The 143,506-nt window shown below is 42.8% G+C and overlaps 2 protein-coding genes, 2 long non-coding RNA genes, 1 other non-coding gene and 1 pseudogene across 6 annotated transcripts; 5 read left to right on the top strand and 1 right to left on the bottom strand.

Annotated features, from left to right (window-relative positions):
• Positions 1–4,998: 4,998 nt before the first annotated feature.
• Positions 4,999–7,815, bottom strand: LOC147576561 (uncharacterized). Its single transcript, XR_015240924.1, has 2 exons — positions 7,212–7,815; positions 4,999–5,495 (listed from the first exon to the last, which is right to left on the bottom strand). It is a non-coding gene; the product is annotated as an uncharacterized LOC147576561 (long non-coding RNA).
• LOC112865552 (uncharacterized) lies at positions 5,504–14,875 on the top strand. 2 transcript variants are annotated; one of them, XR_015240920.1, is made up of 3 exons: positions 5,504–5,639; positions 13,977–14,291; positions 14,633–14,875. It is a non-coding gene; the product is annotated as an uncharacterized LOC112865552 (long non-coding RNA). The 2 variants fall into 2 exon arrangements; XR_015240921.1 differs by having other exon boundaries at positions 5,510–5,639; positions 14,020–14,291.
• Positions 14,876–15,997: 1,122 nt separating this feature from the next.
• LOC112865599 (small ribosomal subunit protein eS17 pseudogene) lies at positions 15,998–43,571 on the top strand (annotated as a pseudogene).
• A 21,372-nt stretch (positions 43,572–64,943) lies between these two features.
• On the top strand, positions 64,944–104,074 carry CAPRIN1 (cell cycle associated protein 1). The gene is made up of 19 exons (XM_086677707.1): positions 64,944–65,127; positions 65,706–65,921; positions 80,492–80,554; positions 80,668–80,754; positions 84,658–84,896; positions 84,984–85,066; positions 88,704–88,841; positions 90,028–90,080; positions 90,158–90,244; positions 92,269–92,424; positions 92,507–92,615; positions 93,721–93,782; positions 94,276–94,386; positions 94,845–94,994; positions 95,883–96,033; positions 98,510–98,704; positions 99,190–99,290; positions 100,342–100,405; positions 101,938–104,074. Exons 2-19 carry the CDS (start codon positions 65,706–65,708, stop codon positions 102,000–102,002), a joined length of 2,130 nt encoding a protein of 709 aa, XP_086533833.1. The 5' UTR covers positions 64,944–65,127; the 3' UTR covers positions 102,003–104,074.
• A 789-nt stretch (positions 104,075–104,863) lies between these two features.
• On the top strand, positions 104,864–142,990 carry NAT10 (N-acetyltransferase 10). Its single transcript, XM_025928431.2, has 29 exons — positions 104,864–108,059; positions 110,001–110,123; positions 110,436–110,527; positions 111,116–111,287; positions 112,777–112,899; positions 114,746–114,807; positions 116,214–116,328; positions 116,426–116,533; positions 119,643–119,776; positions 121,006–121,099; positions 121,241–121,339; positions 124,152–124,288; positions 127,277–127,401; positions 127,870–128,020; positions 128,294–128,390; positions 129,470–129,586; positions 130,418–130,519; positions 130,615–130,689; positions 131,486–131,602; positions 132,402–132,535; positions 132,754–132,802; positions 135,862–135,958; positions 136,037–136,147; positions 137,040–137,212; positions 137,714–137,833; positions 138,199–138,297; positions 138,667–138,740; positions 139,897–139,980; positions 142,176–142,990. The coding sequence occupies exons 2-29, from the start codon at positions 110,016–110,018 to the stop codon at positions 142,285–142,287; spliced, it is 3,081 nt and encodes a 1,026-aa protein (XP_025784216.2). The 5' UTR covers positions 104,864–108,059; positions 110,001–110,015; the 3' UTR covers positions 142,288–142,990.
• Positions 111,960–112,066, top strand: LOC112866190 (U6 spliceosomal RNA). Its single transcript, XR_003224054.1, has one exon. It is a non-coding gene; the product is annotated as a U6 spliceosomal RNA (small nuclear RNA).
• Positions 142,991–143,506: the final 516 nt, after the last annotated feature.

Below are 143,506 nucleotides of genomic sequence, written 5' to 3'. Positions count from 1 at the left end.
GTCAATAAAACATGCCTTGTTGAGGGGAAATACTTCCCCTCTTGATGATTCTTCACGAGAAGAGACGTCTTTGGGAATAATACCTGGCCTCTCCCACTCTTCACTCATTCCCTACCCCCCACTCCCTCCCTCCCACCCCCCACCCCGGAGGGAAAAAGTAAGTTACCTGATGGGTTTAGAGGAAGATGCTGGGGGTCCATAACCCAGCACCTTCCTCTCCCGTTCTTTTGGGAGCTACTAACCCACTGCATTCCTCCCTGATGAAGGGCAGCCTGCCTGGGTCTAGCATGGCTGAGTCTTCAACTCCGGGCCTCCTACTGCTATAAACCGTCTTCTCCAACATCCACTTTCTCAGTAAGGTGGTACATGACCTCCACCAGCCTCTCTTCGGTCTTAACTTCTCAGTTGGTTCCCCAGCTTAGGCAGAGAAGAGAAACCCTATTTATTGGGTCAACTCTAAGAGTCAGCTCTGGTCCCAGGTTATAGGTTTGCTCTCTTTAACTACCAACCAAATTTCTGGATGCAGGATTAGGGCCTGCCATACCCCACGGCGGCCAGGGCAGGATCGATGGCTTAGAAAGTTGAGAGTCTTCTGGTGATCCTCCAGGATGGCACTGGGAGAAATGGGGCAGAGAAGATGGATGGAACAGATTGTGTGAAGTAACAGAAAAGGGAGGGGAGATCCAGAAAGAGGGCCGCCCAGATACGCGACAGGGGAGAACAGTATGTAGACTATAAGGTGACTCGGCAGGAAAACACAAGAATGTTTTACACCATCTTCCAATCATCGTTTGTGTTCAGGATCACTTAATAGTAAGGTTATTTGCTTCCAGGTAACGGTCTGTGCTTATGCACCCTTCCAAGGGGGTAACATGGAAATAATATCTCCCATTCCTCTTTCATAAGCTTGAAAGGATCAAATGGGTCATCTTTGGAGAATCTGAACATAAGACTCTGTTATCTGTATCATAAACAATATAATTCAAGATGCCAAGAAGAGTCAAACTTATCTATTCTGAAACTCACTTTCCAAAACCCCAGAGAACCAACATCAGATACTCTTTTCTTGAGTGTGATTTAACAGCCATTGTGACCAAGAGAAACTAATACCTAGAAAAAAATGTTAAATAGCCAAGTAAACCATTTTGGGGTTCATTCATTGAAAACTTAATAAGCATTTACTATATGCCTGTCACTAGTCTGAGAACTCGGTGTGCAAAATTGAATATGTACTCGGGGAGCCTGTGGGTGGCTCAGTTAAGCGTCCAACTTCAGCTCAAGTCATGATCTCATGGTCTGTGAGTTCGAGCCCTGCGTCGGGCTCTGTGCTGACAGCTCAGAGCCTGGAGCCTGCTTCAGATTCTGTGTCTCCCTCTCTCTCTCTGCCCCTCCCCCACTCACACTCTATCTCTCTCTGTCTCTCAAAAATAAATAAATGTTAAAGTTTTTTTTTTTTAATTGAATATGTACTCTGACAAAGAGAGTTTATAGTGGTGGCAATTTCCGGCAATTCAATGTGCTGTGTTTTTGTTTTGTCTTATTTTAACTGAAAGTACATTTTAAAAGAATGTTTGGGAATTACAGCTCCACAATAAAATATGTTTTGTTTCACTTCCTTTAGCTGTTACTTTATGACAGCACTGACCTTCTGACCAGAAGCAAAATTCTGGCCTTTCTAAATATCCCATATTGGCTGGGCTTAATGGGTTTTCAAAATAAATGGATTGGATTTCTCAACCTGTCAAAATACAGAGCACGAGGGCTCTTTTGAACTTGAGAGGCCTGCTCTGAGCAGAGATTCAGAGTCCACTGTCTGAGCGGAGGGCTGAGAGCTAGTTTATCAGCAACCTGTTATTTTTGATGGAAGCAGAGGTGACCAGGACAAAGAAATGAGCTCAGGGAGGTGAGACTAACTTAAACATGATGTCACCTGGGGCAATCAAGGCATCTGCTGCTGTCTAACCCTCTCTCAGAAGGGAACTTGAGAGGATTTTAATCCAGGCCTAAACCTAAGCCCCTCCTGACAGATCCTGCAGGACCATGCCTGGGAGGGGTCCGGGGTGAAGCAGGCAGCACCAGGCAGATGCTCCCAGGCATACATGGCGGATGAAAAAGTGCGGGGTTAGCGATGAAATCATGGGCTGCGTTACCATTGATAATAGCTCGGATGTTAGACCAGCTTGGATTTGTACCCCAGATCTAATAGTTTCTGGCTGTGGACTTGAACAAGGCCTCAGCTTCCCCATCTGTGAAATGGGGCTGATGACAGTACCAACTTCACAGAACTGTCGAGACAGTCAAATAAAACAATCGGAAGAATAATTCCTCCAGTAAGTGAAAGCCCAAACTAGCGGCTGCTGACAATCAGTCTGCTTCCTTCGTGGTTGTATCCAGGATCTCTCTGAGGTCAAGAGAGGCTCCTTGTATATTAAGAAATGCCAGAACTGGGGCAAATGGAAATTGTGATGTTTTAATGGTTGACTTCTGCCAGTACATTTTTGTGACTTTATGCCAAATCTCATTTAGAGGTGATGTATAAAGTGGAATTTGAGGCCTTTTGTGACTGCAAGGCCACTGCAAAATGACCCCCTCCCACTGCAAAATGACCCTACACCCAAGGCCCTGTTCTCTCTCTGTATATGAAAGGGTTGTGGTAGTGTTTAAAGCTTGGATGTTCATATCGTCCCCCTATTGCCTTACGCTGTGTAACTTTTAAGTACCTGATCCCAAAGGGAAAAGAGGAAGAGAAGATCCCTGAGGCCAATTTACAATGTGAAGGGACAGCCACGCCCTCCCCCAAAGTTTCCGCTGCAGGAAGTATTTTTATTTCATAATTAACAAAGGCAAGGAGAAACCTTTCCAGAGTATGTTTTTCCCTCAAAGCCACAGGACTGAAACCTCCCCGCCACCCAGGCATTGCTCCGAATGAATGATAGGAGCCATTTATTCTGTGAGCACACACTGCCCTTGCTGGAACAGACTCCATAGAGCTCTTTGGTGCCTTTCTCCGAGGGTGGCAGGGGGTGGGGTGGGGGGTTCTTGTCAAGGTTGGCCAAGAGCACCTTATATGACTCAGCACAGACCCAGAGTCTTCATAAAGGTGGGTCAGGGTGGTGGGCAAGAACAAGAAAGAACGGGGGAGAGAGAGAGGAGGCAGAATTACTAATTCCACCTGGCCACAACCAACAGCTCACCCAAGACCCTTGCAGAGTGGGATCGTGGGGCATGTATCAGAAGAGGGCATGGGGAGAATCCAGCAAGCGCTATGCCGTGTAGGAGTACAGGAACCCACCGGGATAATCCCACATTTCCATTTTGCTGGCTCCAGATCCTAAGCAGATCATTAAATGGACATCAAGAGCTATCCCTGGTGTTGGGAATTACAAGATAGAAGAGTTTCTCAGCCAGGATGTGAAATTGTGGAACAAATGCCCACAGACAAAGGGAAACGCATATCAGCACCAGGCCAGGAAACAATCTGGGAGCTACAATGGCATAAACCAGAGGAGGTTGATGTCGCCAGTTTATCTGCTTCTGTCTAACAGTTCCTACGAATTGTGAGCCAGGGAGCAATGTTGGTAGACTACTGAACCAGAAAGGGATAGTCCTTGGCATGTCTAAGTTTTTCTTCTTTTTCTTCTTTATTATCACCGTCACCTTGACCTTCACCACCAACATTGTTAACACTATAACTGATCATTTTTATCATCATTCCTCGCCCATGCACAGTCTCTCACAATGTACAGAGAATTTCTGCATCCTCTATGATATCGTGATCGTACAGTAACTCTCTGAAGCAGACAAGGCAATTATCAGCATCCCTGTTTTCCCAATGTGTAAACCAAGGCTTGGAGAAGGTAAATCGCTGGCCCTAAGGCATACTCAAGTTCAGGTCTCTTGTAACTACTATTCATTTACAACACTATAACTTCACTCTGAGAATGGTACTAAAATAGTTAACAATTGATAATGCTTGAGTACTGACTAGTCAGGACAGAGACTCGTCATACACAATGGATGGATCTTGGAGACATTCCAGCCACTGCTCTAAATACCACACCATTGTATCTTTTCGTCCAGCCTTCTCTGCCATTTCACCTTAAGTTCTGTCCCCAAATAAGATGGAAAGATGAGGCATTTAGAGATGAGATGGTGGGGTTATTAAAATAAAGAGAAGGCAAACAAATAAAAAATAAAGAGAAAGCTTTCCATCTTCTCTTCCTTGACCATCTTGAGCCAAGGGAGTGGGGGGAGTAGGTGGGGGAAGGGCGTGGCTAATAAATGGGTTTGTGGGCTTCAGAACTGGAGGTTTGAGTTCAGGCCAAGTCTTTAGGGTGTCCTGTGGGAATCACATGGCTTTAGATAGAAGAAAAAGGCAGGAATCAGGAGTCAGGTAGGAATAGGACTGGAGTGGGAGCCAGTTGGGAATCAAGTGAGAAGCCTATTTTCCCACTGGGAAATAGAAGGGTCTGCTGTTTGCTTCTCCTGGCCTGCTTGATCCAGGGATGTGGGGAGACAAAAGGTAGCCAGTGTTTTCATCAAAGCTAAAGGAAAAGTGCACAATCTGAACTCGAAAATTAATAGACGATAAATCAGATTTTCACTTCTCAGAAGCCATGTTTCTGAGCCATTTTCCATTCAAAAATGTTATTCGCTCTATTTTTATACTTAGTTTTACCAATTCTTCTTACATACTATTCTTTGAAAGGGATCTTTTTATTTCAGAAATAATCTACAATGGCCGTTAGAAAAAAAAGTAATATAGATAAAGGCAAATAGAGGAAAAGAAAATGAAAATCACCTCTGATTTCTCTATCCAGAAGTAACATGGCTGAAAGCACTGATTCACACACTTACAGACGGTGTCCCGTGGAAAAAACTATCATTGTCATGATGATGATTTACACATATTTATTTACTTATTCCTAATGTTTTCTCTACCTATTGTTCTTGAAGTTTAGGGACGCTATCTTTGTTTGACAACATAGACAATACCAGGAATCTGAAAATATTTTATTGCATGGGTATCTTGTTGATATCATAAAATCAGAGGCAGAATATATTTATTAGAAATATCCAAGCACAGGACTCAGAAACAAATCGCTTGTGCCTGAACAGCATCCTGTGTTTTCAAAGTGGCCATGTAAAACACAAAGCCCAGTGGAGTCATATATCACTACTACATAAACAATAATAACAATTCTTGATGTATATCTTCGTATTTTCTGCCTTGTTCTTGCAGAAAAGTTGGTAAAGGCTGATTAGACTGTTACACCTACTTTTTTTTAGAAGATGAGAGATAGGAGAAAATATGACCGCGATGAAAGGTGGGAGGGGGGAAGCCCAAAGGAAAATCTGTTTTTTTAAAAACCTGGGACTTGGCAACATGATACACACCTCTGAAGATTAGAGCAAAGCAAAACAAATGTGTGAGTTATTTCCCGGATCAAAAGTTTCAATCATCTCTTGGGCTCACTTCTTAGGTGTTTGGATATCTGTAAATGATAAACAAGATGGCAAACAAAAATCCAGAATGTGAGGCTTTCAGGTGAAATGGTCTTTAACCATGTTTCTGGCTACAGCCTTCATCAAAAGAATTTCTATCAGCAGGGGGAGCAGAGCTTAACATTAAGACGAAGGTATGTTCCTTTTTTATGATTATAATCCTGCTGAATTGATATGAAGCAGAAATGTGTGCAGAGATATGTCACCAAACAAAGGATCTCAGTTCCTCTATTTAAACGGGGAGTCATCTATAAGAAATTAGTCTGCAGGATTTTTGACAACATATATGATGTTATTACTTCTCATAGAATTTCTACACAAAAGGTGCTTGGTTAATTAAATTATGTGGTAGGATTGTAACAGTTTCAGAATCCACTGATTTGGACATTTTTAAAAAATTCAGGTTTTTGTTTGAATTCCAGTTAACATGCATGGCAAAGTTGGTTTCAGGTGTAGAATTTAGTGATTCACCACTTTCATCAACACCCAGGGCTCTGCCCAAGTGCCCTCCTTAACGCCCATCAGCCATGGAGCCCATCCCCCACCCACCTCCCTCCATCAACCCTCAGTTTGTTCTCTATAGTTAAGTCTCTTATGGTTTGCTTTCCTCTCTCTCTTTTCCCCTTCTTCTATGTTCATCTGGCTTTTTTTTTTTTTAATTCCACATAGGAGTGAAATCATATGCTATTGGTCTTTCTCCGATTGATTTATTTCGCCTTGCAGAATACGCTCTAGCTCCATCCATGATTTGGAGTTTTTTTATATTTTAGTTTTTTTAATGTTTTTTATTTATTTTTGAGACAGAGACAGAGCATGAGCAGGGGAGGAGCAGAGAGAGAGGGAGACACAGAATCCGAAGCAGGCTCCACGCTCTGAGCTGTTAGCACAGAGCCCGATGCAGGGCTCAAACTCACAAACCATGAGATCATGACCTGAGCCGAAGTCGGACGCTTAACCGATTGAGCCACCCAGGCGCCCCTGGAGTTTTTTGATATTTTAATCACAGCATACATGAGTGTTATTGGGTTTTAAAAGTGCCACTGATCCTCTCCTTAGTGTTCACTGAGATTTACTTGCCCAGATTCAACAAACCACTCTCTGAGCTAGAAAAGAAATCCTATTCTTACAGATCCCACATCTTCACTGAGGGGGAAAGCCTGATTCATATGAAAACATAAGGCCAGGAGAGCTCAATATTGAGTTGCTGTTGAGACAGTTTCAGAAAAGAAAAACAACAAGTTGTGAGCTAGAAAGCTGTATCTCAGCACTGGTTCTTATATGCTAAAAACAGTAAGAAGAGGAAGAGCAGTAAGAGAAGAAAAAAAAGCAAAAAAACAGATGCTCTGTTCCATAAAGTCATCTTCCATGAAAACAGGAAATAGAAGAAAATCCAGGCAAAAGCTGATACAAGAGGGAGGTAATAGAATTGGCGAAAGTGGAAGGGAAGCTGGGAATGGAAGACACATTTCTAACGCCTACTTTTTCTTTATGTCTTAAAGCAAACATTTACGGAGCACCTGTTATGTGTCAGGCACTGTACTGGGTGCTGGGGACAGAGGTGAATAAGACTGACGTGGTCCTGGCCCCCCTGGGATTTCAGTGATGGGGAGGGGCAATGGCAAGTAAGCAACTAAAGCGAATATAGCCCTTGTTAATTACTGCGAATGAAACAAAAATAGGAATAAGGAGTTGGGGGAAGAACATACCTCATGTAGAGTGGTCAGCCAAGGTCTTAACTGAAGAAGGCACTTTTACACTGAGATCGAAAGAAGGGCAGTAGCCACTAGAAATTCTGTTTCCGGCGTAGGGAACAGCGTTGCAAAAACACCAGTCAGAATGAGTTTACGGATTAGGAACTGTGAGAAGGCAGCCATGGCTCCAGCAAGCTAGGCCTGGGGGGGTTGGGAGGGGGTGCGTGGGCACTGAGATGAGGCTGAAAACCTTGGGGCGAGGAACTAGGATTGTGTTCTAAGAGCAGCCGGAAGCCAGTAGAAAATTTTAAGAAGCGGAGTCACTGAGTCTGGTTTGTTTTTGAAACATCACCCTGGCTCTGCCTCACACCATATACAATAATCAACTCAAAATGGGTCATGGACCTAAATGTAAGAGCTAAAATTATAAAACATTTAGAAGAAAACCTGAGAGTAAATCTTTCTGACGTTGGATTAAGCAATGGTTTCTTAGCTATGACACCCAAGCATAAGGAAGCAAAGTAAACAGATAAATTGGAGTTCTCAGATATAAAAACTTCGATTTCAGAGCACACCATCATGAAAGTGAAAATGCAGCTCACAGAATGGAAGATAATGTTTGCAGATCGTGTAAGTTAAAAAAAAAAACCTCTTACAACTCAATATTGAAAGGACCAAAAATCCAATAAAAAAAAAAAACGGCAAAAGAAATTTCTCTGAAGAAGATATACAGGTGGCCAATAAGCACATGAAAAGATGCTCTACATCACTAAGCACGAGGGAAATGCAAATCAAAATCACAGTGACATATCACCTCACACCCAGGAGGATGGCTATTTTAAAAACAAAACTAAAAACAAGAACAAGAACGGCAATAACAAAAGAGAAAGGAGAATAGTTGTTGCCAGGGACTGAAAGGAGAAAGTAACGGGGTAGAGTTTCAGTTCGGGAAAATGAAAAAGTTCTAGGGATGGGTCACAATGATGGTTGCACAACAGCGTGAATTGTACTTAATTCTGCCAGAACTGTAAGAGTTAAAATAGTAACTCTGATGTATGTTATGCATATTTTACCACAGTAAAGAAAAGTTGAAAGGGGAAGGGCAAAGGATTTGAATACACATTTTTCCAAAGAAGATATACACATGGCCCATAGATACGTGAAAAGATGCTCAACATCACGGGTCCGTAGGGAAATGCAAATCAAAACCACAGTGAGATACCAGTTTTACACCCACCAGGGCTGGCGACGTTCAAAAAAGCAGACAGTGACAAATGTTGACAAAAATGTGGAGAAATTGGCACCCTCGAATGTCGCTGGTCGGATTATAAAATGCTGCAACCGCTTTGGAAAACAGTTTGGCAGCCTCTCAAAAAATGTTAAACAGAGTTACCACGTGACTGAGTGATTCCAGCCCTAGGTACACACCCAAGAAAATTAGAAACACAAGTAAACACAAAAATGTACACAAATGTTCCCAGGAGCATTTTGCATGATAGCCAAAGAGTAGAAACAACTCAAATATCCATCCGCTGATGAATGGATAAGCAAAATGTGATAGATCCATTCAGTATAATGGTATTCTGCCGTGAGAAGGAATAAAACGGATACATGCTACAACACGGATGAACCTTGAAAATATGCTAAGAGGCCAGAAACAAAAGACTGTATATTGTTGGATCCCATTTATACCAAATGTCTGGAATAGGCAAATCCATAGAGACAAAAAGTAGATTAGTGGTTGTCAGGGAATAGAGAGAGACTGCTGATGGAGACAGAGTTTCTTTTCAGGATGATTAAAATGCTCTCAACCTGGATGGCGGTGATGGTTGCACAAAGTTTTGAATATACTGAAACCCACTGAATTGTACACTTTAGATGGGTGAATTTTATGGTATGTGACTTATATCTCAATAAAGTTGCTATAACAAACAAACAACATCGACCAAAAAGATCAACCTGGCTGGCTGCTTGATGGAGAAAACAGGAAGGATCCTTCAAGAAGTGATGTGGAACCAGGTGACCAGTTAAAAAGCTAGTAGAGACGTCAAGGCAAGAGGTGACAGTGAATCACCTGGGTGGGGAGTAAAGGAAAGGAGGAAGCACGGGTTTTGGTTTGGGTGAATGGGTCGTAGGGTGGGGCCATTTACCACCCATCCGAGAGAGATTTGGGTTTGGGTCCGAAAAGGAAAACCTGCACTAAATCATAATCCCAGTCCTATGAAGTAGGTACAGTTATCCCCATTTATAATTGGATAAATGAGGCTCAATGAAGTTCAAATAAATACCTTAATAATCATTAGCGCTGTGACTCACATCAGCCTGACTCTGACACCCATGCTCTTTTTTTGTTTGTTTTTTGTTTTTCCATGGCAGTACTTATTTATTATTGTCAAGTTAGCTAACATACAGTGTAGTCTTGGCTTCAGGAGTAGCTCCCCATGATTCATCACTTACGTACAACACCCAGTGCTCACCCCAACATGCGCCCTCCTCAATGCCCATCACCCATTTTTCCCACCCCCCCAACCCCCACCCCCATCAACCCTCTGTTTGTTCTGAGACTCAGTTTGAGTCTCTTATGGTTTGCCTCCCTCTCTGTTTGTGTCTCATTTTTCCTTCCCTTCCCATATGCTCATATGTTAGGTTTCTCTAGTTCACTTAGCATAATACCCTCCAGTTCCATCCACGTTGTTGCACATGGCAAGATTTCACTCTTTTTCATCACTGAGTAGTGATCTTTATCCATTCATCAGTTGTTGGACATTTGGGCTCTTTCCATAATTTGGCCATTATTGATAGCACTGCTATAAACATTGGGGTGCATGTACCCCTTTGAATCAGCTCTCCTGTATCCTTGGGATAAATTCCTAGTAGTACAATTGCTGGGTTGTAGGGTAATTCTATTTTTAATTTTTTGAGGAACCTCCACGCTGTTTTCCAGAGTGGCTGCAGCAGTTTGCATTTCCACCAACAGTGCAAGAGGGTTCCCCTTTCTCTCCATCCTCACCAACATCTGTTGTTTCCTGAGTTGTTAATTTTAGCCACTCTGACTGATGTGAGGTCATATCTCAATGTGGTTTTGATTTGTATTTCCCTGATGATGAGCGATGTTGAGCATCTTTTCATGTGTCGGTTGGCCATCTGGATGTCTTTTTGGAAAAATGTCTTTTCATGTCTTCTGCCCATTTCTTCACTGGTTTATTTGTTTTTCAGACACCCATGATCTTTATTGCACATTATATGAGGAGAGATTTTTAAAAGATAAAAAAAAAAAGGGAGAGAAAGAAATTGGGGGGGCACTGCTAGAAGGAGAAGACAGATGGGTCAGGCACCCCGTATGGAGCATTTTGCCACCTGGTTTTGACAAAAATATTTCTATTTATACTAATATTTATAGAAAATATTAGTATATGCTGTCACTAATAACCAGAGAACCTCAAAATGTCACCCTCAGCTCCCAGTCAGTAGTCGGAGGCTGTTAATTCTTCTCAAATTTGCTGACAGCCGTCTCCACGGACAGTGCTGCGGCTTCCTTGGGCCAGTGCCCCCTCACCTCTTGCAGGAGGTATTGCAACACCCTCCCAACCTTTGTCCTGTGGTCCCCCTGCCCCAGAAATGGGTGCTGGAGTGTGTGCAGACACACGCACACACCCCTCCCTCCTCATCCCTTCTCCATTGCTGGGGTGCTCTTTCTAAAATGCAAACCTGTCCATTTCATCACATGCCTTAAAACCTTCAGGGAATCCTGGTGGCGCTCAGGATCAAGTTCAAGCACCTCAACCCGACTTACAAGGCCCTTCACTATCTTGACTCCATGTACCTCTTCAGCCTTTCCTCACTCTCCCCCCTTACCCACACCTGGCATCACACACCCTTACCCCATGGGCCAGCCACACTGAACTATTTTCAGTCCCCTAATGTACCATGCTCTTGCTGACCTCAAGCCTTAGCATGTGTCGTTCTGGCTGGAATAGCCATCTGTGACAGTTGCATAGCTAACTCCTACACATCCTTTGGTCTTCCGTTGCCCTCCACGTCAGGGCTAGGTGCCCTTTGGACATTTCTCGTGGCCCTCTGCACAGCCCCCGTGGGCACAGTGGAATTAAGGGGTGGCCAGCTGAGCCACCAGATGGAGGAGCAGTCTGCAAGAGAGAATAAAGATCATAGGAAATGTAACGAAACCAGAAAAATCCTCTCTCCCAGAACCCTCTCAGAAGGACTTATCAGAATATTCTTTCCAACCACACAGTGCTATTAGGCCCACCCTGTACAAATGAAATGAAAGACAGGTCGATAAATAGATAGGTAGCTGGATAGAAGGATAGATAGACAAACATTTCACATTTATTCATCTTTGGTCAACATCTTGTTGTTTTGGTCTAGCGGAGCCCTCAGATACAGGACCCGGGTTGGACTTCCAGGACTTCTATGGCCAGCTGAAGGACCTACCCCATAGGTGTGTTGGGAGGACGATCAGAAGAAATCAAAAGAGGGAAATTATCTGGCATATTACCCCTCCCAGTTGGTGCTCAGTAAACACTAGTGATATTTATTGGCTCACTGGTTCATCAGTATTCTTTAAAACCTGAGTCCTATTCCCAGAGTATGAGGCTGTGCCTCAGCGTCATGCCAGCCGCACGCGTGACAGTGTATCTTCTGGTTTTCCATAATCACTCCCTCCCAGCTTCCTTCCTCATCCACACCTGCACCCCCCTCAATTTTAAGCTTTGCTTGGCCCAGGCGTCAGGCTCTCAGGATGACAAACCCACATCGCCACCTGGAGGACAGCATGAGAATCTGGGGAAGAATACCATTTCATGGCGCCAGATAAACTAACTCCGCTGTTCCGTGCTGGTGCTAACGAAGCCAAGTTCACAGGTTCATCCCCAAAGGGGCCAATTAGCTTTACACGGAGAGACACTTCAGAGCACAGCCCCAGTCTCTAACCCTGGCCCCTGGTTCACACGCGTGTTGGTTAGAAAGTGGATTCATCAGGCCAATCCCATTTTCCATAATTTCTTAAAAAAAAAAAAAAATCCATCTGTAAGGCCGTGTGGAGACAAGACAAACAAGATCTGCTCTCTACTTTTAAGGAATCTTCACCTGCAGGAGTGTTCCCCCAAATGATTCCCGAGATATCAGCGGGAGTTATGAGAATAGAGCCTCCACTGTGCTAAATCAGTTTTGGAAACACTGATCTAATCCAAGTCAGGCAGGTTCTCTCATGGAAGGGTTTCCTAGAGCCTTTAACATGCTAATAGGCACTGTTAATTTTCCAATAAGGAAATGTGTGTGCAGTGTTTCCCAGATTTGGATGGCCATAAGACTTACCCCCAGCCCCCCAGTCTGTAAAAAAGAAAAGAAAAGAAAAGAAAAAGAATAGTAATGAGTCTGCTGGCCCTGGGTATGGCTGCTTCCACTGGAACATCTATTTTAAGAAGCAACTCATCCACGGGGAAAAGTTCACAGTCTATTGCTAGGTTTAAAAAAAAAGCAGACTAAAGAACAGTATCCCATTTTGAAAAGACAGAACAAAGATGTCCATACACTTGAGAGGAAAAAAACTGAAAAGACATAAACCAAAATGTTAACCCCGGTGATCTTTATGCTGGAGTGCCCATTGTTTTTCTGTGTTCTTTACATGTTTTTCAAGTTTTTTTTTGTATTGAATATGCATGTGTATTTTATTTTTTTAAGTTTATTTTTGAGAGAGAGAGAGAGAGAGAGCATGTGAGGGAAGGGCAGAGAGAGGGAGAGGAAGAGAGAGAATCCCAAGCAGGCTCTGTTGCTGACAGTGGGGCTTGAATCCACAAACCATGAGATCATAACCTGAGCAGAAATCAAGAGTCGGATGCTTAACTGACTGAGCCACCCAGGCACCCCACTTATAAATTTTAAAAGAAAAACAACAAAGCACATGTTCTAGGATAGTACACCATCTTTGTAAGACTATTATTATAGAATCCTAGCAAGAGCTAACATTTTCTGAAGGCTAAGTGCCTGGCATATGAATTATCTAGATTATCTTGTTTAAACTTCACATGAATCGTATGAGATGAGGTGCTATTTTTTGTCCCAATTTAAAAATGGAAAATTAAAGAAAGAAACAAACCCTGTGGAACCAGAATTTGAACCCATTACTTTCCTCTTTGCTGTCTATCCTGCTCCCCCAAGACACACACACACACACACACACACACACACACACACACACGCCATGAAAAAGAGAGATGGTGCTTTTCCTCCGGGGAGAGGGACTCTTTGAAGGCAATGATGCTGTGTGCTGTCACTGTGCCACACGGCTACTAGCTGCCATTTATTAAATGCTCACTGGTGCCAAGAATTATTCTGAGTCCTTTGATATATATAAACATGTAAACTGAATAGCAGCTGGGCTCTCCAGACTTTTAAGATCTGCCTTCTGCAGCATTGCTTGGGCCACCTCTCTCTTCTTTCTCTTTCACTGGCCACTAGAAGCCCTGACAACTACTGGGTGAGGCCATTCAGCCCTCTCCAGCCACTAGAGCCGTGTTCGGCTCCAATCCTACCGCAGTTAACATGCTCCTTTAAACAAGCTTTCTACCCAGCTGCATGCTAGTACTCTTTCTCTCTCTCTGTCTCTGTCTCTCTTCTCTCTCTCTTTTCCCTCTCTGGGAAGAGGCCCAAAGGAAAATTCTATTTCCTCACTGGTATGAAGTATGCCTACCTTCCTTAAAAGGCAGAAGTGTCTATCATCAATTGGGGGTTAAAATACTCTCTTTTTTTTGTCCATCACAGGTGCATTTGCAAAGTCGTTTCTTTCATTAATTCCATTTTACAGATGAGGAAATTGAGGGCAGGTAATTTGCCCAAGGTACCAAGCAAGTACACGCTGGACCACTATTTTGAACCAGGGCCGTCCAGGTCCCCGTGTCACCAAGATTCAGAGGAAAACTGGCCCACTTTGAGCCGCCAGACACAGAAACTTCCCTGAAGATATGGCTCTTGCTCTATGGAAAATATGTCAGGCTGACTCAGTTTCTCTAGCACAAGTGAAAACGAGCTGGTAAGAACAGACCGGTTTGAAGCAAGTGCACAATTCTTCGCCTTCAGGTAAGAAATCTGGTCCTGCAAACCAGTTTTATGTGATTTAACTGCTTACCTCAAGGACAACAGTAGCCCTCTGATAGAAAACCCCTCCTTTTTCTCTGTTCCCCATTCCCACTCCTGTTGCCTTCTTCTCAATCAGGCCACCATCCACATTGGAAAATCACTCTGGTTTTTTTTTTTTTTTTTAATTATGGGAGATCTTTTCCTCTGTGAGACTTGGCTCTGGACAGAGATGATTACTAGATCCTTTCCCTCACTGGGTGGCATCTTTTAGCCCAGCCTGAGGTCCCAGGCTCCTGCAAAGTTGAATAAACCAGTTCTTTTGTCTTTGGGTTGACTTCCAGGTGAGCTAGCAGCTGAATTTCCCCGCCAGCTGGGCCTTAAAGGGCAAACAAGGCTCAGGGCAGAAGGCATCATGAAGCGATCTTGGACAACGTGCGTTCTTCATTACATCTGCAAAATGCCACTAGCACCTTTGACCAAACATTAATACCGCACGGCTTTGACATCTTGTGATATAGCTGGAGTTTGAGGAATGGGGCTAAGGGTTGATTGGGGTCCCCCAAAATAAATCTTTTCTACTGCCATGAAGCAGTTACAGTTGCACAACTGAAATACCAGCCCTTTGGAAAAGCTATCAAACCCACTCATGCAGTTGGGTAATATCATCACCCAGAGTACTTCCTAGATGCCTGGTGTTCGAAGCACTGTGCACAGCAAGTTGAGCAGACACAATCTATTATGCGAGACATTTCCAAGGCAGGATATATGTTTCTGATGCTGGAAGTGAAACTGGTTCAGACAGATGTCAAAGTACCCCTCATAGGATAGTGCATATATGTATATATGTATATATGCACTAACATTTATTGGGTCCCCTTCCATTTGCCAGGTCTGTGCTATACATCTCACATCATTTTCAGAGCAACCTTTGAAGGAGGGGCTATTGTTACCCCGTTTTACAGATGAGGAAACACAGGCTCTTAGATATTAAGTAACCAGCCAAGAAGATACAGCTAGTAAATGATGGAGCAGAATTGAAATCCAAGTCCCCTTGACACCATGGTTCACACCCATAATCACTGCACCCTACTTGTACAACTCATGTGGAGTGGCTCCAGCATGAATTTTGGAGTTTGGGAGCTGGATAGCCCCAGAGTCACATTCTCGCTTTATTACTCAGTTGGACCGCGTAACCAACCTTTCTAAACGTTGGTCTCTTCATCTGCAAAAGGTAGGAACCTTAATGCTTAGCTTTCAGGGTTGTGAGTAAAGAAGTACTTTTGTAACCGTATTGCATCCAAAGACCTGGTTCAGTCTCAGAACCGGAATCCCTTTGCACAGCAGGAACACAAAGCTCTTACAACAATAACTGCTGTTGTGTTTTGTTTCACTTACAAAGCCTCTAGCCAATGGTACACGTGCAATAAGTATGTAGCTATTCGAATTCATGTTTTTAAATATACTTTCAAGTTACATCTTTAAATAACTAACTCAATTTATCTGATTGAAATGTTACTTAAATCAAGCTCCTTCTCTACCCCATCCTCCACGTTTTAAAAGACTCTCAGTCGTTTCTCCTCATTTGTACTGAAACAGAGTGAGATGTATAGCAGAAGCACGATCTCAGCCTCAAGCTACGTCCCTCAGAATTTTAGATTGACTTGTACATATTTAGAAATCTGAATAAATAAACCCCCAGGACCAAGATGCTCCTGGAAAAGAAGTCAAGAGGTGAGGCCCACCTACTGGCCTGGTTTGAGTACAAGGACAACCTCAGGGTTGGAGAGGAAATGGATCTGTGCCACACAGATTTTCCACTGACCCAGCTCATGGGAATTTCTGTCCGATTTGACACAGCAGTCCCTACTTCTTCCTTCTTCCAAGACTTTTCCTGTATAAGACTCTTGTCTTGCTATAATTTAACCTTCACACAGCAGCCGGAAGGGTCTCTCTAAAATGTAAATCAGATCCTGCCAACTGCCCTGCCCTATTTAAAACTTCCAACAGCTACCCACTGCATGGTTAAAATCCAAACCCTTTATCATGGCTTACAAGATCCTTACAAAAGTTGCCCCTGACTACCTCTTTAAACTCATTTCTTTCCACCTGTCACTTCATTCATGACACTCCAGCTACAATGGCCTCCTTCTATCATTCCTGCCTCAGGGCATTTGCCCTTGGTGTTCCTTCTTCCTAGAACCCCACCTTAGCTAAAACAGCCTTCCCAGAAACTCTTATTACACTATCCTAGGCCATCTGTCTTCATAGTACTTACCAGCACGGGAAATTAGCTTATTGGAATATAAGCTCTAGTATCGGGAATGGTAGCTGGTAAATAGTAGGTTCTCACTGTTCTCTGCACCCATCCTCCTCTCTCCCCCGCCAGTTTCCAATCCCTGCTCTATACCCTGGATTTCAGCACAGCTCTGCCCATCTTGGCTTGGTAACCCATTTGGAGTTCATTGTCTGTTTTTCTGACCTCAGCCCAGTTGACTCTTTTGACTCCATTTGACTCCCGGTCCTTCAGATTCCTTGGATTTCAGAATCATTCAGAATGTTGCTTGAGAAACACTTCTGCCATCCTAGCCTGGCCCCAAGCCCATTTCTCAGTGAAAGAGCTCCGTCTGCTAGCTCATGTGGGAGCAGCCATCTACACTGGCTCTCAGGACTATAGAAGTCTTCACCCGAAGAGGCCCACTTTGACCACTGGACCTTGAAGCAGTTAAAGTAAAAACAGAAACGCACGCTATTCCAAAGGAGGCAAGATCCCTTCTCAGTGACTTTCTTCGTATCAGGCAGCCCAAACCACTGGGATATCCAGAAAATAGGACTGTCAGGATGTGACTGAAGCTTGTCTGACCAGACCAATTGTCTGGCCCTGGAACAATGCTTCCATCTCATTCTGGGGGTGGCCATCATGAAACAGTCTATCACGTGGTATCACACAATGATTCCCTGCTTCACACAGAAAGCCACAACTGAACTCCATGATCTAAACTCCATGATCCATACTAGGTGTCAGATATTTTATGGTCATGCTTCCACTTAATTTTCACAATAAAATTAAGGTAGATGATTATCCCCATTTAACAGATAAGAAAATCAAGGCTCGGAGACAGGTAAAGTCATTTGCTCAAGGTCATGTAACAAATGAGTGGGAGAACCTGAATTTCTGATTCCAAAGTTCATGCGCACAATCCCAACCCTCTACGTATTCAATCATGGATCTCTTCTCACACACACGCACACACATGCACGCGCACACACACACACACACACACACAATTATATACCCCTCAAGAGCTGGAATTTATTTCCTGTTCATCATTCACATAACACAGGGACTGACCCTTAGTGAATGGTCAGCATATTTTGCAAATGCGATCCTGATACTATTGCATTAATGTTATAATTTATATATACTATAATTAATAGATTAATATAAACATGCATGGCCATAACACTCCACTGTTGGCTTTCCTATTCCCTGCTACTGGTCATTTGGACTACTTCTAATTTTCAGTTTTACTGTCCAATACAGTAACTTGCTCTTACTAGAACATGGCGTGGGAGGGAGTGAGGAGTAGAAGATGAACGTAATAAAGGAAAAATAACCCTGCATCTTTCATGGGACCATTCAGAGGGAATCCAATTAAGTAACAGACTAATTACACAAAATAGAGAAATAATTCTGGGATTATGATAATAAAATTGCCAGGCTTTTCTAGTAATCTTCAATACCACAAGTTTCATTAGAAAAGCAGATGTGTTTATTATATTGTAAAATACCCAATACTATCCTCGTTAGGCAAGATTCAAAATGTTTTCAAAACTGAATACTGGTGTACAAACCAGAAGTGTCAAAATTCTATAAAGGAAAAAATATGTGGCTATCTTTTAGCACACTGAATTTGGTTAGTCATGTGCCAGAAGTATTAAAATATATATACAGCACTTTTGGTCTGTGGTTTCTGGTTCACATTTTTAATCTGGTTTCCTGAGTGCTTTTGTTGAACAACCCTCAGGTACCCTCTAGTGGATGAGACGAAGAATGGCTTGGGGCCAAAGGCACCATTTGTTACCCGTTTGTGTGTTATATGCCTAAAAGTAATCATAACTTGCACTTCTAGACCTATGTGAAGGATATAGGAATAGTGATTATTTTAAAAGAAATACTTCATATATTTAAGCCATTCCTAATGGCAGACTTTACTTTTAGATTTATTAGCATTAATAGTTTTTGGTCTGCTGGTTTATTTTATCTTAAATAACTGTTACTTTTCCCAGTCTCCTTTGAAACATGAGCAAAAAATTAATAGGATGGTTTTAATCATCTTAAATAGGTCATTAAATATCTTTTCAAAGAACCCATAGGTAGGTTAAAGAAAGTTGTTAATTTTTACCCCAATGCAGGAAATTCTAAAAGGAACAATATAGCCCAGGAATAATTTCTGCCTTAAGGAGACTTCAAAATGACATAAGCAGAGATCACCATTTTCCAAATGTGGTCTGTGAGATACTAGCTCCCCGATGCATTGATGGCGAGGGGACGTGTCTTTTAGCTGAAAGACATTTCAGAAGATTAACTCACTTCCCTTGTTTTCTTTCTATGCTCAGCTCATAAATTTCTGATAATTTGCCTTTCTGTGCTACTTGCTCGTGGGAAAGGAACGCAGTGGGCCATGAAACACAAGCTTTTCAGGCAGCTTTACAGGTTATCATTGTGAACTTAATTGTCGGCATTCCTATTTACGTAGACATAACTACACATGTGTTCCTGTATATGTATAGTTATTTGCTAGCTAGTTAGTGGATACAGTCATAGCAAACATATGAAACTCAACGCTTTGGGGGGCCGGGTTGGGGGTACGAATGCATTTCACTTTCAAAGCCATATCTTCCCTCATATTAAAAAATTTTACAACATGCATGTTTAACTTCTGTAAGCGGAAATATGGATACACACACACTAATCATTCTATTCAATTGTAGAAGCTGAGAGAGAAAAACATTTCTCTAGCAATGGCCCCAAATGCACCTCTGGAGCTCCACGTGCCCAGCCTCACTCATCTCTCCTAAGCACAGCCCACCCACCTACCTTCCGTGTTCTCTCCAAAAATCTCCTGTGTTTGTTTATACCCAAAAGGCAAGACCTGGCTAGATGGCCCTTGCCTCCTTCTTGGAGCTGAAGTTTAGAGCGCCCCCTTGAGGCTTAAAGACTACACAGTGCAACCCAGTGCGACCCAGCTGTGGTTGTTTCAGAAGACGCCACCCAACAAAGGGAGTTGGTGTCACAGCTGAGACCAAGACAGTCCCTTGAGACTGTCTTGTCACTGCTGACGTTGTTCTTCCCAGCAACCTTCAAGCCCTCTGTAGTAAGAGTTTCTCTCGCTGAAAAATGTAAAGGTCATCCTCACCAGACTCAAAATTTCTACTTGCGCTCTCTCTCTCAATCCCTCTCCCTCTCTCTCTTCTCCTCCCCCACCCCCTTTCCCTGTTTTTCTCTGAGCTCATGCACACGCACCCACACACACACACCACCGGCGTCCGGTATTGTAAGTTCACCCCCCAATTACAGCTGCACTCTCTGGGTGCTGACAAAGTTAGGTTTCTGCATCAGTAAAATGAAGACCAGGTCCCAGGTCAAGATGAACTCATTAGAATAAGTGCCATCCCACGGAGCTCTGTCTAGAGGCTGAGCCAGTTCCCCTTGTGACACCCTGTCTGCCTCGTTTTCTGCTTTCTTCAAAGTGAAACAAGAACCTAATCTCCACGATGTAATGACACGTCAACATTTATTGAACGTTTAACATAAGCCAGGAAACGTTCTCTGTGTCTTATTTTTATTTATTATCTCGTTGAATCCTCACAACAACCCCTGAAGTAGTACTAGTCTTCTCCCCATGTTATAGACGAGAAGACTGATGGGCCCAGAGCTTAAATAACTGGTCCAGAGCAATACTAATGAATGCTCAGCGTCTGGCAAGAAAGGCACATGAAATTTATATGGTGTGACTCTGTTGGAAATATTTAATCGAGGGCTCTTCCGTCTGCACCTAGGACAGGCTCACCTCAGGATTTTTGCACCGGGATGTTTGTGCTTGCTTCCTAGATGGCCAGAGTGCCAGAAGTTGTTGATGCTATTTTCTTTCCAGGTTTCTTTGGGGGGAAATGTTATTTTATGGTAAGACCAACGGGTATATTAAGGAGTATAATGCAAAATTTTGGAGTTTTTTAAAGATAAAATGCAAAAAAAAGATCAAATACAACTAAAAGCATCCCTCTAGTGAAAGGCTGCAACACTGAATCTTCTAGGTTTATGCTTCTCACGCTTTACGGTCCCCGTGTCTCACCCGTGGGCAGGGTTGGCTCCATGGGTGTGAGACCTGGGTAGTCCCACCCACATTCGGTTTAATGCTCTCCTGCCACCATCTTGAAATGCTTACTGATTTTTAAACTGAGGGCTTCGCATTTTCATTTTGCATTGGGCCCTACCAATTATCTAGCTGGTACTGTCTGAGGATCTTGCTAAAACGCAGATCTTGATTTGGCATGTCTGGGGTAGGGCTGAGGTTCTGCAGTTCTCACAGACTCCCAGGTAATGCCTGCTGCTGGTCCGAGGACCACACTTTGAGTGGCAAGACCCAGCCTTTCACTATATCCCACAGTTTGTGATACGTAACTGGGAAAGTCCGAGAAGCCGTGGAGAAGGGGGACAGTGAAATCCTAGAAGTCAAATTCATAGTCATTAAAAGCATGGGTCTTTCCTGCCACCTACTCTGTATGATTCCACAAATTACTTTATCCTCCTTACGGTTTAGTTTTCCCATCAGCAAGAGGAGCAATCACCTCAGAGGATAGTTGTGGAGATTAAGTGTATGAGACATCTCACATTCAGAGTTCAATAGAGATAACTGCCCGAATGCTGTAAATAGTAACTACGCATAAGACCACGATGGAAAAGAAAACTTGCAGGATGTCTCTTTCTCCATATTAATGACGCCTCCCACTTTCCAGTCTCTCCTCCTTGCATCCAGGCAAATACTCTTGGGGGAAGCAATTTTGTTAAGGAAATATTATATAAACACTGCTTATTCTTTATGGGAACCTACCTTGCTATCGGTCTTGGGAAATGCTATCGGTCACAAGACTGTAAATACTCTATCAGTTTGCTAGAACTGCCATAATAAAGTACCACGGACTGGGTGGCTTAAATAATAGACATTTAGGGGCGCCTGGGTGGCGTAGTCGGTTAAGCGTCCGACTTCAGCCAGGTCACGATCTTGCGGTCCGTGAGTTCGAGCCCCGCATCAGGCTCTGGGCTGATGGCTCAGAGCCTGGAGCCTGCTTCCGATTCTGTGTCTCCTTCTCTCTCTGCCCCTCCCCCCTTCATGTTCTGTGTCTCTCTGTGTCAAAAATAAATAAACGTTAAAAAAAAAAAAGAAATTAAAAAAAAAAATAATAGACATTTATTTTCTCACAGTTCTGGCAGCCAAAGGTCCAAGATCAAGGTGTGCACAGGGTTGGTTTCTTCTGGGCCTCTTCCCTTGGCTTATAGATGGTCTCCATCTTCCTTTGTCTTCACATGGTCTTTCCTTCTGTGAATGTCCGTGTCCCAACTTCCTTTCTGTATAAGGACATCAGCCATATTGAATTAGGACTCACCCATAGGGCCTCATTTTACCTTAATCACCTCTTTCATGTCTCTACCCTCGACTATGGTCACATTCTGAGGTCCTGGAGGTTAGGGTTGGTTTACAGACTTTGGGCCACAACAGATACAGAGGACAAAACCAAGCAGAAGTAACATGTGTCAGTGGGTCCATATGCAACCCATTCCTGATTTGAGCATTCACTGCAAAGTATCCTTCATTCTTCAGCGAATATTATGCACTGAGGATGAGGACCCCCTCCCTGGCCAGGAGGCGGGGGCAGCATGCATGGGGGGCTTTCAAGTCCAACAGAGCTGGCTCTGAATCTCTGCTGTGTTACTGACCACCGAAAACCTGGGCAAGTTACTTCATGTGGCTGGGTCTTAGCGTTCTTTCCTATAAAATGAGGATCCCAATAATGCCTGCCTTATAGGGGTATTGTAAAGATGAAAAGCAGATCTTTTCTTTCTTATTTAGCAAAAGAAATTGCCGGCAGTTTGGCACTGGTTACCTTAAAAGAAGTCTTTAGAGCCTTCCCTACCTAAGGAAACTCTGAGTGGGCCTCCTGTGTAACTGAGTGAAGGCCCCCTCCTTGTATGCAAAATTCTGGGGAGTGTTAGGGACCAGTTTGCAGAGTGAACCCAGGGATCTTCTGGGAGAGAACAGACTGATTCCTTTCCATATCCCCAAACCTTCCCTCTGAGAGCTCAAGCTGGAGGTGGTATATGAAGGTGAATGCAGGCAACTCAGAAAAGGATCCAGAAAGGCAATGGGTCCAACTGAGTCAAGAGATGTGGGACTTATGACCTGCCTTGGCAATAAACCTCAAAAGGAGAGTATCAGATGGGGATTCTGGGTCTGTTAAGTGTCTGTGCTATGATGGGTTCTGCCTGTCCCTCAAGGCTAGTATATTTTAAGAACGATAACCCTGGAGGTACAGCTGTATTGGGAAAAACAAGGGTGTCTCAACTGAACGTAACCCAGACGCTTCCCATTCCCTTGAAAAACTGCCAGGGGGGACCAGGGTTGGTGAGCTGAGGCCCCGCCTCTGCAGCATCTCAAGCAAGGATTGGACAGTGTGTCGGTTCTGCTGCTACCATCTCACGAGGTTCTTGAGAAGCTGAGTCCCATCCTCACTATCCCTGAGTAGCCTGGCTTCTTGTGGATGCAGCTCCATGGGGGAACACAATGAGAATCGAGGATGATCTGGCTCTGAGTCTCCTTAGGGAGTGTTGTCCTGGGGCTGCGCCGCCCATCCTCAAAGAATCCCTTCTCTCTTCCTGTGGGAGATTCCACTCCAGTGACTGGGGCTCAAGAGCAGAGAACAGCCATGCTGAACTCCCATGCTTTGGCCACCATGACCAGCTTCCGATGCACTCAGTACCCTTCATGCAGTCAATCCATTGAAATAGGACCAAACCCGTCTGAACTTCTTGCCACGGGACATATGTCAGGGCTCCTGGACACCTAAAAGAAAGGCAGATGGAGCCCTGGGACAAGTCCATAGGACTTCTGAACTTCCGGATCCTACCAGCAGGTGGGGCCGCAAGCAGTGCAATCTGGGAACTGAGCCCTTCGTATCCAGTAAGAGGAAACCCTCAGACAGGGAGTAAAGTCTCTAATATACAGTAAGTACCTTTAAAAAAAATGGTAGGTAGTATTATGGGAAAGGTGATTACTCACATAATACCACCACCACCACCATCACCATTATGTTTTCACAGAATGGAAAGAAGAGAAGGAATTTCCCCCCCACTAGCAGAAGAATGAAACTCCAGTCAGGAATATCATTTTTCCTCCACCTTAAAGGATTGAGTGGATGGTATGAAAAGTCTTTAAGTACCCTCCCTTTCCTTGTCACCTCTCCTTCTACGCTTACTCCTTAACATTCAGTCGCCTACTATAGCTATAACCATAGCAATCCAGCTGGTGGGAAATGATGGGAACTCCCACTCATTCTTATAGAGTCAGGTAAGTCTTCACCTTATCCGTGAAGCCTCCTTCAATCCTCACTTCAGCCTCAGAGGAGACCATCTCACAGCTACCGCGGCATGGCTGGCCATTGCACACCTGTATGGGAACATCTATTGCATGCATTCAAAACTCTGCTTGCTTGCTTGTCTCTGTCACAACACCATGACCTTTTTGGGCATATTTGCACGCCCACTGCTTGGATTAGTGCCTGGCGCATAGAAGCTGCTCAGTGCGTTTCATGAATGTCGGAAATGTAAGGGAGGTGGGTAGGAGAGTGCACTGAATTGCCTTCGGAGGAGGTGGGAGGCAGGTTGTCGCAGGAATGGAGTCAAGCCAGAGTGGCCTAAGGGGCACTAACAGCTACCAACTAGGGGCACTAAGGGAGGAGATGGGAAGCATCTCCTGAGGAAGCATGTCCTCAGCCAGCACTCAGGCTGCCAAGGGGAGCAATGGTAGCTAAGAAACTAGATAAAAGCAATGGGGATAGGAACAGAATAGAGGTGGCGGGATCGCTTGGGGAGGGAGAATTGAAGTCCAGATCAGCGTGCAGCCCTTGCAACAGGTTAGGACAAGGGATTCAAGACTGAGATTTGGTGGGAGGGGGCTTGAGTCCTGTTTTTATTTATTTATTTTGAATTTATTTATTTAAACTCAAAGTTAGTTAACATATAGTATAGTATTGGTTTCAGGAGTATCAAGTCCTATTTTTAAGTGGTGATGACTGCTTAGTGGGGGGGGGGGGGAGCGGGGAGTTTAAACAGAGGAAAATCTCTGCAGATTTCCTCTCCGTTGGCTCAGGGCGGTGAGAAAAGAATCAATCCAGAGTGTACACCTTTGTGGTCACACTTTTAACCTTTAAACTGCTAAATTACAGACATCATCTCATTTAAAAGCAAATACGAAGTGATAGTCAAGCAGACCTGGGTTCAAATCCCTGAGTGTTCCACTTATTAGCTATGTGAAAGAGAACATTCAAAATAATGTATGTAAAGTGCTTAGGATGGGGCCTGACACAGGTAGACATCTAAGACCAACTTCATCCTTGGTCCCACTTTCCAGCACCAGCCAGGGCTGTGTTTCTCAAATGCTTCTTTCTAAATCCATTTACACTGCACCGAATCTTATGGTGATTTATTTTTCAAATGAGGCTTGAGTTCTCAATCTGATCGCACAATCCCAAATTATGAGCACAGGCGTCTTCTTTCAGGGTCTGCAGAAGATCACGTGCGTACTCGCAAGCTTTGGAACTCTATTCTTCTTCTTTCCCTCATCTGTTACCTGGTGGATGCAATCTGTGCCATTTTATTTTCCTGTTCTTTCACCTTTGAGTGATGAGGCAATAATCGTTCCTGCAGGAGCATTTACTCAGCCAAGCTATTTCGCCAGCCTTTCGCCCTCAAATATACTCTTTGTTCCCCAACTGAAAATTGGGCTGTCTTTCATGAACAGAGATGACACTGTGACACTCTTCACCTTTAATGGGCTTTGTTAGTTTTCTTACAATAGCAATAGGTTGTAAGCTATCCACAAACCGTTTCACTTGGGATCTCAGCCTTATTAGTAAGAAACATGATTGGAGGACCGAAGCAGTAGGCTGGAAATTTGTGCAATTACAATTCCAACCTTAGCCATAAAACTGTCACATATCAAAGGATGGATGGCAGGACATATAGACGGAAATTTCAAATAAGAAATCTCAAGGATGGCTCTCTTTGTATGATAACCATCTTACATGAGGAAGGAGGGAGTGGCCTCCTCTATATTATATCATTAATCTACTCTCAGCACATCCCCTGGCATTTGTCAGTCCTGTATAGTAACAACGAGATTCTGTAAATACACTGAAAAACACAAGGTGCTTAAAGAGCTGAATTTCAATTTGGGGCCAAAATGAAGGGCAAAACACCCATGTCATCCATTTCACTATTGAGAGATATTTGGACATACCCAATAACACTCTTTGTGTCTTAAAGCTGGTCACAGAAAAATGAGCCATACCAGGATATCCCAACAAATTCGAGTCTACAGATGTTTCATTCCCAAATGAAGGCGGGTTCTGGACGGATGTTGCCACTTTTTAAATGTCTTAGCCTAGACAAGTCACGGAACCTCCATTGTCTTGTCTATGAACTGAGAGAAATAACAATAAAGGAGAGGTGATAGTTTACCAGAAAAGATAGAATGATAATACTAAAAATATATACTTAGAAAATAGATAGGTGGCTCCAGTTAAAACATCTTAAGGTCCTGGGGCACCTGGGTTGCTCAGTCAGTGAAGCATCTGACTCTGAATTTCAGTTCAGGTCATGATCTCACGGTTCGTGAGTTCAAGCCCCATGTTGTGCTCTCTGCTGTCAGCCTAGAGCCCACTTTGGATCCTCTGTCCCCCTCTCTTTCTGCCCTTACCCTGCTTGTGTGCTCTCTCTCTCTCAAGATAAATAAACTTAAAAATATATTTAAAAATAAAAATAAAATAAAGACATCACTCAATTAAAAAATATGGTTTTATTAAATTTTATTAAATATTTTATTAAACATTTAAGACAAAATCACACCCAAAGAAATATATATCAAACCGCTAAAGCAGATTTTGAAGGTGAATATATAAGCTTAAATGCATATACTAGAAAAAAAGAAAGAAAGATTGGAAATTAATTTATCATGCAACTAAAGCAGTTACTGAAAGAACCACAGAGAGCATGCTCAAAAAAGAGAGAAAAAAGACTAAAAATTGGCACAGAAATTAATGAAATAGAAAATAAGGAGACAAGAAAGAATAACACCGTAACACCACCAAAACCTTTTGTGGGGGGGGAGGAATATTTATCTAATAAACAACCCTCTAGTGAGATCTATTAAAATAAAAGAGAGAGAAGACATAAATGAACAATATCAGGAATGAAAAGAGTATATATTACAGAATATTTGAAAAACAATAATAAAATACCATATCAACTTTATGCCAAGGTATTTGAAATGTAGATGAGCAGTTTCATTGAAAAGTTTAAATTACAAAAACTGAGTCAAGAAGAAATAGAAAACCTCAGTGAACTTTATAAGAAGGAAAATGAACCCTTAATTTAGAAAATCTGGGCCTCCTGGATGGCTCAGTTGGTTGAGTGCCCGACTTCAGCTCAGGTCACGATCTCACAGCTCGTGAATTCGAGCCCCGCGTCCGGCTCTGTGCCGACAGCTCAGAGCCTGGAGCCTGCTTCCGATTCTGTGTCTCCCTCTCTCTCTGCCCGTAACCCACTCGCATTCTGTCTCTGTCTCTCTCAAAAATAAATAACATTTAAAAATTAAAAAAAGAAGAAAATCTGCCAGTGATAAAACAATGAGAAATTATTTTTTTAGCGGTCAGATTGATGAAAACCTGATACATGTGATAATGCCAAGAGTCGTCAAAGATGAAGGGAAATGGGAATTCTCAAACTCAGATAATGGGTGTGTAAATTGGAACACTTGGGAGAGCAACTGGCAGTGTCATCTAAAATTGTAGGTTTTACCCTATGACCCAGCAATTCCACTTTCAGGAATTTGCTCTAGAAAAAGTCTGGCCCGTGGCTAACAAGAACAGATGCACACCGGCCATTGCCGTATCTTTTGAAATGGTGCAAACCAAAGTTACTACGTTTCTAACAGCAGGAGACTAGATGAGTAATGCATGTGTCCACATACGCAAGTAGAGAGAGACGCTATCTAGTAAGTAAAGTGAATAAACTTAGATACATTTCAATGGAGAGAAATCTTAAAAATGTAACTTTGCAAAAGTTGCAAATGGATACATATAGTATGATATTATATGAAAGTTTTAAAAATGAAACAACAATATCCATTGTGGATTCAGATAGATAAATAGATCATTAGATATAGCTTTAGGGCCTGTGTGGGATGGTTCAAACATAGAATGGGTTTTAAAATGCAATGTTTAAATACAGTAGGTTCTCTGAGGAAGGACAGAAGGAAATGGGATGAAAGTATTCAATGGTATCTGTAACATTGTATTTCTTTAAGGAAAAATACATGTAAATGTGTCAAATCTGGGCACTGGTTCAAGAATCTCTCTATATCATTCTGTGTATGCTTGAAATGTTTGTACATTAAAAATAAATAGAGAAAGTAGTACCTACTCTGTCTTCTTCTATAAACATTGGAGGACATTTTTCAAGTGTACTGTAAATAAAGGTTTACGCAAATGTAAATGGTGTCCTCCTCAGAGGTCTCCAGTATGGCAGAGGTTGAGGGGGCGGTGGGAGCCAAGTCTGGGGCTCCCTCACCTGCATTTTCTACAAGGTCGATGTGAAGATCATTTCCAAGAGAAAATTCTGGTTGGGGCTCAAGCGGCTTGTCAAAATGCATATAGCCAGAAGTGTAGACAGCTAGAGTCAGGAGCTAAGAAAGGCAACCAAAAGGAGCGAAAGCGTGCTAGGAAGTCGAAAAGGAGAGCCTGAGGATCTAACCAGGCAAAGGCAGAAATGGCGTAAACGAATCCTGGAGATGAAGGCTGAGATCCACAGCAGGTTTTTACACGAGTTGGTAGGTCAGCTCTGTGTGAAGAATGGGGCTGGTGAGGGGTAGAGTTGTTTTTGCTTCTGTAAGATGTGCTACCTTGCAGTTTTGTAGGATTGGTTTCGCTTGCTCGGGCAGCTTTTCTTTGATGATGCTTCCTGCTCTTGAGACTCAGGCTGCGTGTCCCGGGTATGTTTGGTTTGCCTTGTGGAGCATAAATGGTTGTATTCACTATTAGTTAAAAGCATGGGCTCTAGGGTCAGAGATGAGAATCTGAATCCTGGTTCTACAGCTTACTAGATGTCTGCTCTTGGAAATGTTGAACTTTTCTTCTTTTCTTTTCTCTTTTTTTTTTTTTTTTTTTTTTGAGAGAGCGAGAATGCGCACAAGCAGGGGAGGGGTGAAGGAGGAGAGAGAGAGAGAAAGAGAGAGAGAGAGAGAGAGAGAGAGAGAATCTCAAGCAGGCTCCATGCCTAGCTCAGAGCCCAACTTTGGGCTCGATCTCACGACCAGGGATCATGACCTGAACAGAAATCAAGAGTTGGATGCTTAAACAATGGAGCCACCCAGGCGCCCCTGAACTTTCTGAACCTTCATTTTTTCATTTGTAAGATGGAGCTAATGAAGGGCCTTCTCCACAGGGATGTTAAGAAACCAATTAGCAGCAAGGTATCTGGCACATGAAACACTTAATGAGCATGGGCCCTTTCCTGTAAAAACAAACAAAAGTAATAATTCAATCATGCTTCTACAAAGAGTGCCAGTCATTTAAAAGCAAATGTAGGGGAGCCTGGGTGGCTCAGTCGGTTAAGCGGCCGACTTCGGCTCAGGTCATGATTTCGTAGTCCGTGAGTTCGAGCCCTGCGTCAGGCTCTGTGCTGACAGCTCAGAGCCTGGAGCCTGTTTCAGACTCTGTGTCTCCCTCTCTCTGACCTTCCCCTGTTCATGCTCTGTCTCTCTCTGTCTCAAAAATCAATAAACGTTAAAAATAAAATAAAATAAAAGCAAATGTACACCTTTATCTTATTCCAGAGTGGTGTCAGGAGAGGTGATACTAACTACCCAATTAACGAAAGATAGTTGATCCTGTTGTGTGTGTGTGTGTGTGTGTGTGTGAGTGAGTGTGTTGGGGTGAGGGGTGTTCCCTTGCACACAACACATGCCCACATGCTCCTATGTGGGGTTTGCAGGCAGCAGGGGCCATGCCCTCTCCTCACAGTCACAACAGATTCCTCAGCCTCGTCAAACCAGTCTGATCAGGACACATGGCTTCAAACAATCTCCTTCAGTTCTGGCTCCGGCCAGGTCTACAAACTGAGATGACCGAGGGAGTTAGTTCAAGAAAAAAAGAATTATTCTTGGGGCTGGGTGTGAGGGCTGCACAACATTATGAATGTACTAAATGTCACTAAATGGTAAATTTATGTTATATTTGTGTGTGTTTTTTTAATTTTAATTGTGTGTCACTAAATGGTAAATTTATGTTATATTTGTGTGTGTTTTTTAATTTGTGTGTGTTATTTATTTTTGCGAGAGAGAGAGAGAGAGAGAGAGGATGGGGTAGGGGGGCAGAGAGAGGGGGAGACAGAATCCGAAGCAGGCTCCAGGCTCTGAGCTGTCAGCACAAAGCCTGATGCGGGGCTCGAACCCACAAACCATGAGATCACAACCTGAGCCGAAGTCAGACGCTTAACTGACTGAGCCCCACAGGCCCCCTATTTATGTGTGTTTTAGTACAATACAGAGAGAGAAAAGAATGCATGCATAACCACCGAAATTCACAGACCAGTTCACCAGACACAAAATTAGCCTACGCCTCCAGCAAAGAACAGAGGACATGAGCAATCACTTCATGAATGGACCAAGATATATACATGAGGCGAGCACTTCCTGCATAACAGACAAAAGTATTCCATGTCAGACAAGTGATCTTTAGCTTTTCAAGGTGAACTGAAACCCAGATCCGCCTGACCTCTGAGAAACAACTGTGTATGATTTGAATTCAACTTTATGGGAATAAACAAAATGTGACAGGTTCTGATGGTGCCACTTTCTTGGTGTGGTCATAGCCGTGTGGTTCTTCACCTATCAAAGTTGTCTGGCTTAGGACTCGCTTACGAAGGGCATAAAACTTACCAATGGTTCTTGCCCCAAATTAAAGGCTGGCATTCATTGTTTTTGGCTTCAACGGTTTAAATATGAAATAAGAGGGGTGTGTGTCTGGCTTAGTTGGTTAGGCATCCAACTCTTGATTTGGGCCCAGGTCACGATCTCACAGTTTGTGAGTTCGAGTCCCACTTCAGGCTCTGTGCTGACAGCACGGAGCCTGCTTGGGATTCTCTGTCTCCTTGTCTCTCTGCCTGCTCCCCTGCATCCCCCCCCCTGCCCCCCGCTCACTCTTTCTCTCAAAAATAAACATTTTTTCAAAAATAAGAGGAAATAAGAATGTTTTAATTAGAAGGCTTCTGCCATCGAAGATCTTTTGCTGTATGTTACAGGGTTTCCAGTGCAGTCTCACTTGGATGGGGACCTCACTTGGGACCTTCAAGGACAAAGCCAGGAGAGTCTGTTGAGGGAGAGGTTCTAAGTGCATTTCAGTTTTCTATAGCAGTCATGTGCTGAGGGCTTAAACTGAGCCCAGCACTTTACTAAGCTCATCACAAATGTTATCACAGTTAATTCCCACAACACTCCTATGAAGGCAGGTACTATTATTATCTACATTTTACAGCTGATGGATCCAAGGCTTGGAGACACTGACTTCCTCAAAGTTACACGGCTAATAAGTGGCAGAGCTGGGATTAGAACTCAGGGTGGTATGACTTGGAATCTTGAGCTCTTAACCACCAGCTCTACGGCCTGTCTGTTCCACCTGAGTGGAAAACTGGGTTTCATCATTCTTTTTTTTATTTTCCGCCTCTTGCTCTGCTCTCCTCCGGGCTGACTTTGTTCTCAAGCAGGCTTTTTCCACATGGCAGGAGGGATGGCCCCTTCAGCTCGGGATTTGTGAGATTCCTAGTATGTGGGCTTCTCAGAAGGAGACTAGGTGTAATAATGGCCCTGGGGAGGGCTCTGCGGTAAGTTCCCCGCAAAGTGGTCACCTCACCGACAATTCTCTTTCCTGTGCAAGCATGCTGCTCCTCCATCAAGAGATGGAGTCTATTTCTTTTCCTCCTGAATCTGAGATGGTGTTCTCTAACACTGTGACAGAAGTGACATTCTGGGACTTCTAAGCCCAGGCCTTTAAAACACCAGCAGCCTCACTGTCATTGTCATGCCCTAAGAAGTCCAGGCTATACCACTGGAGAAGGTCACATGGGAAGGCCCTGTGAGATGAGATGCCACACAGAAGGAGGCCCACAGAGGAAAATTGAGGCCCCTTAGCTGAAGGTCACCAAGCACCATGGTCCCAGACCTCTCAGCTCAGCCTGGCTGCCTGCTGAATGGGGCTGTGTGAATAAGCCCAGCTAACACCACACGGGGCAGAGAAATGCCCAGTCAACCCACAGAATCGTGAGAAATAATAAATCAGTGTTTAAAATTGCCAGCTTTGGGGCGCCTGGGTGGCTCAGTCGGTTAAGCCTCCGACTTCGGCTCAGGTCATGATCTTGTGGTTTACGGGTTTGAGCCCCGCGTCGGGCTCTGTGCTGGCAGCTCAGAGCCTGGAGTCTGCTTCCGATTCTGTGTCTCCCTCTGTCTCTCCACCCCTCCCCTGCTTGCTCTCTCTTTCCCAAATAATAAAAATTTAAAAAATTTAAAAAATAAATAAAATTGCCAAGTTTGGGATGGACGGTTACATGACAGTTGTCTTGGTGCAGGTAGCATCACACGCCCAGGGGCGCACAGGGCTCTGACTGGAAAGGTGTGCTTCACCTGTGTCCTGTGTCCTCTCTTGAACCCTCAGTGGCTGCCCGTAGAAATACGAGGCAAATGGGCAAAGCCTATGTCCACTTGCTTTGTGTGGGTTTCCATTAACGTAGAAGAAAGAGCAAAGACTTTGGGGTCCAAATACTCGGATTGGAATGCTTGGTTCTGGCCTCTTGCCAACGAACCACCATCAGTAAGATATCTTGCCTCTCCGGGTCTTTCTAAAACCTAGAAATAATCTCAATTTTTCATCCAAGCCTCTTCCGTTAAGATGAGGTGAGACTTACTCCACATTTACTGAGCCCTTCCGATACACCTGGCGCTACCCGTTGCATTGTCAGCTCTCGGAGAACAAGCTCTTTGTACTGTCGCTTTTTCTAAAGTTCCAAAACCATTTATTGAACGGATGCGTCAGGACAGATCCTGGTGACACGAAGATGGGTGCAGAATTGACTTCTGAAAAGCTCAAGGGTCCGTGGTAAAGAATGTATACAGGACTACAAAGTGGCAAACAACATTTCACTATTATTTAACCTTTTATTTTTTATTTATTTATTTAAAAAAAAATTTTTTTTTCAACATTTATTTATTTTTGGGACAGAGAGAGACAGAGCATGAACGGGGGAGGGGCAGAGAGAGAGGGAGACACAGAATCGGAAACAGGCTCCAGGCTCCGAGCCATCAGCCCAGAGCCCGACGCGGGGCTCGAACTCCCGGACCGCGAGATCGTGACCTGGCTGAAGTCGGACGCTTATGAACCACTGTATTTAAAAGGTTAAATAGGGGCGCCTGGGTGGCGCAGTCGTTAAGCGTCCGACTTCAGCCAGGTCACGATCTCGCGGTCCGGGAGTTCGAGCCCCGCGTCGGGCTCTGGGCTGATGGCTCGGAGCCTGGAGCCTGTTTCCGATTCTGTGTCTCCCTCTCTCTCTGCCCCTCCCCCGTTCATGCTCTGTCTCTCTCTGTCCCAAAAATAAATAAACGTTGAAAAAAAAATTAAAAAAAAAAAACAAAAAAGGATAAAAGGTAGGTGAGAAAATTAGGGCAACAGGAAAATAAAGGTCGAAACAATGATTTATTCATCTATAACTAATTGCAGCGTTGATTGTTTTTAAGCTGGTAGCTTCACTTAAGATAATTAATCTCTAACTAGTGCCAAGATTTCTAGAAGCAATAAAATCTGTTAAATTAGCCACGTGTAGTTTTGCCTTAAACAGATCCACTCAGATTATACTGTACATTTCAAATCATTTTAATTGGTAGTAAAGGTCTTGGAAAAACTGCCCCTCCTCTAGTTGGGTTAAGTCGGTGAGTTCAGTCTAGGAATGTAACCATTGTGACATGGTGATCAGGTGGGAAGCAGTGGAGACCAGCAAGTAAAAACTAGAAAGCAGTTAGTAACTGAAAACCAAGCTTCAGGCTCCTGGGTCTATCACTTGCTAAATATGCGACGCTGAGCAGGTGACCTTTCCAAACCTCAGTTTCCCCATCAGTAAAATAAATGAATGACCGTACTTGCAGCATAAGGTTGTTATAAGAATTAAATGAGATAGTCTGTGGGTATTGAGGAGGGCACCTTTTGGGATGAGCACTGGGTGTTGTATGGAAACCAATTGGACAATAAATTTCATATATTAAAAAAAAAATAAAAAAAATAAATGAGATAGTCTGTGTACCATTCAGTAAATTTTCATGAATGTTTGCTATGTTCGTTATCAGCACTGTAGCAGAGAGAGGATGTATTGTGGAAAGGAGAGGGTCTCTGGTTCGTGGGCAGCTGTAATTTTATTGTAAGTCTGAGTAGGTGGGTATTAGGACACTTTGGTAGCAAGTGGAATGGAGCTAATACTGGCAGTTTGAAAATCGTCAATGTGCTTTTATATTTAGCTCGTCAGAACACGTGATCTTCCCCCCAGTCTCCCTGAAGCATCCTTCTGGCTAGGGAGATTAAAATTGTTACAGGGGCTTCTGAGTGGCTCAGTCAGTACTGTATGACTTGGGCTCAGGTCGTGATCTTGTGGTTTGTGAGTCCGAGCCCTGCTTTGGGCTGTCTGATGTCAGCACAGAGCCCACTTCGGATCCTGTCTCCCTCTCTCTCTGCTCCTCTCTCTCTCTCCCAAAAATAAACATTAAAAAATAATTAAAAAAAAAAAAACCTGTTACATAGGAGAGGTGCCTGGGTGGCTCAGTTGGTTAAGCATTTGACTCTTGATTTTGGCTCCGATCACGAGATCAAGCCCCGTGACAGGTTCCGTGCTAAGAGTGGAGCCTACTTGGGATTCTCTCTCTCTGCCCCTCCACTGCTCACATGCTTGCTCTCTCTCTCTCTGTCTCTCTCAAAATAAATAAACATTAAAAAAAAAAAAAACTTACAGAGGAATGCAAAGCGGGTGTCTGGCTCTGGCACTGGAATATAGGATTTTTCTGCACCACTCCAGCTTTGCAAGTCAGACTATTAAGGGAGCATTGCATGGCTTCCTTTATTTCCATCTTTATTCATCACGGCCCAGGCTTGTAGAGTTCCATATAGGAGGGAAGCCTGCCCTTTCTTGGCCCCAGAAGTATCATAGGAGGAAGGATAAAAAAGAGGAGGCAAATCAAGCCTAGTTTTCTCTCTCTAGGCTTCAGCCAGAGTCTTTTGCCCTGTTGCCTGGGGCTCTGGGAGGGAAACACCTTGGTGGCTGCTCTAAAGCAACAAGGAGATCACACACACCCATTAAATTTGGCAGCTCAGCTTGATCAGGCAGAGGTAGTCTTGAAGTTTAGGTTTCCTGAGCTGCTCTCTAGCACTGAGGGACTGCAATCAGTCTGCCATCCTGGAACAAGGCCACTCACTCCATCCCAGAGGTTAGTGGAGTTTGGGGGGGGGCAGGGGGGACCACTGGCTGGAGGCCAGACAGAGGATGAGGCAGAGGGTCAGCAGCCTGCAGCCGGGAATGATGAAAGGAAGCCGACAGCACAGGGAAGAACGGACCGCACCCTCCGCCTCAAGCCTCCACCAGCCGCCGTCACGCTGCTGAAAGAAGCCTGCTCTGTGTGACCTCGGACAGACCACATATCACTCTGGGCATCCAGTTCCTCGTCCGTAAAATGAAGAGGTAGGTGACATAATCTCCAAAGCTCACCCTTGTCACGGAATTTGATGATTCTACAATTCAAATCAATGTCAAACTTTCTCCTAATGCGTGCAATTTACAATAACAACACAACTTAATTAAAGTCACAGGTAAACCTGGTATCCCGGGCGTTGTAACAGAGTTAGAAGGCCTCGTATTTAGTGCATTTCAGACAGGCATTTAATGCATTCAGACATAGGCAACGAAAGACTTAGCAGAATTAACAAACTTCTATTTTATGAATTGCAAGATCAGAGGAGAAAACTCTCTATTCCTCACTACTCAGCAATGAAACGCAGCAAACTACTTTATGGGTGAATCTCAAAATAATTATGCTGAGCGAAGGGAACCAGATACGAAAGCGTACATTTTGTAGGATCCCACTTGATTAAACTTTGTGATGACAGAAGGCAGATCAGTGGTTGCTTCGGATGGGGGTGCACAAAGGGGATTACAAAAGGGGCCTGAGGAAACTTTGGGGAGTAATGGATACATTCACTATCTTGATTAATGGTGCTGGTCTCATGAGTATACACATATGCCAAAACGTAGAAAATTCGGATGCTCTAAATATGTGCAGTTTATCGTGTGCCACTTATACTTCAATAAATGTGTTTTTGTTTTTATTTTTATTAAAAATTTGTTAATGTTTATTTATTTTTGAGAGAGAGAGAGATAGAACACAAGCAGGGAAGGGGCAGAGAGAGAGAGAGGGAGACACAGAATCTGAAGCAGGCTTCAGGCTCCCAGCTGTCAGCACAGAGCCCAACGTGGGGCTCGAACCCACAGACTGCGAGATCATGACCTGAGCCAGAGTCAGACGCTCAACCGATTGAGCCATCCAGACGCCCCAATAAATGTGGTTTTAAAAAGATTAAATTTTACAGAATAAAAGAAGCTTTATACATTCCTTCATTTGTCAACTTCAGTAGGAAATATATGCCAAAATGAAAATTTTAACTCTTAGCTATTATAGACTTGGAGAAAAAATGACAAAAGAGTATGTATGTATATATAATATGTATGATATATAATGTGTAATATGTAATACGTATAAAATACATAAAGTGTATGATTAGATAAGGTCTCTCCGTTTGATGGTCACAACACTGAAATCACACTGACTGGATTGGACTACAGAGTTGTCATCCCGCGAAGTAACAAAATGTTAAATCATAAGATGCTGTATTTTTCTAAAGTATTCATGGTTCAAGATACCGAAACTTCAGGAGTAAGTAATATCATCATTTGTTTAGGTTTTGCTCAATCAGCATTTGAGATTCTGTTTACTTCCTTTTGGATGCTTTGCCTGCAATTGAAGCATGCTGTCACCAGTGAGCAGTTATGTCTCAGTTATAGCCATCACATGTCAACAACAGGGCTTCCGCCACGGGTGCGGCTAATTGAGAGAACGCAGCAGAAATGAGCACTCACCTTTAAGAGACCAAATGAGGGGCCCCTGGGTGACTCAGTCGGTTAAGTGTCCGACTTCAGCTCAGGTCACCATCTCATGGTTGGTGAGTTTGAGCCCTGCGTCAGGCTCTGTGCTGAAAGCTCGGAGCCTGGAGCCTGCTTTGGATTCTGTGTCTCCCTCTCTATCTGCCCCTCTTCCACTCACACTCTGTTTCTCTCTCTCTCTCTCTCTCTCTCTCTCTCTCTCTCTCTCAAAAATAAATAAACATTAAAAAAAAAAGACCAAATGAAAATTCTTAAAACTGATGCTCATCAGTATTGCTTATGTTCATTTGTTTTCATTGTAAAAGCAGTTTTAGAAATTAATATGGAAGTATAATTTTATTTCTTTGCAAATTCCTAATTGTTATACCTTTCCACTTCTTTGGAGGGGAAAGTTTTTGTGTTTGTTTTTGTTTTTGAGAGAGAGAGAAAGAGAGAGAGGGAGCAAGTGAGCGAGGGACAGAGAGAGAGAGAGAGAGAGAAGTGGGGCTCACCCAGGGCTCATGTTTTTTACCCGAAGTGGGGTAGAAGCTCACTCGAAGTGGGTCTCAAACTCACAAACTGTGAGATCATGACCTGAGTTATATTCAGATGCTTAAAGACTAAACCACCCAGGCGCTTGAAGAGGAAAGTTTTTTTTTTTTTTTTTAATGTTTATTTATTTTTGAAAAAGAGAGACAGAGCATGAATGGGGGAGGAGCAGAGAGAGAGGGAGACACAGAATCTGAAGCAGGCTCTAGTCTCTGAGCTGTCAGCACAGAGCCCGACGCGGGGCTCAAACTCAAGAACTGTGTGATCATGACCTGAGCTGAAGTTGGACACTTAACCAACTGAGCCACCCAAGTGCCCCAGGAAAGTTTTTAAGAAACAAACACTGGAACTCAAAGAGAGAGCATGAGAAAAGTGTATCAGGGTAGCCAAAAACAAAAGTCCCTTGTTCCAGAGAAATCTGTGGCTTTGAAAAGATTAGCAGAAGACCAGCTCAATTCACATAATGGCATACACATTCTTAGTAAAACTTCAAACTGCTTTTTGTTTTCAGGTGTTAGGCTAGTGTGAAACAGGATTAAGGCCACATCCTTTAGACTTCGCTTGTGTAAAGTCTGAAGTTGATTTTAGATTCTAAAGTTGACTTTGCTATTACAGTGAGACTGTCAAAGCTGAGTTTCAGGGCTCAACAACTCCAGCTATATTTCAAATTCACTGAAGGACCCCGTCATTCCAGAGTCATTGAAAACTTAAACTCATAGGGTCAGTGACTCTCCATGTTTCATTGTCCTGTCATTATAAGAAAAGCAGTGGAGAATGAGGCCGGAATACCAGCAAGGAAGAAGAGCCTGCTGGAATATGGATGAGCTAGAAATATCTATGAAACCATTTTATTGGTGATGGTGGGTGGGAAATTCTGGTAGGAGGTGAAGGGCGGGACAAAGTGTTTGCAGTGGACATTTCCTCTCCTGGTAATAGCCAGCTCCCCACCCCCATCACCAGCCATGTGGTTTGGGTGGGATTGACCCCGGCTCCATTTTAGATGGGCTGTGACTTGCTTAAGCCACCCGAGGCCTCTTAGTCACCATGGTCTTTCCAATGGGCACCTAGTGCATTGAAGGCAACTAGAATGCAAGGAAGTATTGGGACATCTGGGGGGAACTGTTTGCTTTCCCTTCAGTGGGAGTATCACAAGAGACCCTCTTCCTCCAAAGAGTAGTAATAAGGACGGCACACCTGACCCACTTGGATTCTGAGTATCCCTAGGATCCCTGGGCAGGTCACCCAGTTGTTCAAAATCCACCTTTGCCATAGTCCTCTAAGAGGGCCTTTTTTTTTTTTTTTTTTTCCTGGCAGGCATGTATAGACATCCCATCTTGATAGAAACAGCTTTTATTCTTTTCTTATTTCCAGATCATGTGGGACTTGGTGAAAAATGACAGCAAACTCTCAGCTAGGTGCTTGTTCCATACAGGTATTGTGCTGAGTAATTTATATGTACCATCTAATTTTCTTTCAGTAGCTACTATTTTTACTCTCGTACCTATTTTCTAGATGGAGAAAACGAGGGTTAGAAGAGTTAAGACACCTGCCCATGCCCACACAGGTGGCAACATCAAGGCCAGGGCTTGAACTCTTTCAGGGCCACATTGAAGGGTAAAGGCTACAGCTAATAATGTTAGTTACTGGTGGGAAAAGCCAAAGAGGCTGGTTCAAGGTCTCTTGGGCATAGATAAGCTGTAGCCAACATTTCCTCCTCGCCAGGAGACGAGAGCAGAAAAACAAACATTGCTTCGCAGCACACGTACTTCCGCATTAATTATATGGTCATTACCAGGATCATTTCTTTCTGATTAGGAATGTGCCAACAAGCTCTGCTTTGGGGGGAAAGGACTGAAATCCCCCCTGCTTCTGTCCCTTTGGCACTGTCTGTGTGTGTGCTGAGTTGTGGTCCAGAAAGAAGATGGGGGCAGGGCGGGATGGGACAGGAGCTGGGAAGGGAGACTGAAAAGAAGCTTGAAGGGTCCTGAAAAACTTGCTAAAGGAGTGAGGTTTGAGCAAGATAGTGACTTAAACAATTGTCTTAAAGACAAAGGTGAATCTGAGATGTAGCATGAGTCGAGCTCCAAGGGGGTAGACTGGGAATACCCCCAATTCTAAAATGGGCAGATTCTACAGCAGAGAATTGGCAGAGACTGGTGCCCAGATCTCCATGTCATGATAATGGTTTTGAAGTTGTGTTATCTCTTGCGTCTTTTGTAAACAAACTGATTCATTTCACAAACATGTTCTGATGTCTTGCTATGTGCTAGGCACTGTCCCAGGAGCTAGAAGAATAAAGATAAACAGGAGGGAATCCCTGTCTTCAAGGAGTTTATAGTCTAATGAGGAAAATAAATATTGGAGAAAATAAAATGCTATGTGTTAAGTGCTAAAATGGAGATATGAGAATTACTCTGACAAAGAAGCTTCAAAACGACAATATTGGGGCTGAGTCTTGAAGGATAAGTAGGAATTCTTCAAGGACTGTACAGGAGGGAGAGATTTTATACAGAAGAACTTAGGTTTGCAAGGGTATAAAAGAATGCAGTCTGTCTATAGATCAGCATCATAATTTGTGAGACTAGAGTATAGGGTCTCAAGAAGGATTTGGTGGGAGGGGGACTGATATGGGAGAAGTAAAGCCTCAGAATAATTCAAATGCCAAAAAGGGCGTTAACACGGAGTGGATTTGTTTCTCTGTTTTGAGTTGGCTGAGAGGTAAGATAGCAAGATATAAGTTATGATAGGTACCAAGGTATATCAGTCAGGGTATAATCAGGAGACAGAAATCATACAGTCATTACAACAACGAAAGTTCAGTATAAAGAATTATCAGCTATAACATGACTTTGTAGTGATGAATGATTAGTAAGAAGTAAAGAGAACTCTAAAGAATACAGAAATAGCAGATCTCTAATAGCAGTTCTATTACCTATATTATATCCAATCGCGATTATCCCTAAGGTTGAGTTAGGGTACAGAAGAAGAGCCCCCATGGCCGCTAAGGTTGAGCTCATACTGGAGAGGGCATGGCCATGGCTTACTGGATGGCAAAGGAGTCTCTGTGGTGCTGCACCTGTGAAACCAAAAATCTGCTCCTTGGAGTTCACACCGTTATATAACTGCCTGAGGAGGGACCAGGGGAGCCTGGCTGCTGGGCCCTGGTGCACTTCAGGGGCAGGACACCAGAGAAGACTGCCATGCAACTGGCCACTGGGGAAATGACATGTGCCGCCAGAGCCCAGTGTTGAAGGAAGACACAGGAACTCAAGTTTGCTGCAGGAACCAAGAAAGAAAACCCTTTCCTCCTGTAATATCTCTCCAGCACCCTCTACTGACAAAGCTCCAGGGTCAGCTGGCGAAGCACAATGTTAAAGGCCCAGACCCATTTTCACAGAACAGGCCAAAAGGTTGAATTGGAGCTGAGAGGAAGTAAATCTACAGCTGGCACCCAGGGACAGGGAAAAAGTCTTCTGAGATACCCCGAGAAAGTTATTTTCAAACTAAACTCACGATGTCAAAGTGTTATATCTGATAAAATCCTTTCTAGTGGCTAAAAATCTGTCCTGGGAGATTTGTGCCAGCACACCCCGTTTACTAATATGACTTTTCTGTTATTAGTATCAGGGAAAGTTGTTTCCATTTGTGATTGAAAGTGGTGTTGTGTGCCTTATTTTTAAATGGTAGTTAAGAACAGGAGCTTTGGAGTTGAAAAATCTGAGTGTGGCCAGTTACTTGACGGCCTGGTACACATATAAATATTATCAGACTGCTAACAGCAGCTGAAAAGAATGACAGCATACTAACGCTTAAAATAATTCACTACATGCTAGACCTAACAGTGGCTTTAAAATATTATTTATTCATCCAATATTATATATCAACATTAATCACATCTTGGAATTTGGGAAAGAGACTGGTTTCAGATGTCATGAAGCTATATCAATATGGCAATTAGAATGTATTGCTCTTTTCTCTGTATTTCTGAAATAAATGCCTTATTTGTGTGCCTATTCTAGTGCTTAAATCATTTTGTCTGTTATTATGGTGTTATGGAAGATGGTTTTCAGTAGACAGTGATTTCCTCAGGATGAATACTGTTTACCCATTTTTCTTTTCCCTCCAGACTTTAAAAAATTATGTATTTTGCATACAATAGGCACTCAGATAATTGCCAAAATGGAATTTTTTATTTTGCCATCAGTCTTTCCTTATTCTTGCATATCTTGAAATTCTAACAAACTCCCTGTAAAGATTTAAAGGGAACAAGAAGGTTTAATAATTTTGTTTTACAGAAGAAGATTCTGAGACCAGAGTGTTCTGCCTAAGGTCACACAGCTAGCTTAAGGACAGGCCTAGGACCAGAACCTAAGTTTCGTTTATGGATTGGTCATTTTTCAGATATTGAGCTAGGTACAATGCTGGGCTCTACAGTTCTACGAATTAAGCACAAAGTCTTTGCTTTCAAAGATCTGACAATATATTGGGATGGGGGGGGGACAGGGGACAAGTAAAAGCAATCCTATGGATACCAAGCAATGTGACAAGTGTACTACAGGGAAACATGGGCTGATATTGAGCTGATGGTCCAAATACTGAAATATTTTTATGTCACTGATCAATAGCCACCTCCCCCAATACCTTCTCTCAGACATTCCCATGATCTAGAAACTAAAAGATTAATTCAGGAGTATCCAGAACTCTGTTCTAGTTGTTGCAACCAGGCTGCTGTTCTGATTAGTCACTCTCAAAGCAAAGTCAGTTTTTATATATCTTTTCATATTTTGAATATCACCCTGGGGATATGCATAGGGAGTTAGAATTCCATGGAGTGTAGCTCAGGAGAGGGAACGAATTCAGAACAAAAGATTAAAAAGCATCTTCAAGAACTTTAAAAAAGATTATTTTTATATGATTATAACATATACTAAAGAATTTATGAAATACATATATTGTTATGTAAGATACTGTCAAGGGGTAAACTGAGTGAAAGGTACAAAAGACCCCTCTACTATTTTTCCAACTTCCTGTAAATCTTCAATTATTTAAAAAAAAAGTCTTTTTTTTTTTTTTTTTTAACATGAAGGAAACCTATCTACCTGGGTTGCTATTGTTAATTACAAAGATATTCAATATGCCATTGCAAATGGAATTCTGCTTGGGCTTAATTAAAATGCACAAATTTTAATGACAGAAAATATTAAGTCTAAAATAGATCTGAAATATTTCACTTCACTAGTTTGCAGTATAATGCAGACACATCTTACAAAGGTCAAATATTAAGGCCTTGGCCCTTTTACCCTACCCGCCAACACAGGCCACGTTCTCACCAGAACCGTGAAGAAGGCGACTCGGGTCATCACTGAGACGTACCACACACCTGGACGACTTCCGTACCGACACGGCCCTGTGAGAGGAGACCGCCATTATTCCCAGCCAGAAGCTCCACAACAAGGCAGCAGGGCTATGTCACATGTCCGATGAAGCAGATGCAGAGAGGCCCGGGGAGAGGTATCTCCATCAAGTTGTAGGAGGAGGAGAGAAAAAGGAGGGCTAATTATATACCTGAGGTCTCAGCCCTGGATCAGCAGATCTTGAGGTAGATCCTGACACCAAGGAAATGTTGAAACCCTTGGTTTTGGTACTCCATCCAACCTGGAAGTCACTCAGCCTACGATCAGGATGAATTTCAAAACACCATGTGGAGAAGTTTGAACCTTCCTGCCAGGCTGTAACATCTTCAATAAACCTTGGACAACATCATCAACATCATCATCATCATCATCATCATCATCACCATCAACAACAACAACAACAAAAGGACTTGGTCTTAAGGAAATCCCTCCTTCTCCTGAAGTTCTCCCTCACAGATGCCCATTCTCCATGATTCCTGTGGCCCATGCTGCATGTCAAACCCTGGAAACTCAGACTGCCAGGGCCCTTCTGGGAAGCACTGATTCACCCTCACCATTTCCTCAGCAATTACTTGGGAGAGCTCGGTCAGGAAGGTTCTAGAGTCTACCACTTGCTTAACCTGGAAGCATTTACTCCAAGCAAGGACATAGTCATTATCCTTAAATTCTTCTGAAGTAAAGGCAGACCCCACCACACAGATGAGGCAAATATTATAGTCTATTTTTTTAAGTTCATTTATTTATTTTTGAGAGAGAGGGAGAGAGAGAACATGAGTAGGGGAGGGGCAGAGAGAGAGAGGGAGAGAGAGAATCTCAAGCAGGCTCTGCACTGACAGTGCAGAGCCCAGTACGGGGCTTGAACTCACAAACCATGAGATCATGACCTGAGGGGAAACCAAGAGCCAGATGCTTAACCGACTGAGCCACCCAGGTGCCCCTGAAATTACTAAAATTTTAGAAAGCCATTTCTCCTTCTTCTTCAAAGTCACAGGCTGGCTAAAGACAAGCTCAATTTGCATTACCAGACAGAACACGAAGTCTCAGTCTGTGGCATCAGTGTGCAGATTTAAAGTGAACTGTATAGCTTTCTTGGAGACCACTGAGTAAATGTTTGCCTCATATAATAATAAATAAGGAGCACATTGTGCTGAGTTTCCCAAAACCGAGGAGTCAGCTCCAAAGAGAACTCCAGAAGCCAAAACAAATGACAGCTTCCTTGGATGGAATGACTTTACGCACAACATGCACACACGCACACACACACACACACACACACACACACACACACATACACACCTATAAACACCACTGTGCACATACGCTTATATATTTTAGTATAAGATTTTTCTTAGTTCCTATATATATTTTTTGAGTTCTTCTTCTGGTACCCCACAAGATAATAAAATAGATCAACATAAACACAAAATGACAAATAAATGAAGTTAAATTTTAAGAGTATCTTTTCGACTCACCTCTCAGTACGAGTAAATATACATGAATGAACACGTATATTTCACTCTAATGCAACCACTAAGTGAGATATGTGAAAATCATTAAATAATGAATGTGAGATTCCCCATCTGCCAACATACGGAAGCGCTGATGAGTGGAGAGGCTGGGATGGAAATAAGTCACAGCATGTTAGTTCTAGAAGGCATGGTAACTGGTCTCCCAAGGTGGCTCCGATGAACCACTTTTTCTAGTAGCCACGCCCTCTGTAGTCCCCTCTCACGGTGAATCTGGGCTGACCCTTCTGCTTGCTTTAACCAATAAAATGCAGTGGAAGTGATGCTCAACAACAAAAGCATTTTTTAATTCTTTTTTTAAAAGTTTATTTATTTTGAGGAGGGGTGTGAGTGGGGTAGGGGCAGAGAGAGCAGGGGAAAGAGGGAGAGAGAGACTCCCAAGCAGGCCCCGTGCTGTCAGCCCAGACCTCACATGAGGCTCAAACCCATGAACCATGAGATCATGACCTGAAGTCAAATCAAGAGTCAGAGGCTGAACTGACCAGGTGTCCCAACAAAAGCATTTGTAACAATCAATTGCTATATAGAATTTAAGATAAAAAAATATATTTTATTGTATGTTGTGTCTATTCATCTTTTATAGTGATAAATTATAAAATACACACAAACACATACATGTCACACACATACACACATGCATGCACACACACACTTTTTTCCCAGAAAGCCAGTTGTTGAATATTCACCAGCACTGTTGGGCTTGCCTCATCTCAACATACCTTCCTGGAGTTGTAATCTTCTGGAAAAAAAAAACAAGTCCTCAATCCTTTTACTCTGAACTGGAAATTACTAAAATCTGCCAGAGTGGTCTTGGGTGACCCTTTGATCCCTGTGATAGGAAATACAAAAAAAATCATTGTGATACAACTGCCCATGAGGATAGAAAGAGCATGAAGCAGTGGGCTCACTTCTGCATCATGCAAAAGAAAATGAAGGTCCTGAGTCTATGAGAAGGCCCTGGCTCAACTTCCTTAAAGGCAAGCTCCAAGAGAATGATGGAGTTGGTGATGCGGATTTGCTGTGGCACAGGGGATTCAAGGTGATCTTGATGTAGAATACCTTGGCATAAAGACCATCAGGCTCTATCCTGGCCTGCCAGGGTCTCAGCAGGCAGTGAGACCCAGTCTCCGGGTGACAACATTGAGCAGAAACTTCTCTGCACACAGCATGGGTTTCAGCCAAGCAAGCAGGCGGCATCCAGGAGCACATGCAGAAGACTTCAGGCTCAAGCAGGTCAGTCTGACTTTCAGCTTCAGAAGCCAAGCTGTGCTAATACCCCAAGTCCCAGAAGGCTTTTGGCTCTAAGTAAAGTTTTAGTGTCAGATGAGATTTATTTTCTAGAAAAAGAGCAGAAGCTTAATTTTAAAAAGGAAGAGGGGAGGGGAAAAGAGGAAAGGAGAAGGAAAAAAACATTTTGCCTGGTCATTAAAGACAAGCATTAAGTTGGGTTCAAATTTAGCACCATGGCAAAGGGCATGACATTCATCCTTAAAACGGAAGTGGAACGGGAATGAAGGTTCTCACATAGACACATCTTGGTAGGTTGCCAAAGGGCAATGTCCCAGCAAACAGGGGAGCTTGCCACCAAAGCCAGAGGTAGGGAACTAAGGGCAGAGAATGTTTCCTAAACGAGGAAGGTACTTTAAAATGTATGGTCTTTTTAAAGAACTGTTTTTTTACCCTCTAAATTTTAGGCCCAACCACAGACTAAGCCTCAGTTACTAAATTGTAGCTCTAGATATTAGCTAAGTCACTTAAATTCTCTGAGTCTCCATTCTCTTGTATTGGTAAAATAACACCTGCCTCACTGTATTAATCGTGCAGGTCAAATAAGGATACAGATGAAGTGCTTGGCATATAGTGAAAGGTAGCCAGAATTGTTTCTATTGAGGCCTTTCAATCAGAATTAGATTAGTAACGCTTCATACTAGATTTTTAAGCCTAAGAAAGCATTCAGTTTTACTTAGGGTTTATTTCTTTAAATTTTTCTCTAAAATTAGGAATTGTGGGGCACCTGGGTGGCTCAGTCAGTTGGGCATCCTACTTTTGGTTTCAGCTCAGATCATGATCTCGTGGTCTGTGGGTTTGAGCTCTCCATCGGGCTCTGTGCTGACAGTGCAGAGCCTGCTTGGGGCGCTCTCTCTCTCTCTCTCTCTCTCTCTCTCTCCCTCTCTCTGCCCCTCCCCCGCTCACTTGTGCACGCTCTTGCTCTCTCTCTCTCTCCCAAAATAAATAAACTTAAAAGTAAAATAAACAAAATTAGGGATTGCTTCATTAACGGTTTCTGCAGAAAAGTTATTGAAGATGTTTGATGAGAGCAGGTACCTGGGACTTAGGAAAAACAATCCAGTTTGATATGTAGTCCTACACGGGTACTATCATTCATCTTTTTTTATGTTACCTACATTTCAGGCATAGTGTGTAGAAAGAAAGAAATAGCCTCTGAAGGACTGTGCAAAGCAAATTTATATGAACGTGTATATTTGGTGGGGGGGAGTGCCCCTGGTGACTCTGATGTGCGGTCATAAATATTTATTCGAATGAATGGATTTCCAATCCCTAAACCCCACAGTGGAGAACCTCTGGGAGCATGTTCAAATTTTGTTGCCAAGCTGTGCTTACTTGCCCTAATTTCCAATTAACTTTAGCATGCCCAGAGGGTACATGGCACAACACTTTTAGACCTTCTAAGGACTTACCAGACAGATATTTCATGTTCTGATAGGTCCGTGGCTCTGTAAGGGCTTGCCCTGCCCTCACCTGAGCCAGACTGCACACAGGTATTTATGGGTGGCTCTACTTTGCTCCTACGGCCAATTGAAGGGAAGGACCCAATATAAATCCAGTCTCATCTTGAGAAGTAACAGAAGTCGGATTAATTTTGCTCTTTTCGTGGGGACTAATATGTTAGGTTAGGGCAACTTTGGGTCATTAGCCCCTTCTGAAGACCCTATAGAATTCTTTATAACCCCTCTAGGACATGGTGCCGGAATGAGAATTCCACCTGCAATCCCCAGAGAATTGATTGGGCTCTGACTCAAAGTGCCACTCCTTTCTCTACTGTACTTCCTTCATTCTGTTCAGACGGAACTTCCAGCTTTATCCTGACTCATATGCTAGTGTTTCTGCCTGAGAGGACACATGTGACTTCTCCCTCTATTAACAGGCTAGAAGCAAATGATGGCCAGGAGTGATTCACGGGCATGTGTGATTTTCCCTGGGAACTTGATAAATGTTAGGAGGGAGAGGAGTCTGAGAGATACCATAACATCTTCAAATCAACTACGTTAGGGCTTGGAGCTTTGAGATTCTGGAGTTAAGATTCAAAAATATTCCCAGAATTCAAGTGAAGTATCAATAAGTTTACTCCAAATTTCAGTTCTCTAACTTCCCCAAATATTTTCAGGAAAACCTTGGAAACAATTTGAATCCCTGCTAGTCAATCAGGTAAGGTCTTGGAGCATCAAAATCAGGGGGATTGCGGGGCGCCTGAGTGGCTTGGTCAGTTGAGCATCCGACTTTGGCTCAGGTCATGATCTTGCCATTTGTGAGTTTGAGCCCCGAGTCAGGCTCTGTGTTGAGACAGCTCAGAGCCTGGAGCCTGCTTCAGGTTCTGTGTCTCCCTCTTTCTCTGCCCTCCCCCTGCTCACCCTGTCTCTCTCTCTCTCTCTCAAAAATAAGTAAAACATTAAAAAAAATTTTTTTTAAAAGATTAGGAATATTGGTACATTAGGGGTATTGGTATTGGGATATTGTGACTTCATTTATGTAAACCAGCTTGTGAAGCCTGAGATCTAACAGCTGTTGGCAGCTCTATGTCACTGTTGTTCTGATCCAGTTGTCTATGCCTGGAAGTCCTTGGACGTTTCAAGCACTATCACCACTCCTTAGTGGAGCCAGACAGCTGATTATATCTCGGCCAAGACTTCACAATCTAAGCCCCAACAATTCCACAGGGCTGCAGTTTTAGGCCAGCCTCCAATTTTCCTCAACTTAGTATAAAAATCCTTCAGTTCACAAGGTAGCACTGCTTTGTGCTAGGCTCCTGAAAGGGATACTCCATAATAAAGATTTCTGGACTCCGTGGTATATTCTCTGGGACTAAGCTGACATTACTTGAATTAAGACAAGACCCTCAACCCCCCCCCCCACCACCCACCCAAGCTGAATATACTGAGGCCACTGGTGTCAAGCTGATGCCACCTAGAGTGAAGGGAGCCAACCCCTCTGTCCATTAACCCAGAATCGGACATCCTCCAGGGGATGGTGGATGGTGGACTAATCCACTCGGCACTCCCATCCCGGTTGTCCTTGCCACATTAGTCACTGGTTTCCCATCACATCTGTGGTCTCTGAAAGTGTGGACCTTGGATCAGAGCATCCACATCACTTGTAACACAACTTGTAATACAAATTCTCAGGCCCCACCCAGATCCACTCAATCATACACTCTGGGAGTGGGTCCTAGCAGTCTGTGTTACAACAAGCCCTCCCCCGTGATTCTCATGCACATTAAAGTCTGAGCATGACTGCATTAGAACATCATCCCCATTATGCTCCGTATTTCCTTGTTCCTGAATCAGTACCCCTTCCCCCCCACTGCCCTCCAATGTACCTTCTGGAGCAACTGCTCTGTGATCAGCAAATTGCCCTTCATTCTCCACATATTCCAGGCATTTTCTCCATACCTCCTCGCATTAATTGAAGCCCAGTGTCTTCTAGACAGGCCCTCTGTGGTGGTGGATAGGTGGTCATATCTATTTACAGCAGGGCAGGTCCTTGTCCCCCTTCCTCTTCATCAGTATTTCTACACAATTACTTCTTTCCCACCCTTTTATAAAAACACCTACTCCATTGAAGCTCATGCCCTGTAGTTATATCACCCTTCCCTCTTCTCATCATTCAAGTCTTCTGTACCAGGCTCATCCTGGGTCACTTTGAAGTCCATTGTGCTGGTGAACACCTGAGCCTCTCCATTTCTTGACTACTTTATCTCCAATGACTTTCTCCTTTGTCCTCTAACACTGACTTCCAGAGTACACACAGAATCTGTTCCCCTTGAAACTACCTTCCCTCTAAAAATCACAAATACAGGCATCCCATTCCTGGCCACAAATTCTTGCAATATAGTTTGTTTGACTGCTATTCCCGTTAGGATCATTTTCGAACCTCTTTGGGATATCTAATTCCAACCCTTCCCCTTTTAACTCCCCTCATATGGTCACCTCCTTTGTTCCTTTCCCAGCTTTGATTGGGTGGCCTATCATTTCAGTCTTTTGTATATATCTTCATTTACTTTGTCTTTCTGACCTCTGTCTCTACTCTGGCAAAATCCAATCATGGTTGACATCAACCATCAATAAATCAGATATTGAATAAGCATCAACTTCATGTCCAGTACTTTTTATAGGCACTAACAATGCAAAGTGAACAGGTCAGATCATGGCCTTGCCCTAGTGGAGTTTATTCCCTATTGGAGGATAGATGGGGATGAAAAAAATCAGACACACAGATATTCATTTCTTTATTTTCCTTTTTTTTCTTCCAAGATTTTATTAAAATTCAAGTTAGCTAACATATAGTGTGGTATTGGTTTCAGGAGTAGAACTTAGTGACTCATCACTTACATATAACCCAGTGCTCATCACAAGTGCCCTCCTTAATGTTCATCATATATCTAGCCCATCCCCGCCCCTACTCCCTCTCTTGCAACCCTCGGTTTGTTTTCTACAGTTAAGAATCTCTTATGGCTTGCCTTCCTCTCTTTTTTTTATCTTATTTTATTTTTCCTTCCCTTCCCCTATGTTCATCTGTTTTGTTTCTTAAATTCCACATGTGAGTGAAATCATGTAGTATTTGTCTTTCTTTAACTTATTTCACTTAGCATAATACACTCTTGCTCTATCCACATCATTGTAAATGGAAAGATTTCACTCTTTTTGATGGTTGAGTAATATTTTATGGTGTATATAAACCACATCTTCTTTATCCACTCATCAGTCGATGGACATTTGGGCTCTTTCCATACTTTGGCTATTGTTGATAGCGCTGCTATAAACATTGGGCTACACATATAACATGCCCCTTATAATCAGTATTTTTGTATCCTTTGGATAAATACCTAGTATTGCAACTGCTGGGTCGTAGGGTAGTTCTATTTTTTAAAAAATATTTTTTAACATTTATTCATTTTTGAGAGAGAGAGAGATAGAACGTGAGTGGGGGAGGGGCAGAGAGAGGGAGACACAGAATTCGAAGCAGGCTCCAGGCTCTGAGATGTCAGCACAGAGTCTGATGCAGGGCTCAAACCCATGAGCCATGAGATCATGACCTGAGCTGAAGCTGGACGCTTATCCGACTGAGCCACCCAGGCACCCCAGTGTAGTTCTATTTTTAACTTTTGGAGGAAACTCCATACTGTTCTCCAGAGTGGCTGTACCAGTTTGCATTCCCACCAACAGTATAGACAGTTCCCCTTTCTCCACATCCTCTACAACATCTGTTGTTTCTTGAGTTGTTAATTTTAGCCATTCTGACAGGTGTGAAGTGATATTTCATTGTGGTTTTGATCTGTATTTTCCTGATGATGAGCAATATCGAGCATTTTCCATGTATTTTTTAACATTTACATGTCTTCTTTGGAGAAATGCCTGTTCATGTCTTCTGCCCATTTCTTAAATGAATTATTTATTTTTGGGGGTGTTGTTTGATAAGTTCTTTATATATCTTGGATACTAACCCTTTATCCTATATATTTGCAAATATCCTCTCCCATTCTGTCAGTTGCCTTTTAGTTTTGTTGCTTGTTTCCTTCCCTGTGCAGAAGCTTTTTATCTTGATGAGGTCCCAATAGTTCATTTTTGCTTTTGTTTCCCTTGTCTCTGGAGACATGTCTAGTAGGAAGTTGTTGTGGCCAAGATCAAAGAGATTGCTGCCTGTGTTCTCCTCTAGGATTTTGATGGTTTCCTGTCTCACATTTAGGTCTTTCATCTATTTTGAATTTAATTTTGTGTATTGTGTAAGAAAGTGGTCTAGTTTCAGTCTTGTGCATGTTGCTGTCCAGTTTTCCCAACGTCATTTGTTGAAGAGACTGTCTTTTTTCCATTGGATGTTCTTTCCTGCTTTGTTGAAGATGAGTTGACCATATAGTTGTGTGTCCATTTCTGGGTTCTCTGTCCCATTCCACTGATCTTTGTGTCTGTTTTTGAGAAACATAGATATTTAATATATGTCAGGATCATGGTAAGTGCTTCCAGGAAGAATAAGTGCCAATAAAGGGGATAGGAAATGATGGGAGCAATGGGGTGGGGAAGAGGGCAGCACTATTTTAGATGCCATGGTCTGAGAAGGCATCGTGAGGAGGTTAGTTTTGAGCAGAGACCTGAATGAGGTGAGAGAACCAAGGCATGGGAGGAGACTCCAGAGAAAAGCAGGTGCACAGATCCTCAGGTGGGCATGTGCTTTGCCTGTCAGAGGAAGAGCACGGTAATGGCAGAATTGAAATTCAGAGAGTAGTACAAGATGAGGTGGGAAATATACCCACAGGATGTTTCATGAAGGTCTTATAGATCCAAATGAGGACCTGAGAGTTTGTTCCAAAGAAGCCACTGAAGAGTTTTAAGCCTTTGAATGAAATGGTCTGACTTTCCTTGGAAAACATCACTCTGAATACCGTGTAGAGATTATACTGCGGGGAAGGCATGGACGGAGTTGGGACACAGTGAGGGAATTCTGCTGTGGCCCAACTGGGAGATGAAGGTGCAGCCATACACTTTCTCTGTACTTTTCTCTGAAAGTGTGGTCCCTGAGCCAGCATCATCCACATCACCTGGAAACTTCTAATGCAAATTTCCGGGCCCCAACCCACTCATCTACCTACATTTATTAAACTTCTGGTCCCTTACATATCCCCTCATTCTCAGAAAATAACCCTCACTTCCTACTTTGCAGGGAGAATAAAAAAAGGGAATCCATTGTGTAAGAATTCTTCCATTTCCCATATCTATAAAATTATTTCTTTCCAGTCTATTCGTACTAAGGACTATCCCTCCTTCTAATTGTGGTCTCTCCATCTTATTTGTGTTTATTGTTCACGCGTGCTCAAATCTCTACCAACATGCGAAAAATAATTTTCCCCACCTCAACCTCCAGCCATCACTCTGATCCAAAGCTGAACAAACTCTTCGAAAAGCTGCTACATTCATTCTCTCTACCCTCCAATCCCTCTCTCCTCCCCAACCTACTTGAACCTGGCTTTGGCTCCCACCATTACACTGAAAGATCTTTCACCAGGTTCCAGATCATCTCTTGCTGTTAAGACCATAGAAAACATTCCGCCATGTCACACATGTACCCCTGAACTTCATGTTAAATTATTGGAATACTTTTGTACCAGTTTTATAAAGAGCTGCCACCCCAACCCCACCCCAATACATCCTCTCTCTCCCTGTCTCAGACCCTCCTGCTTAGATCCCCCTCACCTAGTAGCTGAGGGGTTAATGCCAGGCACAGCAAGTGCCCTCCTCACCCAACTCCCATATCAGCCATTCTGATTGGTTTGTATACTATATACTTTAGTATAACCCATCTCAGCTAAAATCACAAAACTTCCAGGCTCCTTCTTGACTGTTCAGAATCATTTAACACAGTGGACTATTTGAAACAGTCTCTTTGATTTCTCTGATGACACACTCTTGATTTTCTTCTTGCACTTTTCAGTTTCCTATACTGCCTTTCCCCATTGACATAACCTTTACGTGTTGATATTGTTCTGGACCCTCTTCTCTTTACTTTACTATCTCAATAGATCTCACTTATTCTCACCTCATGTCTTTAATTACTATCTTGTATGCAGATGAATCCCACATTAAATGTTTAACCAAGACCTCTTTTCTGAACTCCAGACCTGACTCAAATATCTGCTTAGCAAATCATTTGGATGTCCCATCAAATCTACAAATGTAACATGCATGAAATTGACTTTCTAGCTCTTAGCTTCCCATCTGTTCCTTCTGCAGAGATGGTTCTACCACCATCTACCCAGATGCACAAATCAGAAAGCTGGGAGTCATCAGTAACTCCTCTCTCTCCCTCACTACCCCTTCACTACCCCTCATTTTCCATCAGTTACCATGTCCTATTTACTCTCTTTTAACCTACATGGGATATATATTAAATCCATTCCGTTTGCTCCCCATATCCCCTGCCGTCTCTGGTTCAAGCCACCATCACCTCCTACCTCACTGATGACAGTGGGCCTCTTGTATTCCTGCATCCATATTTGCCTCCCTCCATTCTATTTTCTCTAAAGCAGCCAGAGTGATCTTTTACAAAATGCAAATCTGATTAAACCAATATATCCTGTTTCACTCCCCTGGAGTTCAAAATGAGGTCACATTCCTCTTAATGTTCAAATCAGATGAGTTAGAGCCTTCAGCTTGTCTGCCAGGTGTGATAACTTCAGATTCCAAAGGTTCAGATGGTCTTAATAAATAGAGCTGGAAAATCTGCTTGACTCTCAGTAAAATGCCAGATTGTACTAGTCCTCTGTCCTTGGGTAGTCCTTATCCATTGCTGCATGATCTGTAGTGACCAGGTACAAACGTCCGCCAAATAACCCAGAGTAATCCTTACCCAGTGAAAGAAAGTGTTTTTAAGGTCTAAGCCCACCAGTGTTTCAGTTCTGGAAGTAGGGGGAAAGAATCTTTACAAATGTCATAGCCAGCTATGATAGCTCAATGCCATGGTAGGCCTGGGACCCAAATGTTAGAGCTCTTCCCTTATTCAGCTCTTTTAGTTCAGATACACGGACAAGGAGTGATGGTGGGCATCAGAATCTGCTTACATTTCCCAAGGCAAAGCCTTAATGCCTTTGTGAATTTATGCACGGAGATTGATTTGCTTGTGCTCAGGCCTGAAGGCCCCAATGCAAAGGATATTACCAGAGACCAGCAGCCTGGGCCCCAACACTAATCAGAATGCACCTGAAGCCTAATGAGTTAGGGTATAGTCTACCTCTTTCTGAGAAAGATCATTTTTTTTTCAACGTTTTTTTATTTATTTTTGGGACAGAGAGAGACAGAGCATGAACGGGGGAGGGGCAGAGAGAGAGGGAGACACAGAATCGGAAACAGGCTCCAGGCTCCCAGCCATCAGCCCAGAGCCTGACGCGGGGCTCGAACCCACGGACCGCGAGATCACGACCTGGCTGAAGTCGGACGCTCAACCGACTGCGCCACCCAGACGCCCCGAGAAAGATCATTTTTAATCCAAATGTCCCTGACACTCTCTAATTCCTGTCTTGAGTAGGGGGTCTGACTACTAATTCAAGGTAGAAACACAGGAGAATCCCAGGAGCTACCCTCTCCCTGAATCACATCTAATCAGCCACCAATCCTTGATGATTCTACCTATGAACGTCCTTAGAATTCAGCGCTGACACTTAGTTCAAGCTCTTATTTGTTCTTTTACCATTTTAAGCAGTTCCTACAGGTCACCTTGGCTCGACTTCCAATATAACGTCCATATTGCACTCATTGATCTTTCTAAAATATAAATCTGATCCTGCCTCTGTTCTGTTGAAAGCTCTTTAGTTAATCCTCCATGTATCTTTTGCAAGGATAGGATACTTAATCTGAGATGCAAGCAGCAGGAGTCAATGGATGGGCATCAGAAGAATTGTGAATCATATGCAAAATTGTACATGTGCATTTTCCCAATGAAATAGCTCACAGTTTTCATTGGAGTTTCAAGGGAATGTATTTCCACAGAAAGGCTACGATCTACAGCTCAAGCTCAAGCTGTTTAGTTGGGATGAAAGGGATTTTCATGACCTGGTCGTTGCTTACCTGTTCGGTCTTATCATCCACATCTCTCTCCCTGCCACCCCTCCCCACTCAATACTCCAACAATGTACAACTGCTTATGATTCCTAAAACACACCAGGCGATTCTATGCCTCCATGTGCTTTTGCGCATACTGCTCCCTCTGCCTGCAGTGCCTCCTTCCTTTATTTGCTTTTGTCTGCTTGTAAAATTTATCTTTCAAGATCCAGCTCTGGCAACATTTTCAGAGAACTTTTCCTGGTTCCCTCCTATGAAGAGTTAACCACTCTGACTTGTGAGCCACCTCTCTTTTTTTGTACAGGTGTCTGATTTGGCCCACCCTTGTGTCCGTAAGCAACTGAAATATGTTAAGGAGACATTTTTGTTGAAGTACAACATGTGTCCAGAAATGTGCAAACCGTTTAAGTGTACGGCAGCTCTGTGATTTTTACAAAGTGCATACACCAGTGTTAACTGTCACTCGGATAAAGGAAAGGAATACTGCCAGGGTCCCGAAAGCCCTCTCGTTTCGCCCCCCGTCATTATCTAACCTCAAATGTAACCACTGTTCTGATTTCTTCTTCCATAAATTAGTTTGCCCATTTGAAGATTTCTGTGCCTCGTGTCCAGCTTCTTCGCTTCGACATTCTGTGTATGAGGCTCATCCATGGTGTTTCTGGTAGCAGCGGGTTTGTTCACTGCTGTGTGGTATTCTTTTGTGCAATTTGCATTTCTTTTTCTACTACCGATAGACATCTGAATTGTTTCCATTTTTAGCTACTAAGAACAGGTCGCTATGAACATTCTTATCCATGTCTTTCATTCACCTTACATATACATTTCTATTAGGTATACATCTAAAAGTAGAATTTCTGGGTTATAGGGTATGTGTGTATTCATGATACTGCCAATACTGCTCGAAAGCGGTTGGGTCAATTTATACCCCCAGCAACAGTGTTGGAGGGTTCACGTTGCTGTACGTTGTCGCCATTACATGCCCATTTCAGTTTTTAAAAAAAAATTTTTTTTAATGTTTATTTATTTTTGAGAGAGAGAGAGAGAGAGAGAGAGAGTGTGTGTGTGTGTGTGTGTGTGTGTGTGTGTGTGTTTGAGAGAGAGAGAGAGTGGGGGAGTGGCTGAGAGAGAGGGAGACACGGAATCCAAAGCAGGCTCCAGGCTCCAAGCTGTCAGCACAGAGCCACACTCGGGGCTCAAACTAATGAGCCATGAGATCATGACCTGAGCCAAAGTCGGACATTCAACCAACTAAGCCACCCAAGTGCCCCGATTTCAGTTTTTAAGTTTCAACCCACTTTGGTGACTGGAGTGTTACCTCACTGAGGTATATACTATACTGAATTTTATTTCTTTACATATCTGTCTACCCTCGTCAACACTGATTTCCTTGAGGCCATGGGACAATGTCTCATGCAGCATTGGGCACCAACATGTACAATGCCAGCACACTCGGGTGCTAAGGAAGTGTTTGTTGAGTGAACAGACTGTTGGAGAAGTGAAAAGGGGCTCACAAGTCTTCCTAAAGGCAAAATCAAGCTTTTGAGGTAAGTGAGTGTCTATTTTTGCCTAACTTTAAGTCAAGTCCTAGTCATCAGATTTGAGTGTCCATCCACTGCCAGTATTATTGTTCTGGTACCTTCTCAAGGACTCACTAGCTAGGTACTTCATAGCATTGACCAGGAACGTATACACCAGGGCTGTTGACAATTCTAACCATGAAGTTAAAGACACCTTAAAATATAATTGTATTTCCCTCCTTTCTGGCAAAATCACATCTAAGCCACCCGCAGCAAAGAAGAAGCTAATCCTTGTTTAAAGATGCTGATCTTTGTTTAAATCCTCGTTTAAAGAAGTTAATTCTTGTTGAAACCTTGTGGGTTTGGGGCGCCTGGGTGGCGCAGTCGGTTAAGCGTCCGACTTCAGCCAGGTCACGATCTCGCGGTCCGGGAGTTCGAGCCCCGCGTCAGGCTCTGGGCTGATGGCTCAGAGCCTGGAGCCTGTTTCGGTTCTGTGTCTCCCTCTCTCTCTGCCCCTCCCCTGTTCATGCTCTGTCTCTCTCTGTCCCAAAAATAAATAAATGTTGAAAAAAAAATTAAAAAAAAAAAAAATAAACCTTGTGGGTTTGATGAACACCACTTCTCACAGAGATACGTTCACCAGGATAGCTTTAATAAAAAGGAAAGGATAGTAAGTGTTGGCGAGGATGTGGAGAAATTAGAGGCCTCACAGACAGCTGGTAGGAGTGTAAAACAAATGGTGAGGCTGCTATGCAAAATGGTTTGGCCGTTGCTCAGAAACACAAGCCTAGAGTTACCACAGGATCCAGACATTCTACTCCAGCCATATCTATAGAACTGAAAACACATGTTCACACAGAAGCTTGTACATTCATGTTTATAGCAGCATTATTCAGAATAACCAAAAAGTGGAAACAGCCCAAATGTCCATCAGCTGATGAATAGAATTCGTAACAGCGGAATACTATTTGGCCATGAAAAGGAATGAAATGCGTGTTACAACATGAGTGAATCTTGAAAAGATTCTGCTAAGTGAAATAAGCCAGACACAAAGGCCACGTATAGGGCCATCTACATAAAATGTCCAGAATAGTCAAATTCATACAGACAGAAATTAGGTTAGTGGTAGCCAGAGGCCAGGGGAAGGAATAATGGAGATTGATTTGTCCCAGGGAGGGACCAATAATGGATACACATTACTTTTGGGGGTGATAAAGTACTAAGATTAGATAATGGTGATGGCTGCATGACTGTCAACATATTTTAAAAAACACTGAATTGCATACTTTAAAAGGATGAATTTTATGGTATATAAATTATATCTCAATAAAGCTGTTATACAATATTTTGAGCTGTTAAATTTATTTTTTTTTACTTTAAGAAGATTTACAATTTACTTCTTATCTGAACTGTTTACTATAAGCTTGTACTGCTTGTGCAATTTCAAAAATACAAAGGTTTCAAAGATACAGGTGACCCTTGAACAACATGGGTTTAAACTGAGGTCCACTTATAAGCAGATTTTTCAATGAATATAGTACAGTAATGTGAATGTATTTTCTCTTCCTTATGATTTCCTTAACATTTTCTTTTTTCTAACTTGCTTTATTGTAAGAATACAGAATATAATACAAATACCATTCAACATATGTGCTAACCAAGTGTTTCTGCTATTGGTAAGGCTTCCTGTCAACAGTAGGTCATTAGTCACTAAGCTTGGGAGAGTCAAAAGTTATACACGGATTTTCTACACTGCAGGGGAGAGTGTCCATACCCCTAACTCCCAGACTGCTCAAGGGTCAACTGTATATTTAATTATGATTTGTATTTTTTTCCCTGTAAAAAGGTTGCATTAATGTACTTCTTCTGTATTATTACCTCTTCTTTTTCTCATTGAACCGGGCAGCATCATCCTAATGAACTGGCCCCTGCCTTCTTCAGGCGAATGTTAGCATAGCATTCGTGAGGATTGTCATCGGTTCTAACTGCAAAGAATGCCAAGGAATATCATGTGCAGTAGGAAAGGGCAGGCACAGGCATTTGGTTCAGACCAGAAGAACCCAGGCGAAAGTTTGCTGTTTCCTTCCCTCATTGTCCTTTGGAAGCAACGTCTTAATTGAATATGACTAGCCTGATCAAAGTCCCCTTCTACTTCTTCTCTTCTGGTCTTTTGGAGAGGAAAATACCAAACAAAAAGTAGGTACATGAAACATGGTATTAGAGTATGTACCGTCACCTTCAACGGCTTTTAAAAATTTTGTCTTCCCCTTGGTTTTTTTCCTTGCTCCAATGATTTAAGAAAAATTTTTTTTTGTTTTTAAATTCCTCTAATCCTGTGCTTCTCAAAATGTGGTTCCCAGCCCAGCAACACCCACATTACCAGAGGAATTGTCAGAAATGTAGATTATTGGCCATGGGAACCTGCACACGCCTGCACTGGGACTGGGACCCCGGGGCCTTAAGTAGCCCCCCTCAAGGTGATTGTGAAGGCTGCTGGCCTTTTAGCACCCCTGCTCCGGTTTCTGCTTCTCTCTCTCAGCCATCAGCTTTTCAAGCCTAATGCACATTAGTAAGGCGCCACAGATCTGCTGAGTCACCCTCCTTTCCCTTCCTTTCCCTTACCCTAACCTTCGCCACTCTGCCTGGATTCTTTCCTTAGCATATTTCTCTGCATTTTCTCTTCCATCTTGGAATCCAACTGCTCTTTCCCAAATCAGCAACTTGGGTTTCTGTCCTTTCCCACCTATCCGGCGACTGACAACATGCCCTACTTAAGAATCCCTCACGGCATTGCCTGGGAAGAAAGAGGGTACCACGAAAAGAGGAATTTTTGTTCGAACATTTGTGGTACTTATTTTTGTAAAAATAATTGTGCCACTGCTATGGAGCAGAGATTGACAAACTCAAATGTGTAAAGGGGAGTTTGTGATTTTTAAAATGCATGCTTCCAGGGGCGCCTGGGTGGCTCAGTCAGTTAAGCATCTGGCTTCAGCTCAGGTCATGATCTTGTGGTTCGTGGGTTTGAGTCCCCACGTGGGGCTCTGTGCTGACAGCTCGGAGCCTGGAGCTGTGAGATCATGACCTGAGCTGAAATCAAGAGTCCAATGCTCAACCAACTGAGCCACGCAAGTGCCCCGGTGCCACAGGTGATTTTGAAGGTGGTGGGCCTTGCCCACTTTGAGAAACACTGGCTAAAGCATGAGCTTTATGTTGGGACAGGCCTTCCATACCTCTTCCCTTTGGAGAGTCTACGCTCACTGGAAATGTATACAAGAAAAAAAAAAAAGTAACACAGGACCTATATCTTTTAGTAACATTTTCCATGTCTTTAGTTTAGCAACTGAGTGCGAAGTACTGGAACAAATGACTACATTTTTGGCCCCATAAAATAGGGTTGCCCAATTCCAGCATTACCATTATTTTGGTCTGGATAATTCTGTGCCGTCCGGTGCTTTGCGGGAGGTTTACAAGTATCCTTGGCCTCTACCCACACTATGTGTCAGTAGCACCTATCCCCCAAGTTGTGATAACTTAAAAATACCCCCCAGACATTTGCCAAATGTCCTTGGGGGAGCAAAATTTACACAGGTTGAGAACCATTGAAATGGGAACCTTAAGTGAACAGAATGTACAATTCATGTAAGTAACTCTATGGAACATTTGAATGCCTGTGGTCAAAGTATTTTTGCGTTTACATTAGAAATAGTGTGTAACTTCTAAGAGTGTTCAGTTAGAAACGACAGCATTTTAAGAAATCTGAAAAAAAAATCTTATATCACTACAAAATATGAAGCATATCGCTAAAAGTAACATGAAGAAAGTTAAGGTGGACACATGAAAATGTAAGTGGAAAAGAAAGTTATCTCAGCTGATGACCACCGTGTAAGAGGGCAAAGAGACAGTATGGACCAACAATAATAATATCAATACCATACTGTATGTTAATACAGTAGGCGATATTGACAAAACATTTGTGCCAGGCGTATTGTTACTTCTGAGAATGCAGAGGTGAGAAAGAAAACAAAGTAACTGCCTTCTCTCATAAGGATCAGAGTCTAGTGGGGACTCAAGAGCACAGACAAATAATTACAACATTGACTGAATTAGCATTAAAAGGGCAGTACTGGAAAAATTATGATAGCAGTATCTACTGCTCACTTGTGGTAAAATAACTGAAAATTTTAAGAGACTTTAAAAGCCTTACTGTGTGAGCAGTATAGTTCACACCCAGGCCAGGTTTCTGTCATCCTGACAGAGTTAATATAATTCAGACGGACGTACCCCTCTTTTGATTGTAAATAAACATGGCATTAGTTTATTGGGTGATTGAAGCTGAAGCAGCTGGACTATTTTGACAAAATGATCAGGATAAGCAGTTCAATTATTCACTTCACTTGTCTGTGAAGAATTCAGACGGCTGTGGTCCAATGAATTAAGTGAATGTCAACTTGGGAGATTTGTGTTATTAAAATATGTTAATATTTGATACAGCTTTAAAACCAAGGTCTTGGGAGAAAGCGTTGTCCATTTATAGGCACGCCTCATTGTGTTGCACTTTGCAGATACTGTGTTTTTTTACAAATTCGAGGTTTGTGGCAACCTTGTGTTAAAGCAAACAGCATCTTCTCATTTCATGTCTGTGTCACATTTTGGTAATTCTCACAGTATTTCAAACTTTTCATTTTATTTGTTACGGTGTTCTGTGATCAGTGATTATGACTCACTGAAAGCTCAGATGATGGTTAGCAATTTTTAGCAGTATGTTAAAATTAAGGTACATACAGTATTTTTTAGACCTATTACTGAACATTTAATAGACTACGGTATAGGGTGAACATAACTTCCATATGCACTGGGAAACTAAAAATTCATTTGACTCGCTTAATTGCAATGTTTGCTTTATCGTAGTGGTCTGGAACCGAACCCACAGTATCTCCAAGGTATGCCTGTATACACATATGCTCTCCCACTGGTTTGCTGGGAAAATGCTTTAATTTTCTTGTTTCTTCAGTGATCCAATTACCCCAAGCTACTGCATGGCTCTGGGTTAGAAAAAAAGGTTAAATAAGAAAAACTCAGTAAAGGATTAAAAATCCACATAACCATAGCTGCAGTACCTTTTTTGTCAAGCAGGAATCAGACAAATTTGGTTTGCTGGACCCATGGCATTGGACTGGGGAGGAAGTTAGACAAACGATATTGATTTGCCTTAAAATTTATTGGTCTTCCTGGACTTGCTGACCTGAGTAAGCAACTGTGAACACATTCAAACACCAAGGAAATGGGGTTGGGATGACTGTACATAGGAAATGAGAGTGTGGACAGCTATGCATATTCGCAAATATTTCTAGTTCACCTGGCTTCCTGCTAGGCATTTGATAGAACGGAGCCCTTTGGATGAATGGGATCATGTGACTCTTTCTGGCCAATGAGGTTTGAGCATACATGTGGCATGGCTGGCTGGGATATTTGACAGCTAGAGATACTCCCTAGTTCTTTTCCTTATAATAATCAGCAACACATGAAATACGGTTTTATCAGCCTGAATCTACTGAATGACTACTGTGAGCATAGCCCTCTGCTGAAACTTGATGGATGTATATCATTTGTCTTAAGCAGGAAATTGGCAAGCTTCTTCTGTAAAGTGTGAGTATTTTAGGTTTTGCACACCATACTGACTGTATCACAACTACTCAGCTCTGCTCTGCGTGGCATGAAAGCAGCCATAGGAAATATATACGTGAATGGATGTGGCTGCAGCTCAAAAAAGCTTTACAAAAACAAAAGGCCACTTGGCCTTGGGACTATAGTTTGCAGACCAGACCCCTGCTTTAAGTCATAGACTTTTTAGGATTGTTACTGCAGCATAACCTAGCCCATCTTGATATACTGTGGGCTGTGAGAGGGCCCCCCAAGTGAGAATCTTTGTCATCTGTGTTATCTTTCCTGCTCTCTCTTGATAACCTTTCCTTTTTCCTTGAAAAGCCTAACTTAGCTGACCATAACTGCTTCCATAACTGTTACTGATGTGCCAATGAAAGGCAGCAGTGGCCTCTCCTCACACCTTCTCTGGAGCCCTCTTCAGCTCAAACCTGAATCATTCATTAGAGGTCTGGGTATCATTGGTTTCTGTACTTCAGAATCACCAGGAGGAGGTGTTAAAAACAGATTGCTGGGCCCCACCCCTGGGGTTCCTGACTGTAGGTCTGGAGAGAATTTGTCTAGCAGACTATTTCATGTCTGATCTTAAAGACATTGGTCCAAGGAATAAAGCAGTGCTTTTTTTTCTTCAAACTTCAATTTGTATGCACACATCAGCTGAGGAGCTCGTTAAAATGCAGATTAATACAGTAGGTCTAGGGTGGGGCCTGAGATTGTGATAGTGATAGAGGTCAGGCTGAGTACACTGAGTTGCAGGGGATATAGGATTCTAATCTTCCTTTCTAGCCTCTAGGTGTAGCAGTGCTAAACACAGTGCAGGTGCTTCAATCTTGAATAACCTTAGGTCAATATTGACTTGTCACACCTTACGATTTTGTTAGCAAACTCCGTTGGTTCTATTATCACAATACACAAAGCAACCAGCCACACATCACCACCGTCATTGTAACACCCTGACCTTGGCCACCACCACCTACCTGTGGGCCATATTTCAAAAGCCTCCTAATTGGGCCCCCAGATTCTGCTCTTGCCCCACTCTCCCTCTTACCTCTAATCCACACTCACGGTAAATTCTTTACATAGCAGCAAGAGGATTTCTTTTAAACACAGGTTGATTACATCACTCCCCTGCTTAAAACTATGTGTGCAGCGACTTCCCATTTCACTCAGCAAAGGCAAAAGTCCTTATGATGGTCTGGCAGGCTTCATAACACTGGACCTCTCTTAGATCTTTGACCTTATCTACTACTCTCTGCTTCAGTCACTGTGGCCTGCTTGCTGTTCTTGAACCCACTGAGCACACTCCCATCTCAGATCCTCAAACTTGGGTGTTGCCTCTACCTGGAAAATTCTTGCTCCAAGATAACTATTGGGCCTCCTTCCTCACTTCCTTCAGTTTGGTCTCAAGTGAACGGTAAGGCTTTTCCTACTTTTTCTTCTGTATCATTTCAATATCTGACATTTTCTTCTCCTCACGTGAAATGAAGTTCCACAAAGATCTTTGTTTTGTTCACAGTCTCTAGCACTAAAGAGTTCTTAACACATAGTAAGGTGCTCAATAAATATTTGAATGAATAGGTAACATACTTTGCAGCTAACTGGAATATTTTAAGGCTGGAGGCTGCTGTTGTTTCCCTAGGCTCCCTCAGGATACACTGTTGCCAGCCAGTATTACTCATTTTATTCCCCAGGGAATAGTGGGTTTGGTATATAATACTTCTCAAATTCCGTTTTCAGAGAATTGAAATTATAAATTGGTCATTTACTGTTGTCATACATTATGCGGCTGAAACTTCTGATCATGTTCGATACATTTTCTTCCAGCACTTGGCTTATTTTCTGTTCATTGTCCACACCCAACCCCACCACACCCCTAGTTTAATTACAGGACTGGAATAATTCCCTTTGAGCAAAAAAATTTTGTTTTGTTTTGTATTTAACATTCTCTTGCGAGTATTAGGAATCCAAAACAAAAAGTCTAATTTGTGATACTCGGGCTTATTGGATAAGTGTCATCTTAAGATAATTTTTAACATGAATCCCGAGTTTTAAGACTTTTTATAAGCCACCCATCTTGCTCATTTCCAACGCGTTCTATAGGGAACTCCTAGGTTACCGGGTGATTGTTTTGTGGGGGTTAGAGGCGAGCTTTTTTCCAAAGACCTTTTGGGGTGTGGGAATTTGCTTGCTCTGCATACAGAAGGAATTCTAGAAGCTGGGACTGCACCACCCACCCCACGTACCCCTAACTTGCAGAAACCTTTGCCTCCCGCAAAGGGGGCCCAAGGCTCTTTACAGGGCAGGAGCCAGCTCCGATCCAGCTGCTTGACACCTATTGTCCCCGTTTGGACGTCAAGCGACTTCGCCTGAAGGACCCTAGATTTGATTTCGCTCAAAACTCAGGACTCCGCTGGGGCACCCCTCCCGGAGCCGTCCCGACCTGCGCGGATCGACCGTCCCCCACCAAGGGCTGGGGCTAGAGCGGCGCAGTAGGAGACCCGGTGGGCCCGTTCCCACAGGCGTTCGTGTCGGGCAGCCCGAGCGGCCGCGAAGGCCCCCGCCCGCAGCTTCTCCCGCCCCCTCCGCCCCAGAGGGCCGGCTGGCTAAGTCCCTCCCGCTCTCGGCTCTCCGCCTCACTAGCAGCGGCTCTCGGTGCAGCGGGGATAGGGCGAAGCGGCCTGCGCCCACGGAGTGCACGACACTGCCCGGAACGCACAGCCACCCTTGCCCCCTCAGCCGCCCACTCGGGATTTCCAGCGTCCTCTGCGCGCGCACGGTGAGCGCCACCCGGACCGAGGCGCTGACGGTGAAGAGGGCCGCTGCCCCGAGTGTCCTTTACCTCCGGATCGGCTGGACCTTCTCGAGGGGCTTGCTCCTCAAGTCTCCCCTTCCCCCTCCGCCCCCCCTCCCCCGGTCATTTCCAGTGCCCTTCTCCACCCTTCTCCGCCTCAGCCTCGACCTCTCTCCTCCTTTCCTCGCCAGGCGACGAGTGCTGGCCCACCCCGGCGGGGACCGTTGCACTGGCCGTTGGCGGCCGGCTCTGCGAGGCCCCGCCCCCGGCGCGAGCCTCGGTACCCCGGGGCTGGTAGGCCGAGCCGGCGGCCTGCGCGGGGGAGGGGCGGGCCGGGGGGGGGGCGGTGCGAGGCCCGGCGGGGCGCCCTGCTGGCGGGTCGCGCGCGCGTCCGCGGTGTCTTCCTGCCCTCGCGGCGCGCGCCGGCCCCATCCCCACCCCCACCCGCTCGCGCAGGCTCCCGCCCGCTGCGCGTTTTGTCCCGCGTCTCGCCCCGTCCGCCGCCTGACTCGCCGCTCTTGTCCTTCCTCCCGCTTTTTCTTGTCTCCTCTCACAGTCTAAAGATGCCCTCGGCCACCAGCCACAGCGGAAGCGGCAGCAAGTCGTCCGGACCGCCACCCCCGTCGGGTTCCTCCGGGAGTGAGGCGGCGGCGGGGGCCGGGGCAGCTGCGCCGGCTTCCCAGCACCCCGTAACCGGCACCGGCGCTGTCCAGACCGAGGCCATGAAGCAGATCCTCGGGGTGATCGACAAGAAACTTCGGAACCTGGAGAAGAAAAAGGTGCCAGGAGTTGGCGGGGAAGGGAGGGTTTGATGCTCCAATCCTGACTGCTGTGGCCTGCCCTCTTCCCGTCCCTGTCGCATCCCCTCCACCCATCCCCACCCCCCACGCCCGGCCTGCTCTGTAAACGGAGCTTCGAGCCCTGAAAACGGGCTCCTAGGGGAGGTGCTTGTCACCTGACCCGGACGGGGCGCTCCCCCCCCCCCCTCCCGCCCTGGCCGCTTTATTACTCTCCTCCGGCAGTGGGCCAGGCTTCTTGGCCTTTGGGAGTGGGATGTGTAAGGGCGGGGGCCTGCCCTGTCGCCAGACTAGCCGTGTGATACCCTTCCCTCCGTCACCGAGGCCTGATTTCTTTGACGAGGGCCAGCGGGGAGAAATGAAGGGGTCCCGGTGAGGGGGCTCAGGGCTCAACCCACCGCCTGGTGGAGTTGGGGCGGCCTACGTCCTACAGTCGTGGGGTTGGTCCGCTCGGTTACCGTGTACTTGAGGCCTGTTCGGTGTGCCCTCACCTCTCTTGGGAGAGAAGTGTGATTTCACCCAGAATTGCTTCTGTGTCAGGCCCCTTTTGAGTGTGTCTTCGATTTGCTACCCCCCCCACCCCCATCTGATGGGCGCCCCCACGTTTCCTTCTTTGTTTCGATTGTCTAGGTGCCCCCCTGAGCCTCAAGCTCAGCCCGATGCCGAGAAGATTTTCTGCGGCGGCTCCTTGCCCCTCCGGGACTTTAGAGAGGGATGGGAGGGAGACGGCCACGATCGAGATTCGTTGGGGGGCGTGGGTCCGTGTTAGACCGAGGGGATCGCCAGGTCTCCGGGCACATGGAGAGAGCGTCTAACATGGCGGCGGCTGCGAGGAGAGGGAAGCGCTTTACAGGAGCTGCATTGTGAGCACAAAGCGAAAGCAGAGGGGGAGGGCAGAGACCAGGCAGCCGCCCCGGCTGGCCTTCCTCGCCCCCCTCCGAAAAACAGTCGAGCCACACCCACAATTTTTTGGATTCAATAGTTTGCCATTCTAGGTCACACCGTGAGGTTTATCTTCAAGTAGGCCTTTTGTTTTATGCTTTCAGTGCAGGACAGTGTACCAACTCTGTTTGGAGCGGCACGTGTGTGTGTGTGTGTGTGTGTGTGTGTGTGCGCGCGCGCGCGCGCGCGCCTGTGTGGGTGTGTACATATGTAGAGAAAGGGTCTCTGCAGAGTGAATAATTCCACCTTCAGTAAGACTGGAGGTGGAAAGGGAGAAGCAAATCAGTAGTATGAAAAATTGGATAATTACATATGTGACTATTATGCAAACTTTTTGCCTTTTACCTTAAGAAAAATAACTTTGCTTGGATAACTTTCGTTTGTCTGCTTCTAGTAAGACATTTATTATAAAACATCTTGAATTTTGAAGAAGTCATTTAAGAATGTTTATTTAGTCACCCACCTAACAGTGTTACTTAAGATGTTGATTGAGATAGTAGCTATTTAAAATTTGGGCCAAATAACTTGAAGAAAATGGTGACATTTAGGCCTTAATTACTTTAATTGCTTGTTTAATTGATTTTATAGTTTTTGGGAGTTTTAAAAGACATTTTTAGATTAGATACTAATCTGTCTCATTTTTTCTACTGGGAATATTACTTGAATTTCTTAGCTTTTATTTGAAATCGAAAGATGCACTAATTGTGGATGTCTCCTACCTTTTGGTGATACTCTATTTTGATAAACAAGTGTAGTTTATTATAAATGATAAAAGTAATAGATGAATCAATATCAGCAAAGCAACAAAAGTATTTTACTTGTAAAGTAGTTGCATTTAAATACGTATTGGAATAAGCATGCCCAAGGCCAGTATCTTCTGAGTCTGCCATCTGAATCAAGATTTAGGAATCTTTTTAAAACCTCTTGCTACAATAAATCCCGTCAATCTGGTTGATGCCTGAGTAGTTTAATTTTCAGAATTCTAGGATAGGAATCAAAAATAGTAATGATGTAGTAAATGTTAACTATAGACATATAAATGTAGATATTCATATTTTAAGGACTGAAAAGTAATTTTTCAAAGCCCTTAATGTAAAGTCAGGTACTGATTAGCAACCAGTTTAGTTATGACATGACTGATTCTAGTGCTCCAAATGAGTATGGAAAAAAATTAGTTTTTAAGCCCCATGAGGACCTGAACAATGACAGGTCACCTGTGTATGTGTTTATATTGTATACATTGCCTAACATCTGTCACCCCCACCCCCATAGAAGAGAAAGTAATTACAGACTTAGGCGAGTAAGTACTGAAAAGTTCTCTTGTAATGGTGGAGGAAAAAAACCTCACAAAGTAACAGAAGTATTTCGTCTTTTTTTTTTTTTTTTTTTTTGGTCTTCTCATTGTTTTGAGTGCTAGGTAGTAGAAAGGTCAAATTACAGGTAAGCTTTTTGGTAACTCACAGACTGAGCTACCTACTTGTTAAATAGCTAAGTTGGCAGTATGTTGTGACCTAACTACTATTGAAATTAAGTTTTACTTTTTGAGAGACTTAAGATTTTGGATTTTTCTCTAAGCACATCTGGTTTCTAGTTTATATTGCATTTTTTCTATATCTAGATTTACTGTATGAAAATGTGATTTTTTTCAAAACATGATTAATTTTTCAGTAGTGAGCATTTCTAATAAACCTAAAATAGGATTTACTTTACAAGTCAGTTTTGAATCTTTATAAACCTTTATGCAGTAAAGGAAGATGGTATTTATAAATAACTGGGTTTCTTTTTATTTCAGTCCATTTAGCAACTTCTGTTTGAGCTATATTTTAGACTTGACCTATTCATAACGGTCTTCAGGACAAAATCTTTTTTTTTTTTTTAATCTTTATTTATTTTTGAGAGAGAGAGAGAGAGAGAGACAGAGAGACGGAGTGGGAGCTGGGGAGGAGCAGAGAGGGAGACAGGAATCCGAAGCAGGCTCCAGGCTCCAAAGCCTTCAGCACAGAGCCTGATGTGGAGCTCGAACCATGAACTCACGACCATGAACTCATGACCTGAGCTGAAGTCGGACACTTAACCAACTGAGCCACCCAGGTGCCCCAAAATCTCTTTTTTAATGGATTCTAAAATCCAGTGTCCTGACCAAAATTACTACTAGAAATGTATTATCATTTAGTTTAAGACTTGGAGAATTGCAGTAATTTTATTGTACTTCATTTAAAAAAACAAAGTATTTGTTAATTTTCTGATAAGTCAAGCCATTAGAAGAAAGCTAAGCATCTGTTCAGTAAGAATGCATGCTTAACATTAATGAAATATGATCCTATTATGTAATGCAACTAAATGGCCTGGTAGTTTTTGAAATTTGGGTTTATAAAGACTATACTATGTATATGCTTAGCAAACAGAAGAAATGCAGTTATAATCAAAAGAATCAAGTGCAAAACTCCATTTACAAATCTTTTAATTTTTATAAGTAATAGAAATTGCCAAGTTTTCTTCATCAGTTTGTTGGTATAAAACGGGGCTATAGGCTAGGCAAGATGTTATTTTGAAACCAAGTTTTAATTTTCACTGAAGAGAGAGCTTATTTATATGGTGAGATGTAATCAGTTTTGATGTAGAATAAAGGATGTTTAAATAGATGACATTTAAAATTTTTATGCTTTTTGTAAGTATAATAGGTTTAGACACTAGTGATTTTGGTAGGTGAAAGATTAACCACTGTTCTCTTGCAGAGCAGTCTGACAGCTTTGTAACCAATATGTGACCAAGACAGATAGCCAAAGTGTACTGTTTTTCATCTACTCTCTCAAGTCTTTTTTGCTCTTTAGATCTTTTTAGTTAATTTACTGAAAAAAGATGCTATTATTGTTAGGATAACATTTCTTTTTAGAGCATTGCAGTGTGCCTCTACTTAGAATTTTCAATGCAGCTTTTCTACAGAATTTCTTTGCTAAGTATTTTGAAATAATAACATTCTCAACTATTTTATAAGTAAAATCTTTCCTTGGGGCTAACATGTGAAGTTTTCCTTGACAGTTGAAATTGCTGATGTATCCGCTTCTCCCATTGGTTGCATGAACTCTTTCTCTGCAATGCAGAGGGCAAGATTACTTTGTTTTGCATTCACCTTGTCACAGGAAAAAAAAAAAAAACCCAAACATTTATAATGCTTCATTTGTTTCTCTTTGCCTGCCTGCCTGGGTATGGGTGGGTGTGTGTGTGTGTGTGTGTGTGTGTTAGGGAAAGAGAGAAAGAGAAGTATTTAAAATTTGAATTTAAAAAGGAAAAGATGTGAATTTCCTCGTGTAATAATTATGTTTTTCTTGCATGAGAGTAGAATCCCAAGTATTATAATGAGAATGAATTGGTTTAACCTGACCATGTTATTTTACTCTAGAAAATTCCCATGTGGCAAATATTTGTATTAGAATACATTTTGTGTGACTTAGAGATTAAACATACAGTTTGTTATAATTTTATGTAATTAGTACCTTAGTTTACATTTAGGAGGAGAGGAAGATTAGTACTGTTTCATCTTTTAAAAAAATTAAATTCTTTCAAAGGTTAAAATTCTAACAACCTGGCGTGGATCTTATTGTTATACTGTTAATAGAATCTAAGATCTTTTAAGGCCTTAAAGTCATCTTAGAATTTATTCTAATTCATTTTATGGAAGAGTTCATTCAGATGCCCATGTAAAGTCAACCAGTTTGGAAAGAGTGAATTCTAAGGTCTCTGGTTTTATGGGAAAAATTAGAATTTGTAATGTTCTGCAACATAAGTATTTTTCATGTTTAAGCCAATACTGTAGAACCAGGTGAAGGCTTTAACTTAAATCTTTAATTTTAGAGTTCCTCTGTTTTAAAATGCTGAAAGCAAAAGGAAAAAGCTTTTTATTTCTTCATTGTTAGACCTTTATTAGTATCTTGTTAAATTGTGTTTTTAGGCTGTCCAGGTAATGGGTCTTGAGAAAAACAGTACAAGTAAAGCCCCATTGTGTCAGGTGTCATTGGGACATCTGTATTGTTGTAATGAAATGAACTTTTAAAGTTTAAATTCTGGTATTTCTCTTTGTGCTTAAGTAAGCCCTGATGCACACTGGTCCGTCTTAATGCAGGCTTGGTATGTCGTAGACCAGATAATTTGGGAAAAGTGTTACCAGTAAAGCAGTAGGAGGTGTGTCAACCTTTCCGTATTCTTGTATTACAGGCTTTGGATATTATTTTAGTAATTGGTCCCTTTTTCTGGTGGCAGTGAATTGTATGTAAGCAGTAGAGAAGAGTAAGAGGAGTAGCAGAAGAGACAGTATCAGCCAAAGTTGGAATTGTAAATTGCTTGGCTTCTGCTCATTTCTTTATTTCTCCCCCTAGCTGTACCAGTGCTTTTGTTGGATAGAGTATGAGTGTAAAAACATACATGACAGAGACTTTATTGGGCAGAGTTCAGAATTCATATTTCCTGAGGAAAAGGGAAGGTGTGCTTTTTGGCTGTGCTCAGCTAAAGGATGCTGTTTCCTTTAACTTCCTGTACTACCTATTGTCTCTATACTTCCTTGACATTTTGTATTGTCTTATGCTCTTACCTTATGTGTTTTTCTAAATAGGTAGTTAAGCTCCTTGGGGAGTATGAATGACAGCATATTGGGCCTTACACATGGTAAATGCTAAATATTTGTTAGTTTGACTGAATCATTATATAGAAATATTTGTAGCTTCATCAGTAAAATCCTGTTAAGACGGATTAATCCATGAGGGAGAAAATGCTTTTTGTACAGAGCTATTTACTTTAGTGTTTTTACTGAGATGGAATTTTTCCTGAAGAATTTTCTTTTGATCTATTTTTTTTTAAAGTTTTTTTTTTTTTTTTTCAACGTTTATTTATTTTTGGGACAGAGAGAGACAGAGCATGAACGGGCGAGGGGCAGAGAGAGAGGGAGACACAGAATCGGAAACAGGCTCCAGGCTCTGAGCCATCAGCCCAGAGCCCGACGCGGGGCTCGAACTCACGGACTGTGAGATCGTGACCTGGTTGAAGTCGGACGCTTAACCGACTGCGCCACCCAGGCGCCCCTCTTTTGATCTATTTTTTAAGCGAGTAGAGTTGATTAGGCAAGTAGAGCACTTTTATAATTTTTTTAAAAAAATATTTATTTTTGAGAGAGAGAGAGAGACACACACAAAGCCCAAGAAGTGGAGTGGCAGAGAGAGAGAGGGAGACACAGAATCTGAATCAGGCTCCAGACTCCAGACTCCAAGCTCAGCATGGAGCCTGATGCGGGTCTTGAAACCATGACCCTTGAGATCATGACCTAAGCGGAAGTTGGACGATTAACTGACTGAGCCACCCAGGCACTCCCTGCAAGTTAAGCACTTCTAAAATCTTGGTGCTATAAGCACAATTTGTAAATAGTCTTAGGAAGGAGAATAGATGATTCTTTGTATTTGAACCATTGTAAATGATTAGAAATTTTCATTGTATTCCCCTTAATATTGTTATCTAGCCATAGAAATAACTGAAATATACTTTAATCATTGGGAAAAAACCTTTTGGTCTCCATTTTAAGTGAATTACAGTTCTCATCTTTTTACATTGAACTCTGAATAGAGTTTCTAAATCATTCATGTAACGAATATACTATACTCATTCTACTGAGTAGTTTGGTTAAAGCAACTAATAATTCAAAAGATACTTGTTAAGATTGTTGATAATCATTTGTTTTTCAGATGCACAAGATTTAGACTTAAGAATTCAAAGTGGGTGATGCCGGAACTCTTCAAAATTATCCTTTTTTGTTTTCCTACTAGGGTTAGCTGCTTCCATTCATTCAGGCTTAACTGCATAATTAACAACCATGGACAAGGAATAAGGATTATCTGTTACCTTTTCTTCCCCTTTTTAGTTGGACAAAAGTCTTGTCAAGTTAAACTCCTGGTTACTTATTTGCTTGAAAGATTATCTTACAAATTGTCTTAGAAAACCTCTAATTTAGGAGCACCTGGGTGGCTCAGTCGGTTAAGTGTCTGACCCTCGGTTTTGGCTCACGTCATGATCTCGCGGTTTTGTGAGTTCAAGCCCCACATCAGGCTTTGAGCCTGCTTGGGATTCTCTCTCTCCCTCTCTGCCCCTTCCCCACTCCTGCTGTCTTGGTGTCTCTCAAAATAAATAAAAAAAATAAACTTAAAAAATATTAAAAATAAAAAACAAAAAAGAAAACACCTAATTTAGCATCCTCTTACTGTTCTTAGTGTTAAGAAATCCTGCATTCTTGACAAGTGTTCATTCAGTTTCTGCATTAATCAGTCTTCTAGGGCCTGGTAGAATGCTCATTTCTCTGTGAAAGTCGATTTCATTTTTGAACAACTCTTTAAGATCTTGATGCTAGTCACCTCTCAACCCACTCTTCCTCTGTCCCACACAATATTTAATATTTGTTTTCTGGAACAGCTCAGACTTCTGCTGCATGAGAAGTCTTCCAGCATTAGAAGAGCACTGTTAGGGATCATCTATGGATTGTACTATATGTTCTCTCTACCCTCCTTTTTATAATTGAGAAAACTTTTGTTTCTTACGGTCTTTCCTGTGAAGTTTATTAGCAACTAATTGTCATTTGAACTGGTGGAGGGTAAACAGGAGGCAGTCAGCTGCCTACCATTATATGGGCAAAGTCAGAACTGATGTTTCTAGGTGAAGAACAGGGAATGTAGGGATTGGGGACTTGAAATAATGTCTAGAAAGTCCACTGAAGATTATGGAAAGTTGACAAGAAAAATCTTTATCTTTTGTTTTTACATTTGTCTTTCTATAGGTTTTCAGTACTGAGAAGTGATTTATTTGGCCTGGAGACACAAAATAGCTTCTAGATGGGTGCTCTTACTACTTTTGTTATTTTAGGCTTTATTTTTAAATTTTCTGTCTCAGTGTGGAGATCTTCTTAATTCAGAACAGAAGGTACAGTTTCTTGGGTAGCTAAGCTAGTTTTTTCAGATGTTGTCCCCTCCTAATCTTTCTTGTTGTGACTGTTTATAATTGTCTAGTTAAGGAATTTGGTTTTTTGGAGTCTCTCCTTTGCTATTTCTTTTTAATTGTGTAATTTAAAAAAATGTTTTCTTTATTCATTTATGAAATTTCAGATCTAACAGGAAGGAAGGAAAGCTCAGGAGGATAGCTGTTCTGGATATTCATCATCTGGCATCCTCACAGCACTGTATTGAATTTTTAAAAACCATTTCAGTTAAGTAACTTTGGTGGTGGTGAAAAAATCTTTGGGAAGAGTGAAAGATCTAGGTGTACTGCGATTAAGTCACCTAATTTTTACTCTGGTGAAAGGAAGGGAGGAAAACAGCAGCAGGGCAAAAATGAAACGTAGCAATGTCTAGAATCCAGAGTGACAAAAAAGAGGGGTGTAATGAGGCACAAATGATTTTTCTGGGACTTATGACCTTAGGCAAGTTACTAACTGCCCTTTCAGTTTCTAATTAGGTGAAATATGATTGATAATAGCCCTTGCTGATAGGGTTAGCTACCTGATATTTTAAATTTGAATGTCACGTAGTGAATACTGTCAGCTATTAAAAGCAACAAAGAAACAGGAGATAGGGGGGATAGGACTGGGCTGTACTTCTTGGGTAATCATTTGTCAAGACCACATATACATATAATCTTTTGACATTTACTGGGCATAGTCACATCTCCATACTATGGTTCCCCTTTAGAGACCAGATAATCTGGGAAATGGCCTGATTTTTATCTTAATCATATGTGGTGCTATAAGTGAACCTTTAATACTCTTAGGATGCTCAGTAGTTTGAAAAGGAGCCCTAAATAGAATTTCTAAATAATTATTTCCAGATAGAATGTAAGAGAGCAGGTTTTTGTTACCAGTTTCGTGATAGGCTCTTTGATAAAGATTTCCTTTTATGCTAGGAAAACAACTCCATTTTCTAGAAAAAAATACTTAATGTTCATTTTATGTGTATGATATGTGTATCAGCCAATTTATTAACTAGGTGTTAGGCAGCCATGTTCTAGCTTAGGGAAGAAAAAAAAAAAAAAGCTGTGTTTGTGTGGAGCCCTTTGCTCCTATCCTTGCCCCTTTGCGTTCATCGGAGTTCATGTTGGATCAGTCATTGTGAAAGGCAGTTTCTTATTTATATATTGATTTAGTTCATACTGCAAATTTTAACCTCAAATGCACAGTTTTTCTACTTGGACTTAATTTAAGCCATTTGGATGGGATGTGACCATAGGAATGAAGTTTGTCTTTGAGTAGTCTACTCATGAGACTAGTGCAGATACATCCTTTTTTTTTCTTTTTGAGATCTCTGAAAGCTACTTAGGAGTGAGCTGAGATTGCAAACCAACCTCATTTTCAAAGGTAGAAAATTAAACCAGTTGATTTTTCTATGAGGCTTTCTGTTTCTAGTGCAAAATTTGGCACTCGCCAGTGAGTTTAAGTGCTCTAAACTTCTGGAGCTTGGCTCACAATGCAGAACTTAATAAAAGTAGTATTTATGAATGGAAGATGGTACCCCTTCAATGTTTGGATCATAAATGGATTTTTTCTTATGTAACTAATGACTAGGTTAAATAGATTTATAAGCTGGTTTAGAAAACCACTATTCAACAAGTTTTCGGAGTTGTTTAATGTTAAACCTTTAACCAAATTGAGGTTGCCATATAATGTGTTTTATGGTCACAGTTTGTATTGGTTGTGTGATTCAGAATAATTTCTTATTTCTAAGACTCAATTATTACAAGTGAATTGCAATGTATTTGATCTAGGTTAGTGTTTCTCAAACTTAAGCACACATTAGAATCAACCAGAGGGCTTGTTAAAACACAGATTGCTGGGTCCCAGCCCCCAGAGTTTCTGATTTAATAGGTCTGGGGTGGTGCCTGAGAATTTACATGTCATTTTTCTTTTTTAAAGATTTAATTTTGGTGGGGGAGTGCCTTGGGTGACTCTGTTGGTTAAACATCCGACCTTTGATTTCAGATCAGGTCATGATCTCATGGTTTGTGAGTTCGAATCCCACATCGGGCTCTGCGATGGCAGTGCAGAACCTGCTTGGGATTCTCTCTCTCTGCCTCTCATTCTCTCTCTCAAAAAAAAAAAAAAATTAATTTTGTAAAAGTAATTTCTACACCCAGCGTGGGCTCTAACTCAACAACCCCAAGATCGAAGTCGCATGCTCCACCAACTGAACCAGCGAGGTACCCTGAGAATTCACATTTCTAATAAGTTCCTAGCTGTTAATGATGTATTGCTGGTTTGGGGACCACACTTTGGAAATCACTGACTTGCAGACTAATACAGGGTCTCTGCTATGTAGAGTTAATTATGTGTAATAGTGAACAGAGGTGCCTTTAGTTCAAATTTCATGGTGATGAAAGTCTTTATACACCCAAGCAACCAGGAGATCCTGTATTATATGGACAAAGGAAAAAAAAACACCTAGTGCCTTTTAATGTAGAACACTTTTTTCATTGTCTTTGCAGTCTTATTAGTAAGTTTTGAGTTTCCTCAAATGAGAGCTGTTTATTAGGCACTTTGATCAGACTCAGCATCTTGCTTTTTTAAAGGTCGGGTAAGGACAAGGGGACGAGATATTTATAACAGTAATATAGCAAGTGTTAATGGCTATATAGAGGAACAAATGTAAAGCTGTAATGAAACTTTTATTATGGTTAGAAAAATGTTCATGAAAGACCTGTAGTTTCCATTCATTTGATTAACATTTTTTTTTATTGGACACTATAGCTGTATTAATTCATCTTACCAGATATAAGGAAGTGTGGTCTGCTTTTGAAAATCTTCTGTTAAAGACCCTTGAGATTTTTAAGTTATGTCATGATTTTTGAACATATTTCTTCTGTCACAGTGAACTGTCATTTCTTGTGGTGTTAGTGGCAGTCCTTCCTTTCAAAATTAGGGCTCTCGGGGTGCCTGGGTGGCTCAGTCGGTTAAATGTCCAACTTTGGCTCAGGTCATGATCTTGTAGTCTGTAGGTATGAGCCCTGCATTGGGCTCTGTGCTGACAGCTCAGAGCCTGGAGCCTGCTTCAGATTCTTTGTCTCCCTCTGTCCCTCCCCCGCTTGCGCATGCTCGCTCTCAAAAATAACATTAAAATTTTTTTTTTAAATTATGGCTCTTAAATTGTTATGAATTGATAAATTTGAAACCTGTTATAGCAATATAAAAATCAAAAGAAACAGATGTACGAGTTCTAATGAAATAGATCTTTGTTTTGGCTGCACAGAGTCCTTTTGCCTATTTTTTGGTGATGGTATTTCATGAAGATGTGTACTGTGAAATGGAGTTTTGCATAGCAGCTGCTTTCCCTTTCTTTTGATTTCTCTTTTACCCTTGTTCCAGTTACTCCTGTGTGATAAATTACTCCAAAACTTCATTTTATTATGCACACATTCTGCCTGTTAGGGATTCAGATAGGACACACAGTGGGGTTGGTGTCTCTGCGCTAATGATTCCTGGGGCCTCAGCTGGGAAGACTAATAATGCTTGTTTGCTTCATGTCTGGTGCTTGGGCTATGATTCTAACACTAGGATTGCTGACCCGAATTCTTAAATAAGACCTCTTCATGGCTTGGCCTCCTCATAGGATGGCAACCTCAGGGTTGTTGGACATCTTTTATTTATTTTTATTTTTTTAAATGTTTTATTTATTTTTTGAGAGAGAGAGAGGCAGAGCATGAGCAGGGGAGGGGCAGAGAGAGAGGGAGACACAGAATCCGAAGCAGGCTCCAGGCTCTGAGCTGTCAGCACAGAGCCCGATGCGGGGCTTGAACCCACAAACCGTGAGAAGGGTTATTGGACTTCTTAAATGATAGCTTGGGACTCCAAATGTTTTTAGTGACTAGCAAATAGGATAGAGATACATTGCTTTTATGACACAGCCTTGGAAGTTGTACAGGATCACTTCCACTGTACTCTGTTGGTTGAACCCCACTTAGTACAATGGCAGGGGAATTGGACTAGTTCTTAATGGTGCAGTGAACAGTATGTAGAGCTACAGATGTGGCCATTTTTGGAAAATGCAATCTGCTGTAGAGTTTGGGTTGGATAAATACTAAATTTGATATTGTGTAGAAAATTGGAGCTTTGCTTTTCTCTAAAGGTTATTTATTTTGCGAGAGAGAACGTGGGGGAGGGGTAGAGAGAGGGAGAGAATTCCAAGCAGGCTCCTCACTGTCAGCTTGGAGTCCAGTGTGTGGCTCAAACTCATGAACCATGAGATCATGACCTGAGCCAAAACCAAGAGCTGGACGCTTAACCAGCTGAGCCACGCAGGTGCCCTTGGAGCTTTTCTCCTTTAGGGTAGCTTGCCCAACTATAGGATAGTATATAGATTCATATTCAAAGATTATTATAGGTTAAAGTCTTGGCAGTATCCTAAAATCTGCCAACCTTAATAACTTTTTTATAGCATGAAATTATAATTTTTTTATTTTACAAACTGTTCATTGCAGAATATCTAAGTGTACAAAACAAAGCAAAAGGAAAAAAGTTCCACCTATAGTTCTACCACTCAGGTACATTCTTAACATTAAAAAAGCTTTTCATATATATTTTTACATATAAACCATCATGATTTAGGAATTCGATTTGACATCCATTTTGATTGGCATGTATGGTTTTAAATTTGTAAGCCATTAAATGATAGAGCTAAACTAGGTATGTAAAACTCTACCCTGTAAGGGATATATACTGCACTCAACTCTGTATTAATTTTAGATTTAGCAACAGTTTCTTTGAAGAATGTATGAAAAAGGAAGATAATAAATGCTAGGTATGAGCTAATAGCAGTTTTTCTTTTGCCTAGCAGTGAATTCAGAATTTTTACTGTACTAGCACTACATTTCAGGCCCTCTTTCCATTTGCATATCTTCTGTTATCTGTATATTTCTAAATAGAGGAATCCTGACTATAATAAAGTGCTATTATACCCTAAGTCATCATTAAAAGCAAATCTTGTTTGTTTTTTTCTTTAAAATAGCCTACCCTTTTAAAAAATGAATGAGTTGTCTTTATTCATCCTCAGAGAGTATTCTGAGACAGTTGAGCTTATCTTTTTTACTTGGAATTAGGCCTGTCAGATCAGTGTAGAAAAAACTTGCATTTTTCAACTGGTAGACTTGAATTTTATACCTCTTCAGCCGGAGGTTATTGTGTGAAATAGTCTACCTAAGCATAAAATTGGGTACTTGGATCAGCCTTTAATGTTTTAATGTTTATTTTGGTTTTATTTGCCTCTAGGATAACTAAGGAATTGTTAGGCTTTTAATTTAGGGTGGAATGGTTATGCAACTTGACTAATGGTTCTGGTGCAAAGAAAATGGATGATTTGACCTAAAACAACTTTTTAGTATTGTTTTTAAACTTGTTTCTTGACCCTGAATGCATTTTATCAGATTTTGTATTTCGTGGCTAATTTTATTATTACTAAGGGTGAGGAACAATATATGTTTATAATTTATTGTGATTATATTAATTTAAAAATTTGTCCCCTTTGGGGCGCCTGGGTGGCGCAGTCGGTTAAGCGTCCGACTTCAGCCAGGTCACGATCTCGCGGTCCGTGAGTTCGAGCCCCGCGTCGGGCTCTGGGCTGATGGCTCAGAGCCTGGAGCCTGTTTCCGATTCTGTGTCTCCCTCTCTCTCTGCCCCTCCCCCGTTCATGCTCTGTCTCTCCCTGTCCCAAAAATAAATAAACATTGAAAAAAAAAAAAAAATTTAAAAATTTGTCCCCTTTAATTTAGGTTTCTACTTATTCCTGCTCCTCTGAGTTTTAAAACAATAACTTGACTACTATCAAGAATTGTCAAGAATTTTTGACTATTGTATTACCTGAGTAATACTTTTCTTTGGGGTCTTATCTAATAGTAGCCTGGGAAACTGCCAACATTTTCATTTTAGTTGGGGGGAAAAAGATGACTTAAACCAGAGGTTAATTTTCTGTCCCACTGTCATATTTAATTCCATTTGTGAGAAAAGAAAGCAAAGCTGTTGAGTAATGCACTATCCATAGGTGATGTGATAGCTTGGAGTATCATGTTGTTCAAGAGAAATGGATGAGGCCTATCAAAGACAGTATGCACATGGGTTTTTTTCAGGGAAAATACACTCTTTTTATACCACTTAGTCACACGAAGTGAGGAAGTGAGGTGAGGCAGGGGGTGAGGAAGGGACAAGAATTTAACATTATAAAATGTCTGATATGCTTCTGTGTAAGTAGGATCATAACCAAATTGTGGCCTTCACCCATGTTGGTAGGAACCATTTGTGCAGGCCATCTGATGCATATCTCTTTTGAGAAACCTAAATAAGCAGTGTTGTATCATGTCATTGGCTTATACTGTGGAATTTGGTTATTATTCAGCAGGGGCTGGAGTGTCTGCATTCATATTTTAGCGCACTATTTATTAAACTAAGTTATTTTATGTACAAACTTAAACTGAAGTTAACTAAAAATTATCTTTAGGGCAAGATTTGAGACAAACTTAGAGGATTATATGGGTTTGTTATTTCAGCATGGTTAGGCTGGTATATACTTTAAAATGTGGGTCATAATTCTTTTTTTCTTTTTACATAGGGCAAGCTTGATGATTACCAGGAACGAATGAACAAAGGGGAAAGGCTTAATCAAGATCAGCTGGTAAAGATGCTACATTTTATTGAAGATTTTCTGCTCACTATTTTTAATAAGAAAATTAATTTTGTGGTTCTTTATGTTTCCAATAAAGTTGGGCTCTGTCTTTGTTATTTTAGGATGCCGTATCTAAGTACCAGGAAGTCACAAATAACTTGGAGTTTGCAAAAGAATTACAGAGGAGTTTCATGGCATTAAGTCAAGATGTAAGTAGAAGACTATATATGTTTATGAAATATTAAAAATAAGGAAGGCAAAAAATTTTATTTCTTTACGATTGATAAGCTCTTTGTAAGATGAGAGGATTGGGTCCAATTATATCTAAGATGCTTTCCAGTTCTGTAAAGTTTAAAGTAACACCTGAAAGATGCCTTTTTAAAATTTTTAAAAATAATTTATTGTCAAGTTAGCTAACATTCAGTGTATATACAGTGTAGTCTTGGCTTCAAGAGTAGATTCCCATGATTCATATGTACAACTAGTGCTCATCCCATCAAGTGCCCTCCTCAGTGGCCAACTCCCCACCCCCATCAACCCTCAGTTTCTTCTCTGTATTTAAGAGCCTCTTATGGTTTGCCTCTCTGTAACTTATTTTTCCTTCTCTTCCCCTATGGTCTATTAGTTTCTCAAATTCCACGTATGAATGAAAACATCTGTCTTTCTCTGACTTTTTTTTTTTTTTTTTTTTTAATTTTTTTTTTTTTTTTTCAACGTTTATTTATTTTTGGGACAGAGAGAGACAGAGCATGAATGAGGGAGGGGCAGAGAGAGAGGGAGACACAGAATCGGAAACAGGCTCCAGGCTCTGAGCCATCAGCCCAGAGCCGATGCGGGGCTCGAACTCACGGACCGCGAGATCGTGACCTGGCTGAAGTCGGACGCTTAACCGACTGCGCCACCCAGGCGCCCCTGACTTTTTTTTTTTAAACATTAAAAAAATTTTTTTAATGTTTGTTTATTTTTGAGAGAGAGAGTGTGAGTGGGGGAGGAGCAGAGAGAGGGAGACACAGAATCCAAAGCAGGCTGCAGGCCCAGGCTCTGAGCTGTCAGCATAGAGCCCAATGCGGGGTTGGAACTCACAAACCGTGAGATCATGACCTGAGCCGAAGTCCGACACTTAACTGACTGAGCCACCCAGGAGTCCCAGACTGACTTATATCACTTAGCATTATACCCTCCAGTTCCATCTACGTTAATTGCAAATGGCAAGATTTTATTCCTTTTCATCACTGATCCGTTCATCTTTACATCTTTATCTGTTCATCAGTTGATGGACATCTGGGCTCTGAAAGATGCCTTTTAAAAGGACTGAGTCTCAGATATGACAAATATATATATAGGAGATACCCTGAAGATCTCTAAAAAATTAGCTTGTATATACGTGTATATATAAATATAGCAGGCATTTATTTTCTGTGTATTCCTTTATACCTAATGATCATCTTATAATTATGTTAACTATCAGAAAATAGGTCTTTTTTTTTGGTAATCACTGTCTCCATTAGGGATCTTAAGGAATGTGGCAGAGTGGGATACATTGCTCTTGTATCAACTCGTGATCCAACAAAGTAAAGTGGTTTTGTGTTTTTCCCATACATCTTTTGATGTGATAGAAACCTTTGGGAACAGGACAAAAATGAAATACAGGCAAAGTCAAATAATTTGAAAGTTGAGATCAGAAAATTAATCTTCTGAATTAGTATTAGCTTATTTGGAGAAAGGCTAAAAGCACTGAAATACAAAACTGCCTCTGATTTGGTAAAATGAATAAACAAAACAATTTATTATGTGATGAGAGACATTGCAGTACAGAGATGAAAAGTTCTGATTCTGGAACCATACTGTCTGGTTTGAACCCTGATTCTGCCACTTATTAGTTGTAGGACTTTGAGTTACTTGTCTATTCCTATATCACTCAGGGTTTTCCAGACAAACAGAACCAGTAGTATCAAAAGAGAAGGGGGGAGAGGAGTGGGGCCGTCACACTGCTTCAGTTTTCTAATCTGTAAAATGGTGATAATAATGGTACCTCCCTCATCTCAGGGTTGTGAGCAATATTTGATGCATAATTAATATATTTCATGCACTTATTAAATTTGATTAAAGTTGTAAAATATTGATGGTATCCCTCAAAGTGGAATAAATGAAACTTAATTTATACCCAAGTTGGGAATTGATCCACTTAGGTCAGATGAATCCTGGCCAATTAATTTTCTGATTAAAAAAAAATTTATGGGTCATAGAAGTAGGATTGCTATACAATTTAATAATAGAATCAGTCTATTTCTAAAACTACTAACACTGTGTAAGTGAAAATACTTGTAGTCTCCTTTGCTTTTATGTTAACACTGGTATTTTCAGGAACTTTTCATTGGGTCTTTAACTTCATTGGCAGTCTTTTTATTGAACTCTGATCCTTTATCGCACTTTCCCACAATTGTTAAACACCTTTTTTGTTTTGTATTCAAGAATTCTTTAATCAAGCTCCAGCCTACCTTTTCTAGATTTCATATTTTCCTTACTTGAACTGCTCATTTTATTCAGAGTGGCATTCTTTATCTTACTTCTTTGGTTTTATTGACTTATTTCATATTCCTGCCTCTATTCCTATATTTCCTGCCTTTGGCTAGTGGCTGCTTCTCTGTCCTAAAATTGTACCCCTCACCCCCAGTAAGATTATGTTCCTTTCTCCTTGAAAGCTTTCTAGAGTGCCCTAGCTTGGATTTCATATCTCTGTTCATATGTACTGTTCACTTGCCACTTAACTGCTAAATATCATTTAATCTGCTGCCCTCTCTGCTGCCATCATAGATTTGTCTTATTGTAGACTTTATTGTTCTCCTATGTCTCTCTTCCCCCATTACTCCCTTTATTATACTTTTCTTTTTTTTTCTTTTTAATTTTTTTAAATGTTTATTTATTTTAGAGAGAGAGCGGGAGTGGGAGAGGGGCAGAGAGAGAGGGAGACACAGAATCTGAAGCAGGCTCCAGGCTCTGAGCTGTCAGCACAGAGCCCGACGCAGGGCTTGTACCCACAAACTCTGAGATCGTGACCTGAGCCGAAATCGGATGCCTAACCCACTGAGCCACCCAAGCGCCCCTTTATTATACATTTTGTATGTCTTTATTTTGGTTTTCTCTGTCTCAATTTATCCCAGTGAGGCTTGAGAAAGGGGAAGAAGGTGGGAAGGAAGACACTTTCATGGCTCTTGAAAAGATTGACCTTTCTTTAAAATTCTGACCATTCTTTGAGCCCAGTCTGACACTGGACATGAGAAGAGAGAGACGTACTTGAGTCTGGTTGATGTTCTCCCTTCAACCTTCACAGGAAAGTAAAAGACGAGTACTAGGAAAAGAGTAGTGGGAAAAATACATGTGTACTAAGCATTTATTTGTCTTCTGCCACCTTCTTTTTCTCTGCCAGCATCCCCTTATTCATAAAAACAAGTTAGTTTTAGTCACTATTTTCAAAATGTTGGGATAATATAATACTAGCAAGTGGGTTGTGAGGAAGCAGTGGTGGGTTTTAGCATCTCTTTTTAAGTTGATAGTAGGTACTTAAAATGAAAATTTTGGACCAGTTTTCCATAGAGGAGATGGATATAGGTAAGATTTTTTTTTATTTTGCTGTACTCGGGTTTCTTTTTTAATTGGCTCGGGTTCTTAATTAGAAATTTTAATTCTTATACTTTTTATTATGAAAAATTTCAAAACTAAAGAAAGGAATATAATGAATACCTCTGTACCCATACCCAGCTTCTACAGTTTTTATCTCATGGACAGTCCTGTTTGATATAGTCCCTTGTTCCCTGTCAGCTAGATTATTTTGAAGCAAATCCCAAATATATTGTTTTATTGGCAACATTTAGTGTTACAATGATACCTTATAGGGAAAGAAAGATGTGTTCTGAATTTCTAACATCTGCTTAAAACAGATGATGTTATTAGATACTAAACTCTATTTGTACGTTAGGAATCAGCATTTTGTGTATCAGGATCACATAACTCATCGAGTAAAATATGTCTTACATTGGAAATGAAATTGGTTGAACTAAATTGGGAGTTTTGTGAAATTCATTTTAATGTCTATGCTTAATATTTTTATGCAGATTCAGAAAACAATAAAGAAGACTGCACGTCGGGAGCAGCTTATGAGAGAAGAAGCAGAACAAAAACGTTTAAAAACTGTACTTGAGCTCCAGTATGTTTTGGACAAATTGGGGGATGATGAGGTGCGAACTGATCTGAAGCAAGGATTGAATGGAGTGCCAATATTGTCTGAAGAGGAATTGTCATTGTTGGATGAATTCTACAAATTAGCAGACCCTGAACGGGACATGAGCTTGAGGTATAGTGGTATTTGGTAGTAGAAACTTCTAAATGTTGGCTTGACAACTAAAAGGTGATTAATTAGCTTTTTAATTATTATTATAAGGTTGAATGAGCAGTATGAACATGCCTCCATTCACCTATGGGACTTGCTGGAAGGAAAGGAAAAATCTGTATGTGGAACAACCTGTGAGTATTACAGTTGTTGTAACTAAGAATATAATTTTGTAACTAAGAATCTTTAAAAGTTAGTTTTCTTTTTGACAGTAATGTTAATTGGAGAAATTTTTAGAATTGTGTAAGTAACATTCATCTACTGTTTACTTTTTGGTTTATTTCCTTTTTTTCCTTCCTGCTGTGTGTGTGTGTGTGTGTGTGTGTGTGTGTGTGTGTGTGTGTGTGTATGTGTAAGTAAAAAAAAACCCATCATGAATCAATAAATCTGTAGAGATGGGAATCCCCTGACTTATCACAATTTTGTTTGTAACTTACTCTCTGCTTGAGGTGGACAGATTAATACTGAATAGGCTTTCCAGAGTTCTTGGTATTAGATAGGGACTGGTTTTTCCTTATGGCTGAAATTTTGTGAAAAAATACTTACTCTATCTCATACATTTTACTCATGGTCATTGCCTTCATCTTTTCTTAGTTTTTCATAGACTTCTGGTAATTTGAGGACATTAATTCTTTTGTGCTTTTTAAAAACCTTAACCTCAAGTATGCAATGTTTATTGACTTTAAAGAAAACAAAGGACGACATTTAAGCTTCACTTCATTGGTAAATTAGGAATTTTAGGTTTATTCTCTTAGTAAATAATAGGTTCTTATCTTTGCTATTTATAAAGGTGGTTTAGGGAAGTAGATTTTTGAACATCTTAAGGTAAAAGTGCTTATACCTTATTTTTAGCTGTTTGGTGAAAAATTAAATCGGATTAAAAGCTTTAATTGGCAAAACTGTATGATGTAATTTGGATTGTATTTGCTTTAAGGAAATGGGTAAATCAAATACGAAGAAACAACTCTCTTATATCTTTTCATTTAAGAAATAATTTTCTTGAGGCACCTGGGTGGCTCAGTTGTTTAAATGTCTGACTCTTGATTTTGGCTCAGGTCATGGTCTCACAGTTCGTGAGATTGAGTCCTGTGTAGGGCTCTGTGCTGTGCAGAGCCTGCTTGGGATTCGCTTTCTCGCTCGCTCTCTGCCACTTCCCCCACTGTGCTTCTTTCTCCCCCAAAATAAATAAATAAACTTTTTTTTTTTTTAAGAATTTTTCAGGGCTCTGGGGTGGCTCAGTCAGTTGGGTATCTGATTTTGGCTTAGGTCATGATCTCATAGTTCGTGGGTTTGAACCCCATGTTGGGCTCTCTGCTGTCCGAGCAGAGCCCCCTTGGTATCCTCTGTCTTGCTCTCTCTCTGCCCCTCCCACACATGTATGCGTGTGTTCTGTCTCTCAAAAATAAACATTAAAAAAAAAAAATTAAAAATAAACTAAAAAAATTTTCTGTGTTGTTTGTTGTTTGTTGTTTTCTTTGTTTGTTGTTCTTTAGTGTATTTCTTTGTAAAGAAATCTTTGTGTCTTCTTAATTTTAGTTTTGCCACAAATAGGTACAGAAGTTTTATTAGGAAGAAATTTACATACGTGTATAAACTTGTTAGCTTAAAAAAGTAGTTTTAGGGGCGCCTGGGTGGCGCAGTCGGTTAAGCGTCCGACTTCAGCCAGGTCACGATTTCACGGTCCGTGAGTTCGAGCCCCGCGTCGGGCTCTGGGCTGATGGCTCAGAGCCTGGAGCCTGTTTCCGATTCTGTGTCTCCCTCTCTCTCTGCCCCTCCCCCGTTCATGCTCTGTCTCTCTCTGTCCCAAAAATAAATAAACGTTGAAAAAAAAAATTAAAAAAAAAAAAAAAAGTAGTTTTAGTTCAAGCCTGATCAATTTTTCATGAACGTTATTGATGAGTAACAAGGGTTAAAGTATAAGTTTATATCTTGTTATGGTGTTTTCTGCCTAGTCTTGTTTACTTACCTTAGGAATGTAACATCTTTATAACTAATGAAAAGTTACTAATGTATTCAAGTTAGTATTTTTATGTGCATTCAGTTTTCAGATTTTTTTTAATGCTTATATATTTATTTTGAGAGAGAGAGGCAGAGAGAGAGAGGGAGAGAATCTCAAGCAGGCTCTGTGCTGTGAGCTCAGAGCTTGACGCCGGGGCTCGAACTCACAAACCATGAGATCATGACCTGAGCCTAAATCAGGAGTTGGTTGCTTAACCAAAAAACCAAGTTTTTTATTTTTTATTTTTTATTTTTTTAAAAATTTTTAACGTTTTTATTTTATTTTTGAGACAGAGAAAGAGCATGAACAGGGGAGGGTCAGAGAGAGAGGGAGACACAGAATCTGAAACAGGCTCCAGGCTCTGAGCTGTCAGCCCAGAGCCCGACGCGGGGCTCGAACTCACGGACCGTGAGATCATGACCTGAGCCGAAGTCGGACGCTTAACCAACTGAGCCACCCAGGCGCCCCTGCATAAGTTTTTTAAAATGCATAGTTTTGAGTCATGAGCCTCTGAAGTGGGGAAGAAAAAGTTGTTGGTAGTTTTATTGTTAATAGAGGTAATTTTATGATATTTTAATATAGTCCTGGGAAGTTTTATTTTTCTGTATAGTGACTGATTAGGGAATAGATACATTCTATGTACATAGGTATATTCTATGTTTTCAAGGCCAGGAAATTGAGATGATTCTTTGTTGTAGTTTTTGAGTGAGAGGGGGAGAGAATCTTAAGCAGGCTATTCATGCTCAGCGAAGAGTCCAAGGGCCAGGCTCAATCTCCTGACCTGAGCCAAATCAAGAGTCTGACGCTTAACTGACTGAGCCACCCAGGCAACCTGTGATGAATTCTTGACACACACCTTCACCTGCTGCTCTGCCCTCTCATATCTTAGTGTGTACCAAATTGTGACAGTTTTTTGCCTTTCAAATATCTTCTGAATCTGTCTCTCCTACGTTTCTCCCTTAGTGCATTCTCTTAACTGAATCCATCCTCCCCATCCCTCTTTAAAATTTTTTAATGGCTGTCTTTTAAATTAAATTTTATATACATTTGTCTTTAATTTAAAGACCTTGCATGTTCTGGCTCTTAATCAGTTTCTCCAGACTAGTCTGTATGCTTTTTCTTCCTCCCTATCCCTCCTCAGCTACAGTGCATGCTTTCATTTTCTTGTATTTGGTACCCCTTTTCTATATCCTTATCCTTTATACAGGGCTTTGTAAATGGTGTTGCTTCTGCCTTGAAACACTTCTTTCTACTACTCATCTTCTAGATCTCTGCTCTTGCAGCACTCACACACCAGGAAAGCTTCCTGTGCCTCTCTCTGATTAGGTTCAATCCATTGTACCTCTTTGTAGTACGTTTCACAGATGTGATTTCACTGCTTTTATATCTGATAACTTTTCTCTATTGGACTGTAAACTTAGGGAAACTTAGGGAGGGCAGATACTGTATCTTACATATTTTGTAGCCCCATTGCCTAGCACATTGCCTAACATATAGGTAGGTGCTAAATAAATAATGAATAAATGATAACTGTCAGCTTTTTTTTTCCTTGCAGTTACATAAAATATATAAAGTTTAGTACTAATAGATTATTCTTGTTCTCTATCATTCCATAATTTCTGTCCTTAGTGGACTTCAATGTTTTTTATATGTATGTTTCAGTAACCGTTGATAAGGTTTTTTTCTTACCACAGCATTTTGTAGCATATTGAATCTTACTCAGGTCAGGCATGCCCGATAGTCTAACATTATAATTCATGTTCTGTTTTTAGATAAAGCTCTAAAGGAAATTGTTGAGCGTGTTTTCCAGTCAAACTACTTTGACAGCACTCACAACCACCAGAATGGGCTATGTGAGGAAGAAGAGGCAGCCTCAGCACCTGCAGCTGAAGATCAGGTAGCTGAAGCTGGTGAGTACTTAGGTGGATATGAGCTGTAGTGTAGGAATCTTGGTTTTACTCTCCTTTGCCACAAGTTCAAGCTCTGCATTTATTTAGTTATGTATGCACACTGAGAGTTTTAAAGGAGCTTTAAGCATTTAAGCACAACAAAACATTAAAACAATGCATATTAAGAATAATTCCCAGAGGTCTTGAAGATCAATCATTTACTTACTGGTCTTGATCACTATTACAAACTGATAACTTTTTTTGTTGCAATATTGCTGGCCTGGAGTACAGATGAGGGGAAATGTTTTAGGACTTTTTAAGTACATTTTGGCTGACATACCTAGATTTATTGTTGTTTACCATGCCAGTATATGAAGTGAATAGTATGAAGGGTGTGTGTGTGTATGTTAAACGATGGGGAGATTATAACTCTCTAATCCTGAACCATAAATTTCTCAGTGGCAAGGGATCTTTTCAAATTAACTTTAGTACAACACTAATATGTAGGTAAGCACTTACCAGGAATACTTTTATAACTTAAGTTGATGAATAAAATTCTCAGTACCATTGGGAACATTGTCAGAGTATGAATTTTGAAATGGTTGAAAAGAATCAGACTGCCTGGATTGTAATCTTGGCTTTGACGCTCATTAGCTATGTAACTTTGGGCAAGTGACTGAATTTCTCTGTCTCTTTATCTCTGTTGAGAAAGCAGTACGTGAAAGTATATATATGGTGCCTCTCACATAGTAAGCACTTTACACAAGTGTTAGCTATTAGGTTGAAACTAGAAGGGAAGATTGCACATTGGTGGAATTTATGGTTGCAGATGGACATAGTAAGCCTCCTCTCCATCCCCCCAACCACTTTACCAAGTAGGTTAAAATAGTAAGATTTTAATCTGTATGTTGCTGTATGATAGTACTCTAAGAATAGAGAGGTTTTAACTTAGGTCTTTATTGGCATTATACCTAGTCCAGAATAACTACTCTTGAGCCTAATTTATTCTGTAATAAATGGTAAAGAAAACTCTTTCTAAATATTGTAAGAATGATAAAATACAGAAACTTAATGCTAACTATTGTAACTTTGTAAATAAATTCCGGCTGTTTGATGGTAAACTGTTAACTTATTTGGAGTTGAAATGAATTGCTAATAAAAAAAATACTTTCTTAACACTCATTTATGTCAATTTTTAACTACTTAGAACCTGAGCCAGCAGAAGAATACACGGAACAAAGTGAAGTTGAATCAACAGAGGTATGATTTTTTTTTTTAATGCTAGCTTTCCTTTTCTGCCTTTCAAACAATTCTCAAACATTTATTTTGCTTTGCAGTATGTAAATAGACAATTTATGGCAGAAACACAGTTCAGCAGTGGTGAAAAGGAGCAGGTAGATGAGTGGACAGTTGAAACAGTTGAGGTAAGAGTTCTCTCAGTTGCAAAGTTGGTATCTTTTGTTTTAATTAGTCATTTTTGTCTCTCCTAAGAACAGATTTAGTTTTTTGCATTATTAGTACATTTACTGTCATATTAAACTTAATACACATAACAGGATCATTATGTTTTAAAAAGTAATTTGTTTATCCCTGTGTATGTTTAATAGAATCTCTGCTGATCTAGCTACAGAAAATTTATATAAAGTTATCTGTGGAAGTGGGGAAAAAAAAGTTATCTAAGGTTATTAAAGTACATGATTTTCTATTGTCGATAGCAGGCTGCTGTTTAAAAATCTGGGCTCCCACATAGATAACCTCCAGAAAAGGCCCACCTTCCAAGGGATATATTGGAGTTTCCTCTTAGACTCCTCTTTCTCCCTAATGCGCTAGACTTCTGGTGTTTCCTAATTCTGTCCCTTAATTGACATTACCTTTTTTCAGGTCCTCATGTCTAGTTCAGAGGCTCTCTTCATATTTTTCTTTTCTAACTGCCACAGGCCATCCTATTCACTTTTACAGTCAATTATTAGAAAAGTTAGTTTTGATTAAGTTACTTTCACTTGAAACTCTTTGATGGTGCCGTGTTGCCTATAAGATAAAATCAAATGCCTTACCAAATTAGTCCCAACCATCCTTTCCATCCTCTTTTAGGTGACTTCTTTTATGTATTCATATATCTAAAGTACAGAAAAAATAATATGTCTTCTATCATTCTCCAAAGGTGCAATTGTAGTAGTACTTTTAGCTCTTATTGATGTGCCAAAACATACTACTGATAACCTGCCCCTGATCCCAGAAAGTTACCTAGTTTAGATGAAAACACTGTTCCATGAAACCCTACCAAGACAGTCTGTATTTGCTGAATTATGCAAGGCAGTTCAGAAATACTAGAGGAGGTTTAGAAGAAAATAAGATGTAAAAGATCTATGTAATGGTGGTGTGCGAACCTACTGGGCCTTGACTAAAAGTAGATTTGGTGTGTATTTTCAGGGAAGTCAGATAATAGGTATATATTAGCATGGATATGCAGGTAGAAATGAATTAGCATATTTGTTTTGTTGAACATTAAGAATGGAAAGTATGGGTTGGCATAGTAGGAAAAGACTGGGAAGTAACAGTGCTTTGTAGTTAAGTACTTTTTTGCATTTTATTGAGGGAGAAAAGTATATTATCACACTTAGCACCGTGCCAGTATGGTTTGTTTTTAAGTACTTGGCAGGTAGGGTCTTTTTAAAGGCTATCCATATGCGATTCTAAGGAATTTTTTGACCAGCCTGATGTAGATGACAGATCACTTGGTCTTTGTGATCAGTTTAGGTAATGATGATTATCTCACTATTGCTTATAAAAGAAAATAAGGTTATGACTTACTGAGGCTTACCAGGTATGAGTTGCCCAGGTTTAAAAGCCAGACAGAATGTAAATTTTGACTGATGTAATAAAAATTAGATTTCCTAGAAGAGCAGGGAATTAATAACAATAATAATCAGAAATTATTAGAGCTAGGAAAAAGGTAGATATAGTGAGTTTTGGCTTTTGTAGCAATTTAGATAAGGTGATAGGGCTTGATTCTTTGGTATTGGCAGAGAGGATGAAATGGTGGGAACTCAAAATTTGATGATAAATAGTAACTTTTCTTGAGTGCTGTTTATCAGGTACTGAGGTGGATATGTATTTGATAAATACAAATTTACTTACTATAGAAGGCAGAGCAGTTTAAGCACAATATGTTTTTTTGGAAGTAAGCATGGGTATTCCTTCCTTTGAAAGCGGTTTATAAAGTAAATCTGAAAAGTTACGTGGCAATCATGTGGAGTAGAGAACACTGTAGAAGTAATAGCACTGAATGTTAAATTTGGGATAATTGTCAGTTGGAGTAGCTATATTAAAGCTGACTATCTTGTTTATAATGTAGTTCCATATATAGTTCAGGGACCTGTTGTGATGGTCATGAATGGAGCTCTTTCATTCTACCAGTCTGCATCTCCCCCCACTTCTTCCACTTTAGGTGGTAAATTCACTCCAGCAGCAACCTCAAGCTGCATCTCCTTCAGTACCAGAGCCCCACTCTCTGACTCCAGTGGCTCAGGCAGATCCCCTTGTGAGAAGACAGCGAGTCCAGGATCTTATGGCGCAAATGCAGGGGCCCTATAATTTCATACAGGTAGGTGCAGTTCAGTCAGACACTAACTAACTGAAGGTTTAAGTGTTTACATTATTTAATTCCATTATATCCTAACTTGCAGGATTCAATGCTGGATTTTGAAAACCAGACACTTGATCCTGCCATTGTATCTGCACAGCCTATGAATCCAACACAAAACATGGATATGCCCCAGCTGGTTTGCCCTCCAGGTTAGTAATTGTACATTTTTGTGTGACAAATATAGGGCCAGTGCTTTCAGGTTTTGTAAAAAATGTGAAAATGAATTTTTCCCTTTTAACGTTTGCTTAACTTTTGGATTTTGTGTCTTTTAATTTGATAAGAAATGTTCTTTATTCCTATAATATGAATAATTGTGGTTCCGTTTTTTTAAACTTTTTATTGTCATATAGACTTAAGTACGTGCAAATGTAGAGTTTGAAGAGTTTTCACAAACTGAACACACCAGCACCTAGAACCGGAACATTACCTGTACTCCAGAAGCCTATTTGTGTGTACTTCCAGTCACTAGTTATCCTCTCTTCCAGCCCTGTGGGAACCATTTCCTGTAATTTAGATAAATGAAATTTTGCTTTGCTTTTTAAGTTTCAAAATTCATTTTAGCATAAAAATAATAGGGGTGTCCTTCTCTGAAGGATGCTTGCAGCTTTTTGGGAGAATTTCTGAACATTTTATTACTTAAATAAAAATGAGATGCAACGGTCTAAGTGGGAAAGAAGAGGATGCTTAAGAGGAAAGGAGAAGATGAGTCAAAAGACAGTTGAAGTTTCAAACTCTTAATAGTCTTACACCATTTTTAGAAGTAGTAGCACCAAATATAGTTGTTGGTGTCTTCTTTGGGTTAAGTGGACTGTCTTTCTCAAGGACCATTAGTAATTTTGAGTCTTGTTTTTTTTTCCCCAGAACATGGCATTAAGGGCACAAAAGTTGGAACTGTATAAAATATTTAATGTCTTCAGTTTCATAAAACGAGTTGCTGAGTAAAAGCATGTTTAATGACACAGTTAGTTTGGTAGGGTAGTTAGGATTTCTCTAAAGTAAAGGGTACTCCTATCTCTGTAACATCTCTACCAAGAGTTAGAAAACAGATTAGGGTTATGCCTTCTAGAAATAAAAGCAATTGTGAGAGTATACTAATAATGACTACCAGGGAACCAAAATGCTCACTTGAAAGCTAAAATCCTGCCTAATTCTTTTCATGATCACCAAAAAGTGTTTTTTAGGATTTGGCTATAGAAATTTTCTCTGAAGAAATTTGATTTTGGGTAACAGTGTTGCTTTTGGTCAATTTTGCAGTTCATTCTGAATCTAGACTTGCTCAGCCTAATCAAGTTCCTGTACAACCAGAAGCTACACAGGTAGGAATGATAGAAATATTGTTGCATATTTGTTTTTAATCTGTTCTTGGGTCTCTTTCTTTAATTAGCGTAATGAAAGTCAGGTATCAATTTTATCATTGTACAAGTCTGGTGAGGGTAGCTGTCTACTTTTATATCCATGTTTATGTTTACTTTGGTATTAATAATTTAAAAATAATTTTTTTGGGTAAATGTTATGTTTATGATAGTAAGGAATATGCTTTTTTATTTTAAACAGTAAAATTTGAGAAGACACATTTTAAATTTCATAATTCTAAAATTTAGTGTAAATGTTGCCATTCAGAAGCATTTGTGGGGGACTTCATAACTGGATTGGGTTTATTTAATGTTCATCTTTAATATTATATGTATTTTTTGCAGTTGTTAGATTTTGTAGTCTATTTAACAGGTATATCTGTCTACTTCTTAGCCCTGTCTGTATTAGAGTTGGTTTATAACAGAAAGCAGCTTTGATTGCTTTATTTCTGTGTAGGTTCCTTTGGTTTCATCCACAAGTGAGGGGTATACAGCATCTCAACCCTTGTACCAGCCTTCTCATGCTACAGAGCAACGACCACAAAAGGAACCAATTGACCAGATTCAGGCAAGTTTCTGTTACTAGGTAACATAAACTTGATAGGCACTTATTATGAATTGGGCAGAGGTAAATTATTAATGTTGTGACTCTTTTTGGACCTAATGCATGCGATACGTTATTTTGCTGTGATGCAATACAAGTATTTTGCTGTTATGAAATAGTTGAATTTTTTTTTTAAGTTTATTTATTTTGAGAGAGAGAGAAAGAGAACATGAATGGGGGAGGGGAAGAGAGAGAGGGAGTGAGAATCCCAGGCATGCTCCATGCTGTCAGTGCAGACCCCTGTGTGGGGCTCGACTCAGGAACTGTGAGATCATTACTTGAGCTGAAATCAAGAGTTGGATGCTTAACCGACTGAGCCACCCAGGCGCCCCAGTTGAATTTCTTAACATACTAAGACTTGGATAGTAGACTTGGCTAAATTTAGTTTATCACTAAAGTGCATCTGTTTACTTTGTGTTTAGGCAACAATCTCTTTAAATACAGACCAGACTACAGCATCGTCATCCCTTCCGGCTGCTTCTCAGCCTCAGGTGTTCCAGGCTGGGACAAGCAAACCGTTACATAGCAGTGGAATCAATGTAAACGCAGCTCCATTCCAATCCATGCAAACGGTAAGTAAATTAAACTAACATTAAATGGCTAGTGTGTACTATCATCATGCCAAAGTCTCAACAGAAAAGTCTTCATTTAACTTTGTGCTTGAGTGTGCATCTACCCAACTATAGAGTATATTTAATTGATAAACTCTGATTTTTCCTGCTCCCAGAGATAAATTTGAGTTTTAGGAGTTATGTGCTCTCATATCTGTTTTGTAGTTTCATCCTTTAGATTTGGTTAACAAAAGTAAACATGCAGAAAAGTAGACTACTGTATCTGTGTATGTAAGTCATTACCGAGATTTAACAACTGTCTACATTTTCCCATACTTGCTTAATCTTTTATTTTACTGAAGTTTCTCATAATAAATTTCACCTGTTATACTTCATCGTGGTTTTTCAGTAAGCATCCCTAAATTGCAGAATTTCTAGGAAAGGATGAGAATATTGTAATTGATGGGATACAGTTAAATCAGTGCTCATGGGAAAGTTTATAGGATTAAATACTTAAAATATTAACTTTTGGTTAAAATGTCAATAAGAAAATTTAAATGAATAAAATATTCATAGAATTAATTTCTGTAAGTGACATTGTATCAGTGGTTTGCATCTCTTAAAAAAGATTTCTTATTTATAGTAACATTTCCAAGACTGCTGATTTTTGTATTTTTAAATTTTGAAACCCAGTTATGCTCTCCTTGAAGTGCTATATGGTGTGTGTGTGTATATATATGTATAAATATAAATAAATATTTATATGGGGGGAATATACGTGTGTGTTTGAGACTTCTGTAATGTATTTACATTTTTCAGTAAAACCAATATTGAGGTCTGTCATCTTAAAAGTAGGGAAATTGTTAGCAATAAGGGGATGAAGTAATCATTTACTTTATTTACTTACAGGTGTTCAATATGAATGCCCCAGTTCCTCCTGTTAATGAACCAGAAACTTTGAAACAGCAAAATCAGTACCAGGCCAGTTACAACCAGAGCTTTTCTAGTCAGCCTCACCAAGTAGAACAGACAGACCTGCAGCAAGAACAGCTTCAAACAGGTAGGAAAACCAGTGTCCCTTCCTTGGCTGCTTGCTTTCCAACACCATTACTGACAGTGTTAGGAGGGTTTACACTTTAAAGTGGCAGTGTCCACAAGTTTTTGTTCTAGTAGTAGACTTTATGGAATTTTTGTTGCAGATCCTGAATTAAATCAAGTCCATATTTATCGTATGTGAATTATGTGCACTTTTTGGGAGGCCTTATACCCATTTTCCTTTGGTCAGTAAGCTTTCATAATATCTCTGTTTCATTCTGTGATTTTAGTGGAACTTGTTAGATTATGATCTACTTTACTTTTAATTGCTAATTAATTAAAGCCGGCTAGCATGATACCTGGTAGGTAGTTAAGTCAGTTATACAAAGTTAAGCAGTAAGGAGTTGTCAGTGTGCTAATTATAATCAGTAAAACATGCAGAAATCTCTTGGTGGCTGCATTTGGTAGAACTAGGTTGAAATAAAATCCTTTTTGGCAAGTAGGGTCATACGTAAGTTGGCTAGTTACCATACCTGTCATAACAATGTAGATAGAGATATCTTAGATTTCTTAACTTTGTAAGGCATTAGAAATACCTGCTTAGGTCTTTGGTTATTTAGATCCTCGGTTGTTTAATTGGAATATCCCACAACAAACTAGCAAACCTTGCTAAAATCATAGGAGTTAATAGTTTAATTTTATCAGACTGATTGAAATAACTATGAAATATTCTAATCGTCTAATTTCTTGATAGACTTTGATGAACATTATGGATTTTTTCAGTACTAAATTCTTACATATCTCTGTAGTATTTAGCACTCACTAATTAGTAGGAAGTTTGAATCAGCTGTAATCTGATGGCTATTTATCCATTAGGCTATCTATGTTCAGCTTCTGAATGATAAAGCTGGGCTTTGTGCTCAGGCTCCTTTAATTATTGCCATGTACTCATAAGCATATCAGCACAATGGGCCCCCAGTACACCTGCTCTACAGCAAATTGTAGTATCGAGTTAGGAACAACATGAAAAAAGGATACGGCAAGAATCTGGCTATTTATGGACTTAAGAGTTTATGCTGTACAAACACTTCAATAGAAATTCTGGGGTTTTTGTTGTTTTTTAAGTAATTCTGGTATTTTAAAATAAAGACCACACTTTAATTGTATGAGTTTTATTTATTGCTATGAGTTTCCTTGCAGTGAAATTTGGCCAAGACTAATAAAATTCTTATTGATAAAAAGTGAGGTGAAAATTCACTTCTTTTGCCACTGTCTACATGCATATGAATGACTCTCTTTAGATAGAAAATGTCACCTGTAATCATGATATTTACCTGTAATTTTAAATTTAGGGAATGTAGGGAAAGGCAGTCTGTGTAGAAAGACCACAGTGAATAGTGTAATTAGTCCATTAATTGCACAGTTCAAAAAGGAGCCATAACATCCCTTCCATTAGGCACACTTTAGCTTTTTCGTTGCAAAATAGTATTTTAAGAACCGATAAATGTATTTGGGGTTTCCTGAGGCCACAAAATATATCTGGTCAAGTTTTTCAAGAGGTACACCACCTTTTCTCTCTGTCTAAACATGGGGGATTTGGGCTGGCTGTTTTTTGTAATTGGGGCGTGGGCCTTCCTCTAGTCTATACCTTCCTCACCTCCCAAAGGTAGTGTTAGTATCCTGTCTTTTCTCCCCTGTGCATTGCGAACATTGGTTAATACCCAAAAGGTACCTCTGAGCTTAATTTTTAAAGATTTCTAGATTCTAGACTTCCCATTGTGGAAGGAGGGGGGTGTGCAAGGTAGTGTGAACCTTCTAGAATCTTTTCTTTACCTCATCAAGTTGAGTGCCAGTGTGAGTACTATTTAACTGTCTTCTTAATTGGTTGTACGTTAAAAGTACTTGAAATGGAATCAGGCATTAAAGGAGGTGTAAGTTGAAGACTTCTGCTAATTTACCTTCATAATTGACTGAGTATTCTACCATATGGTTGTTTAGCTATAGGAGAGCATGGTTTTGTAGGTTTCATTAACGTGTCAAGGGAAATTTAAAAGAATAAGAAAGCTTCTACCACTAAGGAGTTTTATAGTGGAAAAATCATTAAATGATACACAGTGGTAATTGTACTGTTTTAGTATGTAATTGTACTGTTTTAGTATGTAAGATCTTTTGAATTATTGTGGGTCTCGTGCTAATAGGCAGATGCCTCTCAGAAGATGTTTAATAGTATAGGTTTTCATTCCATTTGGAAGGGATAGAGTTTTGTGCTCTCACACATTGTGTGCTTCCAAAAGTTTGGAACTGTTGTTGGAGAATTGCTTAATATATGGGCAGGAGAAAAATAGGGACTTATGTGTAGGTTTCCTTATTGGAAATATTAAAATTTATTTAAAGATGATTTGAGGAGAAGGTATAAGACACTTCTTAACCCAGAAAACGTGAAAGGACAAATTGTAATGAGCTGTGTGTGTGTGTGTATAAATTTTTTCTTTTTATCATAGTGGTTGGCACTTACCATGGTTCCCAGGACCAGCCCCATCAAGTGACTGGTAACCACCAGCAGCCTCCCCAGCAGAACACTGGATTTCCTCGTAGCAGTCAGCCCTATTACAATAGTCGTGGTGTGTCTCGTGGTGGCTCCCGTGGTGCTAGAGGCTTAATGAATGGATACAGGGGCCCTGCCAATGGATTCAGAGGTAAAGAAAAAAAAAAGTAGCAAGTTCTTGTTCCTTTTTGATTTGTAAAATAGAAATATGTCATGACGTTTTTGGGAAAGATATGTATGTCTCTCTGTGTTAATCTCTCATGTATAGCTTAAACATTTTAAACATTTTTAGTATATTATAGGTTATTTAAGTTGACAAAATTGGTAATGGGTTTTTTTGTATGTGTCAAATCCATGTTTTCCATGTCTCTGAGGGGATAATTGCTTTCCATTATCAGAGTTTATGGGGATTTTTTTTGTATGTGGGGTATGTGAGCATGGATGGGTGAAAATGTCCTCTTCTAAGGAAATTAATACTCAGAAATTTAGGAACAGATTGGATCAGGATGGGGAATTAGAAATTAATTTGAATTACTGGCATGGCTTATAATTTTTCAGTTCTTCCCTTGGTCAGTAGTAAGAAAGTAAAAATTTCTCATTTAGATAAGAAAATTATTTTCTTGTCCTAAATTTTAGGAGGATATGATGGTTACCGCCCTTCATTCTCTAACACTCCAAACAGTGGTTACACACAGTCTCAGTTCAGTGCTCCCCGGGACTACTCTGGCTATCAACGGGTAGGTAGAAGTTGCTTTAAAATATAAACCTGACCTAAATAAGCCAATGAAACAGACTGATGGGGTTGTTTGGACTTGGGTAACTAAGTAATTTGAGGCTAATTTTGCACATTTTTACAAGATACTTTATTATGGAGAATGGTGACTTTTGCTTTCCCTAGCACTCTAGTATAGGTACTCATTTTTTAGAGTCTGTTAAAAAGAGAATGATTTCATGCCCTATTGGTGGGAATGCAGATTGGTGCAGCCACTATGAAAAACAGTATGGAGGCTTCTTAAAAAATTAAAAACCATATTACCATATGATCTAATAATTCCACTGGGTATTTAGCCCAAGAAAATGAAAACCCTAACTCGAAAAGATACACGCACCCCTCTGTTTATTGCAGCATTATTTCTAATAACCAAGATGTGGAAGCAACCCAAGTGTCCCATCAATAGATGGGTAAAGAAGATGTATATATACACAATGGAATATCACTCAGCTACAAAAAAAGAATGAAATCTTGCTATTTGCAACAACATGGATGGACCTAGAGGGTATAATGCTAAATGAAAAAAGTCAGAGAAAGACAAATGCCATATGATTTCACTCATGTGGAATTTAAGAAACAAAAAGACAAAAGACGAGACTCTCTATAAATAGAGAACAAATTTGGTAGTTGCTGGAGGGGATGTAGATAGGGGGGATGGGTGAAACAGATAAAAGAGATTAAGAGTACACTTACCTTGAGCACTGAGAAATGTATACAATTGTTGAATCATTATATTGTACACCTAAAACTAATGTAATACTGTATGTTAATTACACTTAAAATAAATTTGTGTCGGAGAAAAAAAAGAATGATTTTTAAGAGCAGAGATATTTCATTGAATGTTCTTGAGAGTAACAGAAGTAAATTACGGAATAACTTCTGGCTATTATATATTGAAATGTCTAAAAAGAATAAGGACAAATTTTGTGTTCTGTGTGAGACACTAAGAATAGATAGATGAGAAAGCATTAAAAAAAAAGTACGTTTTCTTCAGTACTAACTAGCTTGTCTTTTAGGATGGATATCAGCAGAATTTCAAGCGAGGCTCTGGGCAGAGTGGACCACGGGGAGCCCCACGAGGTAATATTTTGTGGTGGTGATCCTAGCTCCTAAGTGGAGCTTCTGTTCTGGCCTTGGAAGAGCTGTTCCATAGTCTGCATGTAGGTTACATGTTAGGAATACATTTATCATTACCAGACTTGTTGCTAGGGATTAAATGAAATGCTCTGTTTCTAAAACTTACCTTGAACCCAAATTTAATTTTTTGAATGACTTTCCCTGTTACTATATAAATTGTCTTGAAAACTAGAACATTTCTCCTCCTTAGAAAAAGTGTTTTTCCAACTGCAAATTATTTTTCAGGTCCTAAAACCTGCTAAATGTTTTTAGGAAGTACTTACTGAAACATTTTTGTAAGACATTTTTGGAATGAGATTGAACATTTATATAAATTTATTATTCCTCTTTCATTTTTGAACATGCATATTATATTTTAGAGTCAGAAACACTTTAATGGCCAGATAAGCCATAGTTACATTTAGAGAACCATTTAGAAATGATAGAACTAATTGAAATTTCAATGCCTTTGGATCACTAATAGCGATATAAATGTCAAATTATTTCTGACTTTTAAGTAAAACATACAAAATCCTAACTAACTTACTGAACTATATTTAAAAATTGTAGGTTTAAAGAGTGTCTGATTTTGTCTATTACCATAGGAAACCTGCTTCCTCATTTGGGCAGAAAGTCAACCTGTGTAACAATTAGAGGTAGCATTTCATATGATCTGAAGTTCTAAATGGTTCTCTGATTTAAGGGAAGTTAAACTGAATAGGTTTCCTCTAGGTTTGGGCCATCACATGTATAAAATGTATATTAAGGAGGAATTACAAAGTACTTTGATTTCAATGCTAGTAGAAACTGGCCAGCAAAAAGGTGCATTTTTAAATTAATGGATCACTTGGGAATTATTGACTTGAAGTATCAAAGGATATTTGCATGTGAATGTGGGTTATGTTCTTTCTCACCTTGTAGCATATTCTATGAAAGTTGAGTTGACTGGTAGCTAAAAATCTGTTTTAACAGCATGTAAAAAGTTATTTTATCTGTTACAAGTCATTATACAATTTTGAATGTTATGTAGTTTCTTTTTAACAGTTTAGGTAACAAGGTCTGTTTTTCATTCTGGTGCTTTTATTAATTTTGATAGTATGATGTTACTTACTACTGAAATGTAAGCTAGAGTGTACACTAGAATGTAAGCTCCATGAGAGCAGGTACCTTGTCTGTCTTCACTGCTGTATCTATTTCCAACGCCTGATGACAGTGCCTGGCACACAGTAGGCACTCAATAAATACTTGTTGAATGAATGAATGAATGAGTACTGGTGGAATACTCCATTAGCTCTACTCTTCTTTTAGCTAGAGAACATGAGCAAATTTGCGCATGACAACTTCCAGGACAGGTGAACACTGAAGAATTGACCTCTTAAACCTAATAATGTGGTGACAAGCTGCCCACATGCTTCTTGACTTCAGATGAAAAATCTGCTTGAAGGCAAAACAAATAATATTTGAAAGAAAAACCAAATGCCATTTTTGTCTTCTAGGTCGTGGAGGGCCCCCAAGACCCAACAGAGGGATGCCGCAAATGAACACTCAGCAAGTGAATTAATCTGATTCACAGGATTATGTTTAAACGCCAAAAACACACTGGCCAGTGTACCATAATATGTTACCAGAAGAGTTATTATCTATTTGTTCTCCCTTTCAGGAAACTTATTGTAAAGGGACTGTTTTCATCCCATAAAGACAGGACTATAATTGTCAGCTTTATATTACCTGGATATGGAAGGAAACTATTTTTATTCTGCATGTTCTGTCCTAAGCGTCATCTTGAGCCTTGCACATGATACTCAGATTCCTCACCCTTGCTTAGGAGTAAAACATAATACACTTTACGGGGTGATATCTCCATAGTTATTTGAAGTGGCTTGGAAAGAGCAAGATTGACTTTTGACATTGGATCAAATCTACAAGTGAGCCCTAGAGTTATTCAATGGTAATTGACAAAACTAAAATATTTCCCTTGAAGAAGGAAGGAGTGGAGTGTGGTTTGGCAGAACAACTGCATTTCACAGCTTTTCCAGTTAAATTGGAGCACTGAACGTTAAGATGCATACCAAATTATGCATGGGCCCTTAATATAAGGCTGGCTACCAGCTTTGACACAGCACTCTTCATCCTTGGCCAAACGACTGGTTACAAACACATGTAAATTGCTTTTTAACAGCTGATACTGTATAAGACAAAGCCAAAATGCAAAATTAGGCTTTGATTGGCACTTTTTGAAAAATATGCAACAAATATGGGATGTAATCTGGATGGCCGCTTCTGTACTAAATGTGAAGTATTTAGATACCTTTTTGAACACTTAACATTTTCTTCGACAATGACTTTTATAAGGATTGGTACTATATATCATTCCTTATAACATACATTGTCTGTCACTAATCCTCGGATCTTGCTGTATTGTCACCTAAATTGGTACAGGTACTGATGAAAATATCTAATGGATAATCATAACACTCTTGGTCACATGTTTTTCCTGCAGCCTGAAGGTTTTTAAAAGAAAAAGATATGAAATGCCTGCTGCTACCACCCTTTTAAATTGCTATCTTTTGAAAAGCACCAGTATGTGTTTTAGATTGATTTCCCTATTTTAGGGAGATGACAGACAGTAGTTTCAGTTCTGATGGTATAAGCAAAACAAATAAAACATGTTTATAAAAGTTGTATCTTGAAACACTGGTGTTCAACAGCTAGCAGCTTATGTGGTTCACCCCATGCATTGTTAGTGTTTCAAATTTTATGGTTATCTCCAGCAGCTATTTCTGTAGTACTTGCATTTATCTTTTGTCTAACCCTAATTGGATTCTATCTTTTTCTCATGGAGGCATTTATATTCAAAGTGGCGATTCCTTCACTTAGATGCATAGGGAGAGTCACAAGTTTGATGGAGATGACAGTTTAGTAATTTATGTACTGTTGGAATTTGTGCTAGCAGTTTGAGCACTAGTTTTGTGTGCCTATGAACTTAATGCTGCTTGTCATATCCCACTTTGACTTCATGGAGAATTAATCCCATCTTTTCAGCAAAGGCTACTAATACTAAGTTAATGGTATTTTCTGTGCAGAAATTGAATTTTGTTTTATTAGCCTTTAGCTAAGGAATTTTTCCAGTAGGTGCTCAGCCACTGAAGAAAAACAAAAACAAAACAAAAGAACGATTCTCAAACATTCATTGTTAGACAACTGGAGTTTTTGCTGGTTTTGTAACCTAAAATGGATAGGCTGTTGAACATTCCACATTCAAAAGTTTTTTTGTAGGGTGGTGGGGAATGGGGGGGTATCTCCAATGTTTATTTTAAAATAAAATAAGTTCCTGACTTTTCTCATGTGTGGTTGTGGTACATCATATTGCAAGGGTTATACGTTTACTTTTACAAATGAGTATTTCTTTGGCTAGCACCTCCCGTTGTGTGCTTTAAATGACATCTGCCTGGGATGTACCACAACCATATGTTAGTTGTATTTCACGGGGAATAGATAAAATATTCATGGTTTACTGGGTAACCCCTAGATGTGTATGCTTACAGTCCTTCTATATACAAAACTAAATTTGCTATCTGTGTAGAAAATAATTTCATGACATTTAAAATTGAAGTAAATAAGTGATTCTTCATACAGTGATCTCTATGAATCAGTTCAGAGATGGGATGGGGGAGAAATGCTTTCTAGGTTTCAAACTTCTATGCATTAGTGTAGATGTTGTGAATGTGTAAAGGTGTTAGTAGTTTCATTATTTCTGTGTATGTTTTTAAAAGAGTCGTTCTTTTTGAAATAGTATAATTTTTTTTTTGGCATTCTATCACAGTCTAAATGTAAAGCTTTTATGTCTCAATTCAGACTATATTTTTTAAAGGACGTGCCTTGTTATGAGGCAGAGAACTTTTTAAAAAGTCCCGTTAAGATCTGAGTCTTGGTACTAAGTGTTCTGTATAATATGTGAATACTTGTCCTACCTGCAGAAGACCTTTTGTTTGGTCAAATGCATATTTTAGCAGAGTTGCAAGGAAATGACTGTCACGTGTGTCACTGTAGCTTCTTGGTATAGTAAGACTCCACATATAAAGTACTTTTGTAAATGCACAATATCAATCATCTCATGTGGATAATGAGACTTCTATTTTAGAGCTTTAAGGTAGAATGTCATTGATGACCTTGGTTAGAGCAGTTCTATTTCTAGATCTTAATATCCCTACTGAATATGGAAGAGTTTTGCAATCACTGTATCTTGATATTAAAACAAATATCCTTTGAAACATTTTTTATCAGTTAGCTTCTACAGTTCTTTTGTCTCCTATATATGCAACTGTTATGTGGGAGACTTTTCCACTTATAGGAGGCATGAGAATGTGTTTATTTGCAGAAGGCCCAATAACTGAAGTGCTCTGTTGACAATTCATAAAATGTAGAAGCAGTTGAGTATTCAGCCTCCTGAGTGTCTTAGGAAATTTGTACTGTTCATTATATTTTCAGTAATATATCTAATTAGGGGATTGAGATACAGGTAAGCACTGAGTTCAAACCCTTCTTCATTTCATCTTTTAAGTTCCTGGATCCTCATCCCACTTGAGTTCTTATTAAGCACTTTGGCTATAAATTATATTCAAAGAATCAGTATTGCCCTTAAGCTTATCCCTTCTGTACAGTCAGTGGGGAGGGCAAACCATCAGGAAAATGAAAGTAAGTTGTTAAGGCTTATCTCTATACCTTTTCCCATTCTGACTTCTATAAAATACTGGAAAAGAATAGTGAATGTCTTAAATTACATAGATTAAATATTAAAATCTGATTTCTTACTGTTCTTGAGTGAAGTCTGCGTTAGTTGTGTATAGTATCCAGCAAAGCTCTGAAGTGCTACTTGTGAGAGGAGAGGAAAAACCTTAACAGAAAATCTCTCTGGTAGCCTTGTCTTCTCAAGAGTCTAGACTACCACCACCTTCTTTCAGTCAGGAGCTCATTGAATGTAGGCAGTGAAAAGACCACCTCATCTAGTAAATAGTAAAGGCAGTTCTTGGTGTATTCCTACTTGTATGTACTGCTTTAAGTACTGTCTTTATATTAGGGAGACACCGTATTAAGCCAGTGAACTAAGGCTTTATTTGGCAAGTTTGGGTGTCCCTTTGCCAAGCATAATGGCAAGCACTAAGCATTCAGTGGTGACAAAATCACTGGTTCCTGCTTTCACTGAGCAGTCTGTTCAAAGATAATGATGTCGTGACACAAAAATGTAGCAAATGCCGTGATGGAGCAACAGAGTTGATGACAGCTATAAAGGCCATGACTGCGATAAATTATGACCTAGTCAAAATGACTGGGAAAGACTTCGTTGAAAGGGATAATTGAACTAAGACTTGAAGGATGAGGAGTAATTAGAGAAGTGGAGAAGAGAGCATATCCAAAGAAAGGCACACTCTTCCAGGACTGAGAAAGCTATCTGCTCAAGTAGGAGTATGTGTTTTAGTAGAGTTAGAGGCTGAAAAACAGGTAAAGAGTGTACTACAGGTGGCTTTACCAGTTACGTTCCATGTTTTGTCTCTTAAGAACAGTTGGAAACAGGTTTCTAAGCTGTGTGTGTATGGGGCCAGGAGTGGGGTAAAGGATAGTGGGTCACCTAACAAAATTGCCATTTAAAGAATACACAATGCAGTTTTGAGAACAATCTGTATGGGGCGAGAGATGTCTATTGGGAATAGCCCGTGAGAGAAATGATTACAACATAAAGTGGAGGGCAGTAGTGAATGGATCCTACATATTTCCTGTCTCACTTAGTGCTCAGTATCCTTTCCTGGGTAATCCAGGCTTCAGTCGTGAGACTGATCTCTAACTACATTCTTCCCTAGGCGATCCCATCTAATCCCAGGACTTTGAATACAATCAGTATTTTAGTTCCTCCAAAATATTCCTAGGTCCCCAATTACTCCAGTCTTGAGTGTTCCAAATCAATCTCTTCATTAACCTGCATTCATCCATTTGCTCAGGGCAAATACTTTGGGTATACTTTCTTTTGTACCCTGGATCTAGTCCTTAACCAAATCCACATAGTTCTACCTTGAAAATATATCCTGAATCATCTAACACTTCTGACCACCACTACTACCTGCTTAGAGCAAGTAACCACAGTAGCTTATAATGGTTCTTTCTACTCATCATCCTGCAGTGATTTTTGTGGACAAGTCAGGTTTTGTCACTTCCTGGTTCCCCAAACTCCACTGGTTTTCCCATCATACCTAGAATTAAATCCTAAATTTTGGTCTATGTGCGTTCATTATTTGGCCTAATTGCCTACTGTTTTGTTCTTGCTCACTAGTCGATCTTCAAGCATGCAAAGGCTTTTCACTCAAATATTCTTAACGTTCATTCTTTCTAAATTCAGGTGTTTGCTCCAGTGTCATCAGCTCAGAGGCCTTCCATGTCCACCACTAAAACATATCCTTAGTTACTTTACTTATTGGACAGTTTTTTCTTAATAGCACTTAAAGCTTACCCAGAATTACGCAAACTTTATAAGTGAAAAACATTTTGGTCACTTTATCCCTGGTGTCTGGCATATTGACATTTGTTGAGCAAATATGAAAATGATGGGTGTTGGACTAAAAATGGGTAGTAGTGATGATTACACTGGAATTGGAAGTGTCTTGGTTTGAGGAAGGAGTTCAGCTTCAGACATTTTGAATCTGAGGTATTCAAGAAATGTTGGAATTTGTTTACTTGAAGTTCAACAATCTGGCCCAAAGACAATGTATAAGAATATACAGGTGGTTCTTGTAGTATAAGAATATATAGGTGGTGCTTGTAATATGCTTGGGCGAGTTCGCCTGGGAGCTGGGCGGGAGGAAGAAGTATTTAACAAGAGCAGAGCCCCAGAGCTGATTTTCAGAAGAGCGCCATCATTTGATGTCCAGTTTAGGCCTAAAGGGAATTTACAAAGTACCCGCACCGGTGGGTAGAAATACTGAGTTTCCGACAGGTCTGCAGGGCCCTTTCTTCAGGTGTGGAAGATCAAGTGAATAAAACAGGTCTGCTGATCGAGTTTCCTCATTTTGTCACGTTAAAATGGGAAGTTATTTAAATAAAAGGGTAAAATTACGCACAGATCCCTGGAGTCGGTCGTCTCGTATAACTAGGATAAACACTAAGAGCCTTGGACCCCCTTACCGTGTGCTGCCCCGGGCCTGTCTGGTAACCCGGGCTCGCCCCAGCACAGCGGCAAGCGCTTATTTTGTCCCTCGGAGCCAGGGCATCTTGATTCTGATACGAGAGGCAAATCGCACCCGTGCCACTCGGAGCAGAGACTAAATTCCAAAACCGCGCTGGCCACGTAGGCTGCAGCTCCGCCTACGATGCATCTGACGTCATCACACGGAGACATGGTTGCCGAAAGTCCCCGCACGCAGGCCGCACCGCGCCGTTAGTGCGCTCGCGCACATGGAGCCTTTCAGTGCCTGAGCAGGACGCGCGTCGCGGAGTGAGGCCAGCGCTGAGAGCGCGCGGTCAGGCATCGCTAGGGGCAGCCCGCCGCTCCCTCTGGGCTTCTGGAGTAATTGGGTTTCCCCACGTGCTTCCGCTTGGCTGCTGGCTGGGATCCGCTGGGTTCGGGGTGCAGGTACCCAAGACGGGATGGCTGGGGATGGGTACCAAGGTCGGTGTCTGTGTCCTGCTTGGGGCCAGAGGTGGCCGGCTCGAGGATGAAGGCTCTGTATCCTTGCCAATGCTCGGCCCGCGTCGACTGCCGGCCCACACGGGCGCTCACTCCTAGATGACAGGCTCCTCTTCCCCGATTGGCGGCCACTCTCCGCGTGCTTCTCGAGCGCTCTCCGGGGTTGCGTGGCTCCATCTCCACCTTCTGGGGAACTCTAGCTGGGGGTCTGGGTGTGTGTGTGTGTGGGGGGGGGGGTGGTGACAACACTTTTGCTTTCCGCGGAGCTTGCCTACGGTTCCTGGTTTTGGCGCTAGGCATTAAACCGAGGCAGTCTGATTCCAGATCCTCCCATGCTTTCATTTGTTTGTCTAAGCTCGTTCGTTTATACTGTTTTTTTCAGGAGTCACATTCAGGACTTGTTTCATTTGCTAATGCATCTAGAGTGGTGGCTGGCACATAGATGCTGTGTTTACTTGTTAGACAAATAGACGAGTGAATGAAGAATAGTTCTCTTTCTTTTCCTTTCAAGGCCCTCTTCCTACGTTAAGCCTTCCATGGCAATTCCAGCCCACGGTAATCTCAGACCTTCATCAGACTATTGGCTGTACTATTATTTTTGCGTCTAGTTTTATCTGTCTTTAGACAAATTGTCCCTTATCTCTTTCTCTTGAATATTCTCTGCAAGGAGAATGAAAGCTCCTTGAAGTCAAGTCTTGTCTGGTATTGTTTCTGGGGCTCCCACAGTAACTAGAGCAAAAAGCAGTCCCTACTAACTAGTTGTTGATTGATTTGTGTGTGATCTCTATGTGGCCTCAACTCAACTGACAAGTTGGGCAGAGTGGGGAGCTGGAAAGAGCTTAGGCTTTGGAGTCGGGCAGATTTGAGTGTGAATCCTGTCATATTCCTTCCTTAAAATACTTGAATTCTTTATACTTGCTCCTTTCCTCATAAAAAAGGAGCCATTGATTGTAACATAATGTTTTATATTAAGAAAGGACTTCTAAAATCCATATTTGGATTGGAGGGTAGAAGGACAGTTAAGGCACACTTAAGGTTCAATTAATGAACTTTATATTTAGAATGCAGCAGGCTCTGTAGTTTCTAGGTAGGCTGTCATTCTTCCTTCAATGTTGTAGAAATATAATTGATATTCCTGATGTTTCTTTGGTGTATTTATTGTGGTAATAATGCATTATCGTATTGTACGTAATCCAACTTTAAGGTCTGTCTGTACAGGCTTCAGTACGGGTTTCTCTCCTTTGAGGAGACAGTGGGACACATTTCATCACAGTAACATTCATTGATTTCCTTTCTCTGACTTTATTAGTAATGCATATGAATAAAAAAAACAAAAGAACAAAATAAGAACCACCTGCAGTCTCACCATCCACAAAAATTACATTTTTGTGTTTTCTTTCAGGTTTTTTTTCCCTTCATGTTATGTACATGTGTTTAAAAGATGGTATCATGCTTTGTTCTGTGATGTCAGTCTTCTCATAAGCATCTTTATCCATATCCTTAGATAATTTCTGAAAGTGATTTTGAAGGAGCTTTTTTGAAAACTGCCTTATTATCTCACAAATATACCATCATATATTTTAATCATTCTATTTTGTGGACCATTGTTTCAAGTTTTTGAAAAAACTCCTTGATAGAAGTATGAAATACAGCTTCCCTTCTGACTTCCATGCTGAGGAAACATTTTCTTTGCCTCCCAAGCCTCAGTTTCCTAATTTTAAAAATGAGACTGACATGTTCCCTAGGGAGCAGTTTGAGGGTTAGGTAAAATGATACTTCCCAACGTGCCTAGCATAGCTCCTGGTCCCCCAAGAGGCTGCCAGCTAATGTTCCTCACCCAGAATCTGGCGTTCATGTCCAGTTGTGTTTCCTTTCTCTCTCTTTCAGTGATAGTCTTTCACCATGCATCGGAAGAAAGTAGATAACCGAATCCGGATTCTCATTGAGAATGGAGTTGCTGAAAGGCAAAGGTCTTTGTTTGTTGTAGTCGGAGACCGAGGAAAGGACCAGGTAATACCTCGTAAACACTTCCTGGCTGACTTTGTGTCTTGTCCCACAGTTAGCTTGTTACTGCTCCTCTGAGGTTTCAGCACATAATAACATTAAGGTCCCTTTGACTGCTTTTCTCTACACAAAATGCCTTGTGAGAACCTAGGGGTGGACTGAGCCCAAGGTTAAGAGTGTGTGACCGGGCTTCTAGTCCCTGCCTGGGCACTGCCCTCTCCTGGCCCTCTGTTTACTTTCCAGATCTGTCAAAATGAGGTCTGGCAGTCTCTGAGGTCTCTTTTGGCCATGAGATTCTGTGACTTTTTCCTTTGGCAGGTGGTCATACTCCATCACATGTTGTCCAAAGCAACTGTGAAGGCTCGGCCTTCAGTGCTGTGGTGTTATAAGAAAGAGCTGGGGTTTAGCAGGTAAGTTGGGCCTTTTGAGTGTCCCATACCATTTATAGTTGCTGCTTCTTAATTAAATGCCAGGAAATGATTATCTGACATAGTTTTTCAGGGATTGTTGGGGAGCTGCGACCTCTGAGGACTCTTCCAAATAGTGAAAATAATAGAGCTGATGTCCTTCTTTCATTCCTGACGATAAATTTCAAAGCCACCTTGCCTTTCCCAGGTCTTCTGGGGAACGGTACTGTGTAGTAGAAGCTTTGGCTTGAGACTAAGGTAATGAGGCCACCAAGGTTGGTTTCAAGCTCTGGTCTAGCCAAATAGGAGGTTTAGGTACTCTCGTTACCCTTCTTTTGAAGATGAGAATCTGTGGAAGGTGCCAGGGCAGCACAGTAGGATTCCCCCACAGACTCACCCCTGGCTCCGGGCCCATCCTGTTAACCTCTCTACTCTTTCCTTCACTTTTAAACGGAGGGGGTTGGCCCTGCGATAGCTGAGTTCCTTCTGGCTCTGAAGGTCTTGATGGGTGATCAGTGAGCCTGTCCCCTGCTCCCACCCCTTTAGCCTCTCTGGTTAACTGGCTCTCCTGGGGTGGGTGGGTGATTGCAGTCATCGGAAGAAAAGAATGCGACAGCTACAGAAGAAAATAAAGAATGGGACGTTGAACATAAAGCAAGATGACCCCTTTGAACTCTTCGTGGCGGCCACAAACATCCGCTACTGCTACTACAATGAAACCCACAAGATCCTGGGCAACACCTTTGGCATGTGCGTTCTCCAGGTAAGTGGCTTGCTGCAGCTTGGGACTGGCGTCAGAGAGCGGAGGGCTCCCCTCAAGAACAGGCGGACAGTAAGGAGAAAGATTGACCCATACAGCCTCCCCCAGGCAGTATCAGTGGAATAGTTGGCCACTTTCCAAAGCAAATTGGGTAACTCAGCCCATATAAAAATAAACTTTTCCACTTAAAGCGACGCTTAACCTAGAGATACCAAAACTGACACAGGTGCTCCATCATGGCTGGTTCTAACCGGCTGAGGATGAGAAAGAAAGTATTGTGAACTTAGAGGGACCCCAGATTCCCAGATCCTAACTGGAAGTAGGCGAAGACTTTGGTGAGCAGGGAGCAGTGGGACCTGTTTTAACTGGCTGGGCGTAGTCCTTAAAACCCCCTCACTTTTCCTCCACAGAGAACTACCTGGTACATTTCTTCTCTGGTATTCTTGTCTTGCCAGAACAAACTTCACATTTTTTTGTTTCCAGCTCTGGCGGTCTCTGTTTTATCCTTTGATTCTTGGACACCTGTGACCCCCCCAACCCCTCCACCCCGAAAGGAGAACACATTTAAGCCCCCGTCCCCAATTTTGGTGCGTGTTTATCATTTGCGTGTAGTACCAGGATTACGTATGTCATAAGTTGTACCTTATGAAAGGTAAGTTAAGAAATGAGGGGAAAGTGCTCGCCTTGGCAGCACATATGCTAGAGCTGGAATGACACAGAGAGGAGTAGCACGCTCCCTGTGCAAGGGTGACACACAGCTTCCTGAAGCATTGCATAGTTTTGGCATTCAGAGGGCACTTGTTGGGATGAGCACTGGGTGTTACATGTAAGTGAAGAATCTCTAAATTCTGCTCCTGAAACCAACCTTATACTCTATATTAACTAACTGGATTTTAATAAAATCTTGGAAAGAAAAAAAAAAAAGGAATGAGGGGAAAAAATCACAAATTGGAATTTTTTGGTTTATTTTTCTTACATTCCACTTGTTTGTCCCATACTGCTGGCCTGCATCCCACCTTGTAGACTAGAAAGGAGCATTTCGCTTCTTCTCACCTGGCCACTGATTGGTAGTGAGTGCTCTTAGGCCACCACTGTTACCAGGTGCAGTGAAGATGGCTCCTTGAGGCAGCGGCTCCCCCATGTGGGGCAGTTGGAGTTTTGTCAGATAGGTTTTATGTAAACACATCTGAAAACGAACGTGAGGTATTTGTGAAATACAAGTGCAAATCACTGGAGAGGATTTCTTCCCAGATAGGATCTTGTGTGAGGTTATTAGACACACTTTTGTCATACAAAACCGGGTACACCTCTTGCCCAGTGCTGGGCTCTCTTCTGTGCCCCTAAGTAAAGGGAGGTGTGTGGGCCCCTCCTGGTGAGTTGAGTGAGGGCTATGGTCTTGGGTTCGTGTTTAGAAGCCCTCCTTTTATTTAGTTAAACTTCCCCGGGGGTGCTCTTTGTGTGACTAGCCCTTTTTGAGGTCTCTTTCTTTCAGGATTTTGAAGCTTTAACTCCAAACTTACTGGCCAGAACTGTGGAAACAGTGGAAGGTGGTGGGCTGGTGGTCATCCTCCTACGGACCATGAATTCGCTCAAGCAGTTGTACACAATGACCATGGTGGGTATATGGTTTTTAACTGAGTTGTGGCGGTTCACATCAAGTGTGTTTTTGCTGTTTGCCACTTTCTTTTAGGAGTTCCTATGGAGGGGGCACCTGGGTGGCTCAGTGGGTCAAGCAGCCGACTCTTGATTTTGGCTCAGGTTATGATCTCACTGTGGGATCGAGCCCCATGTCAGACTCTGCACTGAGCATGGAGCCTGCTTGAGATTCTCTCTCCTCTCTCTGCTCCTCCCCTGCTTGTGTGTACTCTTTCCTCTTCTCTCAAAATAAGTAAGTAGACGTTAAAAAAAAATTCCTGTTGAACGGCTTTAGTGAGCAGTCAGCACAAGGTCTGGGTTGGGAGTTCTTTGACTGTAAGTAATGAGAACGTCACTGCAGAGAAAGTCAGTGACCTTGAGTGTGCCCAGGCATCTCTGAATTTCATATTTCCTTGCAGGTATTTGTAAATTCTATACCTGTGAGATTCATGTATGTGGCAGTTATTAGGTAGTTACGTTTCTGGAATGGTATTCTGCAAAGAGCCACGCCAGTGCCCCCATTTTGGATTACTAAAAAGGGACCATGCACAGACTTGCCCACCAGTCCTCATGCTAATGGATAACGAAGGAACATTTGCCACTTCCACTCCCAGTTTGGCAAGGGATTTGACTGTGAGAGGGGTAGTTTCCACCCAAAGCTGAGGACATGGTTAGGAGTGGGAATATGTCTCTGTGGATTCACAGCTAGTCTGCGACCCCATCAGTATTGCCATTTGCATGTTCCTTGTGACAGGTTTTAGTCACAGGCCTGTGGCGCTGCTCAGGAATGGCGTTAGAATTGGCCTCAGGGTTTCACAAGCTGCGTTTATGCGGGGACATGGACTTTTCCATAGATCTTAGTAGCTGCTTCCCATCACCGCTTCTCCTATAGCCCCTCTGGCTTCCTCAGGGGCCCTCAGACATGCTCAGTATGCTCTCACCTCATGGCCTGTGCACTTGCTGTTGCCATTGGGATATCTGCACAGCCCGCTTCTCACTGCATTCATGTCCCTGCCCACATACCCCCTCCTCTGTGGGACAACTCTGTCTGTCACTCCTTGACCTGCTTGATTTTCCTTCACAGCATCTGCCAGCTACCTAAAGTTACATATTTATTTGTTTGTTGCCTGCCTCCCTGTGCTGGTCTGTAAACTTCATGAGGTTAGGGACTTAGTTTTCCTCACTGGTGCATTCCCTGATTCTGGAAGAGTGCCTGGTGTTTAGTGAGCACTCGTTAAATACTTGTGAATGAATGAATGACTTTTTGCCCACATCAGTTTGTTTGTCCTCCTTCCCCCTTTTCCCTGCTGCCTGCTTCTCACCTCAAAGGTACACCACGTAAGTAGCCACACTCCTGCCATTTGCTGTCACTGCACATTGTTTTTCATTTGGAGCATTTGCCAGATTTTTTTTTTTACTCGTTTCCCTCTGACCGTTAGACTGTAGACTCCATGAGAACAGAGGTCCTGCTTTATTGAATACCGGTGTATACCCGGCATGTCTGGTTCACGGTTGGTATGTGTGTTTTATTGAATGAACGAACGAACACATTTTATGATGCTGGATAAAATGTGGAAAAAGTCAAAGCCGAGGTGAGGGGATGTTTGTTGTAATAAAAAACATTACCTTTAGCATTTGATGATCCATCCCAGTTCCAGCAAATAGCAGCTGGGCTGTTCAGCACAGCAGGTTCTGGAGGAGTGGGTTTCCAGCAGTAGCTCTGGCGCCTCCTTATCCCAGGCTTGCTTGATAAAGCTGCTTCACATTTGGACCGCGAGCCGCAGCGCTGTTGGGATGTCTGTGTTCACAGATGTTGTCTCTTTCAGGACGTGCATTCAAGATACAGGACGGAGGCCCATCAGGATGTGGTGGGACGGTTTAACGAGAGGTAGGTCTGAAGCACATTTCTCGGGTCCTTAATTGTGGGGAGCCGCGGTGCAGAGAATATTTTTGTCTTGGACCCAGATGAAAGCGGTGCTTTTGTCTGAGGGAAGGTAGCACAGGGGTCCAAAATGGTGAGATTCCTGACAGCAGTGGTGGTGGTGAAGCCAACTGGAAGCAGTGAAAGTGAGTGGGGAGCTGGGGCCTGAACCAAGTCACTCTCCTCTCTGGCTTTTAGCTTACTCATCTGTCAAAGGGGTGATTTGTCTGGATCACTGTTTCCCAAAATGTGTTTCACAGAACACCAGTATTTTAAGAGGGACTTTATGTCAAAAGGGTTTCTGCTAGATACGTCTGGGAAACGCTGATACAGTTTTTCCTATGTGAAGATTCACGTTAGCCTATTGTGGTCTCCAAAAAGTGTTGCAACAGCAGGGATCTATTTAACTGATTGTTTCCCAGATTTATTTGACCATAGAGCCCTTTTTTAGGGAGCATCAGTTAGCAGCCTGTGAAACACCTGAAGAAGCTGTGGCCTGGATCAGTGGTCCTCATCTACAGCAGTCTTGCTCCCTGGGGACATTTGGCGATGCCTGGAAACCTTTTGCTTGTCATGACTTGGGGGGGAGGGAGTTGGGGGGACGCTACTGGCATCTAGTGAGTAGAGGCCAGGGGTGCTGCTAAATAGCCTAAAACGTACAGAACAATCCCACAACCAAGAATCATCTGGTCTGAAATATTGCTGGTGCTGAGGTTTAGAAATCCTGGCCTCGGTGAAGCTTGGGGCCTTTCTAGTTTGAATCCTCTCTGGTGTTTTCATTTAGTAGATGGAGTAGGCCAGGGGGGGCGGCCGTGTGCTGCTGGATAGAATGGAAGCCTGTGAAAGTAGTGTGTGAGGTTCTCTTCTTGCACCTGTGGGAGAAGTTTGACTTCTCTAGCCAAACACATGTTTTCCTGCACGTGGGAATGTCTGTGTTAATTTCTTGAGGCAGCTTTCTTCTCCCTTTTCTTTGTTTTTTCTTCCTTTGTGGCAGAAGGTAAATTTGTGACTGGTGATCATTTGTGGAGTGGGGTAGGAATTCCCCATTTAAGGATGGCCTGAGACAGCTCAGTCCTCAAAGGGTGAGCCTCAGAGGTGTGGGAAGGGCCCTATGACTCAGTTGTGCACAGTAGGAATGCTTGTAACCCGTCTCGAGAGAGAGTTCTGGGTTTTCTTGTTTGCCGTATAGAATGTGTTCAGGTGCCTTGTAGACGAGGCTCAGAGTCCTCTTACCCTGCTCTCCAGCTGGGTTTTGGCTCTTTCTAGCTTTCTTAGAGATGTGTGGGCATCAAATCATTTTCCTCAGGAAAAGCCACACCTTTATCATGTATCGGCCCCTCCCCCCGACGCCTCATTACGGTTTTCTTCCTCAGGTTTATTCTCTCTCTGGCCTCTTGTAAGAAGTGTCTTGTCATCGATGACCAGCTCAGCATCCTGCCCATCTCCTCCCACGCTGCCAGCATTGAGGCCCTACCTCCCCAGACCCCGGTGAGTCAGCCAGGGGTCCAGGAATCTGGGTGAGGCCGTGTTTTTTGTGTGGACCCTCTCGTGGCAGTGGCAGACCTTGTCCTCTCCTCTCTGGTAGGATGAGAGTCTTGGTCCTTCTGATCTGGAGCTGAAGGAGTTGAAGGAGAGCTTGCAGGACACCCAGCCCGTGGGCGTGTTGGTGGATTGCTGCAAGACCCTAGACCAGGTGAGTGTGGTGTTCCGAACTTCCCTGTTCCAGTATAGACAGGGCAGAGGTAAAATAGAACATGCAGAAAGCAGCGGAAGCCAAGTTAGGACAAGTGAGGATTTGGATCCTCCTTGGGGAAGGGACCTTTTCTCTTGCTTGAACCCCTGCAGCAACACCAGGGCTAGTCTCTGTCATCTGCGTTCATGGCAAGTCCAGAGATTATGTCCCCCTCACCCCAGGTCATTAATTCCCTGAGTAGAGGGTCTGGGGGGAAGATGGATGTAATTTAAAGAGGAACCCCCAGTGCTTTTTCCAAGAGAGGGTGATGTATCTGTATTACTCCATTTCAGTTCAGTTTTGATGACATGAAGGTTTTGGCCTATGCCTTGCATAGAAGTGAGAGGAGAGCCTGAGGCCCCTTGTACTTACTCTAGTTCCAGTTGAGGCCTGATAAGGCCCTCCAGGGTGGGATGGACCTGATCTGTAGGTACAGATAACAGACTGGGTGGGAGCTTCCAGAGTGCATTTCTGTGCTCACGGAGGTGGCCAGGGCTGGTAAACTCGGATTCTCTCCTGGTTCCTGGGGTGAGCAGAGCTGACCGGGCAGTGCCCAGAAGCCTTCAGTTTGTCAGGTGTGTTCAGGATTCTGATCGTGAGCCTCTTGGCACTGGACTCTTCCCTCACGATGGAAAACAGCTGCAGTGACACGTCCCACTTGGGGCAGAATCCCAACAGGCTGATTCCCTTGTTCATTCTAGAAATAGAATTATCAGCCACATAGCTCTCTATGCAGAGGCTGCGGGCTTTAGATGGCTTTGAATCCAGTCTGGGATATTCTTTGTCAGAGGAAATGCAAGAGGATGGAGAAAGGGCAGAAGAGGGAGAAGCTGTAAAAGCAGCAGGAGTGTTAGAAGAAAATACGTAGAAAAAAAAACACTGAGTGTGAAAGAGTGTTCGTTAAAAATGGAAAATGGTGTTTCTACTTGGCAGTCCCGCTCTGTAGAGACAACTGCCGTTAACAGTTTATTTTGGATACTTCTGGAACTTTGTCTACGCATACAAATGGATATTTTAAAAATACGTGGAGGGGTTACACTGTACAGTGTAAGTGATCCCCTATTAGGCATTGGGTTGGTTGGTTGCAGTTTTTTTGCTGTTATAAACTGTGCTGTTAGGATCTTCTTACAGATACACATTATCTCTGGGATAAGTTTTTTTCCCAGAAGAGTTGCTGGATTAGATTGTGTGTGCATTAAAATAGGTGTCGTGCCAGTTTGTGGAACCAGCAACAGTGTGTGAAAATGCCCTTTTCCGTATGCCTTGCCAGCGTTGGCTACAGTTAAACTTCCAAGCCTACCAATGTGCTGTGGGAACACAGGATCCCTGTTTTTGTTTGTATTGCTTTAATTATGAGAGAAGCAGGCACTTTATCATGTAATTACTGGTCATCTGGGTCTTTTTGTTTTGTAAGTTAGTTTGTGTATTGGTTTTTCATTTTAGCAAATTATTTTAGAATGCGTTTTCAGTTCAGATTTCTTACTCTTCTATTCTTACTCTTCTTTTTTAATAGTGGATTTTTTCTGGTTATGTTTTGTCGGAGTTTAAAACTTCTCTGAACAACAAAAGGGCAAAATCCGGTGTTCAACAAAGGCCACGTTAAGATGAGCTGGGCCTGGGTCCCCTGACTGTTTCCTCTGGAGAGACTCTGGCTTCCTGGAGCTCTTCCTCTTCCTTCCCTTCCATTTGCCTGGGCTTGTGTCTCTTCAGTGTCTTCATAGTGTTGCTGCCTGGGTGTATAAGGCAACTTCAGGACCTGACAGGCCAGGCTGGACCATCTGGTCTTCTTCCCAGTCTTGGTGGCCTGTTCCCAGGGCAGATGCCAGTCGGGTAGTAGAGTTTGGCCCCTAAGTAGTGTTGTGGTTTCTCCTCTCACTCAGTGCCTGCTCTCTAAGGTGCCTGACATGACCCTAGGCACTGGGCTCAACAGTAAAAAAGAGGGGCACACCTGCTTCGTGGGGCTTACGTTCTGGTGGCATGAGACTGACCGTGAGTCAAGGAAACCCGCCCATCCTGAAGTGTAGTAGAAGGTGCTGTGTGCAGTGTGGACACAGGGCATCAAAGAGGGGTCGGGGGTGCAGGAGATAGGTAGAGGCTGCGGCTCTGGGAGGCTTTGTTTAGAAGGTGATCCTCAAGCAAAGCCTGGAAGGAGTTGGGGAAATGAGCCATGGGGCCATTGGGGAGAGTGCTTCTGGCAGAGGGGCCACCGTCTGCATAGGCCCGAGGTAGGAGTCTGCCTGGGGTACTCGAGGACCAGCAAGGAGGCCGCCAGGGGTGAAGCAGAGTGAGCAGATGAGAGTAGGAGGAGATGACAGAGGTCACACGGCACAGCCACGTGACCCTGAGGGCTTGGCCTTACTCTCTGAGAGGTGGGTGCCTTGGAGGGTTTCACATGCACAGTGTCTCAGCCCGGCTGCCAGAGGGATTCTTAGGCTGAATTTTAAAAAAGATCCCTCTGGCTGCTCTGTTGAGTCTAGACTGTAGGGGAACAAAAGGGAAGCCGAAAGACTAACTAGGAGCCTACTGTAGTAAGAGGGGGATTCAGGATAGTGGCTTCAATCAGCCCGGTAGAGGATGGCACTGGTGAGGAATGGTAGGATTTATACATATTTTGAAGGTAGCGCTGATGGGCTTTGCTGGTGAGTCAAGTGTGGGGAGAAAATGGGGAAGGCTTTTGGCTTAATCAGTTGGACAGTTAACTGACAAGGGGAAGACTGTAGATGGAGGAGGCTGGAGGGGGACACTGGGTTCCCCTCAGGTCAGTCAGAGAAGCCTGTCTGATGTACAAGGGTAGACACACAGGGGCAGTTGTGTGTATACAGGAGTTTGATGGGTGGGGAAGAGGTCTGGACCAGAGACATGAATGGGGTGTTACCAGCATCTGAGGGGCATTTAAAGCCTTGGGCCTGAGAGGAGATGACCAGGCAGTGAGAAGCCCGAGTGCTAAGCCTTGCCTCCTGCAGGAACTGCCCCCACTTTGATTTAGCCTCAGCTTCTCCACAGTGGTAGTAGTAGATGGCTGAAACTTGGTCTTTCTCAAAGCTCACCTGATAGGGTTCTCTTTTCACAGGCCAAAGCTGTCTTGAAGTTCATTGAGGGGATCTCTGAAAAGACCCTGAGGAGTACTGTTGCGCTCACGGCTGCCCGAGGAAGGGGGAAGTCTGCAGCCCTGGGATTGGCTATTGCTGGGGCAGTGGCTTTTGGGTAAGGAGGTCTGATTCCCCCTCTTTGGGAATTCTGAGCTCTCAGGGAGAAATGTGCAGGATAGGGGTCAGGGGACTAGGAAACTGTTCCTGGGTCTGTGCAGGCTCCTGTGTGATTTCTGTAGGTCATGGGTTCTGGTCTGGAAAACATCAATACCGTTTCCCCCAAGCACACCCAGCCCCAGCCCCAGCCCCATGGGGCACATATATGTGTGCAGGCACATGTGGACACATACACCAGGACCTTCGTGATCAATATTTAAAGTTGAACAGATACACACAGAAAGTTGGACAGACGTAGAAAAGCAAAGAAATGGGGGTAAGAAACGTTAAAACTCTTCAGGAGATGGGAATGTGTATGACCATGTTTGCTAACTGCGAAAAGTACAGGTTTGGCATTTGAATGATTTTGATCAGTAGAAAATCTTGTTTGCTTTTGAGGATCTACATTTGAGTGTTTTTTGTCCTGGGTGGAAGATTTATGCAGTTGCCAGAAGAGTGTGTACTTCCAACTTCGCAGTCAGAAATAATGGATCTAGAATTTACCATGTCCTCATATGCGTTATCTTCCTTGGTGCTCCTAATAGCTCCGTAAGCATTTCACAGATGGGTCAACCTAGGCTCAGGGAGTTTCAGTGACTCACTCAAGATCCCCCAGCAAGTCAGTGCTGGTAGTGCTGGGGCTGAGCCCAAGCCCTGACTTGTCTCTTGTCCCTGCTGCTCCAGTGGTACCAATCAACACCTTAGCCGTTAGCATCCTTTACACTGAACAGGGGTCCCCTGCAGGTTCACTGTGGCCTTGGCCTGAGCACTGATTGAGCTATCTGGCCTCACAGTTTGGAACCCTCTCAACACAGCCAGTGATGACTGTGAAGCCACCCTCTTGTCCCAGGACACAGGCTTGGGAAGCAGCATGCTGGCTCTGCACACTGAGGGCGTTGTGTCCAGGCACCTTTGGGCAGTGTGCCTTCATAGATGTCGTAGCTAATTGCCAGGACATACTACCTTCGAGTTGTTAATGTGTTTTTGTTAGTTTGGGAGGAAAAATATCCTCAAAACTGGAGTTGCTTTACTTTTCCTTCCTAAAAAGTGTTCTTTTTTCCTGCCATTATCTCTGGTTATCACCTGTGTGATAGGGCGAACAAAAATCTCTTCTTTTCTCTTAATGTTCCCTAAAAGTCCCTTGTATTTCCTAATGACTTATAAAAGTTCTCTTCTTTTGTTCAATAGGTACTCCAACATCTTTGTTACCTCCCCAAGCCCTGATAACCTCCACACTCTTTTTGAATTTGTATTTAAAGGATTTGACGCTCTGCAGTATCAGGTAGGGAATTAGAAAAGAACTCCCATTGATTCAGAGCTGGGTTTAATCTAGGTAAAATCTTTGGGATGCCTGCTTACTTTAATTTTCACTTCTAAAGCTTGTTTCTAAAGTTTGTCATTGGTTTGACTCTCTTTCCATCAGGAGCATCTGGATTATGAGATTATTCAGTCTCTCAATCCTGAATTTAACAAAGCAGTGATCAGAGTGAATGTATTCCGAGAACACAGGCAGACCATTCAGGTGAGGCTCATTCTAAAACCCTGCTAAGTGGGGCCAGTGTCCTGCTGTATTTAAATACAGTAATTTCACATCATTTTATGTCCTGTGTAATTGCATGTCTTGTATACAGTGTTGTTGTTTTATGATAAACCTGGTCCAGATTTTCAGCCTCTTCTCAACGAAGACATTCAAGCAAACTAACAAATAACGTATGTAGCCAGAATGGAAAGTTGTAGTTTTATCCCTTGAAAATTGAGTAAGTGTATTTGTGAGTATGCTAAGCAGCTAGAAGAAATACAGTCACTGTTCTGACATCAGTTCTCATTTTGCTGGGTTACAGCAGGTTTTGAAATGGTGCATCTGTAACTAGAACAATAATCTCTCCGTTTAAAAGAAAAAAAGAACTTTGCAAGATGTACTCTGAATCTTTGTGGTTTAGCCAGTGGCCTATTTTCCTTTTTAAACAGTGTTTCCCTGAAAGCTCTATAAATCTCCAGTGCTCTGGAGGCCTGAATGGCTTGCACTTGTCCAAAGGCTGCAATTTTGTTCAGTTGTAGAAAAGCATCAGTGTGACAGGCTTGCAGAAAGGATGGGGGCTGCTGGGCTCCTAGCGGAGGAGGCTCATCGATTATTTTCGGACTGGGGTCGGGGTGGGAAATGGGCCAGGCACACTTGGCAGTTTATGTCTTTGACCTTTATGCTCGTTAAAGCATATGTATGTATGCCTGTCAGGGAGGTATTTCTTTTATCAAAGGTCCAAATTGTAAATTATGGTAAGTGTTTATACTTTTGATCTAAGGAGCTTAATTTTTTCTTACTAGGTCTCTTTCTAGAATCTCTTTATTCTTTAGTTTCTTCCACTTTTGCCTGACGCCCTTGGCTGAGGGGGGGTGGGTACAGATGGCGGGGTCGGGTGAGGTGGAGGGCAGGAGGCCGCAGGGAGAGTGCGGCAACCTGTTAAAACTCAAAAGTACACAAACCAAGGAAGGAACACTTTTCTCTGAAATGCCCAGGCTCAGCCCTGCTGCTCCTTGGATTTGTAATTAGAGACCTGCTTGTATTGCCAGAGTCCCTTTGTCTCCAGACTGGAGTTTAAGCCCAGAAGAGGTGACCTGACTTTATGAGGCTCCATTTGTGTCCCTTGGAAGCCTCCTCTTCCTTGCTGGAAATTGAGAAAAAGACAAACATTAGATTAAAGTCGGCTGCGCCTCTTCAGGGGGCTGCTTTCTGCTGCTTTTATGAGGTGCTTGTTTAGTTTTTCCCCTTAAGAGTCCCAAGACATGGGGCCCAGCCGAGGGTGTGTGTTCCGCTGTTCTAACTAAGTGGAGTTGCTGTCTCCCTGACCTATCATTCAGCTTCCAGCAAAGCAGTTAGATGATCTTGTAATGAAATACTTCAGAAAAGTGCAGAGATCAGTGGAACACTCAGATACCCGGCACTTAAGCCTTAGAAATGTTGACATTTTGTTGTTTGCTGTGTTTCTTTCGTATTTTAAAAGGCCTTTTTAGTTTTGTTTTAAAGACTGAAAGCATCACAGACACAGTTGAAGCCCCTCTTCTACCCCTCCGCATCACATTCCCTTCTTCTGCCCCTCCCTATAGGTAGCTCTACTCTGGATTGGGATTTCCTTCTGATTCACATGTTTGTGTTTTACTATGTAATTATGCCTCCATAAGTGGTAACATACTGTACTTGTCCTTTTTCAGCCTGCCTTTCTTACTCAGCATTTGTTTTCAAGATTTGTCCAAGATTGAAGCTTGTGGCTTGGGTTGAGTTTAAGCACTCTATGTTTATATTACCATTTATTGATGTTCTAGGGGTGGATGAGGGGAGCTCTCGGTTTTTAGGGTATGAATAGATTTCCAGCTCTCTTGGATTTTGCCAGATTCTCCTTCTAAAAAGTGTACCTGTTTACCTTCCCAACAGCATTTTTTTTTTTTTTTTAAGTTTTGTTTCTTCAAGTTCTCATCAGCACTGGGTGTGTTATTGCTATTTAATTTTTACCTACCTGTATGTGAAATGGGATCTCCTTGTTGTCTTTGGCATTGCACTGACTACTAGTGAGGTTGAGTGTCTTTGTTTATGTTAATTGGCTGTTCAGGTTTCCTGTCCTGTAAAATCCCTCTTCATGGCCTTGAGCAAACTTTAAAAATAGCAGGAAGCCCTGAAGAAACTGAAGGGGTGGTTTGTATGCATAAGGGTGCCAAATTTTTTGTGGCATCAGGTGGCCATGCTAATAATATAAATAAGGGTGTGTGAGTGTGTGTATTAGGAAGGGGTGGCGTCTTAGAAGCATCCTCACCAGTGCGGGGAGAGTTGGTTTTCCTAATGACAGTATCCACGCAAGGAGCGCGGTACCCAGTGTGTAGCAGGTGCTTGAGAATGGTGATGTCATCCCATTTGCCGCCTCTGGGGCAAAGTCAGAGCCAGGCTGGGGGGGGAGCATGAGGAGACAGAAGAGAGAAAGGAGAGGGCAGCACCACCTATGAGTACTAGGCCAGGCACCAGCCAGGGCATTTTTCCAGATTTACCCGATTTTTCTCTCAAGCAGCCGTCAGATAGGTATTTCCTCCACTTTCCAGGAGAGGAGTCTGAGGCTGTGAGGGTTAGTGACCTGTTCAGGGGCACACAGTTGGTGGTTGAACTTCTGAACCCAGATGTCTGGCTCCAAGCTCATTCTGGTTTGCCCTGCCACGGAAAAGTGGAAAGGAGGAATGGGAGAAAGAACTGGGAACGGAGCGAGAGAGGACAGAGTGGCCTTTATGAGGCGTCATGGGGACCACAGCTATGACACTGGGTGGCCAGGTAATAATAGAAATCTTCCTCCCTGCAGTATATACATCCTGCAGATGCTGTGAAACTGGGCCAGGCTGAGCTCGTTGTGATCGATGAAGCCGCCGCCATCCCCCTGCCCCTGGTGAAAAGCCTTCTGGGCCCCTACCTTGTGTTCATGGCATCCACCATCAACGGGTAAGCACCTGGAGTGGGAGTCCTTGCTCCCCTTGTCGGTTCTTGCTTGTTAGGCTGGGGGGCGGGAGGCGGCAGAGGGAGAGGGGAAGAGAATCTTTAGCAGGCTCCACACCCAGCCCAGTGTGAGATGATGATCTGAGCCGGAAATCAAGAGTCAGACCCTTAACCCACTGCCGACTGAGCCGCCCAGGCGCCCTTAGAGGTAGCTTTTGTTGTATATTTTCTTTGTGTTCGTTTTACTTTTTTGTTTTGAACAAGAATGTAAATATACTTTAATTTTCTTTTTTTTTTTTTTTAATTTTTTTTTTTTTAAACGTTTATTTATTTTTGGGACAGAGAGAGACAGAGCATGAAGGGGGGGGAGGGTCAGAGAGAGAGGGAGACACAGAATCCAAAACAGGCTCCAGGCTCTGAGCCATCAGCCCAGAGCCTGATGCGAGCCTGACGCGGGGCTTGAACTCACGGACCGCGAGATCGCGACCTGGCTGAAGTCGGACGCTTAACCGACTGCGCCACCCAGGCGCCCCTAATTTTCTTTTTTAACGTAACAATATTTTGTGAACTCTTTCCAGGTCAATAGATATGTATCTTCAGTATTGGAAAGATTTCTGTGTGGAAATCACATCTTCTTAAAGAGAGAATTCTGTATTACAGATGTATTATTGTGTCTTCCTTACACTGAAAATATTTAAATAAAATGGATTTTACTTTTTTCGCTAACGGCTTTATTGAGACACAGTTCGTATACCATACAGTTTTACCCACATCAAGTGTATAATTTGGTGATTTTTAGGTTTTAGATCTGTACAGAGTTGTGCAACCAGCACCATAATCAATTTTACATTTTCATCACCCCCAAAAGAAAAACCATACCCTTTACCTGTCACCCTCCAGTCTGTCCCTAATCCCCTGCCTTAGGGAACTACTCATCTACCTTCTCTGTATAAATTTATCTATTCTAGACAGTTCATGTAAATGGAGCCATACAGTACAGGGTCTTTTGTGACTGGCTTCTTTCACTTACCATAATGTTTTCAAGGTTCATCAGTGTATCTTTTATCAGTATTTCCTTCCTTTTTATGGCCCAGTAATACTCCATTATATGTTTATACACATTTTGTTTTTCCATTTATGTGTTGATGGACATTTGGGTTATTTCTATCTTTTGGCTGTTAGGAATAATGCTTCTGTGAACATGGGTGTGTAGATAGGTTATCTGCGTGGACGTGTTTTCAGTGCTCTTGGGTATATACCTAGGAGTGAAATTACTGGGTCAGATAGTAACTTTATGTTTAACTGCTCAAGGAACTGGCAGACTGTGTTTTCCAAAGCAGCTGTGCCATTTTAAATTCCCACCCGCAGCGTACGAGGGTTCCAAGTTTTCCATATCCTTGCCAGCATGTGTGTTAACGGCTTTTTGATTATAGCCATCCTCGTGAGCATGAAGTTGCGTCTCGTTATGGTCTCCATGTGCACTTTCCTGATGGCAGTGATGTGGGGCATCTTATCATGTGCTTCTTTGCCATTTGTGTGTCTTCTTTGGAGAAATAGCTATTCAGATCCTCTGCTCATTTTTCTATTTGGCTTATTTGTCTTTTTATTATTGAATTGTAAGTGTTCCTTATGTATTCCAGGTACAAATACATTATCAGATGCTTGATTTACAAAAATTTTATTCCATTCTGTTATTTTCCTCACTTTCTTGATAATGCCTTTTGCAGCATAAAAGTCTGTTTTGTTGCTTGTGCTTATTTGTTTTTCTTCTTTTTTAAATAAGTAAATGAAATTCCTTCGAGGAAGCTTTGTTCTGTGAGGTGGGGCAGAATAAAACACTCAAAAATTCCAAGTTTTTTTCAAAATTTCTTTTTTAATGTTTGTTTATTTTTGAGAGAGAGAGTGAGACAGAGCATGAGCAGAGGAGGGCCAGAGAGAGAGAGGGAGACACAGAATCTGAAGCAGGCTTCAGGCTCTGAGCTGTTAGCACAGAGCCTGATGCAGGGCTCGAACCACAAACCGTGAGATCATGACCTGAGCCAAAGTCAGACAGACGCCTAACTGACTGAGCCACCCAGGTGCCCCCAAAATTCCAAGTTTTTAATTCTTCTTTAAAAATAGTATTTGAATGAGAGGAAGTATTTATACAGTTTTGAAATATGACCACAGTGAGTACTACGAAGTGTTGCAATACTGGATTAAAAAGACCCGGGTGCCTCGGTGGCAAAGTTGGTTAAGCATGTGATTCTTGATCTCAGCTCAGGTCTTGATCTCAGGGTCATGAGTTCAAGCCCCACATTGGGCTCTGCACTGGGCATGAAGCCTACTTTAAAAAAACAAACCCATTGAGCAGTCTGCCCCCTGTGGTCCCTGGGGCTGTGACTAAAGGAGGAAATCCAGATGAGAAGAGCTGGCTCAGTGATCTGATGATTTCTTTTTTTCCAAAATTCTTGTTAAGTTGTTTTATGTCACCTTTTCAGTGAAAGTAGTGATGAAAGGAATTACTAAGTGGTGGTTTATTGGTTTATTCAGTCTTGATTTTCCAAACTGGAAGCACTCTCTGCCTGCCTTCAAGCATGTTGCTTCAGTGGCTCTCACTCACGGACCATTTAATGTAGTTCAGTTCATTATGCTGAATGCTTTACACATCATCTTTCCAGTCCTTTCAGTTCACAGCATGATCCTGTGAGGTGTGTAGAATAATCCCCTTTTGAGGATGAGGCTAAAAGTGAGTGTGAGTTCTTTGCCCAGAGGTACTGAGTAGATGTGCCACACTTGAGCCACACTGCCAGCCCCCAGCTGAGCCACCGACCTGGCCACCTTGCCTCCTTGGGTGTATGGATGCCCTGCTGGAAGTCTAGAGGGCAGTGGGGCTGTCAGCGGTGAGCAGGAGCTTGGTATTTCAGCAGGATGAGGGAGGTGGTCCTCTGTCCTCTCCTGGAGAGTAGATTTGGAACCTCATTCATGCCTGATGGCCTTTGCTTTTGCTCCTAGCTACGAGGGCACTGGCCGGTCCCTGTCCCTCAAGCTGATTCAGCAGCTCCGTCAACAGAGCGCCCAGAGCCAGATCAGCACCACTGCTGAAAACAAGGCCACAGCGACAGCCAGACTGGCATCAGGTACCCCCAGAGCTCTGAATGGGCCCGTCCATGGCAGGTCCCCACAGATTCTCTTGCTGGATCATCTCCTCATGCCACCACAGGCAGTACCAAACTGTCATACTGTCAGGCACGAAGGCTGGGTCCCCAGGAAGGGGAATTGCTTTCCCCAAGGAATAGCAAGCCAGTGACCAGATGGGAGACTGACCCAGGCCTTCTGGGTTGGGCCCTTGTTTGTTACTGCCTTAGGGTACGGTCACATTGACTTAGATCCCTGTGGGATCAGTGTCATGGCAAATTGAACATCCCCCAGAATAGTTTAAAACCACTCAGTTAAAATCTTTAAGCTGTATTTATGTGGGCATCAGGTAACAAAGAGAAAGTAGAACATTTGCTTTGCTCTTTTAGACAAACACATTTAATAATTGTTTCTCATTGTGTGTGTGTGTGTGTGTGTGTGTGTGTGTGTGTGTGTTTTGTGGGGAGCAGCGCGAACGCTGCATGAGGTTTCCCTGCAGGAGTCCATCCGATACGCCCCCGGGGACGCGGTGGAGCAGTGGCTGAACGACTTGTTGTGCCTGGATTGCCTCAACATTCCCCGGATAGTCTCAGGCTGCCCCCTGCCTGAGGCCTGCGAGCTGTATCCTCCGGGTTCTGTGCCCAGTGAAGGGAGGGGGGTGATGGAAGAATTCGGTTTTGGCCCTTTGTTTCATAGGCTGCTGCTCGAAGGAGAGGGGGAAAGTTAGACATTCTCCATTTCCTTTCTTTTCCTTCCCTAATGTGTTCTGTGCAGGACACAGGGCTCTTCCTTCTAATCTGAGGGACATCTACATATCCAGGTTTCCCTTTGGAAGCAGTGTGTCCTATTTTGGGCTCTCTTTGGTTTGTTTTGGTTGCTTAACTCCAGACCCAGCTACTACGTTAACAGAGATACTCTCTTTTGCTACCACAAGGCCTCCGAAGTTTTCCTCCAAAGGCTTATGGCCCTCTATGTGGCTTCTCACTACAAGGTAACTGCAGCTGGCTGAAGTGGGTGAACTGCAGCTCTGACAGCCCCCCTTTACCGGCTTTCCATGTCTTGTATTCCCCAGTGGCTCAGGTGACTGTTCTATTGGGACTTAAATGTCCTGATGTTGTCAAGGTCCACTGACTTTGCCGGAGGGATTGCATTTCCCATGGTTGTTCAGGCCTGTCTTGGGCTCCTAGCTTTGCACACGGAGTGTGGGATTCCTGCACGTAACTCCATACTTGGTGGGTGGGGAGGGTGGAAAGCTTTGCCTGTTTTAAAACGGGTTCTTCTATCTTTCCCTTGTCTGCTAATCAGATAGACTCAGATGATGTAGCAGCTGTTACCTGGTGGTGCTGACTGACCCAGCCCAGCCTTTTACCTCTGGGCTATTTTCAAACGTTTATTTTTGAGAGAGAGAGAGAGCATGCATGCACGCAAGTCGGGAAGGGGCAGAGAGAGAGGGGGATAGAGGATCCAAAGCGGGCTCTGTGCTAACAGCAGAGCCTGCCGTGGGACTCAGACTCACAAACCGTGAGATCGTGACCTGAGCCGAAGTTGGACACTTAACCAACTGAGCCCCCCAGGACTCCCCGCCCCGGGCTATTCTTAAGGAGCACTGGATGCAAATTTAGAATATTTGAGAGTCTTCAAAACTAAAGGGCACATTGGGAAGGACATTTCTTGAGTATCTAGGTAGCATTTTTGTGAACACCCCTTAATGGGAGGCTGAAGAGTTGGTGCTAGAAGTGGTGATAGGTTTTCTTGAGATAGCCTCTTCTCTGGGAAGTGACAAGTTCACTCCCCCGCTGTGAACTACACAGTGCTAACTAGGCAGTCCTCTGCCCTCTGCAGCCTCAGCGCTCGTGGAGAGATGACAGCAAACATTTGAGGCGAAGTCCCACATAGGCCATCTCGGAGGGTCTCAGGCTGGCGGCCAAGATGCTGGAAAAGAGCTTCCCCAAGTTTCAGCTCGCCACTTGGCTTTGGGGAAGGTGGTGCTCCAGTCAGTGACTCCGGAGTGGCCTCTTGAGTAAAGGACAAGAGGAGTGGTTCTCATGGACCCGTATTTGTGCCCCACAGAACTCCCCCAACGATCTCCAGATGCTTTCTGATGCGCCTGCCCACCTTCTGTTCTGCCTCCTGCCCCCGGTGCCCCCCACCCAGAATGCCCTTCCCGAAGTGCTTGCTGTCATCCAGGTATGCTGGCATTCATTTGAAGAACCACTTAGGAATCAAGGATTAATGGCTCAGTAACTGTGGCCTGGGAGGGGGAGTGTTGATTCCTGGTGCGGAGCCAAGTAGCTGGGTCATCCGGGGCAGACAGTTAGGATGTGTGGAAGGGAACCACTGCCGACAGAAACCCAGAGCCCCACTGATGGGTGAATAGATGAAAGTCGGAACTGGCTGCTCGTATTTTGATTTACGGCTCCTCCTAAAACAGGATTTGTTTGTTTTGCTCTTATTACAAAAGCAACATGTGTACTTCTAAAATTAGAAAATACAGATGGAAACATGGGATCATAGTGTTTGGTAGTCTGGGTTTTTTTTTTTTTTGCAGTGTGTCAAATATTCATAATCTCTGTAGTTTTTATTTTTTTCATAATTTCTGTAGTTTTTAAAGGTTTTAAAGGCTGCATTATTTATGCACGTACCATACCGTGTATAACCATTCTCCTTTTAGACACTAGAGTCGTGAATTTGCACTATTTCATATAGAGCTGCATGAGCGTCCCGTGTCTTAATTGATGTTTGCACATGTGCACATTGTGTGGAGACCCTCTTCTAGTGTAGTTTCTGTGCTTTGGGCCAGAGTTTTTCTGTGTTCTACCTTGTTATGACAGTGTCCGGATGCTCCTGGGGCAGAGTAATGACTGTTCCACTGAAAATGGAAGTCAGTTACAGGGTGAAGCCGGAACTGGAGTGGAAACAGCTGGCCTCGTCAGGGAACTAGCAGAATGCTGATGATCTGTGAGTGGGCTCTGTACCTGGGCTGGCCTTTCTGTCTACACTGTCCTGCTTCCCCCATAGGTGTGCCTGGAGGGGGAGATTTCTCGCCAGTCCATCTTGAACAGCCTGTCTCGAGGCAAGAAGGCTTCGGGGGACCTGATTCCATGGACCGTGTCTGAACAGGTGCTGCACTTTCCCTGGTATGGCTGAGTGAGTGAAGTTGGCGGTGTTGGAGGACTTTTTTGTTGCTCACGTACTGCCCTGTGTCTCCCACACAGTTCCAAGACCCAGACTTCGGTGGCCTTTCAGGTGGAAGGGTTGTTCGCATTGCTGTTCACCCGGATTATCAAGGGGTAATGTGTCCTCATGCTTCTCAAAACTCGATGCTTTATTAGCTGGGTTTGGAGCAGCTTGTGAGGGCAGGTGGATTTGGTGGTATGAATGGAAGGCTGGTCAAGGAATAAGCAGTTCCAGGAACTCCTCTGCCATGAACAGTTTTCCTGGGGCTGGGGGTGGCGAGTGGGCAGGATGATTGTATATGCTTGCTTTTCTTTTGTGAGAACAGAGCTCTTGTGAACCTGACCTACTTTTCACCGTTACCTCCTCTTAGAAATCCCCACTGCCGGGGTGCCTGGGTGGCTCAGTCGGTTAAGAGTCTGACTTCGGCTCAGGTCATGATCTCATGGTTTGTGGGTTCGAGCCCCATGTTGGGCTCTGTGCTGACAGCTTAGAGCCTGGAGCCTGCTTCATATTCTGTGTCTCCCTCTCTCTGTCCCTCCCCGGCTCACACTCTGTCTCTCACTCTCTCAAAAAATAAACAATAAAAAAAAAAAATTAAAAAAAAAAAGAAATCCCCACTGGGGAGTCCGTTGTGGAGATATCAGTTTGGGGCTTGCTAGTCTGTGGATCAGAAAGCCCAGCCAGCCATCCTCAGGCTCAGGCTAGATGGTGTGAGAGTGAGGGTCATAGCATGCTCACTCTTAAGGGTCTCTCTTCGGACCTCTTTGAGGGATTTCATTAATTCTCTTTGCCAAGTGTACTGTGACTCAGAGTGAAGGCTTTCTGGAAGGAGTTCAGGGACGTAGAGGTGATTTAGACAGATTGAGAACATTCTCTTCCTTGTCTGTCTCCCTCCATGTTTGCTCACAGATGGGCTACGGCAGCCGAGCTCTGCAGCTGCTGCAGATGTACTTTGAGGGCAGATTCCCTTGTCTCGAGGAAAAGGTCCTTGAGACGTCACAAGAAATTCGTACCGTCAGCAGCGAGGTAAGCATCTTTTGGCCGAACTCCTTGTTCCTGGAGGATAGTTCTCAGGAGCATCTAGAACTGTCCAGTGGTCTGGGCTGTCTGAGCACCAGCAGATTTCCTCCTGTTTTGGAGAAGCTCTTGCTTCTCCAGCTGCCACTGGTGTTGAGAACCTCAGATCAGCATTATCAGCATCACCTGGAAACCTGTTTTAAAAATGCCGGTTTTTAAGCCCTGCCCCCAGTCATGCTGACTCAGAGGGTCAGGAGTGGGGCCCAGCGGTTTGGGTCTCAGCTCCTAGGTAATGCCGCTGTGTGCTCCAGCTTACAGCCGCCCAGCACTGAGCCAGGTCTAAGGGAAGTTGTGTCTTTCTTGGTAAGGTGATAAACGCCAGGAACTGTGATGGCTTTTCACACACGTTCACTTGATTTTCACAGTAGCCCATTCAGGAGGTGGGGAAGGGCCTTATATTTAAGGTCCGGCTCAGCGGTTTGTTACTTCCCAAGTCCCAGACCCATCTGATGACAGAACTGGATCTTCGGAACCCCACCTCTGTCTCTCTTTAAATCACGTGGCTATTTTCCTGAATTCTGGGTTTGGAGCGGTGTGGTTTCATGCATGTCCAGGTGTTTGGTATACTTGGAAATGATCACTGGACTGAGTGGTGTGCCTCTATTTTAAAATCCAGGGAACAGAGAAATCTGTCCCAGTTTTTACTGTGTTTAGGTCAGAGCCTGGTATGGTAGGGGTGCTTGGGAATGTTACTAAGCTTCCTCTCCCTTTACTGGGTGGACTGTGTTCTCTTCCTGACGTCCTGTAGGCTGTCAGCTTGTTGGAAGAGGTCATCACTCCCCGGAAGGACTTGCCTCCCTTACTCCTCAAACTGAATGAGAGGCCTGCTGAGCGCTTGGATTACCTGGGTGTGTCCTATGGCTTGACCCCCAGGCTCCTCAAGTAAGGGTCTGCCTGCTCTTTCTTTTTCACATCACCCCGTGGCCTTGGTGTCCTGAAAATGAGCGTTCTGTGGACTGTGTTTGCCCTTCCAGCTGGTGTGTTTGTCGGTTCCGTTGACCACTCCCCCACCCCCACCCCTGCCCAGCCCTTCCCGTCTTCATCTGCCGGCCAGTCTCAGAAGGTGCGCACAGTGACCTGCTCTTTTTGTGTCTTGGCAGGTTCTGGAAGCGAGCTGGGTTTGTTCCTGTGTATCTGAGACAGACCCCGGTGAGTGAGATGGAGGAGGGGTGTGGGTTTGCAGTTACAGTTGGTGACAGGTCTGTCCTTATATGGAGCCCAGGTGCCTCTTGCTATGCTCTGAGCACGTGTGCCCTGCCTCCAAGAGGTTTATTCTGATGGACACCAAAACAGCCATCGCCACTTCAAGGCCATGCGATCACACACTTCGCTCCCCCGCTGTGTGGTGCACACTTGGTGTGTACCTGGCTTTGTGCTTGATTGTAAAATGGCAGAAGTGCGTGTGGACTCGTTCGTCAAATTCTGGAATCCTGCAGCCTGGGGGCCTCCTAGAATTTGTGAAAAGTGTAGCAGTGTCTTTAGGAGAGGCTTGCAGATGCGCAGCCTCAGGTATGTGAAGGAGGGATGTGATTACGTGGATGACCAAGCCATGGAGGATTATTATGGAAGGGAGAGAGTTACTGGGAGTTCATTAAAAAAAAGAATCTAGCACCTGCAATGAGTAAGGTAAGCCACAAAACTTGTTTTCTAATGGGTAGAATTAGGCAACAAGAAAGTGAAGAAATGAGAAGTTTTTTAGGTTACGCTATGTGCCGTGAAGAAAAAATTGGAAGTGTAGCGTACTGAGGGGTCAGGCTTCTGAGGGGTGGCCTTTCCAACTGGACCCTGAGCATAATGCACTAGCCACATGGACGGTCCTAGAGAAAAAGGTGTTTCTTTTTTTGTTTGTTTTGTTTTGTTTTTAAATTTAGAGAGCCTGCAAGTGAGTGGGGGAGGGGCAGAGAGAGCAGGGAGAGAATCCCAAGCAGGCTCCTTGCTGTCAGCGCAGAGCCGGATGCGGGACTTGATCTTACAAACTGTGAGATTATGACCTGAGCTGAAATCAAGACCCGGATGCTTAATTGACTGAGCCGCCCAGGCACCCTGAAAAATCTGTTTCTAAGCAACAAGTGCAGGGCCTGAGGTGGAAGTGAATCGGTGATTTGAAAGCGACAAAAGAAGGTTGGTGTGGGTCATTGGCTGGGGACTCTGTTTTCTTCCCTCCAGTTGGAGGAAGGTGTTCAGGAGCTGTGGCTGCTGTGTAGACAGTGGATGGTGGTGGCCCAAGAGTGGAGGCAAGGATGTGGGTGGATGAGAGATGGGGTATGGGCTGAGGAGGAAGCAGTGAAGATGGAGAGAAGTGGCCGAGGCCGGGCATGTTTGGGGGTGACACCGACTAGAACTGAAGGATTGGATTGCAAGATGAGCGAACCGAAAGAATCGAGGATAATTCTTAGGTTTTTGGCTTGAGAGTCAGTAAGAACTGGGAGATAGAGGTGTTATTTGCCGAGAAGAGCCGCTGGGGGAGGGACAGGTCTGGAGGTGACAGCGGGAATGCCCTGGCACAGTGGGAGATGCTTGTCAGATGCCCGATGGGGACAGAGACAAGCGGTGGCCTGCAGGAGTCTGGCACTCCAGGTAGAGGTTGGGGCTGGAGATGGACACTTGGGAGCGTATTCTCAAGAGAATATACTCCCCGGGGTCAAGGACTTTGTTTTCTTCACAGCCGTAACCCCGGCACTTAATATCATCTACTACGTGTGGTATTGTGTTCAGTAAATATTTTTCAGTGAATGAGTACATTTTAAAAGTTATCGAAAGCTGGGACTGAAAGTCGACTGAGGGTGCGTCCTGGACTGTCCAGCCTTTGGAGGAATGAGTCAGGAGACGACAGAGTGGCCTTGAGGTGGAGGAGAAAGTTGGGGAGCATGTCAGAAGCCAGGATTAACCAGTGTTTTAAGAAAGGGACTCGGTGGCTTTCAGAGAGCAAGTAAGCTGAGGACAAATAAATGGTCAATGGACAATGGTGATTAGAAGGAAGGCAGCTCCTGGAGAGCTCAGGGCTCATCCTAACTGGAGAGAATGGAAAGTGAGGAAATAGATGATTCATATGGGAAGTAAAAGGGGCAGAGAAACAAGGTAGCTGCAAGGAGACTGGCATTCAGGGGAGTTTATCTGGTGGGAGATTCTAGAACATGGTTGTTTGCCGCAGGGTATGATTCTGTAGAGATCACACAAATCGTAGTATAGGTGACAGGGGCTGATTGCAGACCTCGAGGCAGGGGGAGTAGGACCCTGGGTGCAGGGGGTGAGGTGGCCACCTCATCCTTCACAGCAACAGGGAAGGCAGAAAGTTTGGGCACAGAAGGTGTGGGTCAGTTGGTTGGGTTGGTGCTGGGAGGATGAAGTTCTGTTTTCCCAGATGGGAGGCTGAGAGAAGGGGCATTGGAGGTTTGATTGTTTTGGAGTGCACAAAGCCCCCAGTTTCCACGGGCGGTGCCCATTTGAGAGTTTAAAGTGGGCCTGGTGAAGACCACTGGGTGTTCGGCTGCTTCTGTGTGGGCAGAGCAGCTCCCAGGTGGGCTGGGTCCTTGTCAGTGAGTGGGGCTGAGGCTGGGCTTAAATTTGCTGGTCGGCTGTGAGGTTTGTGCAGACCATTGAGTTCAGCATAGACCACGGTTTATCCCTGTGCTCTTGTGCTGTGTGCCACTCATTTGTGACATGGTGTGGGTATTTTGCTATGTGAGTGCTCTTTGGTCAAAATCCAGTAGATGTTTCTATTGTGTGGGGTTTGTGGTTGTTATGTAATAAAAACGTAAAGACCTATGTTCACTATTTTAGCACCTAGAGAAACTTGCATTTGCAAGCTGGTTGCCAGTATGGGAACTCTAGGTTTGGGGCAGGGAGTTTTGTTGTAAGTTACCCAAAACCTGTTGATTGGATCATGTGGAGTTTAAGCTGTAATGACTCAGAGTTCAGAATCTGACCTGATGGCGTGCGAGTGGCTCACTTCCATGGGTCTGGAGCAGACCTTGAACCGCTCTGCTCCACTCCTGCGGCATCTGCTAGGAAGTCACAGAACTGAGGGGCCTCTGAAAGCTGTTATGCGGGAAATGAGGCTGTGTGGACGTGCAGGCAGTGCGTGGGGGGCTCTCCTAGCTGAGAGGAAGGAGATGCCTCTGGAAGCGCTGTGTCTTCCTGCCCTTCAACAATGACAGCTTCTTCAGAAAAGGGAGTTCTTGGTACCAAGTAGGCATTTGTGTTTCCAGAATGACCTGACTGGAGAACACTCGTGCATCATGCTGAAGACACTGACTGATGAGGATGAGGCTGACCAGGGAGCCTGGCTCCCGGCCTTTTGGAAAGGTAAATTAGAGTAGAAGGGAGACAGGTGACAGACAGGTGGCCCCCAGACCTCTGACTCTGTGCGGTTGTCCTCCACAGACTTCCGAAGGCGGTTCCTAGCCCTGCTGTCCTACCAGTTCGGCACCTTCTCGCCTCCCCTGGCTCTGAACATCATTCAGAACAGGAACATCGGGAAGCCAGCACAGCCAGGTGAGCCGCGCGGACTGGCGCAGAGGGCTGGTAGTGGCTTGGTTTTGTGGAGGCAGGAGGTGGGCGTGGTGGTCCAGGAAGGCTGGCTTAAGAATTGAGGGATGGGCCCCCAGCGTGCATCTCCCACTGACCCCCCCCTTCCTGCCTTTGCCCCAGCTGGCCCCGCTCTGCCTTAGGGGCACCTGCGCCCACAATACTTTCCATCTTTGTAACAAGACTTTGGGTGTTAAATAAGTTCATATAGCTAGTTAATTGTGGAACTTGATTTAAATTCTGTGAGCTAGAGTAACCAGCTTAATTCTCAGGCTCAGTGTCCTCATTCATGAAATTTGTAATAATATGTGCTCCTCCTCCTGTGGCTGACACATGGGAAGTGCTTTGACATGTAAATTCCATTGGAATATTTAAAATATTAAAAAGTAATGGATCATTAGTATTAATAGCTGTAGGTTTTTTCTGCTGCTGGGTATGTGTGTGTACCTTTTCTTTTTTCTTTTTTTTTTGCCAATTATATTTTAATGGAAAAATCTGTTTTCCTCAAACTGGGCAGAGCATACACACTTTCTGTGAAGCTGGGTCCTGAGGAGAAGTGGCAAAGTGGGGAAGGAGTGTTGTGCTCCTCTATCCCTGGGACGCTGGAGCCTTTCCTTGGTCTGATGGGCTGGCGTGGAACTCTGAGCAAGGGTGACATGCCAACCGTCCCCCCTCCCTGCGTGGCCTGAGGCCGCCTGCCCTTGGCAAGAGAAAGGTCAGGGCTGGCCCACAGGAGGCCCTGTGGAAGAGCAGCTGTTAGGGCGCCACCAGGGGACCGCTGTGTGTTACTTGGGAACCCCATCAAGCCTTGCAAGGACGTCCGGCTGCTCTAACGTGTCTGGCTCTGTTGCTTGGACAGCACTGTGCCGGGCCGAACTGGAAGCCCTCTTCCTCCCCTATGACCTGAAGAGGCTGGAGATGTACTCACGGAACATGGTGGACTATCATCTCATCATGGACCTGATCCCAGCCGTCTCCCGGATGTATTTCCTAAACCAGCTGGGGGACCTGTCCCTGTCTGCGGCCCAGTCAGTAGGTTATCTGCTCCTTGTGTGCCCATTCAGTTGGATGCTCTGATGTAATTTTGTGCATTTAATTCCTTACGGTTCTGATCGGTGGGTAGTGTTCTCCCCGTTTTACAGGTGGGGGGGACACTTGGGCTCTGAAGTTGACTCACATGCCTGGCCATACAGTCAGAGGAAGAGCTGCGGTTTGAACCCACATTCTTCCCACCCCACCACATTGCCTTGATTCTAACTCTACCTTAGCAGAGGTTCAAGGGCACTGTGTAATTTAAAATGCAGCTGTGAAGCAGCTGTTTGTCAGGATAATCAGTTTGGGGATTTCAGGAGGAGGAAGCATTTCTTGGTGGTTTCAGTAACAGGGTGAAAGAGAAGATGCCAGAACAGACCATACCAGTCGATATTTTGTGGCAGATAGCTTTGGTCAAAAGAAAGTGACTGGTTCTCCGTGCCCTTTTAATGGGTAAGGGCCTGTCCTAGTGGCCACTCCAGCAAATTTTCCATCCTCCAGGCTCTTCTCTTAGGCATTGGCCTCCAGCACAAGTCTGTGGATCAGCTGGAAAAGGAGATTGAGCTGCCCTCAGGCCAGTTGATGGGACTTTTCAACCGGATCATCCGCAAAGTGGTGAAGGTAATGTCATCTGAAGGCAGGGTTTTGATCTGTTTCCGATAATTCAACAAACTCACTCCCTGCCCTAAAACAAATAGATGTTAACGTTTGGCCGTATTTGTTGCAGATCTTCTCACTCACTCACTCACTCACTCTTGCTCTCACACGAAGAAATAGGGGCCTTCAGCTCTATATGGAATGTTCCCGTGCTTTCTCCCAGGGGCGGCACCACTGTTAGGAATTTGCTATCTTCCAGTCTGTGTTTTTCTACTCTTACCATGAAGGGGTGCACTCTTGCCCATGTGAAGTGTGTGCTAAGTGACTCGGTAGTGAGTGACAGGGTCCCAGCTGCCGCTCCGCTTCATCTCTCGGCCGTTGTCTTGCAGCTATTTAATGAAGTGCAGGAGAGGGCCATTGAGGAGCAGATGGCGGCAGTGAAGGATGTGGTTATGGAGCCCACGATGAAGACCCTCAGTGATGACCTGGTAGGACCCGCTTAAAGCGTGGGAATGTCGGAGGCGCACCCGTCGCCCTGGGGGGAGAGTCCTCCACCCTGATGCAGCGGAGTCCCCCTGGCCTGCGTGTGCTCGTGCTCTCGCTCCCCGACGTGCGATGCCCCCTGAGTGCGTGCGTGCAGGCGGTCCAGCACTGCTACTGACAGCTTGTTTGTCCTTTCAGGCTTTTGCAAACACACATTTGATATTCTTTTAGTAAGAGCTGCCTCTGATGGCGGGGAAGGGGGTGAACCGAGGAGAAGGAGCTGTCTGCTCTCATAGTGATACCGTGCCCTCTTTTTCTGTCATTTGTCCTCTGCTCGCCTCTGACCTGCTCTGTCTCTGGGGCTTTGACCGCAGGATGAAGCAGCAAAGGAATTCCAGGAGAAACACAAGAAAGAAGTGGGGAAGCTGAAGAACATGGACCTCTCTCAGTAAGGCCTCCGCACCACTCATGGGGATTGGAGGCTCCGCCTTGGCCTTGAGGACCCTGGGGACCTGTCTGCAGCTCCCTTCTGATCCACATCCGGGTGCCCTGGCAGCTGTCACATGGCACCATTTTAGAAGCCAAACAGCTAAAACCTCTCTAACTCACTCTGCATATTTTGAGGATTTTCCCTCAGGTCCCCAGGGAGGGGTGCTAATTGATGAACATCCATTTTCTTTTTTTTTTTTTTTATTTAAAAAAAAAATTTTTTTTTTAACATTTATTTTTGAGACAGAGAGAGACAGAGCATGAACGGGGGAGGGGCAGAGAGAGAGGGAGACACAGAATTGGAAGCAGGCTCCAGGCTCTGAGCCATCAGCCCAGAGCCTGACGCGGGGCTTGAACTCACGGACCGCGAGATCATGACCTGAGCCGAAGTCGGACGCTCAACCGACTGAGCCACCCAGGCGCCCCAATGAACATCCATTTTCAATGGCTGCTTTTCTCTGTTTGGCTTTTACATGTAAACTTGATTCAAGAAAGGATTCTACTGCCTACAAATAAACCAAAACCCCTTGTTCTGGAACCCTCTGTGAACTAGGACTCCTAGTCCCCCTGAGCTTCAGCTGTAATGGTGTCATCTGCTCTGTGGGTTGATGTAAATGAAGTTTCTAGAATTAGTGGCCTCTGAGCTTCGTTGACCTGTAGCCCCCTGACTGAGTCCTTTAGAAATGGTGGTTGTTGGACACATGAGATGGAGGACCCTGGAGGTCCCTGGGCAGGGTTTTGAGCTCTTCCTCAATTCACAAAACCCTGACTTGCTGGGGCTGCTGGCTTGAGAGAGGTGGGGCGAGGTGGGGCAGGGAGGCACGATTCCAGGGCCTGTGGGCACCATGCCTCTTGAGGTGGGAGTGAGCAAGATGCTTGTGGGGCCATAGGAGGCTCCCCCTGCTGGACAGTTAGTGAGAGTATGACTCCTGGCAGGCCCTGTGGCCCTCCTTGCTCCCATGAAGCCCCCTAGTGTGCAAGTGCCCCTTCCCTCTACCGTTCACGCTGGTGCGGCTGGCCGGGCCTTTGTGATGGGCCATGTCTGCTGAGAATGTTGTCACTGTCTTCTTTTGAGCAGGCTTTGAGATTTCCTTTTTTTTTTTTTTTTTTTTTAGATACATAATCCGTGGAGATGATGAAGAATGGAATGAAGTTTTGAACAAAGCTGGGGAGAATGCCTCCATTGTCAGCCTGAAGAGGTGAGGGCCCAACAGACTTCTGGCAGGAGAGGCTTTCTGGTCTCTCAGCTCCTCTAGTGACTTTCATTAGGAAATAGGAGGTCGAAGCAAAAGCTTTGAGGGACAAAATCACTACTCTTTCCTTGAGGGTAGCTCCTTTGGTATCGTATTTCCTACAGATGAGGCAGGGCCATGGGGCTCTTGTGGGCATCAGTGTGGTGTCCTGTGCACCCTCACAACGACGGTGGCTGCTTTATTACCAGCACTGCTCTAAAAATGAAGTGACCGAGGCTCCAGGGTATTAAGTAAATTCCCAAGAAGCATCCAGCCAGTAAGAGGCTGAGCCGGGGTCAGGACCAGGTGTGTCCACTGCTGAGGCTGGAGTTTTACCTGCTATATTCCCCTTGCTTGAAGCTGGTGATTCCCCAAGTCTTGGGTCTTAGAGTTCCTTTGCATCATAAAAATTGAGGGCCCCCAAGGGACTTTTGTTTATGAGGGTTATATCTATCAATATTTTCCATGTTAGAAGTAAACTGAGATGTTAAAAAATTCATCCAGAATTAACAATCATGGACTCATTATGGTTTTGTTGTTTAGAAAAATAGCCTTTGCCCACAAAAATCTTAAGAGTGGCGTTGTTTTACATTTACATTTTGCAAACGCTGTCTGGGTTAATAGACAGCAGCTGACTCCTCTGCTTCTGCGTTCATTCTGGTGCCATCGCACACCTCGTAGCTTTTGGAAGACTGGACAGCTGTGAGAGTGAAAGTGAGGGGCAGACAGTGTGTTTGTATTGTTGTGAAAACAGTTTCCCCCTTGGGGCCCACCTGAAAGAGTTGGGGATCCCAGGAGGCCCTGCTTGAAAACCTCCCCCTCCAGCTGCTTCTCTGCAGAGGGGGGCATTTGTAGATCATGGCTTCTCGGGCCTGAACCTATATTGGAGTTCCTGGGGAGGAGAATGAAGTTTCCCCTGCCCTCGGCCTCTGGAGATGAACTTCCACAGCTGGTTTGGAGTTAGTGGGGAGGTGAGTTCTTGGCATTGCCATAGGATAGGTTCCCTTGAGGGATAAATTTGGAAAGAAGTCTTGTGACTCTAGGAACTAGAGATCCCAGAAATCAGATACTGTCTCCTGCAGTCTCCATAAAGTTACTGTGGCATTTTGAAGGTTCCAGCAGTGCTGCCAACCTCAATCCCCGGATGCTCTCAGATGTGGCACGAGAGCTCACTATCATCGTGTCCTAGTTTCTGGTTTGGTCAGGATAGCAGATGACGCACAGGGCCTGTGATGGCTCTGGCCTTGAGCATGGTGGCTTTGACTGGAACAAAAGGCTGGGGCGTGTGCTTGGTGTGGACCCCACTGGTTCCACGTCCGTCGGAGCTTGGCTTTTTCTGCCGTTTGGCTGTGTCACTGCTGGTGAGGAGCCTCCTGCTTTCACTGGCCTCTGTGGCAAATCTGCTTGAAGTTCTCTGAGTCAGTTCTACTCTTGGAGATAAAAACACTGATACCTGTCATCGTATTCTTTGAGGCCTTGCTTTTCTTTTTTGAGAGGTCATTTCATTCAGGTGATGGTAGTGTTCTGTGGGTGGAACTGTTTGCTTTCTCGTCATAGGGAGGTGTTTGTTCCCAGGACAAAATGCCACTGGAGAGAATCTTTAACCTGTAAAAGGGAAGGAAGGCGGTAGTCCTTTGCCAAATGACTCCAGTACTAAGCTGTCAGCGAGGCCGCCCCTGGCCAGCTGAAACGTGTAACCTGAGTTCCTACTCCTTTCGGTTTCTCTCTCATTTAGGAAAAATAAAATACTACCACGCTGGAAAGTATTACAGGGTGTTCTTGGGAGAGTCCTGCTTTGTATTAGAGACTATCCACAGGGTCCGTGGGATAATATGTCTGCTTTTGAGTGGTGGGAGGGGAGAATGAACAGCAATCCAAAGGGAATTCAGATTTCAGGTGTTAAGAGAGATTTATTCCTCCAAGGAAGAGCCCGGTCAGGGCAGGAACTGGTCGGCATGTTCCCCCCAGCACAGTGTCTGGCGTGCAGGTAGGCTTGCAGAGAACATTTCTGTCTCATTAATGTTTCAGATGGTGAAAACCCGTTTTCAGACAAAGCAAAGCAAGCCTGAAGCAAAGCAGTCTCAAAGATGTTACAGATCTGTGCATATTTCATTTTCTCTTTCTATTTGTGGGTTTTTTGGTGTTTTTTTTGGTCTCTCTAGTGACAAGAAAAGGAAGCTGGAAGCCAAACAAGAACCCAAACAGAACAAAAAGTTGAAGAAAAACAGAGACATGAAGAATAAAAAAGATATGAAACTGAAGCGGAAGAAATAGGAAGGTGGGCATCCGTGGCTGACGCGTAAGGAGAGGAGTCTGACGTGCTGAGCTGTCTCTGGCTGGACCGGGTGGAGGCCTGGATGTTAAAAGCAACGAAGTCCCCATCAGACCCGGAAGCTGCCCAGGAGTTCAGTCCGTGGGCCAAGCTTGGCTTAAGGCGACGTCCCTTCTGTGCTGGTCTGCTTAGAACTGGACAGTTGGATAAACCTCTGGTGCTGCTGAGGGCCTGCCTCCCCTCCCCCTGTCCAGGTCTTTTTCCCCCCATAAGTTCACACTTTGCTCTGGGCCCAGCTGTTTTGGCCCCTTCCCACCTGTTGGAGCCACGCTGACTCTTGTCCCTTCTCAGACATTAAATGCACAACCTTCTGGTGATGCTCAGGAGGCCCCTGATGGAGCCCTGGGCCTCTCGTCGTGGCCTAGAGTAGCAGGAGCTCTGGTCCAACCACGTGGCCACGGCAGGTCACTGTTCTGTGCGCTGGGCTTTGCTCTGCCGTGAAGCATTCCTCTCCTGGCTCCGCAGGCCTGCTGCCCTGTGTCCTTGGAGAGCTTGAGCTCTTCATTTAGGAAAAGACTATGACATTGAGTCCCCAGATCTGTTATTTCATCTATTTGGGAAAAAATGTGCAAGACCATTTTGCTAGCAGGGGTAAGGGAGGGATAGAGAATCTATTTTTAATAAATAACAAGCTAGAAAGACCAACCGCCTGTGGGTGCTCATTGACCCCGTGTGGGTGGGAGTGGTGCCTTGCCTTGTTTCTCCTGGTGGGGCTTGGCTGCCCGGTAATCTCCGGAAGGAGTTGGTACCGAGGCCGAGGGCAAGCAGGGGCCAGGGCTTACCGATGACCCAAAAGCCTTTGGGAGAGTGGCCGGCACCCACGGTGCTCACTGTGGTCCCTCTGAGGGACATGCTGTGGTTCCGGGAAGCTAGCTAGCTGTGCGTTTCCTCCAAGCTTCTGTCAGGTCATCGGGTCCCTTCTGTTGGGTACAGGAATTGTGTGGTGACTTCACGCATACTTTGGTATGCTGTTTCACGGTATCTACTTTCTGGTTCTAAACCCAGTACTGTGTATTGAAACCTTGACCCTGAGGGCTTCTGCTGGTTTCTGTAGGATTGTTCCTTATCCCTGTTGCTGAGGGTGAGAAATGCTCAAGGTGGAAGTCGGCTCAGTCGTGCTCTTGTTCTGATCTGCTGTCTCCCTGTGCGCTGCGGCTCCCT

The sequence above is a fragment of the Puma concolor genome, chromosome D1 (genome assembly GCF_028749965.1).
Source record: "Puma concolor isolate L17-30 chromosome D1, mPumCon1.1.hap2, whole genome shotgun sequence".
Lineage (NCBI taxonomy): Eukaryota > Metazoa > Chordata > Mammalia > Carnivora > Felidae > Puma > Puma concolor.
This window is presented reverse-complemented; position numbering and strand designations above follow the sequence as displayed.

Coding starts and splice junctions, on each gene's coding strand:
- CAPRIN1 (XM_086677707.1), top strand. CDS start 65,706: ATGCCCTCGGCCACCAGCCACAGCGGAAGCGGCAGCAAGTCGTCCGGA. Junction 92,425..92,506: donor GGCCCTATAATTTCATACAG/GTAGGTGCAGTT, acceptor CCTAACTTGCAG/GATTCAATGCTGGATTTTGA. Junction 100,406..101,937: donor ACCACGGGGAGCCCCACGAG/GTAATATTTTGT, acceptor TTTGTCTTCTAG/GTCGTGGAGGGCCCCCAAGA.
- NAT10 (XM_025928431.2), top strand. CDS start 110,016: ATGCATCGGAAGAAAGTAGATAACCGAATCCGGATTCTCATTGAGAAT. Junction 110,124..110,435: donor GAGACCGAGGAAAGGACCAG/GTAATACCTCGT, acceptor TTCCTTTGGCAG/GTGGTCATACTCCATCACAT. Junction 112,900..114,745: donor AGTTGTACACAATGACCATG/GTGGGTATATGG, acceptor TGTCTCTTTCAG/GACGTGCATTCAAGATACAG.